This window comes from Moschus berezovskii, chromosome 22 (assembly GCF_049115385.1).
Source record: "Moschus berezovskii isolate FMDL1 chromosome 22, NW_MosBer_1.0, whole genome shotgun sequence".
In the NCBI taxonomy this organism is placed as follows: Eukaryota; Metazoa; Chordata; class Mammalia; order Artiodactyla; family Moschidae; genus Moschus; species Moschus berezovskii.
The window spans coordinates 19,115,977-19,259,129 of record NC_142481.1 but is presented as its reverse complement, the minus strand read 5'-3'; the positions used below and the strand labels follow the sequence as shown (position 1 = coordinate 19,259,129).

At 49.9% G+C, this 143,153-nt stretch overlaps 1 protein-coding gene across 2 annotated transcripts; it reads left to right on the top strand.

Moving 5' to 3' along the window:
* The first annotated feature begins 51,299 nt into the window (after positions 1–51,299).
* Positions 51,300–123,917, top strand: CHST8 (carbohydrate sulfotransferase 8). 2 transcript variants are annotated; one of them, XM_088830540.1, is made up of 4 exons: positions 51,300–51,429; positions 104,518–104,577; positions 122,083–122,120; positions 122,698–123,917. In XM_088830540.1, exons 1-4 carry the CDS (start codon positions 51,300–51,302, stop codon positions 123,802–123,804), a joined length of 1,335 nt encoding a protein of 444 aa, XP_088686666.1. In that variant the 3' UTR covers positions 123,805–123,917. The 2 variants fall into 2 exon arrangements, with proteins under 2 accessions (XP_088686666.1, XP_055267076.1); XM_055411101.2 differs by lacking the exon at positions 104,518–104,577.
* Positions 123,918–143,153: the final 19,236 nt, after the last annotated feature.

Below are 143,153 nucleotides of genomic sequence, written 5' to 3'. Positions count from 1 at the left end.
GGTGTCCGACTCTTTGCCACCCCATGGACTGCAACACGCCAGGCTTCACAGTTCTTCACCATCTCTCCAAGCCTGCTCAAACTCATGTCCATTGAGTCGTTGATGCCATCCAACCATCCCATCCTCTCTTGCCCTCTTCTCCTCCTGCCTTCAATCTTTCCCAGCATCAGGGTCTTTTCTAATGAGTCGGCTCTTCGCATCAGGTGGCCAAAGTATTGGGGCTTTCGCTTCAGCATCAGTCCTTCCAATGAATATTCAGGACTGATTTCCTTTATGATGGACTGGTTTGATTTCCCTGAAGTCCAGGGGACCCTCAAGAGTCTTCTCCAGTTCAAAAGCATAAATTGTTCGGCACTCAGCTTTCTTTATGGTCCAACTCTCACATCCATACATGACTACTTGAAAAACCATAGCTTTGACTAGACGGACCTTTGTTGGCCAAGTAATGTCTCTAGCATATTGAAAAGCAGAGACATTACTTTGCCAACAAAGGTCCGTCTAGTCAAGGCTACGGTTTTTCCCGTGGTCATGTATGGATGTGAGAGTTGGACTGTGAAGAAAGCTGATCACCGAAGAATTGATGCTTTTGAAATGTAGTGTTGGAGAAGACTCTTGAGAGTCCCTTGGGCTGCAAGGAGATCCAACCAGTCCATTCTAGAGGAGATCGGTCCTGGGTGTTCATTGGGAAGACTGATGTTAAAGCTGAAGCTCCAATACTTTGGCCACCTCATGCGAAGAGTTTACTCACTGGAAAAGACTCTGATGCTGGGAGGGATTGGGGGCAGGAGGAGAAGGGGATGACTGGATGGCTGGATGGCATCACCGACTCGATGGACGAGTTTGAGTGAACTCCGGGAGTTGGTGATGGACAGGGAGGCCTGGTGTGCTGTGATTCATGGGATCTCAAAGAGTCGGACACAGCTGAGTGACTGAACTGAACTGAACTGAACTAGGTTGGTCATAACTTTTCTTCCAAGGAGCAAGCGTCTTTTAATTTCATGGTTGTAGTCACCATCTGCAGTGATTTTGAAGCCCAAGAAAATTAAAAAAGTCTATCACTGTTTCCGTTGTTTCCCCATCTATTTGTCATGAAGTTATGGGAATAGATGCCACGATCTTAGTTTTTTGAATGTTGAGTTTTAAGCCAGCTTTTTCACTCTCCTCTTTCACCTTCATTGTGTCCTAGAGGCCAAGTAAAGAAGGTACTTCATGGAGGAGCATGTGGTACCTGTGTCCGATGTTGGTGGCAGGTCAGGTAAGAAGAGGACCAAGGATTGACCAGTGGATCCACTATGTGCCTTGGCAAGAGTGGCTTCAGTGAAGTAGGGGAAACAACATTCTGATTTAAGTGGGTCTGTGAGACAATGGCAAGAGATGAGATTGTGAACATGGCACTCAGGTTTTGCTGTGAAAGAGATCAAAGAAATGGAAAGGGGAAAGAGGAGAGGTTTTTTGTCGTTTGGTATTTCATTGGGAGGAATAACAGTATATTATTATGTCAAGGGGAATGATCCAGTAAGATGCAGGTAGGAGAGGGGAGAGCTGCTGGTTCAAAGTTCCTGAGAATGTAAGAGAGCATTGAAGTTGCTGAAAGTGGGGGCATTGATCCTCGGAGCAGAGACACTTAACTTCTGGCAAAGCGTAGAGCAGGCTGAGAAGAAAGAATAGCGGGTGCCAATACGGTGACTGAAATCTGGAGGTTCTCTGTCTCCTCCCTGCCTCACTCTCTCTCCACCCACCACACACAACTTTATTGAGATATAATTACATACCACACTATCCACCCATTTAAAGTGTACAATAGTTTTCAGAACGTCCACATCATTGTACAGCCATCAGTAACATTTTCATCACCCCCAAAAGAAACTCTGTACATATGAGCAGTCACTCCTTATTTATACTTCCCCAATCCTATGCAGTCACTAGTCTGCTTTCTGTCTCTATAAGTTTGTCTATTCTGGGTATATAAATTGAGTTGTATAATATGTGGTCTTTTTCTTTCTTTCCTTTTTTTTTCATTTAACATAATGACTTCAAGGTTCATTCATATTGTGGCACTTCATTCTTTTTATGGCTGAATAATATTCCATTGTGATGTATGTGCTGCATATATCATTTTATCCTTTTATTAGTTGATGGAATTTGGGTTGTTTCTACCTTTTGGCTATGATTAATAAAGTTGCTGTATACACATTATGGGACAGATTTCTTTGTGTGTGTGTGTGTGTGAGTGTGTGATTGTATGTGTATTTGTGTGTGATTGTGTGTGTTTTCATCTCTTTGGGGCATATACAGAGGAGTGGAAATTCTGGGTCCTTAAGTAACGGTATGCTTAACCTTTTGAGAAACTGCCAGACTGCTTTCCGAAATGGCTGTACCATCTCATGTTCCCACCAGCTATGTGTGGGTATTCTCATTTTTCCACTTTCTTGCCAATTTGTTTTTGTCTGCCCCTTAGATTTTAGTCATCCTAGTGGTGTGAAGTAGTATTTGATTTGCATTTAGTGTTTGATTTCATTGTAGCTTTTATTTGCATTTCTCTAATGATTAATGATTTTGAGCATCTTTTTTACATGATTATTGGTCATTTGTACATCCTTGGAGAATGTCTGGGCTTCCCAGGTGGTGCTAGTAATAAAGAACATGCCTGCCAATGCAGGTAGACATAAGAGACACAGTTTCTATCCCTGGGTGGGGAAGATCCCCTGGAGGAGGGCATGGCAACCCACTCCAGTCTTCTTGCCTGGAGAATCCCATGGACAGAGGAGCCCAGTGGGCTACACTCCATAGGACTGCACAGAGTCGCACAGAGTTGGACCGAAGCAACTCAGCATGCACTCAGAAAATGTCTATTCAGATCCTTTGTCTATAAATTAATTTTTTAACTATCAAATTGTAGGATTTCTTTGTGTTAATATATTCTGGATACAAGTTCCTTATCAGATATATAATTTGCAAATATTTTATCCCATTCTGTTGGGTTATCTTATCAGTTTCTTGATAGTGTCATCTTTAGCACAAAAGTTTTTAACTTTTATGAAGTCCAGTTTTTTAAATTTTTTTCTTTTGTTGCTGTGCTTTGGTATTGTATTTAAAAATGCCTTGCCTAACTCAAGATCATGAAGATTTACTCCTTTTTATTTTTTATTTGTATATATTTTTAATTTTCCTTTCTAATTAAATTGGCAAGCCTTCTCAGGACAATATTAAATAATAGCTGGTTTCCCTGATTCTATTCCTGACTTTAATGTTTCATTATTAATCACGATGCTGTCTATGGGATAAGAATTTCATAACTTATAAAAACAAAGTATCCTATCTTTCTGATGTTTATATGTGACTCAATGGACATGAGTTTAAGCAAACTCTCGGAGATAGTGAAGGGCAGGGGAGCCTGGCACGCTGCAGCCCATGGGGTCACAGAGTCAGACACAACTTAGTGACTGAGAACAACATATGTAATCTTTTTCCTCCTCCCCTGCAAATGTGTTTAATCTATGTAGATAAACATGATTTTTATCCTTTGACCTAGTGATGCAATAAATTATATTAATAGATATTCTAATATTGAGCCACTCTATAGTGCATTTCTGGATTAATCTTAATTTATTGGGGTACATAATTATTTTATTATACTGCTTGTTCAGTAGCCAGAAGTTTTATAATTTCCTTTGTGTTTCTTTGACTCATGAATTATTTAGACTCTTAAGCATTTCAAGGGCATATTTTTCTTTCCTGCTTTCCAATTTTGCTGCATTATAGCCAGAGATAGTGGTTTGCATGTTATTGATTCTTTAATTTTAGTTGAGAATTGCTCTGTTTCTTAGTATATGGTCATTTCTTATTCTATTATGTTTGAAATAATATATACCCTCTGTTAGATGCAGAATTCCTTTATCTATCTATCTATCTATCTATCTATATATATATATATATTCTTTAGTTCAGTTTTATTAATTGTATTGTTTGGATCTCCTGTATTTTTAAGCTTTTGGTTGCTTAATTTATCAATTTCAGGATGAGATGTGTTAAAATCTCCTATTATGGTTATCAATTTGTTGATTTTTCTTTGTAATCTTATCAATTTTTACTCTATATTAAAAAAATATTATTATTAGGTGCATATGGGTTCAAGATTGTTATATCTTCCTAGTGAATTATTCCTTTTTTCTCTATATAAGAACTTTTAAAATCCCCACTGAAGCTTTTTTCCCTTAGATTTTATTTTCATTTTACCTTGTATTAATATTGTAAACAAAAATTTTTGTTATCTTTTAGATGGTATAGCTTTGTAGTTTCTCTTTATTTTTAACATTTCTGAATAATGTTTTGGAGGAGTTTCTCATAGCAAGATTAATGTGTGTGTGTGGTTACTGGTGTATTTGCATTCTTTTGTCTGTTTTATTTTGTGTTTTCTACATTCCTTGCTTTTTCATTGTTTCTCTTTAAAAAATCTCTGCTTTCTAAAAGGTGATCATATTTTATTTTTGCTTCCTTTACTGATTTGAAAGTTATATATTCTATTTTTTATTCTTTCAATGATGACCTTCAATTTTTCAGTGTGAATACTTGGCTTAATAGAATATGAATTAAATAACAAGTTCTACTTTCTTCCAAAGCAGCATAATGATTGTAGAACACTTTAATGATGATTATTTTCTCATCCCATACCTTTTGTCTAGTTAGCACTATATTGTTAATAAACTCCCCAATTTTTAAATCATTGCTACTGTTATTATTTACAGTTAGTGATTATCTGAATTTACAAATGTTTCCCAACTTTTTGCTCACCTTTGCTTATTGCATCTTATTTCTTCTCTCTGGATCCATTTCTTTCTCTCTCTCTCTTTTTTCTTTTTAAAGTGTTTTTGATGTGGACCATTTTTAAAGTCTATTGAATTTGTTACAGTACTGCTTCTGGTCTATGTTTTTGTGTTTTCTTGGCCATGCAGCATGTGAATCTTAGTTCCCTGTCCAGGGATCAAAATGCATTGGAAGGCGAAGTTTTAAGCCCTGGACAGTCAGGAAAGTCCCAACTTCCATTTCTAACCTTATAACTCTTTAGTAGTCCTTTCAGAAAAGACCTGTGTGGAAGACCAAAGACTCTCTGGGACTTTGTTCATTAAATATGATTTTTCCCTTAAGGGTTAATCAGGGAACTCTGGGATGATAGTTCTATTCCTTTAGCTCTTTGAAGACTTTCAGTTCAGTTCAGTTGCAAAGTCGTGTCCGACTCTTTGTGACCCCATGGACCACAGCACGCCAGGCCTTCTAGTCCATCACCAACTCCCGGAGTTTACCCAGACTCATGTCCAGCAAGTCTCATCCTCTGTCGTCCCCTTCTCCTCCTGCCTTCAATCTTTCCCAGTATCATGGTCTTTTCAAATGAATCAGTTCTTTGCATCAGGTGGCCAAAGTATTGGAGTTTCAGCTTCAACATCAGTCCTTACAATGAACACTCAGGACTGATCTCCTTTAGGATGGACTGGTTGGATCTCCTTGCAGTCCAAGGGACTCTCAAGAGTCTTCTCCAACACCACAGTTCAAAAGCATCAATTCTTCGATGCTCAGCTTTCTTTATAGTCCAACTCTCATATCCATACCTGACTACTGGAAAAACCATAGCCTTGACTAGAAGGAAAAACCATAGCCTTGACTAGACAGACCTTTGCTGGCCAAGTAATGTCTCTGCTTTTTAATATGTCTAGGTTGGTCATAACTTTTCTTCCAAGGAGTAAGCATCTTTTTATTTCATGGCTGCAGTCACCATTTGCAGTGATTTTGGAGCCCCCCAAAATAAAGTCTGCCACTGTTTCCCCATCTATTTGCCACGAAGTGATGGGACCAGATGCCATGATCTTTGTTTTCTGAATGTTGAGCTTTAAGCCAACTTTTTCACTCTCCTCTTTCACTTTCATCAAGAGGCTCTTTAGTTCTTCTTCACTTTCTGCCATAAGGGTGGTGTCATCTGCATATCTGAGGTTATTGATATTTCTCCCAGCAACCTTGATTCCAGCTTGTGCTTCTTCCAACCCAGCGTTCCTCATGATGTACTCTGTATGTAAGTTAAATAAGCAGGGTGACAATATACAACTTTGACGTACTCCTTTTCCTGTTTGGAACCAGTCTGTTGTTCCATGTCCACTTCTAACTGTTGCCCCCTGACCTGCATACAGATTTCTCAAGAGGCAGGTCAGGTGGTCTGGTATTGCCATCTCTTTCAGAATTTTCCACAGTTTGTTATGATTCACACAGTCAAAGGCTTTGGCATAGTCAATGAAGCAGAAGTAGATATTTTTCTGGAACTCTCTTGCTTTTTTGATGATCCAACGGGTGTTGGATATTTGATCTCTGGTCCCTCTGCCTTTTCTAAAAGCAGCTTGAACATCTGGTAGTTCACGGTTCACGTATTGTTGAAGCCTGGCTTAGAGAATTTAGAGCATTACTTTGCTAGCGTGTGAGATGAGTACAATTGTGCAGTAATTTGAACATTCTTTGGCATTGCCTTTCTTTGGGATTGGAATGAAAACTGACCTTTTCCAGTCCTGTAGCCCCACTGCTGAGTTTTCCAAATTTGCTGGCATATTGAGTGCAGCACTTTCACAGCATCATCTTTTAGGATTTGAAATGGCTCAACTGGAATTCCAACATGGAATGCCACCTCCACTAGCATTGTTCATAGTGATGCTTCCTAACGTCCACTTGCTTTGCATTCCAGAAGGTCTGGCTTTAGGTGAGTTATCACATCATCCTAATTATCTGGGTTGTGAAGATCTTTGAAGACCTAGTCCATTTTGGTCTCCACTGTTCCTCAGAGAAGCTAGGAGTTATTCTGTCAGTCCTTTGTGGATAATGTGTTTATCTCTAGTTGTTTTTGTGATTTTTCTCTTTGTTTTGATTTTCCTCAGCTTCATTGAGATATATCTAGGTAAATAATTTTATTTCTCCTGCTGGGAGGTTGAAACATTTATTCAATCTGATGACTTTCTTGAGTTCTAAAACATTTTCAGACATCATCTCTTCCAATAGTTCTTTCCCTTTATTTTCGGTCAGCCTTTGGAATGCCAGCCTCATGTATAGGAACAGTATACCATGTTGGTTAAGAACACGAACTCTGCAGATAGCTACGTGGATCTGACTCTACTTCAGGGCATAATAGTGGAGGAGAATTACATAAACTCTTTATCGGTTTTCTCACTGCCAAACTCTTAGGTTGTTGCGATAATAAATGATTTTTTTATATGTAAAGTACTTAAAATAGCTCCTGGAACATGGTCATTTCTGTGTAAGTCTTAGAGTTCCCTGGAATGCGTCAGAGACCCTACACTGACACTAATGTGTTTGTCTCAAGATCATTATTGTAAGTTTTCTAGAAGGATCTGACTTTGTTTTAGTCCCTGGGGATGCATTTTTGCCAGAGTCTCCGATTGTTAGTATTAACAACTACTGTTAACTATTAACAGACTGACTCATCTGTTCGCTTGCTTGTAACCTCAGTCTTGTCTTTTCTATGTATGTATTTTGGGTGATAATGTGAGATTTATATCCTGGGCCACTACATCTTCTGTTATTAAATTCTTATACTGTACTTTTAATTTCAATCATTTTTTTTTATTTCTAGAAATTCTCTGGAGACCTTTTAAGTCTGCATGGTTGTTTTTGTAGTTTTTGTTCTTTCATTAATTTTAGTCTTTCTTTTACTCACTTAATAATTTAAAACACATTATCTTTTTGGGTTTTTCCTTATTGTATTCATGGAGTGCTCGTCCTTCTGTTTGTTCATCTGCTGATTTTCCCTCATGGTGAATCATTTCCTTGAGCAGATTATAATTTCTGTATGATATTCTAGGGAAGCGAAAAATTATACAAGCTAATTTAAGATGGGTGATTTCTTTTTTTTTTTTTTAGTGGTAGTTTTGTGGCTCCTGGGTTGTAAAAGCATTGCTTCAGAACATTTCAAAAATTGTTTCTGCTGAGAGTTCCATGAATGAGTCAGTTGGGACTTGTTTTCCCCATTACTCCTGCATGCTGGGACTCCAGCACCACACATATGGTGTAAATTTGGATTTCATGGCCATAGCACAGGGTTGGGATTGCCTTTCTTTCTGGAAACTGCTTCTCTCTAAGATCTTTTGTATTTCCCCAGACAGAGTTTCACTGAGGTGAGACCCCCTCTAGAGCAGGAGCTCAGCTGTAGTTCCTCTTATTGAGACATGAGAGCCAGGCTGGGTCTCCTGCCCATTGTGGACAGTAAGACCGTAGCTCTGGCCTCTGGGGGCTGCCATCTGCCGTTCCGGGCCTCTGGGCACCAGCTGACAGCTTATCGCTCCAGTTTTCACATCTTTTAATTTTTTGCCTCCAAAGATTTCCCTTTTTCCCTTTAAGCCCAATTAGGTATTTAATTATTTGATATTATATTTTATCCAGCATTTCCATGCATTTGGAACTGGGGGTGGTGATGGTGGGGGCTGTGTGTCTGCCATAATCTTTTATTTAGGATTTTTACATCTAGAGTGACAAGCAAGATTAGTCTACAGTTTTATTTTTGTTTCATCTTTGGCAGGTTTTGGTGCCAGGGTTATGCGTTATTCATAAAATTAATTAGGAAGTTTCTCTCCTTTCTTTATCCTCCAGAACATTTTAAATAGCATAGAAAATTTCTGTTCCTTGAAGGTTTGAAATTTTCCAGTGAAATCTGTCTGAGGACAACGCCTCTGGGGGTGGGAATGATTGTTTTCAACACTTATTTTCTATTCAGCTTTTCTACTTCTTAAATCAGAGTGTGTAACTTCTGCTTCCCTAGACTATCATACATTTAATCAAGATTTTAAAATTTATTAGCATGGAATTCCACTTGGTATTCTTATATTTTAATAGGCTTTTTTTTTGCATCTCTGGTTATATCTCTTTCTCATTAATGTTTTTCTCTCTTTCTTTTTTGATTAGACTTACCAGAGATTTATATATTTTATTGACCTTTTCTAAGAAACAGTTGTTGAATTTTTTCATCCTGCTATTGAACTCTGAAAGATCTGTAGTGTCTTCTTTCATCTTTAATCCTTTTTTAAGGTTTATTATCTTGTTCATTTTCTCATTTTAAGTTGAATGTCCAGTTCACTTATTACCTTTTTTCTTTAAGAATAAAACATTTAAAGTGGTAAAAAATTTCCTCTGAGTACAGTTCTAGCTACATTCCATAAGTTTTGATGTGCATAAATTGTCATTATCATAATTTTTCATAGTCTGAAGTTGTTATTTTTATTTTCTCTTTGATATAAGAGAGGTATTCAGGAGAGTATTTTAAAAATCTTTATTTTTTGTTATTAATTTCTAGTTAAATAATACTATATCTCATACATTTTTAAAAACTACTGTGTTTATGTGATGCTGACTGTAATGTACACCATTATTTTATGTGAGAATAAGAAAGAAAAAAATCACTGCTATTCAAATTCTAACATCCCCTCTATAGTCAGATGTATCATGGTTTCAGAGATGACATGAAAACGTAAATCTTAGAATGCATAAAGTATGTAGTTCGTCATTCATTTTAAAATTTAAGTACAGGGACTTCCCTGGTGGTCCAGTGGTTAAGAATTCGCCTCCCAGTGCAGGGGACACAGGTTTGATCCCTGGTTGGGGAAGATGCCACATGCCGTAGAGCAACTAAGCCGATGCACCACAACTCCTGAGCCAGTGCTCTGGAGCCCGTGAGTCACAACTGCTGAACCCACACTCACAACAAGAAGCCACCACGATGAGAAGCCCGCTCACCGCAATGAAGAGCAGCCCCCGCTGGCTGCAACTAGAGGAAGCCCACATGTAGTAACAAGACCCAGCTCAGCCAAAAATAAATAAATTAATACATTGTGGTCAGAGAATGTGATCTGTAGTATATTAGTTCCTCAAAATACATTGTAATCTGGTATTCAGTATGTGGTCAGTTTTTATAAATGTTTACATGTTCTTGAACATAATGTATCTTCTCTATTTGCTGGCTATAAGAGTACACATATATTTATATTTGCATATTTCATATATGCACATATACACATGCATATATAAAGTCAATTTTGCAACTGTGCTTTTGAAATTTTCTATACACTTGCTAGTTTTTTCTGTTGGTTTGATCTTTCCATTTCTGAGTGAGACTGGTTAAAGTCTCCCACTCTGATGGTGGATTTGTTAATTTTCCTTGTGATTGCCACTTTCTGCTTTATGTATTTTGAGGTTCTGTTGTTAGATGCCTGCAAGTTCCTAATTGTTATACCTTCTTTTTCAGATTGTTCATTTGCTTCTTGTGTTGTGCCTCTCTTTACCCCTATTAATTCTTTTTTTGCCTTGAATTCACTTTTATTTGATAATAAATAAAATGTCATGTCATCTTTCCTTTGATTAGTACTTCCTGGCGTTCCACTTTTCAGCTACTTATTTCCAGCCTTTCTGTGTTGCTTTTAAAAGGATTTAACCATCAAAATTAACAGTTTTCATTGGCTGGCAGTAGGCTCTGTGTGTGTATAAGCATTGTTTCTGAAGGCAGAGAGTATGAGGGAGTGTATGGGCTGGGGATTCTGCATGTGCAAGTCTGTATCCTGGCTCTGCTTTCTATTGGCAGCGGGCACTTGTACACATTCTTTAACCTCCTGAGGCTTCAGTTACCCCATCTATAAAATGTGATTATAACGTTCCTAGCTCATGGGCTTGTTTATAAGATTAAATAAGCCAATATATATAAAATGCTTATACCACAGTTTGGCATATAGTGAACATCGCCAAATAGTAGATGGGCATAATCTCTTAAGGGCTTTCCAGGTGGCACTGGTGACAAAGAATCTGCCTGCCAATGCAGGAGAAGCTAGAGACGTGGGTTCAGTCCCTAGTTCGGGAAGATCCCCTGGAGTAGGAAATGGCAAAACCTGCTTCAGTATTCTTGCCTGAAAAATTCCATGAACAGAGGAGCCTGGTGGGTTACAGTAGTCCATGGGGCAGCAAAGAGTTGGACATGACAGAATAAAATTAACACACAATCTTAATATTTATTGTTATCACTAATATTTTGGATTTATTTCTATCACCTTATTTGTGGCTTCTGTTATGTTCATTTCTTACTTCTTGTCCAGTCAATGCAATTTTCTTTTCCCTTTCATTTTTTCTCTATTGATTTGGAAACTATAGATTTTTTTCTATCATTTAATTGAGTTACCCTCAAAACGTTAACATACGTATTTAACTATAAATTTTTTTTAGCAAGTCTAAAGTTATTATCTCTGTCATCCTCCAAAACAATCAAGCATCTTTGCACATGGGGACTGCGTACCAAACACTTTCTCCTTCCATCTTCCTCCTTGTTATAGTTGAGAATTTTTGCTACCTTAATGAAGAAATAATATTTTTAATATGTAGAGTTGAGAGTTAGTTAAATTCGCTAACATATTTTACCATGTTCCTGTTTTTTAAATGCGATTCATTCTGAGTTCATTTTTCTTAAAGAAATGTATCCTTTAAGAATTATTTTAGCTGGCACACCTGCAGCTTTGGGTGTGTGGAAATGTCTTTATTTTGCCCTCATTCTTGAATAATTGAATAGAATTACCTTTATTTCCCTAAACACCTACAAAAAATTATATTCCTCTACAGTCTCCTAAGCATCTTTTGATGCTAAGATGTCTGTGCTAAGTCACTTCAGTGGTGTTCAACTCTTTGCAGCCCTATGGACCATAGCCCATCAGGCTCCTGTGTCCATAGGATTTTCCAGGCAAGAATACTAGGGTGGGTTGCCATGCCCTCCTCCAGGGGATCTTCCCAACCCAGGGATGAAAGGCGCATCTCTTATGTCTCCTGCATTGGCAGGTTCTATATCACTAGCACCACCTGGGAAGCCCCTAAGGCGTCTGCTGTGGTCTAAATGTTGGCAGATGATCTGTCTTTTCTTTCTGGTAAAGTTTAAGATTTTCCTTTCTGGTTTTCTAGAGCTTTACCAGAATTTTTAAAATTTTTACCCAGATTTTAGCATTGAGTGTACATTTTCAGGATAAAAAACAATCGCATTTCTTCTGATCTGAAACATTCTCAGTCATATTCCCTCAATTTATTGCTTTTTCTACTAGCACCCCATTCTCTTCTTCTGGAGCTCTATTAGATGAACAAGGTGATTCTTTTCAGCAGTTGCATAAGATTCCAGGGCTTTGATGGACCAAAATTTGATTGAACATTCTTCTACTAGTGGAGATTTATATATTTTTAACTTTTTTCTATTAAAAACAACGCTGTAGCCAACATTTTCTCCTCTGTCATTTTTGTTAGATTCTATTTTTACTGCATCATGGTAAAATAATGACTCCTATTGAGATTTTTTTTCTGTAGTCTAATATAAGCCCATATTTCTAAATATTCTGAGAGTGATTGAGAAATTGTATTCTGTTCACTGAGCACAAAGGTGTGAGAGAGAGTACCAGATTTTATTAGTCAAGCCTTTAATATTCTCACTTGATTTTGTTTGCATAATTTATCATTTAAAAAGTGTTAAAAACCTTTACGCCTGGGGAAATGTCAAGTCTCCTTTTCCCTGATCATTTGCTTTATAGACCCTGAAGCTATGTTGTGAGATGTATTAGTACCCATCTGTGGAGGTCACTCCATGGGGCTGACCCTTGGCGTCCCCCTGAAGCTTTCCTGGACCTCCTTTGTGGTCCTTGGACTCTTACAGGCACCTGACCTCCCGGAGGCTGCCCTGTCACCCGTCCTGTGCCCCCTGCACTGGGCTGGCTGGAATTCCTGTGTCTGTTTTCCTGCCCTGTGCCCTGACCAAATTTCCTCCATGGACACAGGCTCAAACTCCCACCCTGCCCGTTTCTAAATTTATTTGATCCTTTCAATGGAAGTTTGGAAGGAAAGAAGTTATACAAATGGTGTTTGTTGTCATCCTTAACACAGAAGTCCCTTTCAGCTGCTTCTCCAGGCATGAATGTTCTTTCCTTACTCAGCTTGACCTTCCTTAGCCCCAGACTCCCCAGGTGTCCAGGTGAATGATGTCCATCTATACATGCATTCATGGCAGGAAGCTTTCTAGCACCGCCAGCCCCCACACGAGTGCACAAAGCTGTGTGGAGCTGGCAGACTTGTCTTGACTCCAATCAATGAATGAAGAGGGACCCAACCCGAGGTTGAGCCCCATGTGTGTCCATGGCTGTGTGTGTCCATGGCTGGGCCTTCGGAGAGAGTCAGTTCCCACCTCCCAGCCACACTCTTCTCTGCAGTCTGCACAGCCCCTGCCCAGTGTGTGGGGGTCCCCTGTGCCTGTGGCCAGTGTTTACCTGGCACCACTCATGCTTCCCCTGGGTAGCTAGAGCAAATGAGCAGAGCAGCTCCCTCCCACAGATCTGTTCACCGTCAGCAGGAGTGGATCTCTTTTTAATATTTATTTACTTCTTTGGCCATGCTGGGTCTTAGTTGTGGCATGTGGGCTCTAGTTCCCTGACCAGGGATTGAACCCAGACCCCCTGCATGTAGTCCTAGCCATTGAACCACCAGGGAAATCTCCAGAGTGGATCTTTTTTAAAGGGACACCCCTCAACCATCCTCACTTGCCCCACTCCTCCTTCAGTTCTCACCTTGATGTCCTAGGCACAGGGCTCTTCCATTTCCCAGACCAGAGCCACACGCCGTGGTCCCTTGCTTTGGGACTGTCTTGGCATCGGGACTGTCTTGGCATCACTGGGAACTCTTCGAGGGCAGTATATACAAGCTGGCATATAGCGGGTGCAGTGCTCAGTGAGGGTTTGTGGAATAAAGGGAAGAGGTGAAGGTAGGGGTCATAATGAAGGCAGGGGGCGATGAAGAGGAGATTCAAAGGTGGGAGGAGGTAGGTGCTCATGAGCCAAATTCCAGGCTCTGCCTGTTCCTGACGCCTGCCTTTGCCGCACTGTTCCCAGTGGGTGCCAGCTCTGAATGCCTGTTTAAGTCACTCCACGAAGCTCAGCTTCTCAATCTGTTTTTTATTTGCAAGGGCCAGATTCATCTTCCTTTTTTAAAAGTCAAGCTTCTGAGAAAGTCATTTAAATTCACAGTGATTCTCCTTTCAAATAGCTCCTTTGAATGGTGTTTTGGGAGTCATGGATCTTAGGGACTCTGCCAGGAGGGGCTGAGGGTCATGCAGAGACTCCTTGATGGGGCACAAGTTGTAGAGGAGGAGCAGGGCTTTTGGGGGTGGGGAGTTGCCTTCAAATAGATGGGGTGTGTGTGTGTGCCAGGGCCCTGCAGTGCATCAGCTGAAAGGTTGCTTTCTGATGTGACCTGTGGACACTGGCTCCTCTTTCTTGGGAAGAAGGAGAGCTGGTTATGCTAAGTTCAGTGGCCACTCCAGATGTTTCTGTGCATTGAGATTAGAATCTGCAATACCCAATCTTCAAATTTTCTAGATGGTTAAAAAAGCATGTATGTACTGTCTGGGAAAAATGTCCAAAACGTATTGTTAAGTTAAAAAGCAGACTGTGAACAGTATGTACTTATATACATTTAACGGCTAAAAAATATATGCATGCAAAAAAGCCCAAACTGTATATTCTGTATTTACATAATTATAAATACATAGCTAGAAAGAAGTGTAGAAGGAATTGCCTGGTGGGCTTCCGTCTATGGGGTCGCACAGAGTCGGACACAACTGAAGTGACTTAGCAGCAGCAGCAGCAGCAGCATCCCAGGATTGGGGAGCTTTCAAAATGATCTTTAATTGTATTATTTGAAGTTTTTTTTCCTATGAGAATATATTCCTGTGTATGTGTATCATTTTAAGAGATGTATGGATTTAGAAGTGGGATTCTATATGGTTTCCCTTGAGCTTCTGGGATTTTCATTTCTTTGAGTGATGGTGTTGAATGGCTTGTGTGTGTGTGTGTGTGTGTGGTGTGTGTGCATGCATGCTCAGTTGTGTCCGATTCTTTGCAACCCTTTGCCAGGCTCCTCTGTCCTTGGAATTTTCCAGGCAAGAATATTGGAGCAGGTTGCCATCTCCTACTCCAGGGCATCTTTCCGACCCATATCTCTTGCATTTCCTACATTGACCAGGGAATTTTTTACTACTACCACCTGGGAAGCCCCATTGAATGGCTTACCCAATTTATTGGACATCTCAAAAGGTTACTTGATTGATGACTTATAAGTGAATTATATGTGTAGTTCAGGTCAGAGGTCAGCAAACCTTTGCTTAAAAGGCCAGGTAGCAAATATCTTAGGCTCTGTGAGCCAAAAGGTCTCTGCTGAAACTACTCAACTCTGTAGTCAGAATATGAAGTAGCCATAGATGATACGAAAATGAATGAGTATTGCTGTTTCCCAATAAAACTTTATTTAAAGAAACAGATTGCTGGTGGGTTTTGACCTGTGGGCCGTAGTTGGCTGACTCCTAGGGGTTTAATTGGTCTTCCCTGTAGCTCAGCAGTAAAGAATCCGCCTGCAATGCAGGAGATGCAGGTTTTATCCCTGGGTCGGGAAGATCCTCTGGAGGAGGGCCTGGCAACCCACTCCAGTATTCTTGCCTGGAGAATCCCATGGACAGAGGAGCCGGGTGGGTATAGTTCAAAGGGTCCCGAAGAGTCGACACGACTGAAGTGGCCTAGTATATAGCTCATAGCAGGGTTTAATTGATCCTTAAGACACAGGTGGGTGTGAAAGTAGAGGAAAAAGGCAAATGAAAATATTTTAGAAGTCCAATCAGAACTATCTTACTGGAAAAAAACTGAGGATCTGCAAAGCCAAAGGGAAAAGGAAAACCATTTTTTTTCTTAAGCACTGTCCTGAAGCTTCTTCCAGCTGGACCAGGGGAGGCATGGCTGCCAGGCCACAGGAAGGAGTGTGAGGACTTCTCCTCTGAGGAAGCAAGCCTTCTGGGAGGCGCTCGCCAACCCCGTGCCAGTCTGGGAGTAGCCTGAGCTTGCACACAGTTGCACTCTGTAAGCTTTGTTTGCCTGAACAGGGCTCTGAGTGGCCTGCCCAGCCCTGGGGAGGTGGTAGACAGGGTCAAACTGAGGCAGGTGAGTGACATCATCGGTTTTAGGACGAGACAAGTGGCCTCCTGCAGCTGGTTGCTGAAAACCAGGTCTCTCCTGGCACCAGCCTCAGCCCTTCTGACTGGGGCATCAGAACCCCTCTGTCTTACCCTGTTTTCTCCTGGGTCACAGGGCTGAAGTTGAGCACCACGGGCTACAGGACAGGAAGGATGCATTAGTGCTCAGTTATGTAGGCCATGTGAATTAGACATGTGGCTTGACATGGAGCACTTGTGTCTGGAACTGAGCACTTCATGCCCCGTGTGACCAGGGGGGACAGGGAACCACTAGGGAGTGTGTGTTTCCTTTCACACTGAATGAGCACTCATGAATGTCTGTGTGTATGTGTGTATATGTGTGTGTGTGTGTGCGTGCATACACATACAGATGCCTGCAGATAAGTGTGTCTGGGAAACAATCTTTAACAGGTGGACATTCCAGCATCCCCTCCTCCCAGCCTCATAAAGACAGTTCTGTCTGCCTGGTGTTTCCCAGGTCTTCGTGCAGCCAAGGTAATCAAGGTAATGAGAGAAAGACAGACAGAGGTCATCAGTCCTGGAAGGAAGAGAAAGTGAAAGTCACTCAGTCATGTCCAACTCTTTGTGACCCCATGGACTGTATAGACCATGGAATTCTCCAGGCCAGAATACTGGAGGGGGTAACCTTTCCCTTTTCCAAGGGATCTTCCCAACCCAGGTTTCCTGGATTGCGGGCAGATTCTTTACCAGCTGAGCCACAAGGGAAGCCCTGAAGGAAGAGAGAACAGGGTTCTCTCCAGGCAAGTGCAGAATTATCACAGCAGAGAAAAGAAGGGAGTGGAAGGTGAGAGAGGCTGGGCAGGCCATGGAACTCAGAGCCTGATGCAAGGAGAGAAGGGGTTTAGAGCATTTCGGCCTTCGGAGGAGAGGGGTGGAGACAGCTGCTGTGCATACATGTGAGATATGGGGACAGGATGGGGACAGGGCTCCAATAGGCAGCTGGGCATTATCGGTGGGGTCCTTTTGTTATCTTAGTGAGCTTTGGGGGTAGATTTAATTCGAGGTTGATTGTTAAGTGGGTATTTTAAAAATTCCATCTCTTTTAGTTTAAATAATTTATTAGTTTATAACTTCCCCCAGTAGAATTCACTATTTCTCCCATCCCCCACCCCCTGCCTCTGACAACCACCAATCTGTTACTTGTATCTATGAACTTGTTTTTGTTACTTTGGCATTTGTTGTCAGATTCAAAAAATCATCACCAAGCCTATGTTGAGGAGCTTACAAACTATGTTTTCTTCTAGTTTTATGATTTTAGCTCTTATAGTCTTTAATCCATTTTGAGTTAATTTTTGTGTTTGGTGTAAGATAGTGGTTCAGTTTCATTTTTTTATGTGTGATGTCTGGTTTTCTCTACAGCATTTATTGGCAAGACTGGTTTTTTTTCTACATTATATATTCTTGGCTCCTTTGTCATAAGTTAATTGACCAGGTATGCATGGGTTTATTTCTGGTATGTCTGTTCTGTTCCATTGATCCACGTGTCTGTTTTTATGCCAACACCATACTGGATTAAATGCCATAGCTTTGTAATATAACTTGAAATCAGAGATCATGATGCCTCCAGCTTTGTTCTTTCTTAAGATTCAGTTCAGTTCGTTTGCTCAGTCGTGTCTGACTCTTTGGAACCCCAGGGACTACAGCACGCCAGGCTTCCCTGTCCATCACCAACTCCTGGAGCTTGCTCAAACTCATGTCCATCGAGTTGGTGATGCCATCCAACCATCTCATCCTCTGTTGTCCCCTTCTCCTCCCACCTTCAAACTTTCCCAGCATCAAGGTCTTTTCCAGTGAGTCAGTTCTTCGCATCAGGTGGCCAAAGTATTGGAGTTTTAGCTTTAGCATCAGTCCTTCCAATGAATATTCAGGACTGATTTACTTTCAGTTCAGTTCAGTCGCTCAGTCGTGTCCGACTCTCCGCGACCCCATGAATCACAGCACGCCAGGCCTCCCTGTCCATCACCAACTCCCAGAGTACACTCAAACTCATGTCCACAGAGTCGGTGATGCCATCCAGCCATCTCATTCTCGGTCGTCCCCTTCTCCTCCCGCCCCCAACCTTTCCCAGCATCAGAGTCTTTTCCAGTGAGTCAACTCGTCGCATGAGGTGGCCAAAGTATTGGAGTTTCAGCTTTAGCATCAGTCCCTCCAATGAACATCCAGGATTGATCTCCTTTAGAATGGACTGGTTGGATCTCCTTGCAGTATAAGGGACTCTCAAGAGTCTTCTCCAACACCACAGTTCAAAAGCATCGATTCTTCGGCGATCAGCTTTCTTCACAGTCCAACTCTCACATCCATACATGACCACGGGAAAAACCATTGCCTTGACTAGACGGACCTTTGTTGGCAAAGTAATGTCTCTGCTTTTTAATATACGATCAAGGTTGGTCATAACTTTTCTTCCAAGGAGCAAGCGTCTCTTAATTTCATGGCTGCAATCAGCATCTGCAGTGATTTTGGAGCCCAAAAAAACAAAGTCTGACACTGTTTCCACTGTTTTTCCATCTATTCCCCATGAAGTGATGGGACCAGATGCCATGATCTTTGTTTGCTGAATGTTGAGCTTCAAGCCAACCTTTTCACTCTCCTCTTTCACTTTCATCAAGAGGCTTTTGAGTTCCTCTTCACTATCTGCCATAAGGGTAGTGTCATCTGCATAGCTGAGGTTATTGATATTTCTCCCAGCAATCTTGATTCCAGCTTGTGCTTCTTCCAGCCCAGCGTTCCTCATGATGTACTCTGCATATAAGTTAAATAAGCAAGGTGACAATATACAACCTTGACGTCCTCCTTTTCCTATTTGGAACCAGTCTGTTGTTCCATGTCCAGTTCTAACTGTTGCTTCCTGACCTGCATACAGGTTTCTCAAGAGGCAGGTCAGGTGGTCTGGGATTCCCATCTCTTTCAGAATGTTCCACAGTTTATTGTGATCCACACAGTCAAAGGCTTTGGCATAGTCAATGAAGCAGAAATAGATGGTTTTCTGAAACTCTCTTGCTTTCTCCATGATCCAGCGGATGTTGGCAATTTGATCTCGGGTGCCTCTGCCTTTTCTAAAACCTGCTTGAACATCTGGGAGTTCACGGTTTACATACTGCTGAAGCCTGGCTTGGAGAATTTTGAGCATGACTTTACTAGCGTGTGAGATGAGTGCACTGATTTACTTTACGACTGACTAATTTGATCTCCCTGCAGTCCAAGGGACTCTCAAGAGTCTTTTCCAATACCACAGTTCAAAAGCATCAGTTCTTTGGTGCTCAGCTTTCTTTATAGTCCAACTCTCACATCCATACATGACCACTGGAAAAACCATAGCTTTGACTAGACGGACCTTTGTTGGCAAAGTAATGTCTTTGCTTTTTAATATACTGTCTGGGTTGGTCATAGCTTTTCTTCCAAAGAACGTCTTCTAATTTCATTGCTGCAGTCGCCATCTACAGTGATTTTTGGAGCCCCCCAAAATAAAGTCTGTCACTGTTTCCATTGTTTGCCTATCTATTGCCATGAAGTGATGGGACTGGATGCCATGATCTTAGTTTTCTGAATGTTGAGTGTTTTTTTAATTAATTTATTTTTTATTGAAGGATGCTTTACAGAATTTTGCTGTTTTCTGTCAAACCTCAACATGAATCAGCCATAGGTGTACATATATCCCCTCCGTTTTGAAATTACCTCCCATCTCCCTCCCCATCCCACCCCTCTAGGTTGATGCAGAGCCCCTGTTTGAGTTTCCGGAGCCATACAGCAAATTCCCGTTGGCTCTCTATTTTACATATGGTGATGTAAGTTTCCATGTTACTCTCTCCATACATCTCACCCTCTCCTCCCCTCTCCCCATATCTGTAAGTCTATTCTCTCTGTCTGTTTCTCCATTGCTGCCCTGCAAATAAATTCTTCAGTACCGTTTTTCTAGATTCTGTATATATGTGTTAGAATACGGTATTTGTCTTTCTTTTTCTGACTCACTTCACTCTGTATAATAGGTTCTAGGTTCATCCACCTCATTAGAACTGACTCAAATGCATTCCTTTTTATGGCTGAGTAATATTCCATTGTGTGTATATATACCACAACTTCCTTATCCATTCATCTGTTGATGGACATCTAGGTTGCTTCCATGTTCTAGCTGTTGTAAATAGTGCTGCAATAAACAATGTGATACATGTGTCTTTCAATTTTGGTTTCCTCAGGGTATATGCCTAGGAGTGAGATTGCTAGGTCATATGGTGGTTTTATTCCTAGCTTTTTAAGGAATTTCCATACCGTCTTCCATAGTGGCTGTATCAATTTACATTCCCACCAACAGTGCAAGAGTGTTCCCTTTTCTCCACACCCTCTCCAGCATTTACTGTTTGTAGACTTTTTGATGAGGGCCATTCTAACTGGTGTGAGGTGATATCTCATTGTAGTTTTGATTTGTATTTCTCCAATAATAAGTGATGTTGAGTATCTTTTCATGTGTTTGTTAGCCGTGAATGTTGAGTTCCAAACCAACTTTTTCAGTCTCCTCTTTCACTTTCACCAAGAGGCTCTTTTAGTTCTTCTTCACTTTTAATGATGGTGTCATCTGAGTATCTGAGGTTATTGATATTTCTCCTGGCAATCTTGATTCCAGTTTGTGCTTCGTGCAGCCTGGCATTTCGCATGATGTACTCTGCATGTATGTTTAATAAGCAGGGTGAGAATATAAGCCTTGATGCACTCCCTTCCCAATTTCGAACTAGTCTGATATTCCATGTCCATTTCTAAGTGTTGCTTCTTGACCTGCATACAGATTTCTCAAGAGGCAGGTGAGGTGGTCTGGTATTCCCATCTCTTGAAGAATTTTCTACAGTTTATTGTGATACACACAGTCAAAGGCTTGGCATAGTCAATAAAGCAGAAGTAGATGTTTTCCTAGAATTCTCATGCTTTTTCTATGATCCAACACATGTTGGCAATTTGATCTCTGGTTCCTCTCCCTTTTCTAAATCCAGCTTGAACATCTGGAAGTTCACATACTGTTGAAGCCTGACTTGGAGAATTTTGAGCATTACTTTCCTAGCTTGTGAGATGAGTCCAAATGTGCGGTAGTTTGAACATTCTTTGGCATTGTCTTTCTTTGAGATTAGGTTGAAAACTGACCTTTTCCAGTCCTGTAGCCCCAGTGCTGAGTTTTCCAAATTTGCTGGCATATTGAGTGCAGTGCTTTAGCAGCATCATCTTTTGGATTTGAAATACCTCAACTGGAATTCCATCACCTCCACTAGCTTTGTTTGTAGTGATGCTTCCTAAGGCCCACTTGATTTCACATTCCATGATGTCTGGCTCTAGGTGAGTGATCACATCATCGTGGTTATATGGGTCGTAAAGATCTTTTTTGTATAGTTCTTCTGTGTATTCTTGCCACCTCATCTTAATATCTTCTGCTTCTGTTAGGTCCATACCATTTCTGTCCTTTATTGTGCCCATCTTTGCGTGAAATGTTCCCTTGGTATCTCTGATTTTCTGGAAGAGATCTCTAGTCTTTCCCATTCTGTTGTTTTCCTCTATTTGCATTGATCACTGAGGAAGGCTTTCTTATCTCTCCTTACTATTCTTTGGAACTCTGGCTGGATGGCATCACCGATTCTATGGACATGAGTTTGAGTGAACTCCATGAGTTGGTGATGGACAGGGAGACCTGGCGTGCTGTGATTCATGGTGTCGCAGAGAGTCGGACACAACTGAGCGACTGAACTGAACTGAACTGCATTCAAATGGGTATATCTTTTCTTTTCTCCTTTGCCTTTAGCTTCTCTTCTTTTCTCAGCTATTTGTAAGGCCTCCTCAGAGAACCATTTTGCCGTTTAGAATTTCTTTTTCTTGGGGATGATCTTGATCCCTGTCTCCTATACAGTGTCACAAACCTCCATCCATAGTTCTTCAGACACTCTATCAGATCTAATCCCTTTAATCTGTCACTTCCACTGTATATTCGTAAGGTATTTGATTTAGTACATACCTGAATGGTCTAGTGATTTTCCCTACTTTCCTCAATTTAAGTCTGAATTTTGCAATAAGGAGTTCATGATCTGCCACAGTCAGCTCCCAGTCTTGTTTTTGCTGACTGTATAGAGCGTTTCTATCTTTGGCTACAAAGAATATAATCAGTCTGATTTCGGTATTGACCGTCCAGTGATGTCCATGTGTAGAGTCATTTCTTGTGTTGTTGGAGAGGGTGTTTGCTTTTACCAGTGAGTTCTCTTGGCAAAACTCTTGTTAGCCTTTGGCCTGCTTCATTTTGTACTCCAGGGCCAAATTTGCCTGTTACTCCAAGTATCTTAGTATTGTTACTCCAGTTCTTAAGATTGCTTTGGGTATTTGTTGTCTTTTATGGTGTTATATAAATTTTAGCATTATTTTGCTATTTCTGTGAAGAATGTCATTGGAATTTTGATAGGGATTGCCTTCAGTCTGTAGATTGCTTCGGGTAGTATTTTAACAATATTAATTCTTTCAGTCCATGAACATGGAATATCTTTCCATTTATTCGTGTCTTTTTCAATTTCTTACTTTAACCTGTATAAGTTTTCAACATACAGGTCTTTCACCTGTTTGGTTAAACTTGCTCTATTTTTGATGTAATTGTATAAAATTGTTTTTCCTAATTTCTCTTTCTAATAGTCCCTTTTTAGTATATAGAAATGCAACAGATTTTTATGTATTGATTTTGTACCCTGGAACTTTACTGGATCTGTTTATTAGTTCTGACAGTTTTTGATGAGTCTTTAGGGTTTTCTATATATAATATGTCATCTGTAGATAGTGACTGTTTTACTTATTCCTTTCCAATTTTGCATGCCTTTTATTTATTTATTAATTTTTCTTGCCTATTTTTTGTGGCTAGGACTTCTAATACTATGTTGAATAAAAATAGTGAGAGTGGGCATCCTTGCCTTTTTCCTGATCTTAGAGGAAAAGTTTTCATATTTTCACCACTAAGTATGATGTTAGCTGTGAGCTTGTCATATATGGCCTTCATTATGTTTAGGTATGTTCTCTCTGTACTCATTTTGTTGAGAGTTTTTAGTAATAAATAGATGTTGAATTTTGTCAAATGCTTTTTACTTGTCTATTGAGATGGGCAAATGATTTTTATCTTCCATTTTTTAATGTGGTATATTACACTGATTTGCAGGCATTGAACCGTCCTTGCATTCTTGGAATAAATCCCATTTGATCATGATGTGTGATTCTTTTAATGTATTGTGGAATTTGGTATGGTAATGTTTTGTTGAGGAATTTTGCTTCTGTGTTCACCAGAGATATGGGTCTGTAGTTTTCTTTTCCTGCAGCATCTTTGTCTGGTTTTTGTATCAGAGTGATGTTAGCCTTGAATTTGGAAGAGTTCTTCTTTCGTCTTTTGGGAGAGTTTCAGAAGGATTGGTATTAATTCTTGTTTGAATGTTTGGTAGAATTCACCAGAGGGGGTGTTGTCTTGTCCCAGACTCTTGTTTGTTAGGAGGTTTTTGATTACTGATTCGATCTTCTTACTAATAATTAGTCTGTTCAGATTTTCTTTTTTAATTAATTAATTTATTTATTTTTGGCTCTGCTGAGTCTTCATTGCTGCACATGGGCTTCCTCCAGTTGTGACACGCGGGGGCTGCTGTCTAGTTGCGGTGTGTGGGTCTCTCATTGTGATGGCTTCTTTTGTTGCAGAGCATGAGCTTTAGAGTGAACGGGCATCACTAGTTGTGGCACGTGGGCTCTAGAGCGCTGGCTCAGTAGTTGTGGCCCACAGGCTCAGCTGCCCCTGTGCCTGTAGAATCTTCCCAGAGCAGGAATCGAACCCATGTACCCTGAATTGGCAGGCGGGTTTTTAACCACCGGGGAAGACCTGTTCAGATTTTCTCTTTCATCATGATTAAGTTTTGACAAGTTGTATATTTCTAGAAATTTCCAGTTTTTTTCTAGGTCCTCAAAGGTGTTGATGTGTAATTGTTCATAGTAGTCTCTTCTGATCTTTTGTATTTCTGTGGTATCAGTTGTATTGTTTTCTCTTTTGTTTCTGATTTTATTTATTTGAGTCATCTCTCTTTTTTCCTTCATAAGTCTAGCTAAAGGTTGTCCATTTTGTTTATCTTTTCAAAGAACCAGTGTTTAGTTTCATTGATCTTTTCTACTGTCTTTTTAGTCTCTGTTTCATTAATTAAAAAAAATTATTTGTTTATTTTGTGTCTTTGTCAGGTCTTAGCTGTGTCACGGAGCATCCTTCATTGCAGTTTGAGGGCTCCAGAGTGTATGAGCTCTGTAGTTGCCATATGCAGGCTTCTCTCTAGTTATGGAGCATGGACTTAATTGTCCTGTGGCATGTGGGATCTTAGTTTCATGATCAGGAATTTAACCCATGTCTCCTGCATTTGAAGGTGGATTCTTAACCACCCGACCACCAGGGACGTCCCATATTTCATTCATTTCTGCTCTAATCTTTTCTATTTCCTTCCTTCTACTAATTTTGGGTTTCATTTGTACTTTCTCTAGTTCTTTGAGGTGTGAAGTTGGGTGGTTTATTTGAGATTTTTCTTTATTTTTGAGTAGGCATTTATTGCCGTGAACCACTTCTGGGAATCCCATAAAGTTTTATATGCTTCATTTCCATTTGTTTCAAGTATTTTTAAAATTCTTTTTTGATTTTTTTTGACCCTTTGGTTGTTCAGTAGCATGTTGTTTAATCTCCACATATTTGTGAGTTTTCCAGTTTCCTTCATGTAATTGATTTCTGTTTTCATAACATGATGGTGAGAAAAGATGCTTGATATGGTTTTAATCCTCTTAAATTTATTAAGACTTATTTTGTGGCTGACATATAATCTATCTTGGAAAATGTTTCATAAGCACTTGAGAAGAGTTTGTAACCTGTTACTTTTGGATGAAATGTTCTGTAAACATACTTAACAAAGTCTGTATTATCTAATATGTCTTTTAAGGCCAATGTTTCCTTATCAATTTTCTGTCTGAATGATCTATTCATTGATAAAAATGGGGTATTAAAGTCCTCTACTATTATTGTATTGCTATCTCTTTCTTCAGGTCTGATAATATTTGCTTTATATATTTAGCTGCTCCTATGTTGGGTGCATTAATGTTTACAAATGTTATATCTTCTTGTTTGATTGACCCCTTCATCTGTAGTACCTTTCTTTGTCTCTTATTACAGTCCTTGTTTTAAAGTCTGTTTTGTCTGATGTGTAACTAACTATTCAAGCTTTCTTTTGGCTTCTATTTGCATGGTTTGTCTTTTCCCACCCTGCACTCTCAGTCTACCTGTATTCCTACATCCAAAGTGAGTCTCTTACAGGCAGCATATAGATGAGTCTTGTTCTTGTATCTGTCTCCTTTCTATGTCTTTTTTTTTTTTTGGCCACATCGCATGTTATGTGGGATCTTATTTCCCAACCAAGGATCAAACCCTCGCACCCTGCATTGGAAGCACAGAGTCTTAACCACTGGGCCACCAGAGAATTCCCTTTATGTCTTTCGATTGGAGAAGTTAGTTCATGTACATTTAAAGTAAGTATTGACACATATGTGCTTATTCTTTGTTTTCTGGCTGTTTTATAGTGCTTCTCTGCTCCTGTCTTCTCTTGCCTTCTTTGTGATTTGATGACTTTCTTTAGAGGTATGCTCATATTCCTTTCTCTTTATCTTTTGCATATTTACTGTAAGTTTTTGCTTTGTGTGTACCATGAGGCTTACACATAAAAACTTATAGATGTAATAGTCTATTTTAAGTTGGTAACAACTTAAGTTTGATCCCACTGCAAAGCTTAACATTATTCCTCCCCCATTCCCTCATTCCCCATGTTTTATGGTTCTGATGTCACATTTTACATCTTTCTATCTGTTGTATCCCATAACTAATTGTTGTAATCACAGTTGTTTGCACTACTTTTGTCTTTTAACCTTCATACTAGCTTCATAAATGATTAAAGTGCATTGAGTGGGTATTTTTCTGAAAGGGACCTCAAACATGCCAAAGCCAGCCTCATGGGCCATGCATGTGTGCATTCCTAGGTTTGTACATACAGAGGCTGGGCCACATAGGTGCAGCCAACATCACTTAGCCTTGAAGAGTGGAATTTGTGGAAGAGTGAATGGTGCATTCATTGTGTCTGTGTCCCGGCAGACAATACCAGCCTCGTGTGGATGTTGCCCAGAGACTCTTTTCCTGGTTCTGGGCTTGGTTGTGAGAAGGGCAGAGGGAGAAACAACGTAGGAGAAAGCCTTAACGCAGAGCCCAAATGGGATTTCCTCCCCTGCTGAAAGTTAGATCCAATTCACACCCTTGCACCGCCTGAAGGCTGGTGCTGGCTCTGTTTGATAACATCACAGCAAACGACCGACCGCCTTGTCTCTATTTTGGTTCTTGCCACTGCTGCTTCTCTCTGCACCTTTCAAGAAGCATTCCTTCCCTTCTGGAAGGCTGGGGTGCCAAGCTCCCTCAGCTCCTTCCCATTTTGGTAAATTAAGGGACAAATGGTGCCAAATTGTTCTCGTCTCTTTCATGAAACTATTCGTAACCAGCTTATTTTCTTTTCCTCCATTGAGTGAGCACATTAAAACTAAAATTAAATCATTACTCAAAGCACAGACAACGATCCCCTTCATAATTACATCCTCTTAATTGGCATCTGAGGACCCAGCTCATTTTTATGCTTGCTGGAAAATGTCTCAGGCATATTTAATTTTTTTTTTTTTTAGGTTTAAAGGTCAACAAGAATATCTTACCTTAATTTGACAAGCGTGCAAGAAATAATGCAAGACTGGTTTATGTTCAGGTAATGCACAAGGAAATCCATAAATCAGGCTGGGGGAGTATGAGATGATGCCATATCGGAACCATCTGCCTTCGTTCTCAGAAGAATCAATACCACGAAGAAAGCATCAAAGATGTAGTGATTTATGCCTTTGTGTCGGCAGAGAAATATTGGCCACTTTTAGAGTCACCTCATATCATCCTAAAACAACAGGGCCTGAGGGGAAGAATGAGAGTGGCCATAACCCTGCACATGTCAGAGAGCAAATCTGACACTTGGTTTTTAATTGTCTCAGCTTGAGAAAGGATGATTCTGAGGTCCCTCCTTACCCCTGACTCTGCCGCCTCTGCTATTGTATGTGGGAAGGCTGCCATGAGTGCTGAGATGTGGAAGGGAATTAACTAAATTGCGTCTGAGTGATTGTTGCCAGGGGATAGAGGCTTAGAGCTTGGGGACCCTGGGTTTCCATACTAGGCATCCTGCTTAAGCCCCTTCCTTCCTTTTTTTAAAAAAAACTTTTTATTTTGGAGTATAGTTGGATTAACAATGTTGTGATAGTTTCAGGTGTACAGCAGAGTGATTCAATTATATATTTCCATGTATCTATTCTTTTTCAAATTCTTTTCCCATTTGTTGTTGATGTGCAGTCAGTAAGTCATATCTGACTCTTTGCAACCCCATGGACTGCAACATGCCAGGATCTTCTGTCCTCCAGTATCTCCCAGAGTTTGCTCAAATTCATGTCCATTGAGTTGGTGATGCCATCCAACCGTCTCATTCTCTGTCACCCCCTTGTCCTTTTGTCTTCAGTCTTTCTCAGCATCAAGGTCTTTTCCAGTGAGTTAGCTCTTCGCATCAGGTGGACAAAGTATCGGAGCTTCAGCTTCAGCATCAGCCCTTCCAATGAATATTCAGGATCAATTTCCTTTAGAATTGACTGGTTTGATCTCCTTGCTGTCCAAGAGACTCTCAAGGGTCTCTCCCATTTAGGTTGTTACTTCATCCTGAGCAGAGTTGCTTGTGCTAGGCAGTAGGTCCTTGATGGTTACCCCTTGCCTTCCTTTTGAGAGCCTTCACTGGCTGAGAGAACACGCAGCATCGGGGAACTCCACCCTCCAGGATGATGGATGTTGGGGCTTGGTCCTGACCAAGATGGGAAGAGATACTGTGGCTTTGTGGGGGAGGGAAAGAAGGTCTCTGAGCAATTAGGGCTTGGAAAAACAAGTATTGTTTCACCATCTTCCCCAGAGGGTCGACAGTAGTAATTCTCCAGGGGGATGTGAGGAAGAGGGACAGGCAGATGAAGCTCCGGCAGGTGTATCAGTATCTGAGGAGGGAGAGGAGGATTTGAAGGGCTTGAAAAAGAATATTTTGTCATTGGAGAGCTGTTTTGTGGAGATGGTTCAACGTATAAAATTAGATTTTCATAATCAAGCCATAGAAAGGAAAGCTTCTCTCACTTTTCCTGGCAGGTGGGACTCTGGAATTTTGAATGAAAGCGATTCTGAGCTTTTGCTCTCCGACACTCGTGTTATGTATATTGTGGACTATTATTGTGTGTTTATCTTGCCGTGTGTACTGTAGTTCCCATTACACATCAGAAATATATGCACTTTCTGTTTTACAGTGAGGATATGCTTTGGGGAAAAGTTTGATTTTTGTTTTTACTAAAGAGTAGCACAAAAAAGGGACTGTGAGGTTGTTACATCTTCAGTTCTATCCCTTCCAAGAGTTGAAGTTGGTCCTAACACTACACAAGCTGGAAATCAAAGTAAAATCATTTCCGTCACCATGGTACACTGTGCTCACCAATTTTTATGCAAAACAAACCCACAGCCACATTCCTGCTTCTTGGAGCCTGTGTGTGGATGGGTGCCTGGCCTGCCCCACCACCCTCTGCCTGCTGGCCCTGAAGATCACACTGCCATCTACAAATCAAATTAAGCATCAAATTTTGCTTTCTTTGGCCCTTTCTGGGACAAAACTAATGATAATGATGCATGAGGTTTATATCAAGGGTAGATTTATCTGTAGTGCAAAGATGAGGTGCACCTTCCTTGAGGCATTGGCAAATTCTGGGCAGTCATGCCAAACCACCCTCATAGCTTAAAATGTTGGGCCAAGATCACATGAAGTTTATTCTGAAGCCTGTGGGTCTAATTTTTCCCTGCAAAACGTCATTTTCTCCTTCAAGCATTATCAGGATCTTGTCACCAACCTGTGCAAAACTCTTGCACACTTCAAGGATACGGATTCTCACCTTTTGGAAACTCCCATGAAATCTACATTGAGGGCAGCCAGACCTTGCCTTAGTGAAGAAGCTGAAAACATAGCCTGGAGGAAATCCATTTCGAGGGTGGCAGGGTAAAAGTTTTGCAAAAGGTCAGATCTATTATTTGGCTATTAGTTGTGATGAATGGGTGATAAAGGAAACCATGCATAGCTACCTAGGTGTGTGTGATCCATGACTCAGGAGCCAATCTGAGAGGAAATGCTGTTTTTCTAAGCCTTGGAGACTACCAATAGAATTGATTATGTCTCTGAACTGGAGTCAAATTTCTTCGAAGTAAATGAGCCGAATTGGAAAATAATATTAGACTCCCATTAGGGGTGTTCTTGCAATGCCAAATTCAAGAAAAGGACTGTGTGTGTGTGTGTGTGTGTGTGTGTGTGTGTGTGTGTGTGTGTGTGGATACAAGGGAAAGCCTCATAAATATTTTCAGAATATACTCCATCATTCTCTGCCAAGTTTCAGCGTTTGCCAATTTTTAAAGAAGACTTCAACCTCGCTAGCAAAATAATTAATTCTGTAAAAAAAAAAAACACAAAAAAAACCCACCTCACAACAACCAGAAACACCCACCCAATGCATTGGATGATGTGCTGTTTCCTTAATTCTGTGAAAATTTGCATGCCAAAGAATTTGGATTGCCCACTGGGTTCTCTGGGTCTGAACTGAAATTGTCAAAAGCGCTTGGTGAATAAATGGGCTGAAGGTAGATGTTACCATATTTGGGGGCTTTCCAAGTGACTCAATGTTAAAGAATCTGCCCATTGATGCGGGAGACCTGGGTTCTATCCCTTTGTTGGGAAGATCCCCTGGAGGAGGAGGTGGCAACCCACTCCAGTACCTATGCCTGGAAAATCCCATGGACAGAGGAGCCTGGCAGCTACAATCCAGAGGATTACAAAGAGTCGAACAAGACTGAACGACTGACCGTATTATATTTTTAATCATCAGGGAAAAGATCAACTGCATTGAACTTACGAAATTGATCATTCTGAAGTTTTCGGCACACTCAGCAGACATGATTGAAATAGTTTTGCAAACACAGAACTTCAGAATAAATATCAACCCCATTGCTCATCGTGACACGTGTTGTAGAGGTAGCCCAAGGCCAGCACAGGCTGCAGAGGCATAGTACTTGGAACGGCTGCTCATTTTCCCTTCTTGATGAAGTGCTCGAGGGCCAGTTTCATGGAAGCCCTTTCCAGAAACGTCACATTTTTCTGTAGGTCTGCCTATAGCCTTAGTCCCTGAGACATTTCTCAGAGACCCCTGAGAAACTTCCACAGCTCCCAGTTCTTGCTGATATTCAGGCTTTCTAGAAGGAGTTGTTTCTTTGGGTCCAGGTTGATGGATTTGTCTGGCAAGAAGCACTTTTGGGGATCTCTGTTTGTCTTCCCCAAAGCAGCCGCTAAAATGAGGGAGCACTCTCTGTGTGCCAGGCACTTCTCTAAGAGCATCACCTTTATTGCCCATTCAGTCCTTGTAACAATTTGGGGAGGCAACCTTTATTACCCCCATTTTGAAGATGAGAAAACTGAGGCATGGGGAACTTAAGTCACTTGCTCAGGGGCTACAGAGTTGATGAGTGATGGAGCTGGGATTTGGACCCAAGCAACCTGGCCACTCCGGGCCTTCTCAGTCATCACTGTACATCTCATTATCTCATTTCCGTTTTGCTCACATATACCAGGCAGCTGAGTTTCCTGCACTGCTGGGTATGAAAACCAGCTGGGAGGGCCAGGCTTGATGTAAAGAGTAACTTACAGTTTTTTTCAGGATCCAGAATACTCACATGAGAAAAGCTCAGCAAGTGGACACACAGTGATGTCCGAGCATCAAAGTAAAAACATGTAATTTTCAACATCATAATAAAGCTGTTTTCCGAAAGTGCCAATTCTCGTGAGAATGGCAGACATGGATTTTCATGTTGTAACTGAAATTTCTCACCTGGATTATTATGATTGCCTGTTGCTTGTTTCTGCCCTTTCCTACCTACTTACATGGCCAGAGGGGTCCTGCTGGAATCAAGTCAGAGAATTTCTTTCTTCTCTCCCCAGCTCATTGAGTCAAGGCCAACATCCCTTCAGTGGTCCATGTGTGCTAAGTCACTTCAGTCATGTCTGATTCTGCGACTCTATGGACCGTAGCCTGCCAGGGTCCTCTGTCCATGGGATTCTCCAGACAAAAATACTGGAATGAGTTGCCATACCCTCCTCCAGGGGATCTTCCTGACCCAGGGTTTGAACCCGTGTCTCTTATGTCTCCTGCATTGGCAAGCAGGTTCTTTACCACTAGTGCCACCTGGGAAGCCCTCAATGGCCCATGATTGGCCCTTTATTACTTCTTTTACCTTATCTCATTTCACCTTTGTTATGTTCACTTTTCCCAACACACTGTGTGTTAGGAATGCTCCCACCCCAGGGCCTTTGCACAGGCTGTTCCCTAGATAGCCACATGGTTCAAATGCCACTTCTCAATGAAGCCTCCACTCACATGCTTAGGTCTTGAGACTACCTCTAGCCTCCAACCCTCCTATCCCCTTCACCCTGCTATTTTCCTTTTCTCCATAGCATTTATCACCCTCTAGTATTATCTGTAATTTACTAATTTATTATTTTGGTAGCACTCTGTCTTTCCTGTGTGTGTGTGCGTGTGTTAGTCGCTTAGTCACGTCCGACTCTTTTGAGACCCCAAGGACTATATCCCACCAGGCTCCCCTATCCATGGGATTTTCCAGGCAAGAATACTGGAGTGGGTTGCCATTTCCTTCTCCAGGCGATCTTCCCGACCCAGAGATCAAACCTGGGTCCCCTGCATTGCAGGCAGATTCCTTACCATGTGAGCCACCAGGGAAGCCCTGATTGGAATGTGATTCTACAGGGACAGAATCTTTGTCTGTTTTGTTCACCAGAAGATCCCTGTTGCCTAGAACAGTGCCAAGCACATAGCAGGTGCTCATTAAACATTTATGACATATGTGGTTACCTCTAGAGGGAAGGGAGGGGTTAAGTAGTAGGAAGGAATACAAAAGAGGCTCCAAGTATGGGTAATTGTTTTATTCTTTAAGTTGAGCGTAAGTACACTGGTGGTTCTTTATACTATTTTAATATATTTTTTGAATGTCTGAAATGTTTCACAATGAATTTTTAAGAACCAAACTGGGTCAAAAAGTAAGATACATAAGTGGTTTGTATGAGTGGGACAGTCCCCTTCCCCGCCCGAATGAGTTACTTCTGTGTGCCATCCTGTGCCAGTGGCTAAACGTCCAGGTTCTTGTTGTTCAGTGACTAAGTTGGGTCCGACTCTTTGTGACCCCATGCACTGCAGCTTGCCACGTTCCCCTGTCCTTCGCCACTTCCCAGAGCGTGCTCCAACTCATGTCCATTGAGCCGGTGATGCCCTCCAACCATCTCGTCCTCTGTCGTCCCCTTCTCCTCCTGCCTTCACTCTTTCCCAGCATCAGGGTCTTTTCTCATGAGCACCAGGCTCTTTGTGTCAGGTGGCCAAAGTATTGGAGCTTCAACTTCAGATTCTTAGGGAGATGCATTTGTAACTGGGGGATGTGGAGGTGAGACAGGCTGGGACCTGAGATCTGGGACCCTTACAGTGCTCGCACCTGGCCAAATATCTCCTGAAGCAACAAAATTCAAGGAAACGATAAGTGACTAAAACTAATTGTATGCTTGTGAAGTTGGTGCAAATTATGGACAACAAGATATAAGAAGACTGAAAAACCCAACTGCCACTCTGAAGATCCAGGAGCAAAAGCAGGGTACTGTGCATGCCCCTGCACACAACATCACCAAAGGAGTGAGCAAACCACCTAAGCCACCCCTCTGGCCTGACCCCTGAAGCCACCCCTACCCTCACCCCACATAGGGAAACAGCTCACTCTCCCTCGCTGCAGCAGGGGCCCCAGAAAAGCCTTGTGTGAATTTCTTATCTGATCTTTTCAATTTCTATTGATTGAGGAAAGCCAAGAACCCTGGTCAGTAACAGAGGGACAGAAGGTGAAGGTTGGGCAGCGGCTCTGACCATCAGGGCAGCTTGACTTGGAGGGTGGGTGAATTGAAGGGACCCTGAGCTGACTTGCAGAACTGCCCATCAAAGCATATTGGGGATAGCTGAGAAAGAAGAGTAAGGCTGCACTGGGCCAGCTTCCAGGAGCAGGATGCTGAGGGGGTAAGGAATGTGTCTGATGGTCCTTGGCAGAAGGACTCGCATCCCCTCTGTTCTCCAGAGGAGAGACAGAAAGAGGAATGATGTTTCCCAAGCCACCAGGAAGGTGGAAAGGGCTGAGTTCAGGCACCTGGTGAAAAGCTCAGACGGGGGCTCCTCTGGGTTGAGATTGACCTGAGTGGACTAGAACGCAGATCTCAGCTCTGTGACTTCCTGTGGCCCCGTAAGATCCCCAAATCCGCAAAAGGAGAGCCAGTCTCTGAGAGCCAACAGTGTAGACACTCTGTGACGGCCACGGCTGGTGGTCTACAGATGAGGAGGGCTGGTCACAGCCAGGAGGACAGATCCTGTCCTCATGCTCGATGGGCAGCTTCCCAGGTGTTAACCAATGCCTCTGGAAAGTACAGTTCCTTCAGAGGAGTGCCATTGATCAGGCAGGACGGAAAACAAGTGGTGGCAGTCGTGACGAGTGAATATTCATTTGGCAGTGTGAGAGAACACGTGGAGATTATGCCTGCGGTGACCGGCTGGGCAGGATCAATTCAGGACACGAGGTGGACCAGATGTCTACAGGGGCTGAGGCTCGGGGGTTGGAGGGGGAGAGAAAGCCAGAGAATGACTGGGACTATGAGGTGGCCATATCACTCCACTCACAGTTCTCCAGATGCTGACTGAAACTGGGGCTGATGGAGTGCTTCTGGGATGTTGGGGGAGGGTATCCTATCTGAGGCCTCTGTCTTCAGATAGATCATTCACTGCACAGTGGCCCCCAGGCCTGGGGACATCTGTGTGTGTGGAGGGGGATTAAGGGCCATTGCACATGCACTTGCTGGGGGAGAGAAGTGGTCTGCTGAGCCTGCCTCCATCCAAGGGTCCCGCCACCCTCTTGGACACACTGAGGGGAGGGACTTCGACGAGGTCCAGCTGGAGCCATCTCGAGTCTCTAGTTGTACATGTGAGGACTCGAACCAGAGAGGCTGTGAGATTTGGGAACCAGGGTTCTGCGTTGTGGTCCTCTTCGCCCCGGGATAGGTGGATGGATGTTTGGATTCACCCACACCACTCTGGGAGCCCTGGTCCTTAGCTGGAAGCTTCCTCGACGGAGGTGAGAGGTCATCACTGCTGGTCTGGGAGGTCAGCAGCCCTGTCAGCTCGTCGCCAGGTGACAGTCACCTAGGTGCAGCCCTCCTGTCCCCCCAGCCCCAATTAACCATCTGCTGGAGCTGCCACCGACATGGGGGAGGGACTCAGTTCCACTCCTCTATGCAGGCTGCTCTGCTAATGAGGGGGTTTGTGAAATTTTTAATTATGGCTTCCATGCCTGGCTTAATTATTTGCATATGGCTTTTACAAGTGGGAAGAGGACGCCTGCGTGCAGCGCGTCTCCTCAGCCCCACGTTTGACTTTAATTAAAGGCAGAACCTGAGGTCTTTCCATCACTAATGATCGTGGAAAATTAGCTTCCAATTCCCAGGGGTCGCCAGAGTGATGCACCCTGAGGCGGAAGCAGGACGGAGGGGGAGAGGGGGGCACCCCACAGATGGCAGATGGTCCTGCTGGGCTGCCACCCCTGAGTGCTCCCCCCCCCCCAGCCCAGCCTCTCACCGCCTTCCCTCTGGGCCCTGCAGAAAAGGGAGCCTTGTTCTCCTCTGCCAGGGAGGAGGCCAGACCCCAGGCAGTGGTTGGGGTGGGGAAGCACCGCTGAGCTGGGTGTGAGGGCTGCTGCGGTCATTGTCCAGGTGCTGGGAATGGCCTGGGCTGCAGCTGGACTGCTCCCAGCTGGTGGCCACAGGGCAGGGAAGTGAGAGGTTCTGGATCCCACATACATCGGCACACACATCCACGCGTGTGTCTACCCAAGCACATATTCATCCAGGCACACGTACATGGGCCTTCACTCCATCCCTAGGCCAGAGTCACAGAGACAGATCTGTCTGTTCACACATGTATGGGCACACATGTAGTCACAGAAGCATTCATGCATGAGCGAGGGCCCGCTTCCTCGCTCTTGTGGTCCCTCAAGCTCTCACTGTGTCTCAAGTGTCTCCTTGTGAGCCAGTGGGCCAGTGTTGCAGGCAGGGTGTGGCTTAGAGAGGGCTCCTGAGAGCAGCAGAGCAGCCCTGATCACCCCGCCTCCTCTGCCCCTGCCCCCGTCCGATACAGGTCTGTGCTGGTGTGTGTCTGGAATATGCCTTCCTTGGTCACAGGCAGGGTTGATTCCACGGTCAACAAGAGGAATGGTGGAGAGCATGTCCTTTGAACTTAGCCCTGGATTCAAATCTGACCACCAGTTCCTAGCAGTGTGGCCTTGGGTAAGTTACTCAGCCTCTCTGAGTCTGTTTCCTCATCATTAAAATGGGGGTATAATTGTTCACACAGCTTTTGTATGGAGCAGAGGAGATAACTGTGCAGTGAACTCAGGGGCCAGTTCCAGGTCACCCCTCCCCCCACCTCTTGTTCCCTAATCTTTGAGTTTGGGAGGGACTCAACCCACCCTGAGCTCCTGGGAGGCCAGTTCCACTTTCACTGGTTCCAGGAAACCCAGGCCTGCATCCACCAGCAGAGGGTATTCCCCCAGCTCCAGAGGTGTCATCAGCTCAGGGTTCAGTTGGGAATGGGACTCTCTCTGTCCTGTTGTAATGAAGATGGCTGCAAGCTGGACCATGGTTCAGCCATCATACAACCATAAAGGAGCCATCTGAGGATAAAACCTGTGTCTCAGGGACCCTTATAGCGCTTGTAGAGGAGTAGAGCCCCAGGAAGGACCTGAGTCCTAGTGACATCATGAAACTGAGATTCCCACCAAGCTGGGGTTTTCTGTTATTCACCTCCAAACACGTGCTGGTTGTCACAGGGATCATGGCAAATGCTGAGCCTGACACTGCACACAATTGATGGCAACCGCTGAACCAGGCTAGAGCCGGTCTCCTGGCAACACCCCAGCTCCTCCCTCTCCCACCGAGGATGCTGAGTCTTCTGCCACAGGGGTATATTCCTTTGCTGAGGTTGCCATAACAGAATACCATGAGTTGGGGTGCTTAAACAACCCAAACATGCTGTCTCAGTTCTGGAGTCCAGACGTCTGAGATCAAAGGGGTTCCCTTTGAGGATGGTGAGGAGGAGTCCTCCAGGCCTCTGGGAGATTGCCCGCAGTCTTTGGCATCCCCTTGGCTTGTGAATCTCTGCCTTTATCCTCTCAGGGAATCTCTTCATGCGCATGTCTGTGTCCAGATTTCCCCTTTTTACAAGAACATCAGTCCTGTTAGATTAGAGGTGCACCCTCCTCCAGTGTGACCTCATTCTAATTCATTACCTCTGCAATGACCTTCTTTTCAAATAAGATCATATTTTGAGGTACTGGGGATTAGGACTTCAATCTATGAACTGGGAGGGAGGGACACCATTCAATCCATAACAGGCACATTCGAATGTGAGCCTGGTACTCGGTGGGATCCTATGTCGTGACTCCCCTGTCTCATCACAGTGACTGTCCTCCAGGCAGAGATAGATGCCCTGGGCTGGAAGCCCCTGTTTCTGCCTGAGTGCCATCCAGTTCCAGAGCTGTAGGAAGCCACTCCTGACCAGCGGGGCTGCTGCAGCTTCGCTTCAATGTGACTGACTCATAAGCTTTTTCTCCCCTTAGCTGATCTTGCACAAAATTCCTTGAACTCTGAGGCATCATTTTTATCCAGTGATCAGGTGCTTTTCTTTAATCCAGGCTTTGCTTTTCATGGCATGGGCAGCAGTAGTGGAGCCTAGGCCAAATCCAACTTGAATATGGGTTTTTTTTTATTGGCTCAAGTCTATTTTTAAAATGTACATTGCTTGCCAATTGGAGAATCAGGAAATTTCAAGTTAATAATCCAAGTTTACAAACAGGAAAATCTGAAGATTTGATCCACTGCCAACATTCGTTTAAAAAATAATTTTCATATTGAAATTTCATATGATTATTTGACCCTATGGACTGTAGCTGACCAGGCTCCTCTGTCCATGGGACTCTCTAGGCAAGAATACTGGAGTGGGTTGCCGTACCTTCCTTTAGGGGATCTTCCCAACCCAGGGATAGAGCCCGGTTCTCCTGCATTACAGGCGGATTCTTTACTATCTGAGCCATCAGGAAAGCCTATTTTAGGAAATGAAGCTTTTAAGAAAAGCTTCACTGAAGACCATCGACTGGCCAGTCTGAGTCTCATATCATAAAAATATGTATTTGCACCTGTGTCTTCCTGTTTTTAGCAGCCTGTAGAGAGTCAGGACTCAAGTGCCCCTTCACATGCATAGTGGTACAGGGCAAAACATGGGGCCCGTGTGGATACCATTCTGCTTTCAGATATTCCCAGTTCACTGGGTGTTGCCCACCATTCCAGTCTGGCAAGCTTGGCATGTCCAGGGTTGTAAAGGTTTAACCCTTTCCTGCTTGTGTCCTTGAGACTGAAAATTGAGGACATCCCATGGAGGGAGGAGCCTGGCAGGCTGCAGTCCATGGGGTCGCGAAGAGTCAGACACGACTGAGCGACTTCACTTTCATTTTTCGCTTTCACACATTGGAGAAGGAAATGGCAACCCACTGCAGTGTTCTTGCCTGGAGAATCCCAGGGACGGGGGAGCCTGGTTGGCTGCCGTCTATGGAGTCGCACAGAGTCGGACACGACTGAAGTGACTCAGCAGCAGCAGCAGCAGCATGACTCAAGACTTCAGAAAACAGTTTACAGGCTCAGGGAGAGAAAAGCCAGACCCATCCCCACCCCACCCTTGCCTTGTAGGTTGTTCAAGGTAAGCAAAAAAGTCAACAGAACCATTTAGAGAGAGGGGCAAGATCAACCATGGGGATCATCTGCCCCACAGGGAAGGGACGGGGACCCAGCAGCCCACTCCACCTGCCCTGAGCCTCTTTCCTTCACCCCAGGACAGCATCCCATCACAACAGGAATCTTCACAGAGAACCTTATGCTGTCAGTCTCCCAGAGACTGACTTCCTGATTGGTAAAACTGAAGCTCAGAAATGTAAAATGATAATGCCCAAAGTCTCCCAGGGAGAAAATTTAGTGTTAAGTAGCAGACACTTGGAGAAGGAAATGGCAACCCACTCCAGTATCCTTGCCTGGAGAATCCCACGGACAGAGGAGCCTGGCTCTTACAGTCCATGAGGTCCCAAAGAGTCAGATGCAAGATAGCGACTAAACAACAACCTATAATTAAGATTAGGTTTTCATCATTGGGGAAATGATGTTTTAACCATCAGTTATCCACTCTCCAAAACAACATGCCTAGACCTTACAACGGAGATGGCAATGGCAGGCCACTCCAGTACTCTTGCCTAGAAAACCCCATGGATGGAGGAGCCTGGCAGGCTGCAGTCCATGGGATCACTACGAGTCAGACATGACCGAGTGACTTCAGTTTCACACATTGGAGAAGGAAATGGCAACCCACTCCAGTGTTCTTGCCTGGAGAATCCCAGGGACGGGGGAGCCTGGTGGGCTGCCATCTATGGGGTCACACAGAGTCGGACACGACTGAAGTGACTTAGCAGCAGTAGCAGCAGACAATTAGGAGTCCAGTGATCTTTTCTCTCCACTAACTTCTCACTGTTAACTTGTGTTGGAGGAAAGCCCGTGGCCTCTTTAAAACATACAAGGCAGATGCTTTGCCTGGACTGGGGGCTGTCAGAAAATGGTAAGACATGAGACTCGATACTCACCGGACTTGTGGGACATGCTGAGACATTTAAACTTGGACCACAGGGGAACTGGGAGCACTCGGATGGTTTTAAACAGGGAAGGATAGCAAATGTAGTACAGGGACTGGGATGGAGGTAGGGAGCTGTCCATGACCCCAGTGCTGAATCAGCCACCCCAAAAGGCTGGAAAACAAGACAGGTTCAGGGGACCAAGTCTACAGTTGGATATAGGGGGGAAAGGAAGGGAGTGGAGGTTGGTCCTAAATTTATGGTTTTCCAACACTCTGTGATGAAAGAGGGGGAAGGCATTGAGGGGGAGGAGACTTGAAATACGGGAAGTTAAGTGAAGGAAGAAATGAGGCAGAAGCTCATGAAGAAGGCAGGCTCCTACCTCATGCATTGCCACTCATTAGAACTTCCAGGTCACTCACAGTCTTGCCCCCTTCCTGAGAACCTGAGAGAGACCCGATTCTCCACACAACTATCAGGACAGAGCCAACAGACTTGATTGTTCTGCCATATTCTTAGTCTTTGAGCCCTCAGGTTGGAAGGAGCCAGCCTGTTCTGAGAAATCCAGGGACAGTCATGCTGGACTAATAAAAGTCAAGAATGTGGTGGTCAGCCCTGGAACCAGCTCAGAAAAGCCAGCCTGGTCCCACAGGACACCCAGGGGACACCTGCCAGACTCCACATGACCTCAACTTCAAAAGCACTCAGCTGGCCCTAGGGTACGAGCATTCCTCCCCTTCCTCCCTCCTCTTCCTAACCTTTCATCACTCACCACACATTGCCCAAATACCTCCTCTGTGCCAGGCACTTTTGGCAGCTGGGAACACAAAGGCAAGTCCTCTGGGGGCAGCACAGGGAGAGGGATTCCCTGAAAGGAAGCCAGCCCTCCTTGCCATTCTCTCCTCCTCTGGAGTCTATGGATTGCCATTTGCAACTTGGCAGCGGCTGCACCCTGCCAGGGGCCAGGGCATTCTGGGTTTACTCATACACTCCTTTCTGTCCATATTATACCCCAACTCTCAATTTTGAGAAGTAAATATGCAATTTTTTCCTCCCTGTAATTTTCCCTGCTGTGGCTGTTGGATGTCAGAGCAGCTGGAAAATGTGAACAGCTCAGTGCTTTCTAAAAGTAAAAGGAGGCCGTGCAGCTTCATACATCGTCTGCTGCTCTTGGCAAGATCCCTCCCAGCTCTGCTGGGAGGGAAGATGCTCTCCAGGCTGTACTGTCAGGGGAACTTTTAACCCAAATAATCCATGTCCCCGCCTACCATTAGCAATGAGATAATTGCCAAAAAGTAAGCGTGTGTGTGTGCACGCACAGGCACACGTGTGTGTGTTGCAGTGATGTTAGTAGAGGTGAAGCGAAGGTATCTGCTTACGCAGGCAAACTTTCTGCATGTTCCTCAGGAGACTTTCAAACCCTCGTGTCTCAGTAACTGAAGGTCAGGACAGTCTGATCTATGCTTTTGTTTGGAAGAAGCGAGTCAAAGAGATCCGAGGTGGCTTATTTACTGTGTAACCTTGACAATGTTTAGTCTCTCTGGGTCTTAATTTTATCATTTGTAAAACAGAGCAGAGGACTTGGAGATATGCTTCCTTGAGCCCTTTCCAGGAAGGACTTACTCCACCCATGGGACAGGGGTTCAGCTGTAAGCTCCCTAAGGATCTGCAGGAAACTGCCTCATCCCACGTCATGCCCTTCCCCGGGCACCCTGCATCCAGCTACCAAATCAGGTGGAAGCATACAGGCACAGCCATTTCTGCCAGCTGCTGGGCGCTCTGACAGCTGACAGCCACTCCTGAGCTCCCATCCAGGCTTTGTCGGACCTGCATCCCTGACCGACTTCTCCTTCTACTCACTTCCCCTTCCTCCCTTTTCTCTTCATAGATATTGATCCTTGATAACACCTTGCACCCCAAACTCTATCTCAACCTCTCCTTACAGAAAAGCAATCCTGTGACAAACAGGGATAAAGATTTCCACTTCGAGAGGTTATTGTGTGAAAGCTAAATGGGATGTTTATATAGTACCCAGCATAATGCCTGGAACATTAACAAAGCATGACAAATGTCTATTCCTTTTCTCTTAAAAGCTGTGACACCCAGAAAGAGAAAAATGAATATCATATACTAAAGCATATATATGGAATCTAGAAAGACAGTACTGATGAACTTATTTGCAGTGCAGCAGTGGAGACACAGACATAGAAAACAGACTTATGGACATGGGAAGGGGGGTAGGAAGGAGAGGGTGAGATGTATGGAGAGGGTACCAGGGAAACATGTTACTATATGTAAAATAGATGTGCTTAATCTCCCAATCTTGTCTGACTCTTTGCAACCCCATGGACTGTAGCCCACCAAGCACCTCTGTCCATGGGGATTCTCCAGGCAGGAATACTAGAGTGGGTTTGTCATGCCTTCCTCCAGGGGATCTTCCTGACCCAGGGATCAAACCCAGGTCTCCTGCATTGCAGGCAGATTCTTTACCATCTGAGTTTCCAGGGAAGCCCAAGAATACTGGAGTGGATAGCCTATCCCTTCTCCAAGGGATCTTCCCGACCCAGGAATTGAACCGGGGCCTCCTGCGTTAGCAGGCAGATTCTTCACCATCTGAGCTACAAGGGAAGCCCAACAGGCTGAGGACAGGCCCCGCTGGGATAAAATAGATAGCCAGTGGAAATGTGCTCTATCGCTCAGGGAACTCAAACCAGGGCTCTGTAACAACCTAGAGGAGTGGATGGAGAAGGAGGTGGGAGGGGGGTTCAAAGAGGAGGGGACATAGGTATATCTGTGGCTGATTCATGTTGATGTTTGGCAGAAACCAGCACAGTACTGTAAAGCAATTATCCTTCAATTAAACATAAATAAATTTTTTAAAACTTAAAAAAATAAACTGATGCTAAGTCCCATTCCAGGCCTTTCAAAGCAGTTGTTCATAGCCTGTGCTCTGTAATATTGGTTTGGATAAAGTCCAGAGGGGAAAGTGGCCCTGAAAGTTCCTTCCAGCTGCTAAGTTTGAGGACCTGGCAGAGGATTCTGGAGCCAGCCTTGTCCCTGTGAAGTTCATTATCCATGGATCACATCAGCCCTCTTCAAGGTTCCTCACTGAAAAGAAATCGAGCATGCAAATACTCTTTTATCATAATCACCACGTATCCACAGGGCAATTCATAAAAGAGCTGGAAATACATTGAAATTCAATATTGTTTTAGTCCAAATCAATATTAATAATTGTTTGCATTTTTAAAGTGCAATTTGCAATTGAAAAATGCACAAAGATCAACCAGTAGTTGCTAACACATCAAATTTTCCTGTTAAAGGCATATTCCCTTACCTTTAAAGTGTTTCTTATACAACAGAGGATGGCGCTGATCCATGAAAATGTTATCTATTATTTACATGCACAACATTAGAATTTGGCTTCCATTACACATGAGCTGAAAGGCCAGTAACTTTCAAGTGCTTGATTTTTTTAATTATACTTCTTATTTTGAAATAATTATAGATTAACATATGGTTGTAAGAAGTAATACAGAGAAATCCTGTGTACCCTTTATCCTTTTTCCCCCAGTAGTAATGTCTTGTAAAACTACAGTGTAATATCCCAGTAAGAATGTTGACATAGGTACAGTCAAAATAGAGGGCATTTCTATCACCACAAGGGTGCCTCGTGTTGCCCTTTTACATTCTTTAAAAATTAAAGATTTTCAAATGACAACAGTGACCATGGATATGGTGGAACTTAAATCATTAGCCTGGTTTAGACTTTCAGACTCCTGCCTTAAAATGATTTTTATCACTTAATGAGGCACTGCCCCCGCTGGACCTGACGGGCTCAAACATGGAGCAGTGGTCACCTAGGTAGAGTGGGCCCGGGAGAGGCTCGCCTCAACCAGGCAGGCCTCAGGGAAGCATGACTGTGCACCTAAAAGAACCTGAGAACATATTTTCCAGTTTGACACTTGCATGAGGGTCCTTTGTCCCTTACAATAAGGATAAGATTATCTTGACGGGAAACAGTTTGTTCAGCTTTGGTCCATAGAGACACAGCCTTGACCCAGATTTGTGGCAAGGGACAGTCAGCAGGTGTGGGCGAGGGACACCTCACCAGAGTGCCAACTGCTCTGCCCGAAAGTGGCCTCCTGTAAATAAAATTCACAAGATGTCTTTCTGTTCTCCAAAACGTGTTAGTCACGCCCTAGAGCTGCAAGGAACTTGGAAACTCATCTACAGTGCTTATTTCGGATGCAGATTGATTCCAAGATTAGGCAAATCAAGTCCTAAGGGTCAGCAGTTAAATTGGAGGGACAGCCAGGCCCTCCCTGCTCTGAGCCTTGCTTGCATCCCATGACATCTGGCCACTGTGGGGGAGGGGACTGCCTGGGTTTGTAAACCCATCTCCACTATATTCTGGTCATGTTTCACACAGGCATGAACTTGACGATTCTGGTCCTTCTTAGTTCCTGGGCCTGCACCTGTGGGATGAGTGAAAGGATAAGATCGTGATTTCTGCTCAGTTTGCTTTCACTGATCTTTGATTGAAGTAAAATTAATATTGTTGTTGTTATTTTATATACATAATGTAAACCATTTTAACCATTTTTAAGTCCAAAGGCATTAAGTACATTCACATTGTTGTACAGCCATCACCTCTACACTTCTCAAGAACTTTTTTCATCTTCCCCAGCTGAAAGTCTGTCCCCATTATATAATTCCCCATTCCCCCCTCCCCTGCAGTCCCTGGTAACCACTCTTCTACTTCCTGTCTCTGAGTTTGTCTATATGGAATCATACAGTATTTGTCCTATTGTGACTGTCTCCTTTCACATAGCATAATGTCCTCAAGGTTCATTCATATTATACCATGAATTACTTTCACTGCTTTTTGATCAACACATGCAAACTACTGTTCATGGGGTTCTCATGTTAAAAAAAAAAAAAAAGGATGCACAGAAGAACTATACAAAGAAGAACTTCATGACCCAGATAACCACGATGCTGTGAGCACTCACCTAAGTCAGACATCCTGAAATGTGAAGTCAAGTGGGCCTTAGGAAACATTACTATGAACACAGCTAGTGGAGATGATGGAATTCCAGCTGAGCTATTTAAAGTCCTAAAAGATGATGCTGTGAAAGTGCTGCACTCAATATGCCAGCAAATTTGGAAACCTCAGTAGTGGCCACAGGAGTGGAAAAGGTCAGTTTTCATTCCAATCCCAAAGGAATGCAATGCCAAAGAATGTTCAAACTACCACACAATTGCACACATCTCACATGCTAGTAAAGTAATGCTCAAAATTCTCCAAGCTACATTTCAGTAGTCCGTGAACAGAGAACTTCCAGATGCTCAAGTTGGATTTAGAAAAGACAGAGGAACCAGAGATCAAATTGCTGACATGTGTTGGATCATAGGAAAAGCAAGAGAATTACAGAAAAACATCTACTTCTGCTTTACTGACTATGCCAAAGCCTTTGACTGTGTGTATCAAAACAAACTGTGGAAAAATCTGAAAGAGATGGGAATACCAGACCACCTTACCTTCCTCCTGAGAAATCTGTATGCAGGTCAAGAAGCAACAGTTAGAACCGGACATGGAACAATGGACTGGTTCCAAATAGGGAAAGGAGTCCATCAAGGCTGTATATTGTCACCATGCTTATTTAACTTATACTCAGCGTACATCACTCAAAATGCACAAGCTGAAATCAAGATTGCTGGAAGAAATATCAATAACCTCAGATATGCAGATGACACTACCCTTATGGCAGAAAGTGAAGAGAAACTAAAGAGCCTCTTGATGAAAGTGAAGGAGGAGAGTGAAAAAGCTGGTTTAAAACTCAACATTCAGAAAAATAAGATTGTGGTTTCTGGTCCCATTGCTTCATGGCAGGTAGATGGGAAAATAATGGAAACAGTGAGAAACTTTATTTTGGGGGGCTCCAAAATCACTGCAGATGGTGAATGCAGCCATGAAATTAAAAGATGCTTGCTCCTTGGAAGAAAAGCTATGACCAACCTAGACAGCATATTAAAAAGCAGAGACATTACTTTGTTGACAAAGGTCCGTCTAGTCAAAGCTATGGTTTTTCCAGTGGTCATGTATGGATGTGAGAATTGGACCATAAAGAAGGCGGAGGACCAAACAACTGATGCTTTTGAACTGTGGTGTTGGAGAAGACTCTTGAGAGTCCTTTGGACTGCAAGGAGATCAAACCAGTCGTCATAAAGGAAATCAGTCCTGAATATTCATTGGAAGGACTGGATGTTGAAGTTGAAACTCCAATACTTTGGCCACCTGATGCAAAGAACTGACTCCTTAGAAAAGACCCTGATGCTGGGAAAGATTGAAGACAGGAGGAGAAGGGGGAAACAGAGGATGAAATGGCTGGATGGCATCACCAACTCCTGGGCGTGAGTCTAAGCAAGCTCCAGGAGCTAGTGATGGACAGGGAAGCCTGGTGTGCTGCAGTCCATGGGGTCGCAAAGAGTTAGACACAACTGAGTGACTGAACTGACTAACCAATGCAAACTACAGTTTTGTTTGGGAGTTCCCTAGCATCATACTATATTTTAAAGGTTTGAGAATCATCCATTTTACAGTATCTAAATGACATATATTTGTTTGTGTTTTGTGTTCTAATATACGCATACATATAGAAATAGAATCATAATTTACCTCTACAAGTATATTAGTCTTCAAGCCCCATGTTTTGAAATCTGCCCTATCAAACGTGAAGATGCTAAAGTGGCATCCTGGTGGTGAGTGCGCCTGGGGTGTTTGGGGGCTGTCAGTTTCCGTCGGGTTCCCTGGTGGAGCTCAGTTCCTTGTCTCTTCTTCAGTCATAGGATTGGACTACTCGTTGAACCTGATTCCAGCTCGGACCTAATCAAAACAGACCCCCAGCTCCCTGAAACAGAAATGACCTTTTTAAAATTCCAAGTTCATGGAGTACCTCTCTCCAGATGGTCCAATCACCTCTATTAACTCACACTCATTCAACATGTGGCAAAGGTTATTGATCACCTGTGCCAGGCAGTGTGCTAAGTGCTGGGAATACAAAGATGAGCAAAGAGTCCAAAACAGGCATGAGAACGCTCCCCACATAGTGGAGGAAGGGCTGTAACTGAGATACCCAGACTCACAGATTGAGGATACTGCCTGCAAGCTGGTGGGGAGGGAGTTAGTTTTTTTACCTGTAGGATTATTTTTCCATACCCTGTTCCACTGTAATAAAGTACCCTAAAAATATAAGTTCTGGGCAGAGATGATACCCATTGTTTGGTTTGTTCCTAATAGCAAAAAGGACACTGCAGCCTGTGACATCTTGGCCAGGCTCTCAGGACCCTCCTGCTGTGGCTGTGTGTTTGCAGGCTTCCCTACATCCTCTTTGTATGAGCAGTGGTGGGAAGCTGGGCTGTGGTGTTCCTAGTGGGGCCGTGGAGACAAGGTTTGGGGCTGTTTGAACCTGATTTGTACCTTGGCCTTTGCCTCAGGGTCGCCTTTCTCTCTCCCTGCAGACAGCGTGGGAGATAAGAGGGAATCCCTGCCTTGTAACAAGGGAGTGGTTATCAAGTAAATTGCTTCCCCCAGGAATGGGGTGCAGTTGTGCCTTCCCGGATGTGCCGAGGCTGGGCCCTGCCCATTTCAGGACCCAGGTCAGTGCTCCGCCGCGTCAGTGGTGAGGCAGGAGTCTGCAGCCCCGCCTCAGAGTCTTGAGCCCTTGCAGCCATCCGTCATCCTCACAGAGCATTGCAACTTTATGCCTGTGCATAAAAACTGGAGGGACTCATCCCAGAGTTTGCGGCTGCCACCACCGCTGCCGTTAGAGCAGTTTTAATTAGCTGCAGGATTTTAATGAGCTGAAATCGAGAAGAACCCCATCTCAGAAGTAAGCAGGAGCCGAACACAGGGAAGAACTCTGACAAAACAGATGGAAGTGGTGTTCTCAGGGGACTGGGCTGTGTGCTTTGTTTCAGCAAAGAGCAAATGAGTTACTGAGGCCAGGAGGCTGAGGAGGGAAGCTGGTGGGTCAGCCCCAGCGCCGGCCTTGGTGGGGGCAGAGCTGGAAGCGTGGCCCCCTCTGCTGCCATAGTGGAATGTTCGGTGCCGGATTCAAGGTGACGGCAATGCCTGGCTCCATTCTCCTCAAGTTGCCATAGCAGCCTCTCTCCCGATGAGCAGCTTCTCTTGGAGCCCTCAGCCAGGCGGGACGTCATTGTTCACTCCTGCCGGTTCGAGGAGGAAACGACTGGACAGAGAACTTTCCCAGGCCTGGGGGCCCGCACACCCAGTGCGTGCACCCACCGGCGCGAGGCTGGACGCCTCCTCCTGCCTCCAGTGGGGCCCAGGGGTGGGTCTCCACAGCCTGAGGGGGTCCTCTGGGTGACTGGGGGCAGTATCCGGGCCTTGGAACATCCGCAGCCAAGTGTGTCCTTGGAGCCGTCTGTCCGTCTGCCTGCCGGCCCTTCGCCACTGGAGGTGCGTGCGTTTTGGCTGAATTCCCAAGTCCTTGCTTGTGCCCTGAAGTGAATTTTCTAGAGACAAAATTTTAAATCAGATAAATAAGGAAATAGGAGAAATCCTTGGCCCTGCCCTGTGTCCCAGGAGGTATTTACAAGATTAATTGGATTTCTCTTTCTTCCTGTAAAAATTGGTGACGCCATTCGGGGCCTCAGGGAGAGAAGCCGCTGGGAGCGCCAGGAACTGTGAGGAGGGCAGGACCTTTTGAAATCTCAATGGGCTATTTATTTTTCTTGCCTCACCCCTCCCCCTTCCACTCCATCATCTGAATTTTCTTCTTGTCTGCTGATCTTAGAAGGGAAGTAGGAGAGGGTTCTTCACTTGTCCTCAGAGTGTGATGCAGTGTGTGCTGAGCCTATACCCATCCCGCTGGGAGTGGGGGCTTGTGAATGTGTGTGTGGGGTCCTGGGCAGCCCACCCCCAGCCTTGTCTGTCCCCTCCCCAGGCAGCAGCTCAACACGCAGGAGAGGGAGACAGCCTTTGGACAGCATCTCCCTGTTGCCTTGAAAATAACATGTGACTTTGAAGACAAGGACTCTCACGGGGACTACAGCGGATCGAATATGCCCACTGTCTGGAGTGTCTGGTGGTCTGTTGGTGATCTCTCACCTACCTCCCTTTAAAGGAAGGAGTTTCCTACAGATTCTGTGATGTTGTTCTTTCCCTCCTGTGGCCTTGAAGACTCAGTCAGGCTGCAGATCATTCCCCCAGGGGAGGAGGCAGGCTAACCTTTGATTCCTGTTTGCACGAAGCAGGGAGTTAGCTAATCAGACGGTCTCCAGTGAGAACCAACCCTGGGAGAAAGGCCCAATGCAGGGGTGGATGCTGGGGTCTGAGGCTTAGAAGCTAAGTTTGGGCAGGGGAAGTCACACATGGCTCTAACACCAGCTCCCCTGGGTGTAGAGAGAGTGCTTATATTCTCTCGGGGGCTAACAAGGGGAGAGTCTCTAAACTGAGATGCTTGAATGGTTGATGCTTCTGCCACCGAGAAAGTGCAGGTTCTGGTGCTGTGTTCTCTTCTCCCCAGATTTGGGGTCAGGGATGTGGTCTTCAGGCTGGCTCCAGGCACATGGGCTGCTGGAAGCCTGGCTCCAGTTGATGGGCTTGGTTTGGGCTGGTTCAGAAACAAGTGAGAATAGGTCGTGGCTGGAGGAGGAGAGAAATCTGTACCGGCTTTAACAGTGACCGTGTCACAGATTAGAAAGAAGAGGAAACTGACCAGCCTTCTGTAGTCACTTCTGCAGCACCAGCCACCATGCAAACAATGTAATAATGATCACACGTGCCTCTGAGTCCCTTTTTCTCATCCAATAGTCTTTGGGTCAAGATTGGGCAACGCATTATTAGCTGCTTTACCAGGCCACTGTGGCTGCTGGCCATCGACTTGCCATCCTTTCTTCCCTTCTTCCTCTCTTCTTTCTTTTCGCCCACCTTGAGAAATGTCCTAATTTGGGGGTTCACCCTAGATCGGATTGGTTTCCTGACCTCGTGTCTCACTCTGAAGGCTGATGTGTCTGCAGGCAGTATGTCAACACCTTGGCCAGCATAAGCTGGATGTCCTTATAGCCATGGCCTTGCTTATAGGTTTAACCTGTGGGTGCCACATGGAGGGCCTGTCATCACTGAGGGAGGGGCCTGGGAGACCACAAGCCATCGGGCGTGCTGTGGGCTTTGTCCTTCCCTGGAGCCTGGGGCCTGCACCTGTGTCTTTTCAGAATGATGAGCCAGGCCCCCAGGATGGTCCCATCTGGGGCTGCCATGGAGAAGGAGGCCACAGATCCTGAGGGACTTCAGGGTCTGAGCCTTTGGGGACATGTTGCTGCCCATTTTCACCCACCGCAAGCTGGAGGCAGGGTGTCCCTGGTTTTGGCAGGAAGCAGCTGCCTTTCTCTGCAGCAAGGGTGGGTGGGTGCTGGAGGAGCTGTTGCAGGGAGGTCAGGGCCAGCTGGAACCCTGGAACCAGTGCCAGAGGCAAACAGCACCCAGTCAGCACTGCCTCCGAAACATGAAAGCTGGGAGGTCGTGGGAAACTCCTGCTCGCACAGCCCAGAGAGCCTGGCATTCAGGCGCGTTCCCGCGCATGGAGGCCTGGGGCAGGTTAATTAAAGTTAACTGAGTGAAAAAATAATTACAGAGACTGTGGTGGGGAGAAACCCAAACCTGCGATTTAACTCGCAGCCTCAGAGCCTTGCTGAGAACTGTCTAGTCCTTGGGAATGTGTGTTTGGGCAGGGGAGGGTGGGGTTTCTCTGATTATCACTTCGTGCCTTGTCGCCCACCTTCAGGTTGGAGACAGAGGAATAAAAGCTGGGGTTTCCTCCCCCAGCACCTGGGTGCCAGGTCAGAGATGGGTTCCCTGTTCAGAATGTCAAGCCAAGGAGACTCCAGGCAGGGATCATCCTTGTGCTGAGTGGCACATCTGATCTGGGGCCTGATCAGCACCCTGCTGCATCTCGGGAGTTACTGGGGACTGCCCACCTGGCCTTAGCCTTCCTTGGGCATTGCCATGTGCGAGGCAGGGGCAAGTTCCCAAAGGGCTCCTTGGGTGGAAAGAGGGTGATGTTCCTGGACCCAGGTGGGTAGGATCAGGTGCAGATAAGGGTAACAAGTGATAGCTTGCTCGAGCCCCCCGCCACACACCCACCCCCCACTGCAGGAACTTACATCTTTCCTTTAGACACATGGCCTTGGGGAGCTGTCATCTTTTTCTTTCGACCATGCCACGTGGCATCCTAGTTCTCCCGACCAGGGATCGAACCCATGCCCCCTGCTGTGGAAACTCGAAATCCTAGCCACTGGACCACCAGGGAAGTCCCAGGGTACCCCCGTCTTGACCCACAGCCTGACCCAACTGATGTCACTAGTTGGTATCGGGATATTTGGCAGGCATTTCTTCTACTTCAAGGGGGATGAGGGTGGGGCAAGCAACGCGGGCATGGCCTGGGTCTGCAGTGGCCAGAGTAGCAGGTGTCCATCTGCAGGGACACAGCCTCTGAACCTGGGATCTGTCAGATCTGGGTCTGGCCACCCCATCTCAGCTCCAGACCGCTTCGAGAGCTGGGATGACCATACTCTGGCTGGAACTTCAGGCCCTGTTGGTGCGACTATCCAGCAGGGCTTCGATTCCACCCAGCTCATCCTTCTGTCTGCTGGGGACAGGGAGAGCTCTGGCTGGTACAGTGGCAAGTCAGTCTCTGACATCTCTGGGCCTGAGAGGCCCCTTCTCAAAGCTTCTGGTTCTATGGAGACTCTTGTCCCATCATCCTGTAGATGGGAGCCAAGGCAGAGACAAACCCAAGAACTTCTCTGTCTACTGGGCCAATTGTGAGCCACAGGGACCCGGATTCCTGCCTGAACAGTGCAGGTGGTGGCTGCTGTCCCCTGGCTGTGGGTGATAGGGGTCCACACCAGGGTCCTCCCCTGGGCGGGAGCTGGGGAGTATCTCTCTCCGTGGCTTTTCTAAAGGTCCAGGTACAGGAGACCCTGGCAGGAAGCTGGTGTCTCAGCCACAGGTGGTGACCAGCCTTCACCTCCTTGGGCTTGAGAAGGTCAAAGGGACATGCGTAAGAGTGGAGGGGTCCAGGGACTCTGCTTGGTCATGAACAGTGACCGGGGCCCTGGGCCTCAGTGATGGGCCGTCTTTCTCCCCCACTGCTCCGTAGACCTGGCCTGATGGACGCCTGGTGTGGACGATGAGGGAAGAACGCGCCTCCCGCAGCCGAGAGGTGACCCCGGAACGAGCCCCGGATGTCCCTGCGAGCAGGAGCGATGCGACCGGCTTGCATGTTCTCGTCCATCCTGCTGTTCGGAGCTGCAGGACTCCTCCTCTTCATCAGCCTGCAGGACCCCACGGAGCTCGCCCCCCACCAGGCGCCAGGTGAGCCCTCGCGCTCGGCCCCGCAGCCTGCTTGACCCGGCTCTCCCGCCCGAGGTGCAGGCCTCCGCGCTGCCCCAGGGCCAAGGCAGAGGTTCCAGTCACCAACCGCAGTGTGCGGGCACTGTATCTGCGGTCAGGCCACCAGCCACATGGTTCTGGCCTATGACCTCTGACCTATGGCCCATGCACTCCTCTTGGGAAGGATGGCCAGGCTGCCCCTCTCTCATCTGGTCGTTGCCTCTGGTGAAACTCAGATTTCAGGGTCCCACCACCTCTTGGGGCCTTTCCCACATGGTCTGGGATATCAGAGGACAAGTGACTTCTCCCTGAGCCTAGGCCTCCCCAATGGGACTCTGATTTTCTGCCCAGCGCTGGGAACCTCTCAAATTCAGCCTCTCCAGCCCGGGCAAGAAAGTCGGAGTGCCTCGGTGGCTCTCAGCTTTGTAAAGCTGAAGAGCTTCCTGCTGGCCTCCCCACCTGCTGCCTTCCAGCCCACTGGACTCGCCGAGTGGGGATGGCAGTGAGGGGAGAGCAGGAAGGATGGTCCCGGAGCCTCAGGGTGGACAGAAGGTGGAGAGGGACGCTCAGGCAAGGCCCCTCTGACTGGGATGTGGCTGTGCCCCAGAGAGCATGGCCGACCTGGAGGGCCGCCAACATGGGGCCAAGGCCAGGAATCGTTGGCATCATGTGAAGGGAAAGCATGGTTGCCAGGCCAAGCACCTGCGTTTACAACAGATGTCATTGAGGCCTTGTTAGGGGAGGGTCCCTGATGGCTGGACACCCCTGGGCTTCCGGACACGGACAGAAGGAAAGGGGCGTGGAGGCTGGAGGGTTAGGCAGAGGGATTCCCTGCACCATCCCTGGCTACAGCCCACAGCTCAGGAGTGCGGGACACAGTGTTAGGGGGTCCCTGACCCTGAGTGGGGAGGATACAGGGCCCGCCATGGCTCACATGCTCAAGGCAGCCTGCACCCACGCTGAGCTCAGCCTGGGGGCCCGTAGGTGCCATGTGGAAAGGCAGAAGGAGCAGGAGGCCAGAGCTGGGCCTGGCAGCTGCTGTTGGAGACCCTGGCAGGAGAGGCTGGTGAGTCGCTTCGCTCATCCCTGAGCGTCGGCGAGAAGCAGCCCAGCGCCGGGCGGACCTCCTGGGGCTGGTGGCGAGTCACTGGTGCTGACTCACGCTTGGGCCGGACCCTCCATGGAGGTGTCTGTTGAAGATGGGTCTGGCTGCTTCCCAGCTGCGGAAGCAGAGACACGTGACTGAGCCGGTCCCTCTGTGGAGACTTTGCAGCTTCACGTGGGCCCCAGAGCGGCCGGAGACTCTGTGAGCAGCGCTTAACTCCCCGGACCAGCCACCCAGAGCACTCAGAGTTGTTCTCCGCAGTTGTGTGTTGTATGAGCGGGAGCGAGCTCCTGAGAAAGGCCTCTCGGACCCGGCTTGGGGATAACGGCGCTGTGTGTCCTCTGCATGTCTTGGTGTGTGTGCGCCGTTGGGGCACACGTGGGCAGAGGGTCCTCGTGTCCTGTGTCTGTTTTCTGTGGGACAAGCCTGGGAGAGAAGGGTGGAGTGTGTCTGTGGTGTCCACGGGGGCCGCGTGCCCATCCATGGTGTCTTCTGGGGACCGGTGTGATAGTCGTGAGTGGGGTCACTGCCTGGTGGCCTCGACACGTGCCCTGCCATGCTGCAGCAGCTGACAGCACAGAGACCTTGCCTCTTGTGTCATGGATTCCTGTCTTCACCGGCTGACATGGCCTTGCACAGCTACCCCGACGCACACACGTGTGGATTACCTCGATTACTTTTGGAGTGGGGACCCAGCGGGCAGTGAGGGTTTCTGGGGTGGGTAGACTGGCAGGCGGGATGGCTAGAAGCTGAGGCAAGCCTCCCCCTGCAGCTGGGGATGGCGAGGACCTGGCAGACCCAGGTGAGGAGCATGCTTGGGTTTTGAGCTCCCTTCTTCTGGCTGTAAATGGAGCCGGACCACCTGGACGTAGAACCTGGACGTTCTATGTAAATCACCTCAAACACAGTCATAAAACTTTAAGTAATGCTTACGTTACTCTCCCTGAGCAAAGTGTTCCTGACACAGGCTGTTTGTGTTGATTTGTTACTATTCATTTATTCTTCCCCTGTACTTCTCACGGCAGCCTAATTGTGATTCGGTACCAAGAAAGCAATATCAAAGTAATTTTCCACAACATTAGTTACAATTTTCTTCTGATCTTTCAAGTGAAACAATCCCATCCTGTTGTCTTCTCTGCACACATAAACCTTGATTACATTTATCTGTTGGAAACCAGTGCTTACAAAGTGTATGTATCCAGCTGCATGGGTGGTTTGGCCCCAAGAGTCCTGGACAAGTCAGGATTTCCACCCTGGGAGATGCAAGCGTGAGAGGCTGCCCTGCCATCCAGATTGGGCAAGGCGGTGGGGGCATCTCCAGAGGACATTCCCCATGGGCTCTTCTGGGGTTTTTACTAGCAGCAGGAACTTTCCTGGGAATGGAGTGTCTGGGACCTGCTATTGGTGGTGTTGGCCAAGGTGGGAGGGGGAGGGTGGTAGGTGAAGATGCAGAAACGAGCTTGAAAAGGCGGACAGAGTCATTAGCTGTTTGTGGTCCCTTGGGGTTGGCGTGTCCTTCAGATTTCTCCCAAGCAGCATCTTAAAAGCACCTGAACTTTTCAGAGAGCAGTCAGCAAATCTCACCTGCTTTGTGCATTAGATGCAATCCTGTGGGATTGCCAATTTCCGTAAACCAAGCGCTATTTTCCAAAATGTTTGCTATATTTTAGATCAGACCTTTTGGAACATAAATCACTGCCGGTTAACCTACCTTCATTCTAAGATTAGGTGTTCTCGAGTATCAGAGAATCTACCTGTCCTACTGTTTTTCATGTTTCCAATATTTCCAGGCCCTGAGGCTTCTGGAAACTCATATCTTGACCCAGGAGACCATTCTTGCCCCCTTCCTAAGTGGAATAGTGCCGATCAGAACTGGGAATAACACATCCCAACATGCTGGCCCTGGAAGTGCAGAAGGCACTCTCCTTGTGTGTGTTATGAGTGGCCTGTCTTTATATACAGGCTTTAATACAAAGCAGAACTTTGTATTATGGAGAGCTTGGGAAGTCACAGAGAAGTCGATTAGAATAGTACAGTGAACCCCCACGTCCCAAGCACCCAACAACCTCAACAGGGCCCCATCCACAGCCCCATCCACTTCTCTTTTCAAAGCATATATACTAGGGCCAATCAGTTCAGTCATAAACGTTTCTTTTTTTAAAAATGTCTTGGTTTGGTTTGGCTGCACTGGGTCTTTGTTGCTGTTTGCAGGCATTATCCAGTTGTGGTGTGAGGACTGCTTACTGCAGTGGCTTCTCTTGTTGCGGAGCACGTGTTCCAGGAGCATGGGCTTCAGTAGCTTTGACTCTCAGGCCCTAGAGCACGGGCTCAGTAGCTGTGGCTCAGAGGCTTGGTTGCTCCACGGCATGTGGAATCATCCAGACCAGGGATCCAACCCGTGTCCCCTCCATTGGCAGGGGGATTCTTATCCATTGTACCACCAGGGACATCCCCTAAATATTTATTTTTAAAAATTTTTTTATTGGATTATAGTTGATTTACAGTGATGTGTCAGTTTCTGCTGTACAGCAAAGTGAATCAGTCATACATATACCTACATCCACTCTTTCTTAGGTTATTTTCCCGTGTAGGTCACTACAGAGTATTGAGTAGAGTTCCCTGTGCTATACAGTAGGTCCTTATTAATTATTTGTTTTACGTATAGGAGTGTGTATATGTCAATCCCAATTTATTCCACCCCCCGCTTCCCTGCATAACCATAAAGCCATAAATATTTCAATGTGTTTCTTAGTTTTAAAGAAGTCTTATTTTTTTAACATTCAACAATTGTTTAATCTCATCAAACGTCCAGTGTTCACATTTCTAGTCATCCCGCAAATGTGATAAATACCTTTATTTCCAATTTGCTTTGTCAGTGTCCAGATAAGGCTCACACGTTACAACTGGTGGGTGAGTCATTTAAGCCTCTCTCAGTCTCTAAGATGTCCTGCATGCCTTTACTTCCCTCCTGCTATTTATTGGAGGAAACTGGGTCCCAGGTTCTGTAAGTTTCCCACAGGAGGGATTTTTGCTGATTGTGCCTGTTTGCTATAGCGCAACATAGCCTTCTGCCCCTGTACTCCCTGTAAATTAAGTAAAGTTAACAGTTGATCAGATATAGGTTTGTTTTCCCTTTTTTGGCAAGAATTCATATGTGGTCCTGTGTTCTTCTGTGGGGAGGAGTACATTTGCCCAGCTTTGAGTTATTGGTTAGTCACTGACCCTGTGGCTTCCTCAGTGGCTCAGTGGTAAAGAATTCGCCTGCAAATGCAAGAGACTCAAGAGACACAGGTTCAATTCCTGGATCTGGAAGATCCCCCGGAGTAGGAAATGGCACCCCACTCCAGTATTCTTTCCTGGAAAATTCCATGGACAGAGGAGCCTGGTGGGTCACAGTCCATGGGATTGCAAAGAATCAGACATGACTAAGTGACTAAGCACACACACACTCTGCCTACTCAGCGGCATCAGTGACCAGTTTCATGGAAGACAATTTTTCCACAGACCAGGGCAGGGGGATGGTTTCGGGATACTTTAAGCCCCGCTAATCTGACAGGAGGCGGAGCTCAGGCAGTAATGTAGGTGATGAGAAGCAGCTATAAATACAGATAAAGCTTTGCTCCATCTCCCGCCACTCACCTCCTGCCGTACAGCCTGGCTCCTGACAGGCCACAGACTGAAATTGGTCAGTGACCCAGAGGTTGGGGCCCCCTGGCCTAGACCATCCAGTCGAGGCTGCACAATTCAATGTTCTTTTTTTAATTTATTTTTTAAATTGAAGTATAGTTGATTTGCCATGTTGTATTAATTATTGCTTTACAGCAAAATGATTCCGTTATATACACATATACTTTATTTTGTTTCTTATTCTTTTCCATTACGGTTATAGGATGCTGAATATAGTTCTCTGTACTATGCAGGAGGCCTCATTGTATATCCATTCTGTATATAAAAGCTTACATCTGCTAACCCCAGCCTCCCGCTTCATCCCTCCCCCAACTCCCTCCCCTGTGATGTTCTAATTGTACCATTTCTTCTTCATTCTTTTAAGTGGGATGCATTTTGTTTTAATGGGGTGCGGTGAGACGTTGTTAGTGACCCGTGAAGCCAAAGTGAACAGTGCATGGATTGGCTTATTTGTTGGTATGTTTTCAAAACTGTGACCTTATGATATAGATTCTGTTGCTAGCACACGGCAGATAGTTGTTTTTTTAATGCTTGGTTTTTGTCGAGTGGATTATTATTTTTTAAAATGCTTGCTTTTTGTAGAGTGGATTTTTATTAAAGCAGGCCACCCCCACGTTTTAGTGAAGTGGCTCTTTGCTTTTCCAAAGCCATGGAACTGTGGGTGGTGGGGATGCTGGGGACTGAGGCCAGTGCAGGGATGCTCAGGGAGGAAGGCAGCCACAGGGATGGCCCGGGGGCCCTGAGTGCAGACAGTCTCTGATGACTCAGTCCATAACCAGTTCCAGGGCGTCCAGGAATAATAAGAGTAATAACAAAAGTTTACCACCTGCCAGGCATTGTGCAAAGCTCTTTGTGTGGTTTTATTTTTCCCCTTTGGCTATTGCCACTCAGCATGCAGGATCTTAGTTCCCTGACCTGGTCAGGGATTGAACCCACGCCCCCTGGGAGTGTGGAGTCTTAACCACTGGACCACCAGGGAAGTCCCCCTTTACCTGTTTGTGTGTGTGTTCAGTCACTAAGTCCTGTACAACTCTTTGCCACCCCATGGACTGCAGCACACCAGGTTCCCCTGTCCTTCACTGTCTTTTGGAGTTTGCTCAAATTCATGTCCACTGAGTCAGTGATCCAACCATCCAACCATCTCATCCTCTGCTGCCCGCTTCTCCTTTTGCCTTCAGTCTTTCTCAGCATCAGAGTCTTTCCCAATGAGTCAGCTGTTCATATCAGATGGCCAAAGTATTGGAGCGTCAGCTTTTAGTGCATGTAATTCTTACAGTAAATGAGGTCCCAAGACTTACAGAGTGGACACAGACAACATTGATGGGGACTAATGATCCCAGTTGCTCACTGTGTGCCCAGCACTAAGACACACATTTGACATGTACTTAGTGCCCATTTAATACCTTTGGAACCCCTTGAGTTAAATACTGTTACACCATTTGACAGACAAGACTCCTGAGGTAAGAGAGTTTATGAGCTGTGCCGGGATTCATCCTCAGGAAGCCTACTGTTGCCCACGACACCTCCTGCCTTCTCAACACCAGTGATGCTCGCTCTGTCCGACCTGTCTGGGCCCAGAGCAGAGCGTGGATCAAGGACACATGAGAAAATATGCGTGGGAAGAGCTCCCAGTGCATCAGGGGCTGGAGTGAGACCTAGGAACCCAGACTCACAGCTGAAGACTCAGGCAGGCCCCGGTTCCCGCAAGCCCTTGGAGTGTTACAGGGGTGCAAGCCTCTGCTGCAGGCTCAGTCAAGGAGCCCTGGGGATTCTGAGGGTGCAGCAGCCGTCAGAGAGCCCACTCCCGTGACTGCATGTCGTGGAACGCTGGACGGTAGCAGAGGAGGAGACCTCAGGCACAAGGAGAACGGCTGGGAGGAGTGGAGTGGGGACAGAGGAGAGGGCAAGGCCTGGGGCAGCAGGCCGGGACAGGAGAGGGTGGTTCAGCGGCATCATAGGGTTGGGGCAGAGTTGGCGACCACGTGGATAGGAGGCTGAGGAGGGCAGCTATCAGGGTTTCAAGGTGACTGTGGCTCAGGGTTTCTGGCATCAGTAGAGGGGAGTTGGGGTGCCACCCATCAAGGGAGACACTCCAGACAGGGAGTACAGACCGCGTGCTCTATTTTGGGCAGGTGACCTCTGAGATGCTGGGCAGGGTGTGTGGAGTTGCCCTGTGTCTCCTCCACCCAGGGTTGCAGACTCACAGGCCACAGGAACAGGTGAGAGAAGCAGAAAGCTCCCGCCCTGCCCCACCCCTCCGCCACTGCGTCTCCTTTCACACAGGTCACACACTCACTCCTTCGCTGTCACACACCTGAGGGCAAAGTCCTGACTGGAGGAGTCAGGAGGGCTTCCTGGAGGAGGGGAGCTGTGGCTTGCTTGATTGCCTTCTCTAGGGCACAAGAGATGACGAGACGCTGACCTCCAGCAGCAGCAGTAGGCTTGGGCGAGACTCAGAGCCCGGGTGTCTCTCCCCAGTGCATATTAAGTGTTTGCTGTTGTTCAGTCACTCAGTCATGTCCAACTCTTTGCAACCCCTTGAACTTCAGCACACCAGGCTTCTCCCTCCTTCACAATCTCCCTGAGTTTGCTCAAATTCATGTCCATTGAGTCAGTGATGCCATCCAACCATCTTATCCTCTGCCACCCCCTTCTCCTCCTACCCTAAGTCTTTCCTAGCATCAGGGTCTTTTTCAGGGAGTCAGTTCTTCGCATCAGGTGGCCAAAGTATTGGAGCTTCAGCTTCAGCATCAGTCCTTCCAATGAATATTCAGGGTTGGTTTCCTTTAGGACTGACAGATGCTAAGTATGGTGCCCTATATCTCATAGAAACTGACAGAACCAGAATTGACTCAGAAACCTACAGAATTTCTCCTCTGGTTCCCTGGAGCAGGGCTGTGTTGGCCAGAGAAAGTGTGGCTCTCACTGCTGGTTCCATGGTTACTGCCTGTGCCAACTCTGGAGGCTACAGAACAATCTCAGAGGATTTGTCTTGTCCCTGCAGTGACTGCCTTTGTTTGGGTGTGACCCTTCCACCAGGTCAAAGGCCATCGGAGTAACTGCTGAGTCGCTCTCAACAGCTCACCCATGTGAGGGTGATGGAATGACCAGAAGCGTGCTGGCCGTCCTGCCCCCTCTCCACTGCCAGAGGATGGGCAGCCTCTGGAGCCCGGGTGCCTAAGCCCACACTCCCTCCCTGGCCAGGGGAACCAGCCCCTCCAGTTTCCGTGGTGCCGTCTGCTTTGCCCAGGCAGGTGGGTTTTATTGGAATCCTCTTGAGTCTGTCTCCTGAACCCTTTCCTAACAGCACTGCAGAGCATCATATATATTTCCTACAACCCTTGCGAAGCTGACACCTCCTTGTTGTGACTGTGAATATCAGAAGTGACATGTAATTGCAGTGATCCATCCTGTTAAGTAGCTGGCAATATATCATTGCAAAATCAGCACGGCTGGGACTATCAGAACTCAGTGTTTCTAAACAACGCACCTGCAAGCGTGTGTGTTCAAACTCTCTTCACCAAACGCTGCCCGGGATTCACGAAGGCTGCCTCACCCGCCATACCTTGCCTCGCCTTTCTGTGGCCACAGTGAAGAAAAATTAACGCTAGGTAAAACCAAAAAGAAGGGCTTCCCAGTTGGCGCTAGTGGTAAAGAACCTGCCTGCCAGTGCAGGAGACGTCAGAGACGTGGGTTCAATCCCTGGGTCGGGAAGATCCCCTGCAGGAGGAAATGAAATCTTACCTAGAGAATCCCATGGACAGAGGAGCTTGGCAGGCTACAGTCCATAGGGTTGCACAGAGTCAGATGCAATTGAAGTGACTTAGCATGCATACATGCAAAACCAAAAGAAAAATTAATGCTGGGTAACTGAGTTTTCAGTTCTCTGGAGGGCCTGCCCTGTGACACAGAACGCAATGGATTCTCAAAGTCAGAACTGTGGCCAGGGTGCTTGTAGCAGTGCTCCTTCCAAGCGTGGCCCTGGGGCTTCCTGTCCCCCTTTCCTCAACTCTAGTGGCTTTAGTGAGGGTTCCTTCTGGTGCCACAGGTCAGGCGATGAGCAAGATCAGCCCAGCTATCACTGTGCTGGCAGAGGGAAGAAAACTGGTCGGGTCAGTGTGGATAGCTGGAGGGCTGGGGACCAGGGGTGACCAGAGCCCATGGCATGATGACTGAGCCCCGCCTTGATGGAGAGGGAGCATTGAGGCAGGGCCTGCACACTTTGGGGGCCACCACTCACACTGTGCTCTGTGCTGATTCCAGCATAGAGTTGATTTAAACTATGGTGTGAAGGGCGCCCCCTGGAGTTGTGCAGAGAATAGTACTGACGAAGGGGCAGACATGGGACCTCCATGGCAATGAGACAGTGAGAGCCAGAAAAGGGAGGGGGACCTGTCCAAAACACATAGCCCTCAAGCGACTTTGCTGGTGGTCCGGTGGTTAAGACTCTGCTTTGCAATGCAGGGGACACGGTTCAGTGACTGGTCAGGGAACTGTGATCTCACATGCCATGGAGCCACTGAGGCCGAGCCACAGCTACTGAGCCCGAGGGCTCTAGAGCATGGATGAGGCAACTATAGAGTCCAGGCGCCATGACAAAAGATCTTGCATGATGCAACCAGGATCCCTCATGCTGAAACTAAGACCCAACATAACCAAGTAAATAATTCTTTTTTTTTTTAAAGAAGATCACATGGCCTTCAAGTGTTGGCACAGGAGCCCAGAGGGGCTGGTGGGCCCTGGGGGTGGCAGTTTTGGAGTCTTCTTTGAAGTCTGCTTTGTGAGAGACCTAGCCCTCCCTCGGTGGTCCCACCGTGAGCCCCTCTGCAGTAGGACTTTCTCTAACCCCCATCGCCTCTCCTGAGATACTGCCCCAGCCCCAAGACCCCTGGCACCTGCCTCTCTGATGTGGCCCCATTTCCTGGGTTCCTCCCTCCCCACTGCGGAAGACACCCTGGAGGTCTACCAGCCAGAGCCTTGCTTTTCCTTTGGTGCATTTAGAAGACGCTAAATGAAAAATAATGAGCGTGTGGGAACTAAATACAGGAATCACCTAATTAAATTAGGAAACAGACATCTTATCACTGTAATCTGAAAATTGATATTAATAGAAGATGGTCCCAGCATTGTTATGCTAAAGGTTCCTCGGGGTGGGGAAATTAAGAAGGAGAGCAGAACGGAAAATTGGAACAATCGTATCCAATAAGAGCAAGACTTATGTTTTAAAGGAACTAAAGTAAAATGCTAAAAATAGAATACAGGCTCACTGTGAGGCTCTAATGAAGTAATGGACGAGGATGGCTTTGAAAACCACAGAGCTCTACACTCGTGTACGGTGATAATTTTTTAAATGAGACAATGTAATTAAGCTTCAGTGTGCATGAAACCTAGTAATAGTTATCATTTATTGGCACCAGGCACTGTCTTGGGTGCCTTTACTTTATCTCCTTTCACCCAGAGAGATGCAGACATCATTGTCCTGAACTTAGATTCAGAGAGGTTAGTTCAGTTGCCCAAAGTCCCACAGCTGGAGTGGCAGAACCCAGATTCAAACGCAGCTTTGCCTGCTTGCAAAGCCCTTCCTAGGCTCACTTTGCACTCCTCGCCCGTTGATGGCACGGTCAGCGGTTCTTACATTTTCTGATGTCTTTCTGCCGTCTTCTCAAAGGGCATTCCTTGCAGCAGATTTCTTTGGCCGCCTGACTCCCTGCCCACACCCCAGGGCCTCTCTGGCTTTTTGGTTAATACAGCCCAAACAAAGACCCCTTCTGAAATTACAGTGCGGCTGGGAAACTGGGTCTCCCTTTGTGTCCCAGTCCAGGCGGAGCTGAACGGGGCTGAGCGACCTGAGCTGGGCTGGAGGTTCCGAGGCGCAAGCCTCCCCCGGAAGCCCCGGTTTCAGGTTGTGTCTCTACAGCAGCTGATTGTTCCGCAGCCCCCAGGCCCCCACCTGGGAGGTGAATCAGGCTCTATTCCCACGCAGTGTGAGTCACTACTTCATGGGCCCAGAGTGGGGCTCAGGTGTGGGTTGACCCCTTTCCCATCTGCCCCGCCTAGAATGAATAGGAGGGACCCAGGGAGGAGGAGGGGGGCTCAAGATCTGTGTGTGAGATGCCCCAGAGGTACACATGGTCTGGGTCGCTGCAGTGAGCTCACCTGGGCAGGCAGCAGTGCGGCATGCACCCCACACGTCCCCCGCTTTGTGCCCATTCACCAACCAGGCATCTTCAGTGGCATTGGGGTCACTTGACTTGACATCAGAGTCAACTCCCCGCCCCCAAGCTCAGCCTAAGAGCTCTGCCAGGAAGAGCAGGAGGGCAGGGCAAGACCTCAATCCCCAAGGCACAGGGCTCCAGGGGTGGCCTCATGCCTGGCTTGTTTCCCTGCTCAGCCCCACTTGGCCTGCAGTCTCAGGGCGGTGGGAGGGGGTGTGGGGAGAGGGGCTCAGGACACAGTGACTTTCGCTGCCAGCATGGGGAAGGTTCCGGTTAGGTCCTAACACAAGCTTATCCAGGCCCCACTAACCTTCCAGAAGTCCTAGGTTGCTAACATGAGCAGCACAGAGATGGTTCTGTGCCGGACCCTGATCCAAGGACAACAGCTGTTGCTATGATTGTCGCCTTTCTTTGTGTCACCGGGTGGTTCTTGTGGGTTTTTTTTTTTCAACCCGGAAAAGGTCACGGTGGTAGTTATGACAACGGAAGTGCTGGAGGACAGTTCTGGAAGCCTCTGTGGGTCCATGGTGCAGCGGGCCCATCAGGGATGCTCTGTGTGTGGGCTGAGACCTGAGTGCCTCTGGCCAGGCTCTGTGGGGGCTCTCACTGGAACCCCAGCTGCCTGCCAGGTGGCTGTATACATAAACTGCCTTTCTGTTTATGGTGACATTATTTGTGTGGCTTTAGGGTCACTATGGGTGTCCTTCCCAAAATCTTTGCAGGAAGCTGGGAATTTAGGCAGATCTCATCTGAGTCAGAAGCTCATTGTTATGTATCTGCTGATGTTTCCATTATAAAGCTTATCCCTCAGGATTTGTGGCTGTACAGTTTTAATTTGAAAGTTTAGTTGCTCAGTAATGTCCGACTCTTTGAGACCCCATGGACCGTAGCCCACCAGATTCCTCTGTCCATGGGATTTCCCAGGCAAGAATACTGGAGTGGGTTGCCATTCCCTTCACCAGGGGATCTTCCTGACCCCGGGATCGAACTTAGGTCTCCCACATTGCAAGTGGATTCTTTACCATCTGACCCACCAGGGAAACCGACAGTTTTAACTTGGATCATGGTAAAACTTGGTGGACAATTCTCTCATTTAAAATTTTCTATTTATATGGAGAAAACAGCCTAACTTAAATGGGTTCCATTGCCCTCAACAGCTGCTACTCTGATGCCCCTGCACAGCTGATTGGCTGCCAACAGAGAGGTGAGGAGCCCTGGAGGGGGGGCGGTCTTCCCATGCTCCTGGTCTGGGGTGCAGGCAGGAAACTGGGGGCTGCCTCTCCCCGAGCCCTACAGCCTGGCCACAGCATTTCCCAGCCCTCCTCAGAAGTCCTGAAGATTTACCACCTACAGAGTAGGCTGACCCCATCCAAGCTGCCCGCTAACCCCAGCCTGGGTGCCCCAAAGCAGGCCCCACGTCATTCAGTTGGTAAAGAATCTGCCTGCAATGCTGGAGACCTGGGTTCGATTCCTGGGTCAGGAAGATCTCCTGGAGAAGGAAATGGCTACCCACTCCAGTATTCTTGCCTGGAGAATCCTGTGGACAGAGGAGCCTGGCAGGCTACAGTCCATAGGGTCACAAGAGTTGGACACAACTTAGCGCTATTTTTCTTTCTTTAAAACAGGTCAAGGGTCCAGTCCCCGGCCAGTGGCTCTCAGTCCAGGCAGTTTCCAACCTGGGCTGGACCCAGGGGCTGATCTGTGAACCCCTCACCGCATTTTGCTTGTATGTCTCAATGTGCATAGGTCCTGGGAAGAAAAGTCAACCTGGGAAGAGTCTGGGATCCCCACCCCAACTCCCCAAAGGCTAAAGCATCTGTGAGTGCTTTCCACCCCTTGCCCTCAGGGTCTGGGCTTGCTCAGGACAGAGGGAGATAAGAAAGAGGAAGGGATGAGGGGGGATGTCAGTAAAAAATAGTGTGGGGTTACCAGGGCCATCAGAAAATGTACCTGCACAGAGCTGCCAGGGAGACCACCAGGAGTGGGGTTGGGGGGAAGGGGGACAGATGGCTCCTGGCTCCTTGGGCAGGGCCACTGCTCAGCTCCAGCCAAGAGTTCTGTGTGGGATGTGTGCCCAGGGTAGCCAGATCTTCCTTTTTATTCTTTCAGGGAAGCAAGACATCTGTAACATACAGTTATGTCATTTCTACTGATTCATAAGTGGCTGCTCAAATTTTAGAAAGTGTTTACAGAGTTAGTTGGTCACACTTGGCGGCACCTCCTGTTGGTCAGATGGGCTGGAAGGAGAGGGGCCGTCCACTGCCCCAACCTCCTCAGAGCTGAGACCTGCCCCTCCCGCCTTCCTTGTGCTGCCCACCGTCATCCCCAGGACAGAGAGGTGGTAGGTCTCCTTGGCGGACAAGGAACTCATTAACTCTTTCCAGCCTTGGCAAGATTTCCTTCAGGCCAGTCCCAGGCAGAGCTTTTCCAGGTGTCTGCTGACCAACAGTGGCCTTCCGGAGCCCGAGGGACCCCTACCCAACTTAGGGGGCAGGTACCCCACCAGATCACCCTTCACCATTCAGGCATGGGACCTGGGGTGGGATGCCCAGAAGGTGACTGATGTGCAGAAGTATCAGGGAGTCAAGGGTCAAGGAGTGGCTCCACGTCAGGGGCAGTGGCCTTGGGGCTGCGAGTGGCACCTGAGAGTCCCAGTGGCATCCAGGGAGGTGGAGCCTGGGAGTGTGCTGTGAGCAGTGTGTTGGCGTGAGTGCTGGGTGCCTGCTGTGCCAGGCACTGCAGTTGACCTTCTTTATAAATATTCTTACTCTGAAGCCTCACAGCAGTGAGGGAAACTGAGGCCCAGAGAGGCAGAGTCAGTTGCACAAGTTTACACAATGAGGAGAATTCCCTGGTGGCTCAGATGGTAAAGCGTCTGCCTGCAAAGTAGGAGAGCCAGGTTCAATCCCTGGGTCGGGAATACCTATATAGAAGGAAATGGCAACCCTCTCCAGTATTCTTACCCGGAAAATCCCTTGGACAGAGGAGCTTGGTGGGCTACAGTCCATGGGCTCGCAAAGTCAGACACAACTGAGCGACTTCACTTTCACTTTTCACATTTCACTTTCACACAATGAGGGACTAATATTGAGGCCTGGTGTGCTGTGATTCATGGGGTCACAAAGAATCGGACACGACTGAGCGACTGAACTGAACTGAACTGAAACTAGAACCTGGGTGTTTGGGTCACAAAGACACAGATCAAACCAGTCAATCTTAAAGGAAATCAACCCTGAGTGTTCATTGGAAGGACCGAGGCTGAAGCTGAAGCTCCAATACTTTGGATGCACAGACCCGACTCATTGGAAAAGACCCTGATGCTGGGAAAGATTGAGGGCAAGAAGAGAAGGGGGCGACAGAGGATATTGGTTGGGTGGCATCACTGACTCAATGGACATGAATTTGAGCAAACTCTGGGAGACAGTGAAGGACAGGGAAGCCTAGTGCGCTGCAGTTACGGGGTCACAAAGAGTTGGACATGACTTAGCGACTGAACGACAACTAACCTCCACGCAGGGCTGAGACGCATGGTGTTGGAGGGCCAGCCTGGGTGCCTCCATATACTACCGTGCTGCTGCGTGGGCCGCACTTCTTTCCTGCGCGTTGCAGACGTGTTCTGGTTTGTTTATAGATCTCCGTGTGAAGGACAGAGGCCTCTGTGAATGGGTGTGCGTGTCTGACTCTCGTTCGCGATCCTGTGTAGGAGTGTATATGTGTACAGCCACAGGGTATGTGTGTGTGCGCCTTGGGCTCGCCGCTCACATAGGGAACATTTCCCACTGAAGTTTGGGGCTGACTCCTCGTGCACACGGACAGTCGCACCTACCACAAGAAGCGTGGGACACACACAATCAGGGCCCGGGCTGGGGCAAGTGACTTGGGCACCAGGGCAGGAGTTGTCTGCAGGTTGTCACCACAGAAGTGGGTGAGAAATTAATTACCACTCCAGCAGGAACTCGGCAAACCAGTTATTGTAACCCCCTGCCTGCGACCGGAGCAGACCAAATAATGAAATTACATTCATAATATTTCAGGTTGAGTGATTGCTGCTCGAATTAGTTCCTTCCCAGAACCCAGCCAGAAGTAGCGGCAGTAATTAAAGGATTTTCTGGGCTAAACCAAGTCTGCTCATCAGGCACATACAATATACAGGGCTTGCAAAATGTGTGCCAGCCTGCATCTGCCTGGGAATGGGATGACAGTCGGTGAGGGCAGGAAGGCCACCGGTCAGAAGAAGGTGGGTTCTTACTGCAGGAGGTGCTTTTCCACTTCCGTTCATTTATGTTAAAAATACTTATTGGGTCCCAGTCTAGCCAGACACTGGAGATCTGCAAGGAGTAGGACCATGAGGTCCCTGTGCTCAGCAGTAAGTACTGTGTGTGCATATGTTCAGTCGTGTCCGACCGTTTGAAACCCCCGTGGACTGTAGCCCGCCAGGCTTCTCTGTCCATGGAATTTTCCAGGAAAGAATATTGGAGTGGGTTGCCATTTCCTACTCCGTGGCATATTCCCAACCCAGGGATCAAACTCAAGTCTCTTGAATCTCCTGGCAGGAGGATTCTTTACCACTGCACCACCTGGTAAGCCCCAGAAAGTAGGGTGATGGGGGATTCCTGGTGTCCACCCACCTCTTTCCAAAGCAGACTGGTCCCAGGAGTCCTGTGATGTCTACAACTGCCTCTTCCTTCCACTTTAGGGCCCCAAATTAGGGTCTGAGGCTGCGACCATGCTGGGGCTCCCTGCTGATCACAGAAAGAGGAAGGGCACGGCGAGATCCCCACCTGCCCTGTCCTGTGTCCTCGAGCAGGGATGAGGGAGTCAGATCCAACAGCAGGAGTCAGGTGGAACTCACACCCAGGCTGGACCATCCCTCCTCCAAGCCAGTTTTTTGTTCCTTCCTTTTGCTTCCCTGAGATTAACACACAGCCCTCCTCAGGGAGCAGAAAATGCCAGAATCCCAAGAAAGCAAAGATTGGTAGTGTGACTGACAGAGCTGATGCACCCACCCACCCTGGGTAAAACAGAACCTACAACTTCCTTAAAACTCCAGAAGGAAAGTGAAATCCTAGTACCGGAAAGTGAGAAGGATGAGCGAGAAGCAGTGAGCACCAGGGGACACCTGCCCCCAGGCCTGCGGCTAGAGCCTTTTATACAAAACAGCTTTATTCGGGTATGATTTACATGCCATAAAATTCACCTGTTTTAAGTGCACACTTCAGTGATTTTTTAATAAATTTACAGAGCTCAGTAATCGCCACAATCCAATTTTAGGGTATTTTCATTGCCACCGCCCCCTCCCCAGATCTCTGCCGTTTGCAGTCACTCCCCATTGCCTCAGGCAACCACTAATCTACTTTCTGTCTTTATAGATTTGCTCATAAATGTAATCATACATTGTGTAGTCTTTTACATCTGGCTTGTTTCACTTAGCATCGTGTTTGTGATCACTTATCATCACATAGCCTGCATCGGTAGCTTTCCCTCTTTATCACTCAGTAGTATTCTGTTCCGTGGGTTCTTGGTTTGTCCGCTCACCAGTCAGTGGACACCTGGAATGTTTATACTTTTTGTCTGTTATGAATAATGTCACTATGAGCATTCACATGCAAGTCTTCCTGTGAACATATGTTTTCCTTTCTCTTGGGTAGATACTTAGGAGTAGAATTGCTAGATTGTTTAGTGGCTTTATGTTGAATTTTCAAATAAACTGTTGCCAGAATGGCTACACTGTTTACATTCCTGCCAATAATGTATGAGGGTTCCAATTTCTCCACATTCTCATCAACACTTGTTATTATCTGTCTTTTTCATTATAGGCATTCTAGTGAGTGTGAGGGTATCTCATTGTAAGTTTAATTTGCCTTCTCTAATGACTAATGCTATTAAGCATATTCTCATGTGCTTATTAGTCATCTGAATGTATTCTTTGGTGAAATATCTATTCAGATCTTTTGCCCATCTTTTAAATTGAGTTATTTGTCTTTTATGGAGTTGTTATTTTGTTTTGTAGATACAAGTACTTATTAGATTTGCAAGTAATTTCTCCCATCTGTGGTTTGTGTTTCCATTTTCTTAATGGTGTCTTTTGAAGTACAAAAAGTTTTTAAATTTGAAGAAGTATATTTCTCTTTTTCTTTTATGGATTATTCTTGTATGTAAGAAATCTTTGCCCAACTTAAAGTTATAAAGATTTTCCACCTATGCTTTCCTTTTAAAGTTTTCTGATTTCAGCTCTTCTGTGTATATCTATGATACATCTTGAGTTAATTTTTGTGTTTTATATGAGGTTATGGTCTTTTTCTTCCCTGATGGCTCAGATGGTAAAGAACCTGCCTGCAATGTGGGAGATGCAAGAGATGGGGGTTCCATCCCTGGGTCGGGAAGATCCCCTAGATAAGGAACTGGCAGCCCACTCCAGTATTCTTGCCTGGAAAATACCATGGTCAGAGGAGTCTGACAGTCTGTGGGGTCGCACAGAGTCAGATGAGACTCAGCGACTAACACACAGTGATCTTTTGCAGGTAGATATCCAGTTTCCTAGCACTGCTTATTGAAGGCTGTCTTGCCCCTCCCCACACCCATTGAATTACCTTGCTGCTTTGGTCAAAATAAATTGGCTTTAAGTATAAGGATTTGTTTCTGGTGTCTTAATTCTTTTCCACTGATCTATTTGTTGATCCTTCCCTGGTGGCTCAGTGGTAAAGAACCTGCCTGCAATGCAGGAGATACACGTTTGATCCCTGGGTCAGGAATATCCCCTGGAGTAGGAAATGGCAACCCACTCCAGTATTCTTGCCTGGAGAATCCAGAAGAGCCTGGCGGACTACAGTCCATGGGATCATAAGAGTCAGACATGACTTAGCAACTGAGCATATGTGTGATGTAGTTGAGTATAAATATTTACTTTAAGAAAATAATAAAAACTTGGACTTCCCTGGTGGTCCAGTGTTTAAGAATCCACTTGCCAGGTTCAGTCCCTGGTCCAGGAAGATCCCACATGCCCATGTACCACAACTCCCGAGTCAACACTCTTTAGCCCACAGGCCACAAGTACTGAAGCCCGAACACCTAGAGCCTGTCCTCCACAAGAGAAGCCACCACAGTGAGAAGCCTGAGCATTGCAACTAGAGAGTAGTCCCCAGCCCTTGCCACAACTACAGGAAGCTTGTGCATAGCAATAAAGACCCAGCGCAGCCAAAAAATAAAATATAATAATAAAAATAAACACTCATCTTGTGGGGGTTTAGAAACTGCAATAACATGGAAGCTTGCATGGGGGCCAGTAATTGGATTCAAAAGCTCTGAGATCTTTATCTTGTTGCAAAGCAAAATAGAGATAGTAATAAACTTTGGACTTTACTTTTCAATGTGGCTCCATCCTGGAAGTATAATGTATATCTTGTGAATCTCTGCACTGGCCACTCTCAGTGCAGCCCCACTCCTAGAGCTGAGCATCTGTTCACCTCTTCAGTAAAAGGGGCTTCCCAGCCTATGGTTATGGGGATGGTAAACCCTCAACACTAGACAGATGAGCTCAACAGCCACGGACTAGTCACAGCCTGGGGGAGGAGGGCCCCATGTGCCACACCGCTCGGGTCACAGGGAGAGAGAATAAGCAGGGGTCACAGGAGGCAGGCTAGTAGTATCAAGAGGGTGAGGTGGCCCCTGGTTTTCACGGGAGGATGTCATTGGCTTGTGTGAACAATTCCACGGCCTGGTAGGGCACTGAAACCTGCTACTCGGGGTAAGCAGAAACTGTCTGGTCCCCTTGATTGGTGGGTTTTCGGCTAGAGGATCTTCTCTGCAGGAGCAGAGTGGGGCGGGGGCTTGCATCGGGCTGCTGGAGGCCCTCCCAGTTTCACCAGGCAGCACGTGGCATTGAGCCTTAATTTTAGGCCTTACTCTTCAGCAGCAGACTGTCCCAGAAGAGCCTAAGAGAAGAAACACCTCATCCTGAGTGGGGGCAGCCCTGAGCCAGGGTCTGGAAAAGGGGCTCTTTGCCCTAGTCTCAGAGCTCCCCCAAACCCGGCTAGGATGCTGGGACCTTCCTTGGTTCCTGCTCGTTACCCTCTGCGCTTCTACCCTGCCTGTCTGTGCATCCATCTCTCTCCACCATCTGTCCATCCTCATGTCCGTTTTATAGGCACATGCTGCAAAAACTCATAGCCTCCAGGCCTAGTTTGTGACTCCTTCAGAAACGAGGTAGGGACTTCCTGAGTGGTTCAGTGGCTAAGGCTCCGTGCTCCCAATGCTGAGAGCCCAGGTTGGATCCCTGGTCAGGGAACTATATCCCATGTGCTGCAACTGAAGGTCCCACACACTGCAAGGACTGGAGATCCCTCACGCCACAACTAGGATCCAGGGCAGCCAGATAGATAAACATACAAATATCTCTAAAAAGAGGAAGGAAGGATTTAAGAGGGAGACTGACCAACCAGTCCCTTACCCCATGGACCGCAGCCAGGATCCAACAATGAGGCCCTGTGCCCAGCACTGGGGTTTCTGGTACTCATACCCCCTACCTGCCACAGGTAACCCAGCATCACCTGACACAGACCCCTTCATCCCTGATGCACACAAGGGGTCTGGAGCCTGGGCCTTGCTCACTGCCATTTCTGGAACCAGTGTAGTTCAGCGGGTGGTTGAAACAAGGTTCCACTTGCCACTGTGGCTTCTCCCAGTCCACAGGGTTTTGTGAAAAGTGCCACATCTTCCAGCATCTCCTCTCAAAGCAGAAGAACGGGGATTGGTCCCCCTGGCAGGTACCATTGCAGCATTAAAGAAGCAGCAGGCTCCCACCTCAGCCCTTCAAGGCTCCGTCTCAAAGGCCACCAGGGTGTCGGCAATTGTGCTGGTGAGGCAATTGCCTCCGGACCCTCTTTCCCTTCCCAGGGTCTCCATTCTTTGAGGCATGTAGCCACCAGGCAAAACCCGAGCATTTCGAGTTGTTATTGCTGGAGAGGCTGGGAATGGGGTTTTGAATCTGCCAGGTGTTTTGAGCCATGGATTCTAGACAGAGCCTGGCTGAGAAGTGCAAGGCTGGGTGAGAGCAACCTGCATGCCAGCTTCCATACCTGGCACCTGAAGGGGCAGCTGCAACTTAGAATAATGGTTCTCAGCCTGGGCTGCGTGTTAGAGTCACCTGCGTGCCTAGTCACTCAATCATGTCCGACTCTTTGCAACTCCATGGACTGCAGCCCACCAGGCTCCTCTGTCCATGGGATTCTCCAGGCAAGAATACTGGAGTGGGTTGCCATGCCCTCCTCTGGCGATTTTCCCGACCCAGGGATTGAATTCGAGTCTCATGTCTCCTGTACTGGCAGGAAGGTTCCTTACCACTAGCACTACCTGGGAAACCCTGAAGAAGTGTTAAAAATCTGACGTCCAAGTTGCCCCCACCAAGAACCAGCCTTCCCATCCAAGACCAATCAAATCCAAATCTCCTGGAGACCCAGGCAGCAACAATTTTCTGAGCTCCCCAGGCAACTTCACTATGCAAATAATTTTGAAAGCCACTGGATTCAGAATAGTGTTTCTCAGACTTTAACATAACTGCAGGTCACTTGGACAACCTGTCAAAATGCAGATTCTGATTCTGTAGGTCTAGCTGGTGCCCAAGATTCTGCATGACTGACAGCAAGTATTCATAATTGAAATCACGCTACTGAAAGTGTGGCTATGGACCAGCAGCATCCACAAAGCTTGGGAGCTTCCTAAAGATGCAGACTCTCGGGCCTGCTGCCAGATCTACTGATTTAGAACCTGCATTTTGATAAGATTTCCAGGTGGTTTGAATGCACTTGGAGGTTGACACATGCTGGTTTAGGAGACTTTAATAGCCTAGCAAGGGCTTTCCAGGTGGCAGTAGTGGTAAAGAAGCTGCCTACCAGTGCAGGAGACTGGCAGATGGGTTCGATCCCTGGGTCGGGAAGATCCCCTGGAGGAGGGCATGGCAACTCACTCCAGTACTCTTGCCTGGAGAATCTCATGGAGAGAGGAGCCTGGCGGGCTACATTCCATAGGGTCACAAAGAGTCAGACACAACTGCAGTGACTTAGCATGCATGCCAGTGGCCCAGCGAGCCTTAGAGAGAGAGACAGACCTCTCTGCTTCCAGGCCTCATCAGGGGTCACAGGCAAACATCTCTTCGTCATCAGATGACAGAGCCCAGGCTTGGGTCCTTCCAGAATCCTGACAGCCCTTTCGTTCTCTCACTGTCCTACTCTGGGGCATGACCCAGCTGGATATGGCCCTCCCTTTGCTCTCCCCATGCCCTGTGCTTCAGCACCTCCATCCCCATCCTGCCTGGTGTGAGATCCCGACACCAGGCCTGCTCACACTGCCTGAAGCCTTGAGACTTTGGCTGCAGCTTTGCCCAGCAGCCTTGCCCATTGGGGGAGGGCACAGCCTGCTGACACACAGCACTTGCTCCAACACAGGTTCCCACTGCACCCTCCCTGCACAGCCAGTCAGCCCCACCCTCCACAGACCCCTGAGCCCAGCACCAAGGCCACTGGCTGCCAGCATCTCCCACATATCCACTTCCCTCTAGGGGGCTCATCCGGGGTGCTTGCTCTGCTGTTTTCATGTTTACCCTGTTGCCATCTGAGCCGCCCCTCTGCTCCCACCAGTGAAGAACTCCAGCTCTGCCTTCAAACAAGTCACTAGCTCACCTTACACCCTTGCCCTCCCTTTCCTGACTCTCCTGGGACTGATGTTTGGTCCAAGTCATGGGTGTGCTATGAGTGGCCTGCTGTTCCCAGTCCACTCTCTGCCTGGCCCATCCCCTGCCTTGTCTCCTGCATGATCTGAACCCCTTCTGGAGCTGGGACTCCCTTTCCCAGGGGTGGGGAACTCCAGAGATTTTGGCCTCAGTCTTTCAGCTTCTCCTGGAACTGGGGGCAGGGACGGAAGGCAGGCCCAGAGGACTGATTTGGGAACCAGGGGCAGGGAGGGAAGCAGACCCAGAGGACTGGTTTGGGAACTGATAGAGACGGACCTTAAGGTAGTGCCAATAGGGCTGTGATTTAGAAAATGGAAGATAAGACTTGCTGGGACTGTCAGCTCTGCATCCCAGCATGCTTCTGGTTGCCTTGGCAACTCAACAGGTTCAACCCCTTTTCCGGGCATCGCTGTCTGCTCAGGCAGGAGGTGACAGGAGCCCTGGTGGTGTGCAGGTCTTCAGCAGGCAGATAGCTCAGTGCTCAAGATGCTCCTCACCTCTTTGCTGGATTTGCTGACCTCGCTTGTCATCTAGCTCCCTGCACAATCTGGTGATCATGTCCAACCAGCCACCCATCCTCCCATCCATCCGTTTATTCAGTAAGCAGTCCCTGACTGTCTGTTATGAGCTTGGCTTCGTGCTGGTCTCTTTAGGCAAGTATATGAGTTCCTAGCCCTCTAGATCAAACAGGAATGCCCTCTGTGGGTCCAAAGATAACTGGGCAAGCCTGGAGGTCAAGAAAGCCATAGAGATTTTTTTTTTTTTACCAGCAAATATGTGAGTCCATTTGGAAGATATTCTCAACACATATACACTGCAAGCCTGCCTACCACCCTCTGCCAGGCCCTGCTTATATACATGTAATTTGCATAAACACAATCACATTCTTCACACTGTAATCTGTTTTCTCTCATCTAATGCTACACAGGGGCATCCCTGGTGTCGCTAGTGGCAATGAACCTGCTTACCAATGCAGAGGCATAAGAGACTCAGGTTCCATCCCTGAGTCGGGAAGATGCCCGGGAGGAAGGCATGGCAACCCACTCCAGTATTCTTGCCTAGAGAATCCCCATGGACAGAGGATCCTGGTGGCCTACAGTCCATAGTGATGCAAAGAGTTGGACATGACTGGATCAACTTAGCCTGCATGCATGCAATGCTATGTGATGGACCTCTTTCCATATAGACATGTAAAGATTCTTTTTACCCTTTTTAACGGCCTAAGGGTATTCATTGTAAAGATGTACCATTGGTTTATTTAACCAGCTCCCTATTGATTTATGTTTAAGGTGTTTGCAGTTTTCTGGCTAGTTTGTGAATTATTTCTGTTTCCTCTGGGGTCATCTTTACCTGTTTGCTTCTTTTGGTCTCTGTCATGTTGGACGCTGTTCTCAAATGCTTGATGACCCTTAGATGTCAATTCATCGTTGAGAGCAAGTCGCCAAACACCTGATTATTTGATGTAAGGTTGGGGGCAGGGCTTTACTTCATGAGGTGCGGAGAGGAATCGGCCATCTAACTGGAGTCCTCCAAGGAAGTGTGTGTTATATGCTGGGTCCACCACAGACTAAGGGGCTTAAGCAACAGAAGTATGTTCAGTCACAGTCCTGGTGGCTGGAAGTCCAAGACCAAGGTGTTGGTAGCGTTGCTTTCTTCTGAGGCCTGTCTCCTCGTCTTACAGATAGCTGTCTTCTCCCTGTGCTTCTTTAAAAAGCATTACTATTTATTTATTTATAAGATCTGGCTGTGCCGGGTCTTCCCTGAGGCACACGGAATCTTTTAGCTGGGGCGTGTGAACCCTTAGTTGCGGCATGTGGTATCTAGTTCCCTGATCAGAGATCGAACCCAGGCCCCCTGCATTCAGAGCACTGAGTCTCAGTCATTGGACCACCAGGGAAGTCCCCTCCCTGTGTCTTCACCTATCTTTATCTATGTCTGAATTCTTCTTATGAAGGACACCAGTCACACTGGATTAGAACCCACCCACATAACCTCATTTTAACTTCACTTCCTCTTTAAAGGGGAGAAGGCGATGGCACCCCACTCCAGTGTTCTTGCCTGGAGAATCCCAAGGGATGGAGGAGCCTGGTGGGCTGCCGTCTATGGGGTCACACAGAGTCGGACACAACTGAAGCAACTTAGCAGCAGCAACAGCCTCTTTAAAGACCCCATCTTCAGTCACATTCTGCAGTCCTGAGGTCAGGGCTTCAACATATGAATTTGGGGAGGACACAACTTAACCCATAATGGAGAGATTTGCCATATCCAGCCTGAGGGGGAGACCCCCTGGTGTGTGCACTCTTATTTCAGAGCTGCCCTGCTCCCCTTTCCAATCCGGAGTCCTCAGGCCCTTTGCAGTTTCCTCAGAAGGGAAATTTTCCATCTCCTGCTTGGTAGGGTCAGGGTGCAGGTGGTGCTTAGGGGACAGTCTGCCTGGCTGCTGGGCTTTCAAGCCCACAAGCCAGCCCTGGCAGCTGAGCTGCTCTGAGTCCTGAGCCTCTCCGGGTTCCGGGAAGCAGATCAACCTTCCACACGCACTTCCATAAGCTCGGCTATGCCTCTCTGTCACCCTGAAGAATCTGTTACAACCCTCCATCCAACTCTCCAAGTTCCAAATACATGTCGATATCTGTCATCTGCTGCTGCCCCCCCGCAGGTCTCGCTCCCGTGGGGCCTCTATCTGTTTAGTTCCTTGGCTGTCACTAGAGGACGACGAGATGAATGTGTACGTTCAACCCCCTGTGTCCACCCTGAAGCCTCCTGGCCTGCAGGGGTCGGGGCTGGGGAGGCCCAGAAGCAGCGTTGACTCAGCTCTCAGGCCCTGTTTGACTTGGCGGGGAGGGGCTACAGCTGTTGCAGGAAGGGGGACCCCTTCCAGGGCCCAAGAGTGGGCTCTTGTCTAACATTCAGAAATGAAGTGTTAGACAAGAGACTCAGGTGTTGACAAAGCAAGAGAGTTTATTGGGAAGGGGTGCCCAGGGCAGAGACCAGGAGGGTAAGGGGACCCGGGAGGACTGCTCTGCCACGTGGCTCAAAGTCCCGCATTTCATGGTGATGGGGTTAGTTTCCGGGCTGTTTCTGGCCAATCAGTTCTGACTCAGGGTCATTCCTGGTGGCACACGCATTGCCCACCCAAGATGGATGCTAGCGAGGACTTTTGGAAGTTGGTAGGACATATGCACTGGTGTCTCCTGTCTCCTCTTGACCTTTCCCAAATTCTTCTGGTTGGTGGTGGCTTGTTAGTTCCATGGTCCTTACCAGGCCCTCCTGTTGCAAAATGACTCATGCAGATGGTTACTGCGGTGCCTGGCCAGGGTGGACGGTTTTGGTCAGTGGCTTCCCGAATGCAGACACTGGGGTTTGGGGGTGGGGTAGGACTGAGGCTGCGAGTGGGGCCTGTGGAGCTGCCCTTGGAAGCCTGAATCCCTGTTGCTACCTGAGAGAGGGAAGGAGGTTTCCAGGTCTTGCTCCACTTGAAGGGGTCTCTGGACCACGAGGCTTGGTTCCGACGGCCTGGAACTGCCTTGCCTGCCAGCCCCTTCTTCCCCTGGTGATGTCACAGATATGACACTCTACATCTAGAGACAGGGCGGGCGTCTGACACCTTCAAAATAATACATGTTTTCCAAACTGTCGCTGAAGCTGCTAAAATGTTTTTTAAAACCGTTTACACGTCCTTAGATATAAGGCAAATACCTTCTGTTGACTGGGCAGGGGTCGGGAGGCAGGGGCCAGAGACTGGAGAAGCTGGATCAGAGCAAGGACTCCCGCAGGGCGTAAGCACAGACCTGGAGGGAGACCCAGGCCTGGGGTGGGAGGGTGGGGGGCTGTGTCTGTGAGGGAGGGGGACCTGCAGGGCAGGCAGGAAGAGGCGGTGCTGAGCTGCAAGATCATCCCTAGTGAGAGTCATCTGTGTTTAGTCCTCGTTTGAATTTTTCCTTCTGAGGTCTCTGTGTGTCCTTTGGGGGTAGTGTGTTTATATTTGAGGAAACACTCCCCGACTTCTGGTGTTTGTTTTGGAAAGCTAGAGCTCATGGAGAAACTGTTCTCGTGAAAAGGGATGGGGGGTCTTTTAGTTTTAGTTAAATTTTTTTTCTTTATTTACACTTTAGTTGCAGCACTCAGGATCTGTCGGGACATCTGGGGAGACTGGACAGAGTCTGAGGGTTGTTCTTCCACCTACCTGCAGTGGTCAAGCAGAACCAAAAGACAGAGGGCCTTCCCAGATACCCCAGACTGTCTAAGCCTGGGGGCTTCTCAGGACCTTCAAAGGAAGAGAGGGGGCAAAAAATGACTGGGCCTGAGCCTCCTCTCAGCAGAATGGGGCCTGGAGCAATTTACTTTATTATTTTTATATTATTTACTTATTATCTATTTGACTGAGTTGGGTCTTAGTTCCAGCATGCGGTATCTTCGTGGCCTCATGCAGGATCTTTCATTGTGGTGCATGGACTCTCTAATTGTGGCACTTGGGCTTAGTTGCCCTGTGGTATATGAGATCTTACGTTTCCCATACAGAGATTGAACACTTGTCCCCTGCATTGCAAGGCAGATTCTTAACCACTGGGCCACCAGGAAAGTCCCTGGAGCAATTTACTTTGTTTACAAGAAGTAAAGAAACTTGTGCGGTGGGGTCAGAACCATTCACAGCAAGCCAGACTTCACATGGCTTATGACCATCTCCTGCAAACCAGCCAGGGAGGCTGCTGGCCTTCGTGACAGTGCCCCTGGACACTCAAGGTGTCAGCCACTGGATGACAGGGTAGGGCCACAGGGAGACACTTGGGCTCCAGCTTCCCCACTGTGGGAGCTTCAGCACTGATTAATCCATGGGTAACGTTTGGGACATGGGGCAGCCTTGCTGTCTGTCTGAGTGGCTGTCTTCTGCAGAGGCTGGGAGTTACCCCTCTGAGCAGTGAAAACTCCCATCCAGACCTTCCTGACCAGGGACCAACCTGGCAGAGTAGGGAAAGGACCCAAGACTCCCCGAACCTTGGGAGAGCCAGGGAGGAGCTGTGTGGGCCCTGTGGTCCACACACATCCACATGTGGACACACATAGAGACCATATCACAGACTACATAACACATACACACACATCACATGGCACACAGACACACAGACCATATCACAGATCACATAACGTGTACACACACACGCACACACTTACCCACCACACGCCATCCCATCACCTGCTATTCACCAGCCAAAGTTGTACACAGGCTGCCACACCTGGCATTTGCCTGTTGCAGGGTGACAGCCCCTTCCCCCCGTTTAGCCTTCTGGGGCTCCCATGGAGACTTCAGCACACGTCGTGATAAGAGCTAGATGACTTCTTCACTCCAAAGCAATGAGGGTACAGCAGGCAGGGAGCTGGGCAGGCAGAGGTATGTGGTGCAGGAGTTTCCAGGGGCCAGAGCCCACCTTCCCATCCTAAAGGCCACCCTCTCCCTCTGCCATTCCTCTCCCCCTGCAGGGTCAGCCTAGCCCGAGAGCTGGGCCACGGATGGGGGAGCCCACAACACGGTTGGCCCTGCCCATTGTTGCTGTGCTCTGGCTCAGCCTGGACACAGGGAGTAATAAATAGCGCTTGGACCCAGCCCAAGCCAGGGTGGCGGAAGCTGGTCTGACCAGACATGGTCTGCCTAACCTCGGTCTGTGCCTATGGCCATCCCCAGGCTCAAAGCCATTTGTCCCAGGTGTGGCGGGTGGGTAGCAACAGGAAACCAAAGTCCACATATACACAAATGAAAACCTTGTGGGAGGTGATGGGGCCCAACAAGAAGACTGGCAGTCCCTTGGGACCCTTTCTGGGAGCCCGGTGACCCACGCTGAAGCCCAATTCCAAGGTCCCTAGAGCCCATGTTGGCTTTCGAGGTGTGCATTTGCCTTGCCACCAGCAGAGGGCGCCCTGAGTCAGCTCACGACAGTCTAGTCACCCCTGAGGCCGCTGTCCTCTGTCTGCAGAGGCTAGGCACCCCCAGGACAGGGCCCAGGTCTGTTCCTGCCTCAGTCCACCTCCAGCCACCTTCTCACCTCTCATCACCACAGTGGGTGCTGATCTTAGCACATGCCAGGTGCTTAATAAGCTCTCTGTTGAATGGACAGAAGGGTGGATAGATGGACAGATGAAAGGAAGGAAGCACTTATGGCTAGTTGGACAGATTGTGGGTGGGTGGACAAATGGGTAGGTATGTGGGCGGACAAGCAACTGGAGAGACAGATGGCCATATCAGCTGTTGGATGGATGGGTGGGTTGGCAGGTTGATGGGTGGATAAATGGATGGATGGACAGACAGACTGATGGAGGGATGGACAAGTAAATGTACTATAAGAAAGAAGGCAGAGGGAGGGCAGTAAAGGCTAATTGATCAACTGAAGCTATAGTCCTTCCTGTGGACTAAATTCAGGAAACAGAGAGGAAGCTTGTTTTCCAGCTTCTTCAGGAGCAAGGTGCAAATGCTGATATTTTCTCAGATTCAGTGGTTCCTGTAGTCTTGTCATGAAGTTTCCCTCTGATCTCTGGGGGTCCACCCCGTCCCCTCTCCAACCTGGGCTGGACATTCACGATTAGGACGCAAACCTGAAGAGGTGTGACTGCCGAGATGAGGTTCCTGGAGAAAAACAACCATTTCCCACCCAGCGTAAACCGCTGGCCCAGCACCCTGCCCCTCACGCCTATTCAGCCCTTGTCTGCCCTGCCCCTCGTGTTCTTTGGCTGGCCCTGGCTCAGGCTGTGGGCTGCTGGTATGAGTACACTAAGCAGATCAATAAGGTGTCAGCCCTTTGCCAAGAGCAAGCGGCATCAGTCAAGTGCCGAGTGACAGCTAATCATTTTTCACCTGGTGTTCACCCTTCTCCAGATCCACGGCTCTGCTCCGAGACCTGCTGGAGACCAGGAGGCAGTGTCATACTCTGCCCACCTCCCCCGCAGGCTGAGGGCGCTCACCCAGGTCACGTTTCCGCTCCCAACCTGCAGTTCCACCCATTGTGTGGCTTAGTGGGAATGGGAGCACGCCCTGGGCTTGTGAGCACACGTGTGTCTGTGTGTGTGAACAGATCTGTGCGTGTGAGCAGCCTGGAGGGTAAGTGCCTGGCCTTTGGGGTGTGCGTGGGACTGTGAACATATTTGAGAATGTGTGTACCTGTGTGTGTGAGTGTGTCTGCGTGCATGTCTGAGTGTCTGTGTGTGTGCTTGCGCTGGTGTACAGAAGCCTGTGTCTGTGAGTGTGTGTGCATGTGTGTGTGTATGTGAAGGTAGGCGTCAGGCCCTGTGTCCATCATCAGGCTGCTGCTGTACACGCCAGAGGCCACAGCCCCCTGAGGTCCCCTGAGTCCTCTTCTGGAAGAAGGCACCTGAAGGGTGTGCTACTCTGGGCCCTCTCACAGCCACTGCCCCCTTAGCTGGTGCCTGGAAGGGAGAAGAGATGGCTGGAACTCTGTGCTTACCCACTGTCCCTTTGCTGCTGGAGGAAGCAGGTACTAGAGAGAGGTGGGGAATCTGTGGGGAGAAGGGTCCTGGGCTGACGGGAACTTCTCAGTTGAAAGGGGAGGCATCAGGTAGGGCTGTATTCAGGTGCTGTCCTAGTCATAAGCGCCCAGCTTCTGCCTTCTTCACCTGGGTTTCTCTTTAAGGGCTTTACTCCCAGACAGTCTCTTCCCAAGGGGCGGCCTCGGCGTCTCCAGGCCTCCGCTGTCACCCTAGCTTTGTCATCACCTGAACCTTCCTGAGCCAGTGCCTGTGGCTAGGGATGGACTAAGCGTGTTGGTGCAGCTGGATCACAGGTCCCTCCTGGCGTGTGTGTGTGTCACTCTGTCCAAACTATAGGGACTGAGAGTGAGGGGCGGGTGCAGCGGGGGCTGATAGGATGGAAGCGGGGAGGTGGGGTGAGAGGAGCGGGGCGTGGGTACTGCTCTCCCTGGTGTAGGTGTCACGTCCCAGGCAGAAATGGGTACAGCCTAAAGGGTACTGGGGCCACCTCCTCAGTGCCCCAGACCTTCGTGGGGGCTCACAACAGCCACTCTGAAGGCCCTGGGTGAGGGCACCTGCTCTGGTTTCAGGCTTTCCACGACCATGGCCTCCAGCCACGTGCCCTTGACTAGGCTCCACTGGTTACCAGCCACCCAAGCCCTGAACTGGCTCCTCCCCATGAAACCCAAACCCTACCCTAGACTCCCTGGGCAGGCCCTGTCCATCTTCTGCTCTGTCGCCTGCCCCCTTCCTGATGAACCCTGACCCACAAGTAGTATCTGTGCCCTGGTGTGGGGCCCTTAACCCTTGCAGCCTCTCAGCAGAAGGGAGATGTGCTGGGCCGGCCCCTCTCCCCTCTGCCCTGTGGAGTCAGGTACAGCCTGTGGGGTCTTTGCCCTCCCAGTGATCCTCCTTTCCTGGATGGAGTCACCCAGGACCCCTCTGGGGTCCAGCCAGAGGGGCCGCAGGCAGCTCTCTGTGTGAAGCTGCCTGGTTGCTGGAAGCAGGCAGGCAGTTCTTCCAAGTGCCCATGAATAATTGAAGACACCTTAACGTGTGCGTCTGCAGCCTGGAGGACACCCCTCCCCACTGCGTGCAGGAGCAGGCCCAGACCTGCGGTGCAGCTGGGTGAGTCCCGTCTGCCAGGGATGGCCCGGCCTGCCCTTCTGGGCCTGCCCTTCCCCCACCCACCTTGGAGCCCTCAGGATGGCAGAGGGTCTGCTGAGGGCCTGCTGCCCAAGGCAGGCATGGCAAAGCAGGAAGAACCAGGTTGTACACAGAGGCTGCTTTGGGGCGGGGGCCGGAGAGGGGCCTGGGTCATCCCCACCAGCTCCTCCTCCTAGAGCTGTTCCAGGGAGCCCAGAGAGAGAGTGGCCACAGCTGGGCTGATCCCAGCTAGGAGCCAGGCTGGAGCTGCTCCAAGGCGGTTCCCTGGTGGAGGGACCCGGCAGGTGATGGAGAGAGGGGGCAGGTAGTGAGTGTCCCAGCTCTGGGGAGCTCTCTGTGCATGTGACATGCTGAGGGTGGGGGGCCATGAGCATGCGTGTGCAAGTGTGTCATACTGTGTGGATGCATCAGGAGCTGAGTGGTTGGGGTCACACCTAGGTCTCCAGGTCTATGGCTCTGCATGTCACAGACCCCTGATCAGGGCTGGGGGGTCCCAAGCTTGGAAGGGCATCTGCCTTTGGCTCCAGGCTGACCCCACCCTCATAGTCTCAGAGGCACCCCAGGGCCATCCCGCCCCAGAGCACATCCACTGGTTGCTGTCAGGCTCCTCCGGACCCTCATTCTGACAGCTGAGCCTGAAGTCCTAACCCTTCCCTTCAAATCTGAAATTTTCGGTAATGAAATTTGTGAAAGGTGAAAATTAAAAACCAGCAGCCACATTCCTTGGTCACTGCGCCAGCCCAGGCTCCCTGCCGGTCCCCGGGGGCGGTCTTGGAGGCAGCGCATGCCCTGCTCTGACCGCTCCCCTCCGCTGGCACATGAAGGGGCCCTAGTAGAAAGGGCTGACTCCTCCCTCCTTCCCTTCCTCCTTTGTTCTGAATGCCACCCAAGTGGGAGGTCAGGTTCCTCCTGTGGCTCTTTCTTCCCTCCCCCTGACCTCCCACCTAGTCCTCACCTGGGACTCTGGAGGTCTTAGAAAGGCGTGAGCAGGGAAGGGGTCAGATGGGAGGGGAGGGCGGGGAGGCCCAGGCTGGAGCATCCAGCCACAAGTGACCCTTCACCCCAGGGCCCAGTGTCCCCTTGTGTCCCCTCATCTAGTCATGGTAGACCCTTTGGGGGGAGGCTCGGGTCAGGGTGGACTGGGTGGGGGCTTGGGCTCAGCTGGACTTGCCACTTGGGATGCTTGGAATGGGGCCCCTCAGGGCTCTCGCCTGCCCCCACTAGCCCAGAGAGGAGCAGCCAGGATGGGGCAGGAGCGTCGTTACTCATAGGGGTGTGGGCACGCTGGACCTGGAAGAGGGTGGTCAGCTGGGGACTGGATTTGACCTGGCTCTGCCGTGAGACCTTCATGCACCTGAGCAAAGGGTTTTAAGGCCACTGCTCTCTTGAGATAGCCATGCTGTCCCCTGGGAGTGCAAGGTGGGGCTCTGGGTAGGGCAGGGGACAGAGCCGGGTCACATGGGCCTGGCCACCCTGGGCACTGGGCCACTTAAATGTGAGGCATCAGCCTAGGGGCGGCCCAAGGTCTTGGGCCCTAGACCTCCCTGCTAGGTGGGAAATAGGATGGAGCTGGGTCCCTTTCCTGGGAGCAGAGAGACCCACCAACTCTTTGCCCCTCACAAAGTGCCCAGCCCTACACTTAGCAAAGGTGGCTGTGGGTTTGCATCATCACGACCACCACACCACGAAGGAGAGGCTCCCATGGCAAGGGGCAAGAGAGCTGTGGGCTGAGGATTGTGAGCCAAGGGAGCCAGAGGAAAAGGTGACATCGGGGCTTCCATCTGCCCAGCCTCAGCGCTGCTCCTTCCCCACAGCCCACACACCAGCATGGGCCTGGCCGCACTCCCCCATTGCTCCCCACCTGATGGGTCCCCCTCCCTAGTACGTGTACCTGATGGGATGACACGCTTTGTCCAGAATCACGCGGGAGCCAACAGTTGTGTGTCCGGCTCCCCAGTTGTGCCCAGGTCACAGTGCCAGACACACGACTGTCTTCAGAATCATGTGTGTTCTGGCTCCAAGACTGAACCTGGGATCCTGCCAGCAGGGAAATCCAGCACTGTGGACATCCCCTCCTGGAGGTCCCCCATCTGCAGAGCTTAGGGATGGAAAGACAGGGCTGGACCACAGTCTCATGCTAACCCAGGAGGCTCTCACAGCAGCTCTTAGCATCACCCCAGGAGTCCTGGCTCTGGGACCCCCAAGGACAGGGCAGGGGGAGGGGGCTGCAAGCCTGTGGGCAGGTGCATCCATGCACTTGAGTGTCTGGGCACGTGTGTGACATGTGGCCCTCAGGGGAGCTGGGAGCCTGCAACTGCCCCAAGGAGTGGCACTGGGAGTGGGGGGCTGGCTGCTGTTTGCTGGGGGTCCCTTGTCTTGGCTGGCTTCTTTATTAATCTGTTGTGTGAGCAGACTCTGAGTTCATGTTGGAAGCTGGCCATTTGCTCCTGTTTCCTGCATGCCCCCCGGGAGGAGGACCACATGTTAAATATTTGCGGTGTTGCTGCGTTAGGTTTTAAAGTTCAGCAGTAATTACTGTGACCAGGTGCCAAGTGAATCTGCTCCCTGGGGACGTCTCCTGCTGCAGCGGGCTGGTGTCTGCATTCCAGGCCAGCTTCTGTGTGCTGTTTGCGAAACCCTCTGTGCCTCTCCTTTGCTTCTCTTCCAGGGTCCTGCTGCCCCAGTCCCACTGCCTGAGCCCAGAACCTAGCCAGGCTCTACCGCCTGTGGTGGGTCATGGATGGGTGGTCCCCAGAGGGTCAAGGGCAGGAATGTGGGCACCAATGTGGGCCTGCTGTGAGCAGAGCCCCGGGGCTCCAGCCAGCCTGAGCCTCATGGCAGGTTCATAGCCCCACCTTTGTGGCAGCCCACAAAAATCCTGGCAGAATTTTATTTCCAGAAAAGATTTCAGTTGTTTAGTTCTAGACCACCCACTCCAGTCCACTTCATGCCCAATTATTTAGCTACTCTCTCAGGTATATTCTGTCCAATCCCTGGTTTCTTGGACAAATTCAGGATAATAAACAGTCCCATCTGGTTCAGAATCCTCTCCCGGCCCCAGCTTGGGCGAGGGGTGGGGTTTGTGTCCTCCATCTGGTCGTTTGCAGCTGCTGCTTTGGGGTGGCTCCTGTGCAGGGGTGGTGATACCCCTCAGCTTCCTGGGTAGCATCTGCTTCTTCCCCTGGCTTTTCCCAGAACTTCACAGAGCACCCCTCAATGATGGATGTACTTCAGGGTAGCTGCTAGATCCAAAGAAGCGGGATGGAGTAGTGCCAACTGGCCAGGTGAAGAAGGGGTGTGTTCAGGCTGGACTTCACATAACCATGCCCCAGGGGCTTCAGCAGTCTCAGGAGAGAGCTTCCAGTATGTCCCGATACTTGGATTTGGCTCGTCCAGGTCTCTCCTCTGGCCTTGTTGGGGCTGGCTGCAGGTATCAAGGTGTGCACCTGTCCTTAAAGGCATCAACTGATGCTTTTGAGCTGTGGTGTTGGAGAAGAGTCTTGAGAGTCCCTTGGACTGCAAGGAGATCCAACCAGTCCATCCTAAAGGAGATCAGTCCTGGGTGTTCATTGGAAAGACTGAAGCTGAAGCTGAAGCTCCAATACTTTGGCCACCTGATGCGAGGAGCTGACTCATTTGAAAAGACCCTGATGCTGGGAAGATTGAAGGCAGGAGAAGGGGATGACAGAGGATTAGATGGTTGGATGGCGTCATCAACTCAATGGACATCAGTTTGAGCAAGCTCCGGGAGTTGGTGATGAACTGGGAAGCCTGGTGTCTGCAGTCTGTGGGGTCTCAAAGAGTCAGATATGACTGAGCGACTGCCATGGACTGAACCGACCTGTCCTCAAGAGACTCACTGCCCACTCGGGAAGAGAGGCGTGAGGAAGCCTGGAGCAGGGGAGAGAGGGAGGTAGACCCCACCCCTTCCAGCTCCCTGGGAGACTGTGAGCTGGGGTCCAGGGGGGCTGGCGCTCCCCAGGCAAAGAATGCATCCTAAGGCAGGCTTGCCCCCTTGAGGGAGCCTTGGGCCTCAGGTTGGAGGCAAGCTCACACCCATGGTGCCGACTGCTCTGGTCCAACTTTCAATCCACCCTCTGTGGACCACATCTTGTCCTATGGGAGGGGCTGGGAACAGGCAGGAAGAGCATCTGACCAGGTGCTGGCAAAATGCAGGGAACTGCTCTGCTGGCGTCTAGCAGCAGTGAGAGGCAGATGAAATGGGTCCACCCTTGTTTTGTACCAGAGTGCCCTGCCTTTTGGGCGTCCCAAGAGCTCCAGGCCTCAGTCACCAGTGGAATTTGGAGGGAAACCCAGTGAGAGCTCAGAGGGAGATGCAGCACAGTCAAGGTTCAGTCAGGGCGGCAGGCTCATCTGAAGGTTTGACTGAGGGCGGATCTAAGACCAACCAAACGGCTTTTGGGAGGAGTCGTTCCTCCCAGGCCCTAGAACTCCCTCGGTTCCTTGCTGCATGGGCATCTCCATAGGACAATCCACAACCTGGGAGCTGGCTTCTTTCAGAGCAAGGAAGCCGGACAGGGCAGACCAAATGGGGCATCTCAGTGTCTCTATAATTTACCCTCAGAAGCGGCATGCATCATGTTAGCTGGCTCCTGCGTGTTGTGTACTGGGGGCTGGTCTCCCACATGCAGGGAGAGGGGATCACAGGGCAAATTACCAGGCAGGACTGTCCTTGGGTACCAGCTCGGGGGTGGCGGGCCACAGGTGGGATGTGATTGAGGCGCTTTCACAAGGAAATAACCTTTTCTGATTCACATTGTAGAGGATCACTCTGGTGCTGTGTGCAGGAACAACTGGGGTGGGGCAAGGATGAAGCAGGGAGACTTCACTTCTCTGAGCCTAGTTTTCCTATTTGTAAATTGGGTGTAAGATTAGTCCTAGAGCCTTCCTCACAAGGTCATTATGAGAATTCAATGAGATAATGTGGGGATGAGCTCAGCCGGGGATATGCAGTCCCGTCCTCTTTTTCTTTGGAAAGTATTGTTGCCGCTGCCCCTCGCTGGGTCTGGCACTTGCTGCTGCTCCCTTTGCTGTTTTGTTGTCAAACCCAGGTTTGTGTATCTGACACACAGTGGAGCCAAACAAACCGAACCATCGGAGTTTGGAGCGCAGAAAGGTTTCTTAATTGAGTGAGCACCAGCCGAGAAGATGGGAGACACGGCTTGTCTCAAATCCATCCTCCTGGCTGGCTGGAGCATGATAAGGTGTTTTTCGTTTTTTAACTTTATTTGTTTACTTGGGCTTCCCAGGTGGTACTCGTGGTAAAGAACCCACCTGCCAATGCAAGAGACTTAAGAGGTGTTGGTTCGATCCCTAGGTTGGGAAGATCCCCTGGAGGAGGAAATGGCAACCCAATCCAGTATTCTTGCCTGGGAAATCCCATGGACAGAGGGGACTGGTGGGCTACAGTCCATGGGCTCACAAAGAGTCAGACAGGACTGGAGTGACTTAGCATGCATTTGTTTATTTATTTTGGGAGTTGTAAGTGGGATCTTAGTTCCCCGATTAAGGATGGAACTCATGCCCCCTGCACTGGGAGCTCCTAGTCTTAACCCCTGGACTTCCAGGGAAACCCCAGGCCATAAGGATTTTAAAGGTAACATTGGGGGTGAGGGCTGCAGGGGGAATGCCTTTCTTCTGATTGGTTGGTAGTGTTTCAGGAATCCCAGTCATCAGCCTCCGGCGCCAGCCAGTCTGGGGTCTACACACCTGTCCTCAGCACGTTGTCACCACCCTCCACCTGGATGGGGGGGTCTTAGTTCCTGCAGAACAGCCACATGTCCTTTGAGGAGGAACTGGGACTCTGTTTTGTTGCTGAACTCTTGTCTCTTGACTGCTCTTCCTTTGTTTCTGCCTTCCCTCATTTCCCTAAATAGTAACTGCTTGAATCTGCTCTTAGAAACTCGGGGAAGCTGGAGGAGACTGAAGCCTTTTTCTGTGAACCATAAATGGGACACAGAAAGGCCTCTGTACCCAGGAAGGCCCTGCAGGGTCTTGTTCAGCTTCAATCCCCCTTTTCTTTGCTGCACCTCAATCCTGAGGGAAACAGGCACAGGACAGGAAAAAGAATAAAGTTTTGGATAGAGAGGTTAATCCTAAACTTGTAGGGGAACTCGGTTTCAGGGGGACTCGGCTCACAACCTTCAGCTCATGGGATGTGTCTTTATGTGTCTGGATGTCTGTACACAATGATTGGAGACAAGTTCAAGTTCTTCCCTTGGAGCCCTGGGCCCTATGTGGCCCAATTCTCTGGTTTGCCCAAGAAGAGCCTGGGCAGTGGAGAGGTGTGAGGTTGTTCTGTTTTCCTTGCTGGCTGCCTCAGACCCCATTTCCACCCGAAGCAGCTCATAGCCTCAGTTGACCATCTGTGGGTTCTCCAAGTTAATGGACAGACATTTCAGCACCTTGATCACGTGGCAGAGATTGGGGTGCAGGTGTGGGGGCCTTTCATCCACATGCTGGAGCCCGGCCAGGTCTGCCACCACACTGAGCGTTGGGCTATAAGCCCAGCCAAGAGCTGGATGTGTTCCCTGTGATGCTGTCTCTTTCTTTGGAAGGTCTGGAAAACAGCTCCCTGAAGCTCATGACTGCCCTTAATCTAAGGATGAGGTCGGCAAGAATCCTGGTTCCGCGTTGGCCCTTTGGAAGCTTGTGCCTGTGTTCTGTTTCTCCTGCGACTAGGAGTGCAGTGGGAACTACAATACAGTTGTAACACTCAAGAGTTGGCATCAGACCTCACACAGGAGGTCACAGTCCTCCATACAGCTAAGCTTCGTGCAGACTCCAGCCACAAGTGGGGTCCCCAGGCTACCCACCCTGCGCAAATTCAGGGATCCCATGATCCCCTCAAGTTTGATAGCTAGTTGGAAAGCCTCGCGGAACCCAGGGAAGCAGGATATTTGCAGTTAGAGTTTCATTATAAAGGGCATACAGAGCAGGTGTAGGAAGGTCCTGAGCCCGGAGCTTCCGTGTCCTTCCCCGTGGAGTCAGGCCATGTCACCCTCCTGGCCGCCATTGTGTTTAACCAGGAGCCCCCATGAGCTGCAGGGTCCAGTGTTTTTACTGAGGTTTCTGAATGGAGGCGTGATCAGTTAGTCATTGACCAAAGGGCGGAACTCAGCCTCCAGGGCCCCACCCCTCTTCTGTCAGGGGCTGAAATTTCCTGTCCTCTAAGCAGATGGTTGACCCTTCTTCTGGTGGCCAGCTCCCATCCTGAAGCTCTCAGGAGGGCCAGCAAGAGGCCCCTCGTTAGCATAACAAAGACCCCTACCACTCAGGAAATTCCAAGGGTTTTTATGAACTCTCTGCCAATAACCTGAGGATAAAGACCAGCTATATTCTTCATTATATCACAGCCTATTCTCCAGCGAATATGTCAGTGTGAAATGCAACTTTCAGCTTTGCTTCAGGATCCATTTATAGCCCCTCTCTTGTTTTTCCTTTGTCAGTCCCTCTTTTAATTTATGCTGTCGTGTCTTGTATGCCATCCTCAGCCCTCTCTGGACAAGATGGAGTATGATTGATAGATCAGCCCTGGTTTTAGCTCCAGCTTCCAGAGAACATGTGACCTCAGAGTGGCAGCTTCCTGAGTGTGGCACACCTGACATCTAGCAGCACAGATCTGGGGGGGACCCCTGTGCATCCACAGCCTGCTGCAGAGACTTCAGTTGACCATCTGTGGGTTCTCCAAGTTAAGGCTCCTTTCTCTATGAGCAGACAGCATTGGGGTGTGTCTGCTGGGGTGTGCCCCCATGGCATGACTTGGCGTGCTGCTTTCGCGTGGGGTGGGGAGGAAGGGGAGGAGGTGGTGGCTGGCCAGGCCAGATCCCAGGCTCCTACCTCCAAGGAGTATGCACTGCCTTTGTCACTCCAGTTATAGGAGCTCAGTGCAGAGAGAAGGTGGGAGGGCAACTGTGCCGGGCAGGAGAGGCAGCTCCAGAGTCCAGTGGGAGTGGGGACCCAGCTTCCTGCCCCCAGAGCTGCCCCTCCCATCAGGCCTAGCACCCCTCCCTGGGAGCTCTGACTTACCCTGAGTACCTTTCCTACCCAGGAGACGGGAGAGTAAAGATTGTGCATGGAGAGTTGGGGGTGAGGTCCCAGTGACAACCATCAATCCCCCCAAGTTGGTCCCCAAAGCCAACATCCCCACTCCCTGCATCAAGTTGAGCAGAGGGTGAGCAGGGTCTTTGTCCCAGGGTCCTTTGCACCTCAGTCAAGAGAAGCTAGAGGCTATAGTCAATTTCAGGTGGAGAAGCCCAAGGCCTCAGGCTGGGAGGAGGCAACCTTCAAAGGTATGTGCTTGCTGGCAGGGAGCAGTGTCAGACCTGGCTTTCTGTTAGAAAAATCCCAGCTGTTGGCAGAGACAAAGACAGTCCCTGGACACAGCCTGGCTGGGGAGAGATGGAAGAGAGGAGAGGCAGGGTCAGCTTCAGGTTCCCTCCCCCACCCCCTCATCCTACCACAGAAGCCACCTTGCTTCCCAGCAGGGGGTGAGGGGTCACCTCCAGACAAGGCTTCAAACACTTCACACGCAGAGTAAGCGGGAGTGGGTTGGAGAAGAGAACTCACAGATTGATGGGCAAAGGCACCAAGTACGGCCCTGGCAGCGTGAGAACGTGCATGGGAGAGGGGGCACTGCCAACCTGCAGCTGAGCACTGACCCATCTCCTGGTTCCCAGCCCACAGGCGGCTGGGGGGTCCGCCCTAGTCCGTCTTTTCTCCCTCCCTCTCTTTCTCTGTGTCACACACACACACACACACACACACACACTTCTGTCTACATCAGCCACAGAAAATCAGACTCTGCCTTCCACCAGTAGGATCACTCACACCTGTGAATGGAATCAAATACCTCCTCCACGTCCTTGTGTGTTAAGCCACTCCGCCATGTCCGACTCTTTTCGACCCCATGGACTGTAGCCCACCAGGCTCCTCTGTCCGTGGGATTCTCCAGGCAAGAATACTGGAGTGGGTAGCCATTCCCTTCTCCAGGGGATCTTCCTGACCCAGGGATCGAACCCGGGTCTCCTGCATTACAGGCGGATTCTTCACCGTCTGAGCCACCAGGGACGTTTGTCAAAGGTGTCATCTCACCTTTGACAAGGCAGACAGCTCCCTGTTGAGGAACCAAGCCAAGAACTTGTGGTGACCAGACAGACACCTGAGCCCCAGCCTTCTCTTGGAAGGGCCTCTAGCCTTGCTCCCCTGCATGGACTCAGCCTGGAGATAGCCCTGGAGGCCTTTTGGGCAGAGGCAGTCTCTGGAATCTCTTCCTAAGCCTATGCGCCTCGGAGTTCCTGTTCTTGTTGCTGTTTAGTCACTCAGTCATGTCCGACTCTTTGTGACCCCATGGATCATAGCGCCCCAGGCTCCACTGTCCATGGGATTCTTCAAGCAAGAATACTGCAGTGGGTTGCCATGTTCTTCTCCAGGGGATCTTTTCGACCCAGGGATCGAACCCATGCCTCCTGCATTGGCAGGCAGATTCTTTACCACTGAGCCACCAGGGAAGCCCCCACCAAGTTCCTAGCAGCAGTCCAAACTCTGCCCTCGGGCTCAATGACTTGCTTCCATTCCTATTCCTATCAGTCATGCTTACTGAACTGAGAATTGGGCCCTGAAGAGCAGGAAAGGAGGCTGGAGGGTGGATTAGAGAGAACTTCAAAGTCCAGGTGCTTTGAGGAGAACCGGCAGTGAAGCACTGGCCAGAAACTGATTAAGCCAGACTTGGTACTGCCCTGGGGTCCTGCCTGCCACCCCCGGGGGCCCTCTAGGACTCCACTCCCAACTGGGGAGACTGACTCTCCTCGTCAACTAGAAGCCTGGATATTGTCAGGGGAGGAGGCGTTAGTCTAACCCAGGGCTCAACCCTGGATTCAGGCAGGATCTCAAGGGGCCCTCCCAGAGAAGGAGTGAGTGGTGCTTCCTGCTGGCACATAAAAAGGCTTCTCACCTCACCCTAGGCTAACCCAGTTCCCCTCCCACCTGGCTGTCTCTTTAGCCAGGCACTGCATCTCCAGAGGGGACTTCCCTGGTGACTCAGTAGGTAAAGAATCTGCCTGCCAATACAGGAGACAGGGGCTCAATCCCTGGGTTGGGAAGATTCCCTGGAGGAGGGCATGGCAACCCACTCTAGTATTCTTGCCTGGAGAGTCCCATGGACAGAGGAGCCTGGTGGGCTACAGTCCATAGGGTTGCAAAGAGTCGGACACAAACAAGGCGACTTGGCACGCATGCACTCATCTCCGGAGAGCAGGGCTTTGCTTTTGCAGATAAGCGATCTCCCTGAGGACCTTTGTGAGGCACTCGGGGAGCCCTGCTTCAGCTCAGACTAGGTGCACAGTCCGTGCCTGCCGGGACAATCAGGGCGACCACCTACTTGGCAGACAGTGTGTGTGGGCAGTTTGGGGGGCTGGGACACTGCAGAGGTCCCAGGTCCTTGGGGCTGGGGAAGTGTCCTGGCCGGACTCCCCTCCTGTTCCTGAAGAGATGGTCTAGCACCAGTGGACACACTACCCTGCTCCCCCACCTCCCTCCATCACAGAAGTTGGAGGTCTGTGGCCTTGTAGGATACAGCCCGCAGCCCTGTCCCCAACATACAGGAAATAAAGAATGTGTGCTGTGTCACTGTCCTTCTCCATCCAAGTGCAGAGCCAGTGGGACATACATTCAGAGCTGCAGTAGAAATCAGCTGCCTGGTGACCAGGGATAAGGGTGGCCTGGATTAGAGCTGAGACAGTTTACTTCCCCTTGCTGTCAGGTCCTTACAGTCAGCTTCACAAAATCAAGGAAAAGGCCACAGAACAGAACTCCTAGAAGGAGTTATCCTCAGGGAGTGCCTGGGCTTGCCACGCCCTCCTCCCAGGCTGGGTTTTGTAGCCATTACTTCCCCTGGGGCTCCCCCAGGGCCTTCTCCAGCTTGTCCTCTGCCCAGCCTGTCCCCGTGCCTGATGCTGGGTTCTCCCTCTCTCCCTGACCACCTGTTGCGTGACACCTGCATTTGATAGTCGCCCACCTGGCCCCTGGGCTGTGACTCACCATTTAGCTCCGAATCCTGGAGAATTTTCTCCTGTCATCCTCAGCAACAAGTGGTTGCAGTTTTCATTATCATAAGACAAAAAAAAAAAAAACAGCGTAGCTGAGAAAATAGATATGTGCCTTCCACCCTACACTGGGAACATCTTGACATTTAAATCCAATTACCCTTTTCCCATTCTTGATGAGGATATGACATGTAGCTAGAGAACATTCTGCTAGATAAATATATCATAATCTCAGCCTGCTCATAACATCCCAGGGCTGATCTGGGGACTCTGTGTCTCCCATCCTCCCTGGCCATCCTCGGCCAGTGTGAGAAGATGGAGGTCACGGACTGGCCACTTCAAATGGCCTTGAAAGTGTGTGTTTGGAAAATTTGGGCAACATTTGGTCTCTGCCTTTCCCAGAGTCATTAAAATTAATTGGGGAGATGGCACAATTGTAGAGACAGGAGGATCTGTGTCAACCTTTGTAAAGACTCTGTGGCCATTCTGAGGTCTCCATCCCTGGCTTTTTGGCAAAACGCCACAACCCAGGCAGGCTGTAGCCGAGTGGAATTTACAAAACACTTTCCCATATTACTGCAAAACTTCAGTTCTGTCAGATGCAGGGAGTCATGGATACCCAATGAGTCAGAAAGCCAATACAGACCCGGGTGCTTTTATTCTGATGTCAATATTAGTTCTTTTGGACATGTGGGAAGATGGGGCTCAAGTTCTTTAACAAGGGCACACATGCTTGCCTGGCCAGAGATGGGGACAGGGGGAGGAGAGGAAATTGCCAGGATTAATTGAGGCTGTAAGAATCTTGCCTGTCCCCCCTTCCAGCTGAACTCCCTGCTGTGGGCTGTGTCCAAATTCAAGACACAGCTCCCTACCCAGCCCTGCCACCCTTCAGAAATCCATTGATCAGTTGAAGTCACAGGGCATGTCTTGACCTTCCTCTCTCCATTTCCACCCACAGAGAGAAAGGGAGAAAGTGAAATGTAAGTTCATGGAGATTTTAGACAGAGTCTCCTTTTAGGTGACTCTTCTTTTATGTGTTCCAAACTCCTAATCTGCTTCTCAGTCCACCCTCAGCCATGGCTGTTACCAGCCCAAACTGATGCTTCTCCCACTCCCAACGAGACAGAATGATAACAAGCAGAGAAAGGTTGCCCTCACCCTATCTGCACTCATTCCCCCGGAAGTCACAGAAGCAGAAAACCTCCCCTCCTTCCTTCCCTCCCCTTCTTCAGAACTGGGTGACCAGTTGTCTTCCTCCCCTGAGGCTCTGATTATCCTCAGACACTTCATACAATGTCTGGACTTATTCATCGCAAATAACACTTGTTTTATCCTGTATGCTCAGGGCTAGTTAATAAATAGGAATTAAGTTATTCATTTACTTTTTGCTGCAAATCACAGCATGAAACTCGAGGAGTACTTACATTTATGAATGCATGGGTGTGAAATTGTGTGTCTGCTTGTGTGTTAAATGGAATTCAAGGCTTAGTCCACCAGTCCCAAAAACACTGTTCCCAAGAGTTCACAGGTATTATGTATTTACAAAAACACATTTGTCTCTTCTACTATTCCCTGAATGCTCAGGTAATAGTTTGAAAATGATAGCTCTCTTCTCTGACATCCAGGCTCTAGGCATCTCTCGGAAAGAGAAGATCAAGGCATCTGATGGGCTTTGGGCTGATAAACATTCCCTGGTGGGTCAGATGGTAAAGAGTTTGCCTGCAGTACAGGAGACGAAGGTTCAATCCCTGGCTTGGGAAGATCCCCTGGAGAAAGGAATGGCTACCCACTCCAGTATTCTTGCCTGGAGAATCCCATGGACAGAGGAACCTGGAGGGCTACTGTCCCTAGAGTCGCAAAGTGTCAGACACGACTGAGTGACTGACACACACGTAGAGAACCTGACAAGCCTAACGCCAGGCAAGTGGTGCCACACACTCAAGGCTTTGGTCAGGTGCAGCCTAGGTAGAGGAGCTTAACTCTCAGAAAGAAGCAGGAGTAAGGATGGGGGCCTTGTCACATTCCATATCAATCCTTCCATACTAATTTTTAAAAGAAATCTGTGCTTTAAGATACTTTCTAAATCAATTTGTAATAAATGCCTACAAGTTGTCCTGGAATTAAATGCAAACGTGAGGCTGTGCTAGACCTGTGCAGCAAGCCTGAGTGGAGAAAGTCAAAGAAGGTCATCAAGCAGACCTCTCGCAGCTTCCTACAAGAGTGCCTCACTATGGGTTGTGGGGTTCCTCAGCAGGAATTCCCAGCCCCTGAAGGTGAGGGGACAGCCCCAGTGGCCCCCAGGGCTGTGGGTACGTTTGCAGACCTGTGTCATGAATACCGAGTGCCACACTAAAGTTCAACATCTGAGCACCTCTCAGGCAAGAAGACTTGGGGCTTCCCTGTGGCCTGTGGGCTGTGTGGCCATTTGAAAGTGAGTCTGGGTCAGAGGTCAGACCCAGACTGGCTGAGGTCACTTCAGAGAATTGGTGGAAGCACCCTTTCCAGGGAAAGGAGAGTCACTGTGAATCAGGCCTAGGCTGGCAGCCTAAGACATACTCTTAGACTCTCGAGATTAAACCACAACATGGAGTTTCAACTGGAAGAGTGGATCCTAACATTTGGGGGCCTTCCTCTTCCTCTTCTTTTCTCTATTCTCCAGTTCTCTTTCTCTCACCTGCCCCCCAACCCCGACACACACACACCCACACACACTGCTTCCCAGCTTACCATCTCCAGAGGTTCAAGGACCCCCTAAAGGCCATTGCATGTTCACCTGCCTGTCTTCCTCACTGGACGTTGAACCCTTCTAGTGAGAAAGGCTTTATTTTTGTATTGGCCCCCAGAACTGGTATCTTGTGTGCATCTTGGCTTCTGAGCCTTCTGAAAAGTTCGTGATGTTGAGACTCAGTTGCAGTCATTTCACTTGATCAAGCTAATGGCCAGGACTTCACCTGGTTATCCACAGTGATGTTTTTTGACAGACTTCACACAGTGCATTTCCAAGGGCTCCTGGAAGAACACAGCCTGGGCCAAAGAATTTTGCTTTGTTCTGTTTTTAAAAGGGGAAAGGGGAAAAAAAAAAAAAAAAAGGCACACACTATTAGGAGCTGTCCGTGGTACTGAAAACAGCTTCCCTTCTTCCAGTTGGCTGAATGGCACAACAGGTTCCCATTTTTCAGGCATGTTTTAGTGCCTGGTCTCAGCCTGGTTTTAATCACCTAATTTCTAGTTGCTATGCTTCTTAGTACAGCTTAGATTCCAGAAAGAATCCGGCCTTTTGCTTCAGTCACACTATTAGTCCTTGCAGTTACGGACATGATCCTATCTGAATCAACTCTGCTCAGGGCTTCTGCCAGGGCCCCAGTCTTGCCAGGCCCTGAACCAGGGCTTGGCCTCTGATTGCAAAGCTGTATTTCTGTTTCAAGCTTTTGCATGCTTGCTTCCTTGGGAAAGCAGACTCTGAGACAGAGATTTATGTGCAGGAAGTTTATTGGGACTATAATATGACAGAGGACAGGAGAGTTAAAGTAGTTTTGGAGCAAACTAAACATCTACTGTTGTCCATTCTAAGTCAACGTAAACTGTTTCTGATGCTCTTTTTTGACAGGGATGGAAAAGAATCTATTTGTCAAACCATGGCCATATACCATGTACCCAAGGCCACGTAAATCTAGCAAAGATACCACACCTGACACAGTGGTTACAATTGGGGCTACAGCTTGAGAGTCTGCAGCAATCTACTGTCATCCTCCAGTATCCATTTGTCATTTGTAGGGACTAGACTAGTGAATTACATGGCAATTTGATGGTTCGACTACTCCTGCATCTTTTAGGTTTTTAAAGGTAGCACTAATCTCTGCCATTTCCCCAGGAATGGCAAAATGGAAAATCAAATATTACCTTTGATTTAATATCTTGGCTCAGGGAGTACAGTAAATTCCAAAGGCTTCCTCGGCATTCCTTATGGTAGCTCTTATCTCATGGGTCAGGACATAGGGGCTCTGCCATCTCTCACATGTGTTCATTTAAGTTGTAAATTCAGAGATGGGAAAAATGACCATTGGAGTTGGGGAGTCTGTGGACCTGACTTGAGGCAGATACGGGCCATTTATTGTTGTTGCTCAGTTGCTCAGTCATGTCTGACTTTCTTTGATCCCGTGAATGGCAGCACTCCAGGCTTCCCTGTCCTTCACTATCTCCTAGAGTTTCTCAAACGCATGTCCATTGAGTTAATGATACCATCCAGCCATCTCATCCGCTTTCATCTCCTTCTCCTCTTGCCCTCAATCTCTCCCAGCATCAGGGTCTTTTCCTGTGAGTCAGCTCTTTGCATCAGGTGGCCAAAGTATGGGAGCTTCAGCTTTAGCATCAGTCTTTACAATGAATATTCAGGGTTGATTTCCTTTAAGATTGAATGGTTTGATCTCCTTGCAGTCCAAGGGACGCTCAAGAGTCTTCTCCAGCAACGCAGTTTGAAATCATCAGTTCTTCGGTGCTCAGCCTTCTTTATGGTATAACTCTCACATCCATACACGACCACTGGAAAAACCACGGCTTTGATTATATGGAGCTTTGTTGACAAATTTATTACCCGGTCCCTATATTCTCTCACTGTACCAGGAAGGCTACATGACAGGTCCGGTTCCCAAAAGCCAAGTCCCTAGATACAAATGTCAACTCAGACAAAAATCTAGACATATTTAGGTGTCATTTCCCCCAACCCCTGCAGCATGCACTTATCCAAATAAATGGTTGCCAGTCACTTTGAGGAAGGCCTGCTATGCACAGTTGCCATGATGATATAAGGTTCGTCCTTTCGGGACCCAACGTCCCTTAAGTCATTGAGTTCTGGATTTGAAAACTGGTCCAGAGATCATGCCATTTTATTGAAACAGCCTCCTGGTTGTCCATCTTTGGCTTCTTCACATTATATATGATGATCAATACCCTTGATGGCTGCCCATCTTTCTTGCCCTTGTGATGCCATGTTCTATTAACCTTCTTCATAGCTTTCTGCAGGTCAGCTCCTCTTGGTTGATGCCCTGACATTGCCGCTCATTAGAATTTGTTTATGATGGCTGAGCACTGCCATGTGGGTTTTGTAATATTATTTCATGAGCCTATCATCTCCCCTTGATAACAGGGACTCCTGATCTCTAATGACGGCTCTTTATTCAGTCCTGTCCTACATAGGAGAGCTACTGCTGAGCTTCTCATTGATACTGGTGCCCCTCTCACCAGTGCATTCTCTATTGCTTTAGACAGGGGAGCACCTTCCAGGTCCTCCTACAAAACACAGTCATGTGGTGAGTTCTCCAGCCTTTCATCCATCACCCCGGCATGATCACCTTTGTGAGCCTTTTGATCTCTTCCTGCACTGTCTGCCACAGCAGTTTTATCTTGTCTACTTCATTTGTGTGGACCATAGCCTTCCCTGTGTTTCTAAGAGCCATCCTAGCACTGTATTAGCAGCAGCATATGGGGTCCTTGCCATACTCCTCAATCCTGTATCCCAGGAGAGTGCTCCCCTATGAATTGTTCCTCCTTATTCAACTTGATGTTCTGCGTTCTCGCCTGACACCCTCAGAATCAAGTTCTATGTATATTTCTGGGTCCTTCTTCTCTCTCAGGAGTATAGTCCCTTTCCTCTTTACATCCATCCATCCAGATATCCCCACCCCATTTCTCCCGTTCCCATTCCTTCTCCATCAGGTGCTTGACATTGCTCAGAATTAACCTTCTCTGAAGCTCTGCTACTCCTACTGTGAAGTCCTCTTTCTGCGGAAGATGAGAGTCTTTCGATACCCTGTCAGAGAGGCAAGAGCCAACCAACTCCATTGTCCCTCGCCTTAGCATCTGCTTTCTGAGATCTCTGGCACCAACGGTCAGATTCCTGCAGAGCAGACCCTGGGGAAGTGCAGGAAGTATGTGGAGAGGGTGTTCTCTTGGATCAACACTTGTGGGGCAAGGGAGGGAAGCAAGAGTGGGCAGAGGGAGAAGTCAGAATGTGATATAGCCAGCCAGCTCCACATGGAGCTTTGGAGCTGGGATGGCGCTGAATTCATGCAAGGGGCTGCAGCCTTTACAGTCTGCATCAGCCAGTCACTGGATGCAGACAGCCCCAGGGAAGATGTGACCTTGGGTGAGGCGACTTTCTGCAGCCCAGCCGAGAGCAATCTCTGGAGGGAAACTCATCTGTGAGCAGTGTCGCTGGGCTTCCATGGTGGCCACTGCACCCAGTCACCCCCCAAATCTTATCTGATCCCAGCCTCCCTGCACTTCCAGCCCCCACTCTCCTGGCTCCTCCCTCCCGTATGTGCCTAAAGGCTTCCTTTATGAGAGCAGATTTTTCCCCCAAATTGCTTTGCTTACTCAAGGATCATTGAAAATTAACAGTGGCTAATGTGATTAAAAAAAGAAAAACACTTTTATATTTATTTTTGTTTATTTGTTTGACTGAACTTGATCTTAGTTGTGGCACGTGGGATCTTTGGTTGCAGTGTGTGGGATCAAACCTGGGCACTGTGCACTGGGAGCACGGAGTCTTAGCCAGTGGACTACCAGGGAAATCCCTGCTAATGTCATTGAATTCACTTCTTTTTTTCAGTTTTATAAAAGCCTTTTCCTTCCAGGAATTGCCATTTGGTTTCTGAGATATGAGCATGATATCTGTAAAGCAGAAATAGCAGTGTTTTTAACACGGCACTTTAGAGTTCTAAAACGTATTCACACAATTTTTTATCAGTTTAATTGAGGTATAATTTATATACAGGAAAACACTGTGTAAGTGAGTTCTGACAAATGTATACCATCTTCCCAATCAAGATATACAGCATTTGCTTCACCTCCAGAACATTGTTTTATATGCCTGCTCGCTCAACTCCCTCCACCCCATCCCTCGGGTAACCACCCATCTTATTCTGACACTAGAGATTAGTTTTGCCTATTGTAGAATTTTATCTGAGATACTGCAGTACGTACAGAAAGGCTTCTTTTGTTCAACGTGAGGTCTGTGAGCGTCATCCGTGGTGTAGTTTGTTTCTTTTTATGGACAGTAAAATTCCATTGTATGGATAGGCCACAATTTGTTTCTCCGTTCATGCAGGTGGCGCTAGTGGTAAAGAACCCACCTGCCCATGCAGGAAACAAGAGACATGGGTTCGATCCCTGGGTCAAGAAGATCCCCTGGAGGAGGGCATGGCAACCCACTCCAGTATTCTTGCCTGGAGAATCCCATGGACAGAGGAGGCCGGAGGACTACAGTCCGTGGGGTTGTACAGAGTCAGACACAATTGACACGACTTAACGTGCATGCACACGGTTCTTAGAGTTTACAGTAAAGGGATGTGACCCATACATGGCCATGAAACCTTGAGTAGCTAGGAGGGGGCTCCATGAGCCAGGAAACCAGACCTCAGTCCAGCATCACTTAACCAAAGAGCCCTGGGAAACGGTGCTCTGGCCAAATAACTGGTGCATTTGGTAATTTCTTCCAAGGTATGTATTTTTCTAGAAGATTCTCTAGGCATTTTGTTTGGATGCTATTTGAGTTAGGATCCTGCCAAACAGTATTAATTTTCCTTGCTAATTCAGGATAATAGTAATTGAGGGGCAGACCCACAGAGCAGTGGGCTTGGGCACATGCATGTCAAACGGACTATATATCACGACATCAGACATTTCGAGAAAATTGCTTTTCCTCCCTGAATGCCAAGTCATAAATAATTTCAGGTTGGGAAGAGCTCTGGTAAGCATGTGCTTGACTCCAGGGAGTGGCCTGTAAATACTGTGAGCCACAGAATAAAACACGAGGGGGACAGATTTGTGGGGTCACATCTTATCTGGATCTTGCTATAACTCTTTGCAGTTGATGCTGTGGGTGTCCCGCCCAGCTCTGCTTTCCCGGTGAGGCACCCATCACCTGCCACCGTGAGTGTGGACTGCTAATGGCTCACAGCTGCACCCTTAATTCAGAGATTTGACCTCAGCTGACAGGAGCCTCTTCCAGAAGGTGATGCCTCCCTCCTGGAGGTGGCCTGCAACCAGGCACACACTGGTAAATGGGCTTTGGGGGCAGGGAACAAACCAATCAAGCCCTGATGTGTAGCATTGTCACATTGTCCGATGTCCATGATCTAACTGCTCCCACCATGGCTAATTCCAAGCTACCTTGCAAAAATAAACAAGTTGCTTAGGAGTATAAGCACATGTAAAAGAAAAATGACCTTTAAAAGGCAAGGGAATGATAAACACAAAATCCAGTGCAGTGGGCATCCTGGCCGGGCAGGATGGGGATGTTGGAGAGGGGTCAAGGGAATCTGGGTGATATTGATACTATTTAATAAAGCTCTGTTTCTTAAGCTGGGTGGTGAATGCCTGGATGTTTGTGTTCTTTTTCTTTATACCATGTACATTATATGCTACACATTTTCTTTTGAGTAAATGAAATGTTTCATGACAAAAGCAATTCTAAAGATGTCTTCTGAGCTTTGAACTTGTCTTCGCCTGCACACGTGGGGCATGGCTTTTTGGTGGAGACCAGTAGAAGCAGCCTGAAGGCTGGTCTTGACTCCCCCTGCAGCCACCCACTGGGTGCAGCTGCAAACTTTACACTCCTGACAAGTTCTGAGTGCAGTCCAGGGGATGGAGGTTCCTGTTTCTCTCAGAATGGGCAGCAGGAGGAGATGAGTAAGGGACTGTGAACAGAACTGCCCTGTGCAGCACCCACCTCTCATCAGGAACCAAGGGGAAGGCTGCCCTCAGGCTGGAGGCTATATGTGCTCTCATCTCACCCAAACCAGTTCTTCTTTTGACCTGGAGGGACTGTGAGAGTCAGGCTATCCCTTGGTGTGATACTGAGCTTGCATGCTAAGTCACTTCAGTCATGTCCAACTCTGCAACACTATGGACTGTAGCCCACCAGGCTCCTCTGTCCACGGGAGTCTCCAGGCAAGAATACTGGAGTGGGTTGCCATGCCCTCCTTGAGGGGGTCTTCCCGACCCAGGGATCGAACCCACGTCTCTTATGTCTCCTGCATTGGCAGATGGGTTCTTTACCACTAACGCCACCTGGGAACCCTGTAATACTGGGCATTTGGATCTAAATTTGCCCCAGGTACTTCATAGACTTGGGCACTCTGCTTTTCGTCTCCCGTGGATGAGCTCCTGCCACCCTCCCCGCAGTAACCGTTATCAAGCCATTTTCCATGAGAGGAGATGAAATACTGGAGCAGGTCTGGAACCTGCCCAGGCAGAAGATGGAGCCACAGCTTCCAGCAGGAGGGCTTGCTCCCAGAGCCACACGGTGACCCCTGCATTCCGGTGCCAGCACCTCTGAGCAGCTTGCGGCACTGTCCCCTCCAGCAGCCCAGGTTCCCTTCAACAGAGGCTTCCTCCCCGGGGGTTCACTTCTGCTTGCAGCCTGGGCAGTGCTCCCCGCTGGGGAGGAGAAGACAGAGGCTGTGATCCAGACCCGGGTACCCAGGGGCTTCTACCATCAGAACACAGCTGGGGGGCGGGTGGGGAGCGGTCTGCACACTTCCTCACCAGATTGTTCACATCACCCTTTCCTCTGGGAGACACATTTTTCTGTGGGCACAAAACCACTGATTTCCCATTATAGAGATGGTGAAACTGAGTCTATAGGCCAGTGAACTGCTGCTGCTTACAGGCTCCCTGGGGACTCTCACAGCTCAGACCTTCGGGGCCAGGCCACCTTCATTCATCTGGAAGCCGGTGCCACAAGAAAAGAGGGACCACAGCCCAGGTGAAGGCAGCCAGGACTGCAGGCAGAGAGCCAAGGGGAGTCTAAAGAAAGATGTCAGTTTGGGAAGCTCATGTCCCATGGGTGCACACAGATGTCTGAAGGCATCAGAGATGTTCCAGGTGCTGTTTTGGATGAGGCCAGGGCTGAAGCTGGAGAGGGGTTAGCAAGGGAAAATCCCCTGTCCTGGAGTCAACCCCGAGACAGGCCCTGTGGGGTGCAGGTGAGGGGCCAGGTGCTGAGGAGAAGGAGAGAGGCAACCTGTGTCCCGCACTCAGCAGGACCCTGACTCCAGGCAGGAACGACTCTGTGAGAAAGCAGTGGTGGGGAGGAGAGCCAAGGACCACTCGGTTCAAATCCTGGCTCAGCCACTGACCAGCTCTGTGTCTTTGGGTGGCTTCATGTGTGTGCATCTCCGTCTCTTCGTGAGTCCAGTTGGGTCAAAATGACACCAACCTAGTGGGCTTCTCTTTAAGGGTCCAGAGCTTCTACAAGGGTATCTGGAATCGACACATATCCTCACTGACCAGGACAGCAGGGTCAGTGTGGGAGCAGAGCGAGGTCTTCCCTGGGTGGCCCCCAGGGTGGTTCTGGGTGCTGTAGGTAAGTTGCTGAGATGGGAGACCCACCCCTCTAGGATCAGAGCTCCAGGGAAGGGAGGCAGAGGCCCCCTGCAGAGGGCGGGCACTTGCGGCGGGCCCCCACCTCAGATGGGGAGGGGCAGTATCAGGCACTCGGATCTCCGGGTAGCTCCTGCCCTTCGATACAGGCTGTATTGTCCGAGTCCTGCAGGCCCGGGGGCCTTGGTGAAGCCGGAGCCTGGGTCAAGGGTGATCCCAGGCAACTGACGTGATTGAGGGGCCGCGGCACCCAGACGCAGGCCAGCGGGGTCAGGCCAGGAAAGACCCAGGCCCTGCATCAGTGCATCAGGCTGCTCTGTGTCAGATCCCTTCCCAAGGAGGGGCAGCCAGGGATATGGAAGCTGAGAGCGACGCGGGGCTGGAGAAGGGTATTCTGAGCAGGAAGGTGTCAGCGTGGGGTCATTAGTGAGTGGGGTCACAGGGCGTGACTAGGAGAGGTTACCCAGTGGGGTCGGGGGGCTGGTAGGAGTATGTGCTTTTGGACAGGGGGCTGTCACATGACCACGGATGGACACAGCTGAACTCAGCTTTCCCAGCTGCACACACAACTTGATGCCCTCACTCAGGGCTCAGGTCCCCCACAAGGGCATGCACTGGGTCAGACCCTTTCTCCTAGAGTCTCTTGTGCATTTACCCCCAGGGCTACTTGGACCTGAGGGCCTGTCCCCTGAGAGGCTACAGATTTAGCACCCCGCTGTGTCCTGGACCCCCACCCCGCCACAGCCTTGGGCCAGGCCATCCCGTCTACAAAGTTTCTGCCAGAACAGTGCTTTCACTCCCCCGATTCACCAGCCGCCAGGCTTCTGGGGGCCACTTTCTCAGCTCCCTGTCAGGGCTCCTGAACTAATGAGTCTTTTAATTGGTTGCTCAGAGAGAATCAAAGTGGGGAAAAAATAGGCAAAGCAAAATAAAACGTTCCTTTCAGTTTTCCACGAGTGTGGGCACGAGAACCTCATGGTTCTCCCATGAGACCCTGGACACCAGGTGCCCACCCCCAGAGGAGGGGAGAGGCAACTGTGGGCACTGGACTGAACAGCCAGTGTCTGTTCGGGCCGGCATCACCGTGTCACTCAGCTGCAGGCCAGGGCATCCTCCGCCAACCCCCCAGCCCTCCCAGCCTCGCCAGGGTGGGCCTGAGGATTTCATTATGAGCTCAGATTATCATCAAGTACAACGGGGAGTGAAGGGAACGTTATAAGCTCTCCTTTTAATAATGAATCCCATTTCCTCTTGCAGTTGGTTTTCTTGCAACAGATGCTGTTGCAGAAAGTGGAGCAAAATGGAAAAGACAAAAAGGCGAGTGATTAACTCGGCCCCAAAGCCTTCCTGGCAGATGTCTGGGAGGGCAGGGTGCCCGAGGCCCGCCCACCGCACCCTCGCCTGTGGCCCGCCCACGGGGACTCATATGTTTGGATGATTCTCGGCTTGACTCAGTATTGGGGAAGTGTGGAGCCGCCCTCCCGCTGTTCAATAACTGATGACCATTTTTCTCCAATTAAACTGAGATTGAAGGATCCTCAGACTTAGACACCCAAGGAAAATAATTAGTGCTTAAAATGTTAATTGTGCTCAGATGTGCCTTTGCCTCTGGAAGCTGTCTGCAGATGAGCATGCAGGAAGGCAGTCCTTGGTGGGAGAGGGCTCTGCCACCACTCAACATGCTGGTCTTCCCAGGAACCCCAGAGTGGGCAGCCTGAGTACTCATCCTATCCACGTGAGGCCAGTGGTGATGGCTCTGTGAGACCTGCTGTGAGCCCCTGCCTGGCCAGCCCACTGTCCCCAGACACTGCCAGGCAGTGTTGCCTCATGGTTAGAACAAAGGCATGGAGTCAGACAGGTCTGGCCTGGCCCTTGGCTCTGCCACCGACAGGGCCAGCCGCCTGGATGCCAGCAACACGGGTAACCTGAGACTCATGCCTTCAAGCAAAACAGCACAACCTCCCCTGCAGAAGTGCATGAGACACCCTTGTGTCCTCAGCACCTGCCAGGTCCCAGGTAAGTAATTCCAGAAGCACACCAGTCCCCTTTCATCAGGACCAGGAGGATTGGGGGTCTAGGGCTGTCACTGTATTTTCTCCTCGTGAGCTATGCAGACTGCTCCTCCCAAGAACGGTTCTTCCTCAGAGAGGAAGAGATGTGGGAGCCACCCACACCTCCCCCACACCATGTCCCCACCAACCAGCTCACCAACTAGGGGAGACGTCTCCCTGCCCCGGAGAGGATTCATCCCACCCCGGGTGCTTCGTGCTCATGTATTTCCACATGCGCGCCCCAGTTCCTTTCTCTGCGGAGACGACATGCCTAAAAGGCTTAGACTCCTTCATGCCGTGCATCCCAAAGAAATCCACTTAGAAATTCTGTGTTCCCTGATCCCCCACATAATAAGATTCCTTTATCTCTTGTTGTCATGGGAAGTATATATTAACTGATTAATATTAATGTGCTGGCAGATTAATATTAATACCGAACCGGTTCATACTTCACAAGGCAGGGCTGTTGATGAGTGCCACGGAGCCCAGACAGCTGTCGGGCTTTGGCAGATCCCAGGAGAGATGCTGACCCTCTCTGCCGTGCCTCGTTACGGACACTGTGTCATTAGCGGTGTCTGTCGGAGCTGGCATGGAAGTGTGTTTGGACTCTGAGCTTGGCAATTAGAATCCTTGCCATCCAGGACAGCATATTTTATCATTTAAATAGCATTTTCATATTCTTTTAACATATTTTCCCAGGAACATTGTTAAATTAGGTGATAAAAGGTTATTTCTTGCTTCTGAAGTTGAAATACGTTACGATTATTCCTTAGCTGCCCAGAATTAGAAAGGTTTCGGTTTTCTGTGTTCTGAGGTTTTCATTATTAAAATTTGCCACACTTTATAAAACAGACCACACTTTTTTTTTTTTTTTTTGCCTTTGTTTTCATCAAAGATGGACAGAAGCTTTGTCTCCCGACATACTGGAGATTGCTCTCAGCGTTTGGTGGAAAGGGTCGTGCCATCTTTTGAAGCAGCCAGGATGTACATTCAGGGCCCAAAGGGGTCAGAGGGGGTCCTAGGTTACCATTGCTGCTGTACCCTGGCCACCTCTTGAGCATCAGGGAAGCCAAAAATGGTCAGGGGCTGGGCTTTCTGTCCATCTTTTCCACGGGGAGGGCACAGCCACAGGCTGCATCGTTGGCCAGGGGGGCTGGGCTGGAGCCTGCCTGTGTCTGTGCAGCTTCCTCATCCCTCCGTCCCCCCTCCAGCTACCCACCTGTCCAGCCCTCACCCAACCTCCATCTCAAGTCCTTTCCCTGAGTGACACATGCAGCCTGCTACACGTCAAATAGGTAACTAATGAGGACCTACTGTGCAGCACAGGGAACTCTACTCAGCACTCTGTAATGACCTATATGGAAAAGAATCTCAAGCAGAGTGGATATGTGTATTTGTTGTTCAGATGCTAAATCGTGTCTGACTCCTTGTGACCCATGGACTGCAACCCACCCTGTCCTTCACTGTCTCCCAGAGCTTCCTCAAACTCATGTCCACTGAGTCAGTGTAGCCTTCCAACCACCTCTTTCTCTGCTGCCCCTTCTCCTTTTGCCTTCAACCTTTCCCAGCATCAGGGTCTTTTCCAATAGACTGTCTCTTCACCTCAAGTGGCCAAAGTATTGGAGGTTCAGCTTCAAGTATATGTGTATGTATAGCTAATTCACTTTGCTCTACACCTGGAACTAACACAACATTGTAAATCAACTGTGTGTGTGTGGATCAGTCGTTCAGTCATGTCCAGCTCTTTGCGACCCCATGGATTGTAGCCCATAGGGCTCCTCTGTCCATGGAATTCTCCAGGCAAGAATACTGGAGTGGGTAGCCATTCCCTTCTCCAGGGGATCAACTATACTCCAATGAAAAATTGTTTTAAATAAATCCCTTCCCTGGACCTCAACCCATTCACCCACTATCCGTGTTCCATCCATGTCTCCCATCCACCAACCGTCTCCCCACTATCCACCACCGCCACCCACATGCTAGCCTCTGCTCATCCCACCTCCATCCTCTGTGCCACTCACATGCCATCTCCCGTCTGTCACCTGTGCTGCATCACGTCTGACATGGAAGACATCCTGTGTGTACCTCAGGAGCCTTTCCCCCCGCCCTGATTGCCCCCCACACACACACCTCCCGGTTAAATGTGCCATGAGCAGCAGCTGGTCTTACCTCACTTTCCCCCAGTGTTCAGCACCCCTGAGTTGCCTCCAGTGCACACAGTCTTTGATGTGGCACTGTAGGCCATTGGGCTCTTCTGAGAACAATCTCTTTGCCTAGAAAGAGAGTGCACGGACCAGAAGAGCTGCTGTGTTCCCATGCAATGAGCAGTTGTTGTTGTTTAGTTGCTAAGTCGTGTCTGATTCTTTTGCAACCCCATGGACTGTAGCCTGCCAAGCTTCTCTGTCCATGGGATTTCCTAAGCAAGAATACTGTTAGTGGGTTGCTGTTGCCTTTTATAGGGAATCTTCCCAACCTAGGGATCAAACATGCACCTCTTGCATTGGCAGGTGGATTCTTTACCACTGAACCACCAGGGAAGCCTGAGGGATGAGCAGACCTCTCCCCAAAACTTGACCCCAGTCCAGCCTCCTCCCATCACCTTTCCCCCAGTTTGATGCCGGGGACAGGATCCATTTTACCAACGTAAAGGCTTGTGCTCTCAGATTTCTGGCCAGAAGGGAGCTTCATTTGGGCTGATGGAAATGGTCCAGGTTGCTCTATGGCTGCCCTTCGAGTGTTCCCCCTCTTGCATGCCATCTCCAGCCCCTGCCCTGCCCCTGTTCCCAGACACTGGGGGCATGGGGGATGGCGTCTCTGACTTCAGCTGAGGACGGGAGCTGGGGAAGTTGGGCTGTGGAATTCTTCCTGAGCCCAGGCTGGGGTGCTATCTAAGCCTTGAGGTTGACTTCAGTCTCTCTGAGCTATGTTCTGCAGGGTAAGGTCTCCAGAGTGTGTGTTGGGCAGGGGTGGGAGGGGGTGTGTGGAGATCCCCTGTCTGCAGATCATGACTGAGAGATGCCAGCCAGGGGCACCTGTCTGCAGTGGAATCAGCCCTCATTCTACCCAGGAGCCCTGCCCTGCAAAGTGATCCTAACCTGGCCCAGCCAGGTCCTCTCTTTTCCCAAGACAGGGCTGCAGACTGGGAAATGGCCCCAGTGTGTCCCCGATGTTTTTTGGTGCGCAGAGGAGCAGTGTAGACTCCAGAACCCGTGCATGGATTCCTGGGCCCCGACCTCAGCTGGCTCTTGGTCTCAGTCCGGGTGCAGCAGGGCAGTGAGGCTGAAAGCTGGAGATGATATTCTCCAGATGTCCACCAACCATGAGCCTCCCCCAGTACCCAGCATGGTGGTGCCTCCCTGTGAGTTTCCAGCTCTTCCGAAATCCCTGCCAACTCCAGTCACAGATTGTCACACAAGCCTTGGGCATTCAAAGCCTGATACCCGCCTATCCAGGCGCCTCTCTGCCTGATGCCCTGTGTGTTCCGGGCACTCCCTGCCCCACATGTGCTGTTACGCAGCAGCCCCTCATTCTATAATCACCTCCCTAACAAACAGAAAACATGCTCATCGCCATTGTAAGCATCCCTGGTGTGATTTATTGCCATCATCACAATATTTTGTTTGGAGCTGTAAACCTCCAGACATAAATCAAGTCATTAGAAGGAATGACGTTTAATCCTGCAGAAAAAGTCTCAGTGGGCTGAGCCATTCTCACCCAGCCAGCGAATCATTCATTCTAGAGAGGATGGCTGCAAACACACTAACGCGGGTGGGTCTTCGTCTCTGCCGCACACAGATGTGGAAGGACAGAGGCCTGAGTTGGGCTGCTTTTGTTTTGTGGAATTGCACATTCTCGACTGCAAAGTGGTGCCCAAAACACGTGCCCGGCGATCCAGACAGGAGTCTTAATTCGGAAAGAAATGCACACAGCCGGGAGGGTCGAGTCTGTGCCTGTGATCTGTGCTCGTCATCCCGAGAGCAGCTGCTGGTTGGACTTCAAAGGAAGCAGAAAAACAGCTCAGAACATCTTCTTCAGCTCTCTGTTCACAGTGACCCTTGCCACCCTTCGAGCAGCTATTACACGGGGACCGTGTTCTCTTTGCAAAGTGGGCAGGTCTAATTTCCAGGGCTTTGCTGCTGATTTGCAGGCCAAGGCTAAGAGGAGAACTGAGCCTTGAACGGAATGTTCAAGGACCTCAGACAGTGCCTGCCAGGAATCCAGCAGCCCCCGCCCCACCCAGGCAAACACAGACATCGAGTTCCCTGCAAAGAGTGCCTCTCAGAGTTAACATGACATCCCCCAAATGCTAGGAGGATCAGATGTCTGTGCTCCCCAGGACGGCCTGGGGCTGCTGTGGTCAGCCCCTTGTCAGCCCAGTGTGGTCCATTGCTGGTTGGACCTCTGGGTGCTGAGCTGGGAGGAGCCAAGGGCTGGCCAGCCAGAAGGGAGAGGAAGTAGGTTTTAGCCAGGTGTCCAGGGAAGGGGCATCTCCACACCCAGCCATTGCCAAGGTCAGGATTAAGGCCTTACCTCCTGTAAAAGTGATGGTCACTCAGTCATGTCCAACTGCAGCCCCATGGACTGTAGCCCACCAGTCTCTTCTGTCCATGGAATTCTCCAGGCAAGAATACTGGAGTGGGTAGCCATTCCCTTCTCCAGGAGATCTTCTCAACCCAGGGATCAAGCCTGGGGTCTCCTGCATTGCAAGTGGATTCTTTAACCATCTTAACCACCAGGGAAGAAGAGCTGACCAAATCCTCAGGTCAGAGACTTCCTGAGCTGCTGGTGGCCCAATCCTTGACTGGACCGATTCCACTTCCAAGGACCTGTCTTGGTGCTCAGGTTAGCTGTGAACTGCATCTCTCCAGACTGATGACAGAGAAGACCTGGGTTGACTGCCAGGATCCCCTGCCTGCCCTTTGCCATCTGTGAGTCACCAGGAACCCCATTCTGCTCCGGGACACAGAGGATGACCTCTGAAATGCTGCTCTCCCTTGAGGGTCTCGACTGGGTTGGAGGAGACCCTGGAGACAGGATGGGCCTGGGTGGTGCTGGAATCAAGGCCAGGGACCCCTCTGGGCATGATCAGTGGCCATGCACGGCCATCTGGGGCACCCTGCTAAGGACCAGCGCTTCCATCTCTGAGCCCCTGGGCAGCCCTTTGTAGGAACCCGACTCCCCCAGGGGGCCTGGGGCGCCTCCCTTACCGAGCAGCCCCTGCAGCAGTTGGGGGCAGGGGGACACTTCAAGGAAGCATCAGCTAGAAGGATTTGCTTTGTGGCTTTTCAGGGTATCACAAGCAACAGCTGTGAAGGGTCTGACAGCCACAGACCAGCTCAGTAATTGACGCGGTGGCCGGATCGTCACATCCAGAAGCCGGCCAGAGCCAGACCGATCATTATCTTATGGTCGAGCCACCGCGATAATGAGGCTGCCCCGTCGGCGGCCTCCGATGACCTGACTCGGCTCCAGTGAAGAAGTGTCTGTCACAGGCCTGGGCCAGTCGGTGTGGCTGGCATTCTTCCTGAAAACAGGCAGCCCCTTGGTGGGGCCTACTGCAGCCTCAGGCTCCAGAATGACTCCCTCATTTTTATTTTCTGGTCACCCCCCCATGGAAACCCACCAATATTTAAGCCAAATTAGGCCCTTTCCTGCAGAGCTGGCTGGAGAGCGGTCACCAGGAGCCCTGACAGCCAAACAGGAGGAACGTTACATCCATCCATTTAACCTGACCACGGCCACGCAGAGCTGAAGCCGTGGCTCCCCGCAGGCTCAGGACAAAGGCAGGACTCGGGCCAGGCTCACTGCCAGGGCTTCAGGTAACTGGCTGCCTCAGCCCTGCTCTCTGTCCTCGGAAAGTGCTGGTCCCACACTGTCACTGACCCCCCGAGAGCCACAAGTGCGCCCCCACTTATACACCTGCCAACCCTGTCCTCCCTTCTTCCCCCTCCAGCTGTAAATCCATCTAGCTGATGCTTCCTTGATGTGCTCCCCCCACCTGCTGCAGGGGCCACTTGGTGAGGGAGACACCTCAGGCCTCCTGGGGGAGTCAGGTTCCTACAAAGGGCTGCCCAGGGGCTCAGGGATGGATGTGCTGGTCCCTAGCAGGAAACCCCAGATGGCCATGCATTGACAATCATGCTGATCGTGGATGTCTGACCTTGGGAGACCCATCGGTATCTCAGACTTGGCGAGGATCTGCCTCCCTTTCTGGGAATGGGCAGCAGCATCCACCCACTGCTCAAGTCAGAAGCCAGCATCCCTGGCTCTACTCCTGGTCAGTCCCCGGGTCCTACTGATGCAAGGAGCCGGCTGGTACCAGCCCATGAGGTCCCAACTCCACATTCACACCTGTAGCTTGGAATCTGCCATGGTAGGAGTATTTACACCAGGAAATCAGCAAACACTATCAATTAGGCTCCTCCCCACCCCTACTCCACCACCCCTGGAGCCAGTTGTTAAACCTTAATCAGCACACCCACTGCTGACTATTCTTCCTGAATAGTCTTCACATCTTTCTCCACTTTCTTTAAGATTTTTTTTAAAGGACCATCTTTATTGAATATTACAGTACTATTTCTATTTTATGTTTTTGGGGGTTTGGGGGAGTTTGGATATGAGGCATATGGGATCTTAGCTTCCCAACCAGGAATCAAATCTGCATTGGAGGGTGAGATCTTACCCACTGGACCACCAATGGGTAAGATCCCTTTTCCTCCACATTCTGCCATCCTCACCTGGGTCCAGGCCTCAGACATCTCGCCCGGACAATGGCAACATTCACTGACCAGAATTTCTGCTCTGTTTTCAACCCTTCACCTCAGAATGACCCTTAAATTCACAGTAACTCTCAGCTTAAACCCCTCTAGGCTTCCCCTCAGGCCTTAGGAGAGAAGCGAAGGACCTTCTGCCCTTGCCAGGACCATAAGACCTCTGCAACCTTGGACCTGCCATTTCTTGACACCCTTCCACGAACCCTGAAGTCACGGTGCAAGGCCACCAAAGTCTGCCAGGGATGCCCTCATTACCCATGTTTGGACTTAGCTGCTCAGTCACATCCAACTCTTGGCGACCCCGCAGACTGTAGCCCGCCATGCTCCTCTGTCCATGGAATTCTCCAGGAAAGAATACTGGAGTGGGTTGCCATTTCCTACTTCAAGGGATCTTCCCGACCCAAGAATCGAACCCGCATCCCCTGTGTCTCCTGCCCTGCAGGCTGATTCTTTACCCACGGGGCCATTGAGGAAGCCCGGGTGCCGATTCATTGTCACTACCTGAGGGAGACCTCGCCTGGTGCCCTGGGATTGCTGGCAGCCCCCACCACATGCTGCCTGCTGCTGCTGCTGCTGCTAAGTCACTTCAGTCGTGTCCGACTCTGTGTGACCCCATAGACGGAAGCCCACTAGGCTCCCCCATCCCTGGGATTCTCCAGGCAAGAACACATGCTGCCTACCACATCCTAAACTGCCCCATCACACATGGAAAGCTGCTGTTCAGTACCTCACTTCCTCACCAGACTGAAAACCCCATGAGGGCAGAGCCATGACTGTCTCGTTCTCAGCCAAGACACTGTCACCAGCGCCTAAGACACTGCCTGGCACATGCAGTGCTTGGTGTGGGGTGAATGGACGGATGGGGCCGCCTGTGTGACTGTGTTCTGTCACCAGGTCTCACAGAGGCAGAGATGGGGGCCGCCGGGGGCCGCTGTGGCTTTGCTGGCGAGTGTCATGTCTTTCTCATCAGCAGCAGCGTTCACTCGCTCCTGCTCGTCCTTCCAGGCCCATGGGTGTTGAATACGTAAAAGGAAGAAAAACAGCAGGACTTGCTCTAAAGCATGTGCCACATGCTCTCAGAAACTGTGCATGGGCGTGAACACACCCTCCCCACCCAGCGCAAGCCACAGCTCACAGCAGGAAGCACACTGGTGCACTCGTGGTGTAACGCAGCCAAGACCTACCGAGTCCTGTTCTACACAACGTGCACACCTGGCATGCGCGTGACATGTACACTGGAGCCACACACACCCCCAAACACGACGGAGTCACCCCAGGCTCTGACAGAGGACCGCCTCAAAGTGGGGGCCTCAGCTCCCCTGAGAACAGGCGGGCACACACAGGACGCTCAGGGACAACCCCCCCGCAACCAAGTGATGGGCAGGTGTGTGGGTGTGCAGCGGCAGCGCAGCTGAGGGCTTTGCAGACCAGCTAACTGGCTGGCTGGCTGGCTGACAGGCAGCTCCGATGCGCCACACTGACAGCTCCAAGGGAATTCACAGCCAAGGCTGAGCTGACGGGGAACTACTCAGTTGAATCGTGGATCCTAATCACAGAGGCGAGGGGATGGAATCACTAAACAAAACAAGGAGCAGTCAGAGCCGTCAGGTGCCCATCTGCCCAGGACAGGAAGATTTCCACTTCCCTCCCCCGCAGGCAGGTCCCAGAGTCCCTGCGCTGGTGCAGGAGCTGGGCTCAGGGAAACCCAGACGCTGCAAAGGTGCCCAGGTGATGGGAACATCACGAGCTGGGGGCCTCCATCCTCTGAGCTCTCTCTGTGCCCAGCACCGTGCACCACTTCATTTACACATTTTCAGACCCACAAGATAGGTATTTTCATCCCCTTTACCAGATGAGGACACTAAAGCTCAGGGAGGTTAAGGTCACAAAGCAGTGTTCTCATTTTCTTTTTTTCCTCTTCTTACATACACTGACTCGTGTGTGCATGGTCAGTCATGTCCGACTCTGCGACCCTATAGAGCGCAGCCCGCCAGGCTCCTCTGTTTGTGGGATTTTCCAGGCAAGAATACTGTGGGCTGCCATTTCCTCCTCCAGGGATCAAATCGATATCTCCTGCATTGGCAGGAGGTTTCTTTACCTGAGCCACCAGGGAAGCCCTTTAAATATACTGAAAGTGAAAGTTGCTCAATCATGTCCAACTCTTGCAACCCCATGGACTGTAGTCCATGGAATTCTCCAGGCCAGAACACTGGAGTGGGTAGCTTTTCCCTTCTCCAGGGGAACTTCTCAACCCAGGGATTGAACCCAGGTCTCCCGCATTGCAGCGGATCAGCTGAGCCACAAGGGAAGCCCAATATACTGACCCCTTGTTAAAAACTGTAACTCGGGGTGCAGTCTCTCAGTTAAGGGAGAGGAAACCCTTGCTCAAGTCTGGGCCAAGGGTCAGGGGTCACTGTGGAACCCCACTGTGAGTTTGATTGTCTCAGAACAACTTGAAGAAGCTCCCCCACCCAGAGGCTGAGGCCAGAGGACAGGGTCCTGCAGGGCCACCCACCATCCAGCCTGGGAGCACGTTTGACCTGACCCCTACCTTTCCCCAAGGTCCAGGTTCTGACCCCAGAGAAACCTGGTTGGGTTCTGAACCCATCTTTGGGTTCCAGCAGCAGCCGGCACCTTTGTCTGGGGCCCCCCCTCTCCTGGAGTCCCATTTTTGTGCCCTGGGCCCTGGGGTCAGCAGAAGTGGCAGGGCTGTGAGCTGAGGCCCTAGCAGAGAATTTAATGAGTTGAATGTTCCAGTGAACACAAGTGAGAATTTAAGGCCCTTTGGTGAGGCTTCTTCCATCTGAATTCTGTGCCCTGAGTCCAAGCTGCCCTCTAATTGCTGAGAGTGTTTAAACTTCCGTTTTGCATCAAATCTGCATATATTAACAACCAGCCCAGAGGAACAGAGCAGCTCACAAGTAGGCAGGCAGAGACCAGTGGGGGGTTGGGAGGGCTTGCCCCTCAAAAGGGCAGAGCCTGAGCTGGCAGGAAGAGTCAGAGGAGGAATGGCCACCATGGGGGTCCAGAGGCAGGCCCAGCCAGGGGCCCCCCAGGTGGCAATGGGAGGCAGCCAGCTGAGTGTGTCCTTGCTCTGACCACCTAGACCCCCAAACCCCACATAGCTTGGGTGGATGGACAGACCCTCTGCCAGGGCAACACATGTCTATATCCAGTCACTTGGCTGGCAGCTGCCACCAGATGCACAGACCCTTCCCAGGCTGCCGGGCTGAGCTGGAGAAGCCCAGCTGGGGGTTGGTGGACTCCAGTCAGAACCCTGGAGAAGCCCAACACACATCCCCCACTCCAGGGCCAGCTCTCAGTTCAGGCAACATCAGCTTTTCCACAAGCATTTATTGAGCTCCTGCTGTGTGCCAGGCCTGGTGCCAGACGTTGACACAGTCCTTGTCCCAGAACACAGATAACTAACACAATACTTTGTCACTGATTGGGCCACCCATTCCTACAGCGGAAGTGTTTCCTCACCGCCTCTAGGCTGCTCTGGCCCAGTGCTCTTAAAGCCCCCTGAAGTTACCCCCCTCCCCCATTATGAGTTTGAATTGTGCCCCACTTCCCGCCAAATAGGTAGAAGTCTCAACCTCTAGTACCTATGAAGGTGACCATAGTATATATAGGGTCTTTGCTGATGTCATCAAGATGAAGTCATTAGGGTGACCCTAATTCAGAATGTCCAGTACTTTGGCCACCTGATGCGAACAGCTGACTTACTGGAAAAGACCCTGATGCTGGGAAAAACTGAAGGCAAACGGAGAAGAGGGCAGCAGAGGATGAGATGGTTGGATGGCATCACTGACTCAACGGACATGAACTTGGGCAAACTGGGAGACGGTGAGGGACAGGGAGGCCTCGCAGAGTCAGACATGATGCCTGAACAACAGAAAAATTCAGAATGGCCAAGGGAGAAGAGACAAGTAGACAGGTACATAAAATAATCATGGGAAGATGGAGACGGGGGACTTCCCTGGTAGTACCGTGGTCGATACTTTGCCTTCCAATGCAGAGGATGTGAGTTCAATCCCTGGTTGGAGAGATAAGATCCACATGCCTCCTAGCCAAAAGACCACAACATAGAAGCAATATTGTAACAAATTCAATAAAGACTTAAAAAGATGGAGGCAGAGATTGGATGTAAATTGCCACAGCCAAGGAACATCTGGGGCAGCCAGATAGCTAGACAAGGCAAGGAAGGATGCTCCCCTTGAGCATTCAGAGGAAGCAGGGCCCTGCTGACACCTTCATTTTAGACATCTGGCCTCCAGAACTGTGAGAGAATAAATTTTTGTTATTTTTAAACCAACTAGCCTTGTGATACTCCGTGAGAGCAGCCCCAGGAAATTAATATACCTCCTGTGAGGGTCACGTTTATATGTCAACTTGACTAGGCTCTGGTGCCCAGACAGTTAGTTGGTCAGACACCAGTCTAGATGTTACTGGGAGGGAATTTTTTGGATGTGATTACCTTTAGATCAATGGACTTCGAGTGGACTTCCCTAGCGATCCAATGGTTAGGAGTCTGCTTGGCAATGCAAGGGATACAGATTTGATCCCTGGTCTGGGAAGACCCCACATGCCATGGAGTGAGTAAGTGCCTGCACTGTAACTGCTGAGCCCACACACCGCAATTACTAAAGGCTGTGTGCTCTAGGGCCCGTGTGCAGCAGCTGCTGAGCCTGGTTGCTGCAAATACTGAAGCCCACGCACCTACAGCCCATACTCTGCAAGAAGAGAAGCCGCTGCAATGAGAAGCCTGTACAGAGTAGCCCCTGCTCACCACAACTAGAGAAAGCCTGAGTGCAGCAACAGAGACCTAACACAGCACCCCCCAACCCTTCTCATTAATTAAAAAAAAAAAAAAAGACTTCAAGTAAAGCAGATTACTCTCCATGCATGGGTGGGCCTCATCTAATCAGTTGAAGGCCATAGGAGGAAAGAAGGCAGGAATTCTGCCTCCAGACAGCCCTCAGACCTGAGCTGCATCATCAGCTCTTCCCTGGATCTCTAGCCTGTTGGCCTGCCCTGCAGACTTCACCCAGCCCCCACAATTACAAGAGCCATTTCCTTAAAATAATTCTCCTGCTATATGATATATAAATTTATATATATATATATATATATATATATATATATATATCTCCCATTGGTTGTTTCTCTGGAGGACCCTGATTGAGAAACCTTTCAGACTTCCTGTGGAGTAGAGCCTGGCAGCTCCCTTGGGGTTTCTTCTCCGACCCCACCGGGAAGGCAGTACATGTGCCCTGGTTGCATTTTTTTCCTGCCAGCACCCCAGTTTCACGCCTTGTAGGTCCTCACCACTTGTGTGAGGTCCCGCACACTGCAGCTGTGAAACTGCCCCAGAGCAGGGAGGCCTTTCTCCTGGCACACATGGTAGGTGTCTGTTTCTTTCTCATTGGGATGTGGAAACAGCAGAGCAGGTGACAGCACTCATCCCCCCAGAGGCAACTGCCAGGGAACCTGGAGTGGGACTGATGCCTGGAGGCTGACTCTAGCTCATGAGGGAAGCAGGGTGCAGTGGGGGATTTGCCTTCAATGTCCCTTCTGGCTCCCTCCAGCCTGAAACCCCTAGAGTTCCTGGCCAGATGGGCAGCATAAGTGGATGTGTGGGCATGGGGATGTCCACCATGCAGGCTCAGCCACTAGAAGAGCCAGGCTGGGGAAAAGGAGTCAAGGAGCCCCAGCTCAATGCAGAAACCTCTGGGGAATCCAAGGACCACGAGTCTGAAACTCCTGGCAGAGCAGGGTCTTTGAGCTTCCACTCATACCCTGTGGCCTCTCCAGCTCTCTCCCATCTCTGCCCCACTTTGTGGGTTTGACCCTTTGGGATGGCCATGCCTTCCCCAAGGTTGCAGTGCTTAGAGTGGCAGGACCCTCTCCCCACTGCCCATCAGGGCCCAGGGCTCGAATAGCAGCCAGAATAGCAATCACTCTCCTCAAATGGCCCACCCAGGGCTAAGGGGTCAGGGGCTCATGAGGCAGCCCTTTTTGTCCTGTTTGGTCCTGTTTGGATCCGCATCAGTGTTGCCTGTCTACACAACCTGACCGAAAGACTGGTTTCCAACCCCTACCCCCAGTGGGTCCTGGGCATCCAGGATTGAGGCTTAGAAATGCAACCCAGCAGGTCTCCCTCTTGTGATTCAGAGAGGAGTGATGGGCAAGGGACCCTCCCCCCGTATCAGCCCACATGCTTGAAACCTCCCCTCCCAAGCTCTCCCTCAGGTTCAGGCTGCCTGGCCTAATGATAGGAAACTGGCCTCACACACTCTCACGTCAGCCTCTGCCTCCCCTTGGCAGGTAACCAGAAAGCTTTTTCAGCCAGATGCTCAGAAGAAAACCTTCAGCCAATGAAGAGCTCACAGTGTGGAGCACAGTTGGCAGCCTCAATAACTCACGCCTTGTTTATTCTCACCGATGCTCACTCTTATCGTACTGCATGTGTTTCAACCACTCTGCGAATGTCCTCTGTCCAGAGAGAGAAAGTGGTTGTTTATTCGTTACTGTATGGGGGGGAGAGGGCTCCCTTGCTGCTAAGTCACTTCAGTCGTGTCCGACTCTGTGCAACCCCATAGACGGAAGCCCACCAGGCTCCCCCGTCCCTGGGATTCTCCAGGCAAGAACACTGGAGTGGGTTGCCATTTCCTTCTCCAATGCATGAAAGTGAAAAGTGAAAGTGAAGTCGCTCAGTCCGACCCTCAGCGACCCCATGGACTTCAGCCTTCCAGGCTCCTCTGTCCATGAGATTTTCCAGGCAAGAGTACTGGAGTGGGGTGCCATTGCCTTCTCCGGAGGGCTCCCTTAAAGGCTGTTAATATTATGCTGAAGGGAGAGGACAGGAGACTCAGACACTGAAAGGAGAGTGCGTACACAACTGGCCCTGGGGGCTCCTGGCGCAGAGTGAGGGGATGAGAGGCAGCGTGGTGACGCTGGATGGAAGAGAGGGCGGGGCTGTGGCTTTTATCTACGCTGTACACCTATTTGGGGGCTTGGCAGGGGTAAGTGGTCTTATAGTGAGGCCAAGCCCCCCTCCAGGCTCCCCGTGGCATGGGTTCCGGGGCCCCTGGTGGCAATACTTTCCTGGGTGTGCCGGAGAGGCACTTCCCTGGCTTGCTCCCCAGAGCTGTCCAGGGTCCTGAAATGCAGTCCTCTGGGGAATGCACAGACCACCCCCCCCCCCAAGTCTCAGATGCCCAAGACATTTCCTAGCTGTCACATCTTAGAGCTGCAGGTGGTCTTCGTTTCAACCTTTATCTGAGCAGCGCATATACAGCTACTTCCTTGATGGAAAAAGTAGGGACACTTACCCTTTGGCCAATGGGGCCATTTCTGTTACATTCCATCGTTAAGTTTCTTTATTCCAAAGTGGCCAAATGGGATGGGCTCACAGTCTTTGCAAACAAGCTGCCATAAGCTTAAGGGTCATGGCCATTCAGCTTGTGCCAAACTCAAGCTCCATATAAAATCAGTTGTTGGGCTTTCCACAAGATAATCCTTTTTTTCAAAGGGGGCAATTGCGACCAGGTTTGCTTTGTTGGGGAAAAGTACCCAAGAGGTCAGGAGACTCACTCAGCCCTGGGCTCTGTCAGCAAGGACGTTATCGCCAGCCTGCACTCAAGAGTTCTGGCGTGACTAGCCTTGGAAAGCCCTTAGGCTCAGGGCCCTCTTGTGAAGTATGCACAGATAAAAATGGGTCAGGCCTCATAGTCCACCACCCTCCAGGCTGAGGGAATGGTGCCAGTGGGAGGTCACGGCTGTGGAGGCTGTGACCTCTGTAAGCACATCCTTGTCTCACTTTGCCTGCTGGCAAGATGCCATCTGTAAGTGACTCCTCAGCCCCACTCTCGGCCAAATCTGGCATGACTCATTTGCTCCAGAAAAGGAATATAAATAAGCACCATCGCACCTTGACAAGCTGACAGGATTGACAAGCAGAGTAAATTCCCGTATCTGAGACTCTGAGGAGGAAGAGGTGATTTAACAGAGCCAGCTGCTGTCACCAGAAGAAAATAATTAAGGAAACCCAGCAGTGTGGAGGAAAACTGAGTGTGCAGAGGAGCCCTTCGGGTGGAGGGATCTGTGATCATTGGCGGCAGGAGGAAACCCACACGTATCAGCTGGAAATGAGCTTGGGAAGCTCATGCTAGGGACAGGCCGCATGAAGAGATGAGAAAGAGTGCAGAGGGGATGGGAGGTGGCTAGCCAAGGGAAGGAGGCTGTGGGCTGACGGGGATCCTGGTGAGGGGCTTAATTCTAGAGGCTTCTGCCTCAAGGTCAAGCACCCACTGTTCACACCCCACCCTCCTGAGGGGTGCAGTCAGTTCTACATGGAGCTTCCCCCTCTCCATGGAAGAGTTGGGAAGGCCTGTTTCAGAGCTGACCCATGCACACGTGCACACATAATGCTTATAAGCTGGGGGATACCCAGAAAGGTGTGGACACTCTGCCCTTTGCCCAGGGAAGGGTGAGTCCCTGGACAAAGAGGTCAAAGAAGAGCACTGCGGCAGAAGAAAGAGGCAGTGTGACAAGCTGTGCCTTCACTTCCACCTCTTTGGGGTCTTGGGAAAGGTCCTGGCAGGCTCAGGGAATTTAGGTTTCCCAGCCTAGAGGTGACCTCCCATGCTCCCACCCTCACTTGCTGATGAATGAGAACTGTGGGCACATCCTCAGACTGAGCCGTATGAGACAGGGTCATAGCAGGGGCTGAACCTGTAAAACCGGACCTAACAAGGAGTCAGCAGAGACCCTGAGTCAGGGATAAAGAGCCTGGGTGTCCCTCGGCCAGCTGGGCTCCAGACACTGGACCTCTGCAGAGTACACAGAAACAGCAGGGGAAGTGTCTCCAGAACAACCCCTCACCCCCCAAGCAGCAGCCAGAACTCAACCAGGTGTGGTGGATGCAGTGCCCCGTTGTGCCAGCTGGGAGCTGGAGCTCTCTGCTTGTTTATAGGATCGTTGGCTCTGATTGTGACTGTGGCTTGTGGCAAAGCCTCAGAGAAGCCATGTCCACTCACATGGCACAGGGGTGGGAAGAGCCCAATGCCTCCATGGCCTGGTAGGGATGGGGAAGGAGACCAAGACTCCTAAATAGCGTCCCCTCCTTGAAGGAAATCCTCTCATCCTCCCAGGACCTCCCTTCAAATGGGCCAAATCCTCTTCTTGTCCAAAGATTTGCCTCTCCAGAGCTTACTTGTCCTGAGTGACCCCAGCCCCAGTGCAGACAAAGCACCTCCTTGGTGAGGGCAGAGGGGATGATCCAGTGTGTGGCCAGTGATGCACAAATCTCTCTCCATCTCCCCCTAGTCCCCAGTAAGGGCTTGCCGGGCAATCAGTCACTATGTGGGGCTCTCCTCAGCCCTTTGGAGGAAACCAGGGTGGGCAGAATGAGATCAGCTCACCCTAGAGCTCCAGGACAAGCTAGTGGCCCAAATTGCAAAGCAGATCCCGAGCCAGTGGGGAGGCCCCAGTCCAAGGGGAATGAGTGTGTTCCACTCCCAGACCTGCGTGCCAAGTACAGACACAAGTGTGCCATATTCACAGAGCCAGGGCATAAAGAGAAGATGGACCCTTCCTGAAGGGCCCTTCCGTGTGTCTTAATGACAGTGTGAGGTGGGGGCCGCCTGTGAGGCTCCCAGCTGCTCCATTGAGCAGGTATGTAGGCGGGGCACCTTCTGGACTCTCCAGGTCACACTAGGATGTAGGCTGCTCAGAAGTTAACATCAGGTGGGAGCCGGTGGAACCAAGTTGTTGCTGCACCCACTCTCCACGTGGGTCAGGGAAGTGGAGGGGCACTTGCACCATGCCTTGCCTCTCCTCCTGGCCCCCTGAACTATTTTTTCACCAGGCTCACACCAAGTGCCCTCTAGCCCAGGCACCCGGAGTCAGGAACCTATAGGCAGGTTCCACTGCTTACAGGAGACCAGGTGGTACTTCCGTTGCCAATACTATCCTTTCTGTTTGCTTTTTAGGAATAAAGTTCAGCATCGGGCCACAGCAGCCGCACAACGTGAGTTCTGAGAGTTTGATGAATCTCAGCATGGGCAGCTTGGGGAAGGTTGGGGAGGCCAGGGAAGAAATTCAGAGCTCACATTAAATCCATTCTTGGAAAGAAAAATGTGTCCTACCTTTCCCAGGAGCCTTGGGAACAAAGCCGGGGACCTTGGACCCATGAATTTCCCTTTCCCGTGGATGGCGGCTCCCGCCTGTGCTAATAGAAGCGTTAAATCTGAGCCTGGTTCCTTCAGGCCACCAGCTCCCCCTTCGCCTCCTCGCCAGGAGGTTGTTCCTGGGAGACCTGCGCCATCTAGTGGCCAAAATAACACTTGCCCCCCCCCCCACCCCGCCCCGGACGCCCCCCACACCACGGCCCTTGAGGGGCGAGGGGACTCTGGGGGCTGTATGCGGGCTCAGGCCAAAGGGGTCGCATCCTGCAGGGCCAGGCTCTCCCCTTCGTCCTCATCTGAGAAAAACCTCAGCCCACAGAGGAGGCAGGGACCCCGGCCTTGGCGAGTGCCTGGTCCCGTGGGACCCTTAGCGCCCAGTTGCTCTGTACACGCTGCTAACCACCTCTCTTCTTGCCCCAGGACCTCCCACCAGGCAGTTCCCAGGATGGTGCCTTTAAGGCAGCCACGGAGAGGGTCACCCGAGACCTGTCCAGTCGCGCCCCGCGGGGCCTGAGCCTGCGGGTGTCCCAGGACCCTCAAGCTCAGCTAAACGCGGGGGCCCGTCTGCGACCCCGGCAGCGCCGCCGGCGGCTGCTCATCAAGAAAATGCCGGCTGCGGCGGCCCTCCCCGCCAACAGCTCGGCCGGCACGTGGGTCGGGCCGGCCCCCGGGGCCCTGGCCGGCCGCTGGGCCAGCCTGCGCGACACGCAGCGGGAGCGCAAGCGGGTGATGCGCGAGGCGTGCGCCAAGTACCGCGCCAGCAGCAGCCGCAGGGCGGTCACGCCGCGCCACGTGTCCCGCATCTTCGTGGAGGATCGCCACCGCGTGCTGTACTGCGAGGTGCCCAAGGCGGGCTGCTCCAACTGGAAGCGCGTGCTCATGGTGCTGGCCGGGCTGGCCGCGTCCACCGCCGACATCCAGCACAACACCGTGCACTACGGCAGCGCCCTGAAGCGGCTGGACACCTTCGACCGCCAGGGCATCCTCCACCGCCTCAGCACCTACACCAAGATGCTCTTCGTGCGCGAGCCCTTCGAGAGGCTGGTCTCCGCCTTCCGCGACAAGTTCGAGCACCCCAATAGCTACTACCACCCCGTCTTCGGCAAGGCCATCCTGGCCCGCTACCGGGCCAACGCCTCTCGGGAGGCCCTGCGGACGGGCTCCGGCGTGCGGTTCCCCGAGTTCGTGCAGTACCTGCTGGACGTGCACCGGCCGGTGGGCATGGACATCCACTGGGACCACGTCAGCCGGCTCTGCAGCCCCTGCCTCATCGATTATGACTTTGTGGGCAAGTTTGAGAGCATGGAGGACGATGCCAACTTCTTCCTGAGCCTCATCCACGCGCCGCGCAACCTGACCTTCCCCCGGTTCAAGGACCGGCACTCGGAGGAGGCGCGGACGACAGCCCGCATCACCCACCAGTACTTCGCCCAGCTCTCTACCCTGCAGCGGCAGCGTACCTACGACTTCTACTACATGGACTACCTGATGTTCAACTACTCCAAGCCCTTTGCAGACCTGTACTGAGGGGCGGGGCCAGCCCCACCCACTCACCGGTCCGCAGGGGCATCCCACTCCCCCTTGGGTCCTCACCTGCGAGCTGAGATGTACCCAGAGCGACAGGGCTCTGAGGAGGCTCTGAGGGTGGCGCGGGCCCTTCGGGGGTGGACAGAGGCCCAGGCCTTGGACCAGACCCTGGCCGTTGTCCCATAACCCCCTTCCATACTCCTCAAATAAGGAAGATGCTGGGGGGTGGTGGGGAGGGTGGTGAGCTGGACAGTCCAGAGTCCCAGCTGCCCACACCCAGCTCCGCCAAGAGTCAGGATGACCAGGGATGACCAGGGAAGTCTGAGGCCCCGCGGACGAGGGCCCCAGCGGTAAGGGATTTCCCTTAGCATTGCCTTGAACCAAACCGCGCGGTTTGCAGCTTTTCTACAACCCAGGGGGGAGTTTCCCTTGGAATGAGGTTTGAAATAAAGCACATGGTTTCCAGAGCAGAGGTATCTATACTTTGTGTGTTGGTGCGGGAGCACAGGGACCCTTCCCCGGGGCTTTCTGGGGCTCTTCCTCCCTTGGGAGGATGGTGGGAGCCAGGCACCTGCAGGCCCCGCCCAGGGCATGCGCAGAAAAAGCAGAGGCCCCAGCAGTGCCGGTTCTGGGCCCGCAGTAGCGTCTCCACTCAGGCTCCCAAGGCCAGAACGCCACCAACAAGGTCCTGAGATCTCAGTACCGGCACACTTTATCCTGAAAGAAGACAGACCTGTCCCCGTGGAGGGCCTTCTCTCAGTGCACTTTATGGGGGCTTTCTGGGGACTGCCAGAGCACTGACAAGCTCTCTAGACCGGCTGACCTTTGGAGTTGCCCCTGCGGTCAGTGCTACACTGTACATGGATCTCAGGGGTGTGGCATTTCCAGGTGAGAACGGTGCCATCCCTGGCGTTCTTTTCTATTTTATTTTATTCTTTTGGCTGTGCTGGGTCTTTGTTACTGTGCACAAGCTTTCTCTAGTTGCAGTAGGAGGGTTTCTCCTTGCAGTGGCTTCTCTTGTTGCAGAGCTCGGGCTCTCGAGGACACAGGTTCAGAAGTTGAGGTTCATGGGCTTAACTACCCTGAGGCACATGGAATCTTCCTAGACCAGCGATCAAGTCCGTGTTCCCTGCATTGGCCGGCTGATTATTAACCACTGGACCACCAGGGAAGTCCTGTCTCCGGCTTTCTGAACCTGAGATAAGCAGGGCTTTGGCCCAATGATGTCATCTGCAGACCCCCTAACACTGGCCTTGATCCCTGACTTCATTCGCCTGACAGAACCACCCGAAAGCCGCCAGGGTCGCCTGCTTCTATTTGAACCAGCACTGGCGGAGGGAGGGGAGAACTGTAGAGGAACCACCTCCTCCTAAAGCTTACATTGTCACATGCAGAAATGGCTCAGAAGCCAGGGCCACTCTTGAAAGGTCTCAGAGAAAGTGTTGGAGCTCTGAGTGTGGGCATGGCCGTGGCAGTTTTGGGGTCTTGTTTTAATGGGAAGTGCAGCCTGGCTGTTTCTAGGGCCTGTCTGTCTGACACTTTGGGTCTCATCTTTCTGTCAGCCTGTCCCCCGGCAGTCTGCCGCATGCCCTCCTGGTCTTTCTGTGACCTGCCTGCAGATCCCTCCTGGGAGATTGCTCTCTGTCTGTTCCCATGTGCTAAGGGTGAAGCTCCCAGACCCTGACAGGATGCTGCTGGTCCTCAGGGTGAAACAAGCTACTGGATCCCAGCCAGGCTCATGCTGCCATGAGCTACTCCATCTTTCTTTTGGGGCTTTAGAAAGTTTAAAAGTAGTAGAACAAGGGGATTGAGGCTTCCCCCTGCTTGCCCCCAGGCACAGGCATCCAAGAATGCCGAGCAGGGCAAGGCCTCTCCTTGGGTTGCAGCTGACAGCGACCTGGGCCATAGGACAGAAGGAATTCAGAGGGGCAGAGAGGAGGCCGGGGTCAGGGCCCAAGAGACTCGAAGGTGTGGAAGGCAGGAGGAGGCTGAGAGGCTGACCCACACCCAGGCCAGGGCCAGGTCAATGTGAGAGGAGGCAGGGAGGGCCTGGCTCACCATGACCCAGAAGTTGCCTCTTCTGGGCTGCGGTACCCACAAAGTGAGGCGGAATTCACCATGTAGAAACCGTGTCTCTGGTCGAGGACACATTTGACAAATGTGTCTCCAGTATTTTTGCCTGGAGATTCCCGTGGACAGAGGAGCCTCACAGGCTGTAGTCCACAGGGTTGCACAGAGTAGACAAGACTAAAGCAACTTAGTACGTACACACATGGCAATGTCACTGGTCTGCTCAACAAAGAGAGACCCAGAGGCCAGGCTGGGGCAGCCTGCAGGGCGCCTTCACCCAGTGCTGCTGCTTGGAGATGGTCAGGATTGTCCCGGGGACCGTCCTTCCGTGGTGTTGGGGTGTGTGTGTGTGTGTGTATTGGAAAGTCGGAAAAGATACCTTGTGTCATCTCACGGAGACAACCAGGCCTGGATTGGGCAGATGTACACACACAGCACAGGCTTCCCAGGTGCGCTAGCAGTGAAGAACCTGCCTGCCAATGCAGGAGACACAGGAGACTGGGGCTCCATCCTTGGGTTAAGAAAATCCCCTGGAGGAGGGCATGGAAACCCACTCCAGTATTCTTGCCTGGAGAACCCCCATGGACAGAGAAGCCTGGAGGGCTACAGTCCATGGGGTCACAAAGAATCGGACACGACTGAAGTGACTGAGCATGCATGCACACACACAAAACATCCATCAAAAAGGGTCTTTCCTTCTGGTGGCAGTGGCAGGGAACACAGTCCGGGCGATGATCATCATCACCACTTGATGGCCCCCAGCACAAGCTCCAGAAGCCCAGCCCTGAGACCTCACCCTGGATCCACTGAGGTGGTCCTGAACCCAGCTCCAGCCCCCAAGCCCAGCCTCATCTAGCCCCAGGGCTTGGAGACAGTGGACTTAACTGTTGACACAGGAAAGTGTGTGTGTGTTTCATGGGGGAGGAGGGTAGCATGCGAGTCTGTGTATGTGTATATTTGTGAGTGGTGTGGCAAGGATCTGTCTTATGGGCATCTGGGTCTGGGCTGAGAGTGTGTGCACATGCGTGTGAGCCTGTATACGCGTTGAGGGCTTGGGGGTACTGTGGACCATCCTCCTTCGTTCACCACTTTCTGGGGTATAGTCTGAAGGGGGCCGTTTGGGTCAGGGACCCAAGAAGGGGCTACAGGCTCCCCCCAGGGCTCATGCAGGTCCATCAAGTTAGAAAAATAACCACTGAACCCCCAGTGCCTTTGCAGGCCTGGTCCTCCCAATGGGCCCTTTCTGGGGCAACCCACAGTGAAGTCCCTGCCAGGCCTTTGTCCTGACAGTGGCTGAGACCTCCCAGATGTGAGCCCGGCTCTCTGAGTGTTCAAGAGAATGCGTGCTTATTAAGTCATTTCAGTCATGTCTGACTCTGCGACCCCATGGACTGTAGCCCACCAGTCTCCTCTGTGGGGTTCTCCAGACGAGAGAGAACACTGGAGCGGGTTGTCGTGCCCTCCCCCAGTGGATCTCCCTGACCCAGGGACTGAACCCATGTCTCTTCTATCTCCTGCACTGGCAAGCTGGTTCTTTACCACTAGCGCCACCTGGGAAGCCGGTTAAAGAGAATGCTGCTGCTGCTGCTGCTAAGTCACGTCAGTCGTGTCCGACTCTGTGTGACCCCATAGACGGAAGACCACCAGGCTCCCCCGTCCCTGGGATTCTCCAGGCAAGAACACTGGAGTGGGTTGCCATTTCCTTCTCCAATGTGTGAAAGTGAAAAGTGAAAGTGAAGTCGCTCAGTCGTGTCCGACCCTTAGCGACCCCACGGACTGCAGCCTACCAGGCTCCTCCATCCATGGGATTTTCTAGGCAAGAGTACTGAAGTGGCTTGCCATTGCCTTCTCCGGTTAAAGAGAATAGATGTCCCCAAAACCTAGGGTCCCCATGAGGCCTGTGAGCCCCACAGTCTCTGGGGAGATGAGATGCCAGGTCAAGCCAGGTGGCACCTCTGGCTCCAAGATGTGACACAACCCTCCCGTCTGCTGTCACCATGGGCCCTGGTCATCCAGATAGTGGTGGGCAGGCAGTGGATGGAGGGACAGTTGTCCAGCATCCTCTCCCCTTCCAGGCAGGGCTTGTTTGTCAATTTCATCCTCAGGTTGACTCCCCTGGGTGGGGGGCCGGGGGGAGCCCCAGGAGAGACCTGAGGGCAGGAGGCGGTCTCCTCTTTCCCACCACCCTCTCTCAGCCCTCTCCTCTCTGGGGAGCACCCATGGCTAACCAAGGGAATTTCCTCCTGGTATGTCCCTCACCTCACCCAATGCTGGGGGACCAGAGCTGGGACAGGATGATTAGTGTTGATCCATGGCCCCAGGACCCCTGGTGGCTCAGACGGTAAAGAATCAGCCTGTAATACAGGAGACCTGGGTTCAATCCCTGGGTTGGGAAGATCCCCTGGAGGAAGGCATAGCAACCCACTCCAATATACTTGCCTGGAGAATCCCCATGGACAGAGGTGCCTAGTCCCTGGGGTTGCAAAGAGTCGGATACGACTGAGCGACTGAGCGACTAAGCACTAAGCACAGGGCCCCAGGAATGGACCAGGGTGGTCTCCAGGACCTGGGAGTGGATGATGGTCTGGGGCTGAGCGGGGCTGAAATCATCCTGCCCCATCTCTGGGCCCCCATGCTGGTGGGTACAATGACCCTGGATGAAGCTGGCGGCGTGTGTCAGCCTTGGCTCCTCTTGCTGGAGAGGGCGGCCTCCAGGGTCTACAGGGCCCAGGCGAGGGAGAGGGCCTGTGAGCCCTGAGCTTTGGTTCCTCTGGATGGTCGGGCCTGACGGGGAGGCCGGCGCTGCTACTTGACTTATCACGCTGCGCAGAAGGCCCTTTGCACAGGAGACTCAGTTGCAAAATGACAGCAGACAGTGCCCAGGGGTCTGCAGGAGCTGGGGCCACCTGGGACCTTCGGTCCCCTCCCCCACCTCTGGGTCGGCCTCCGAAAGAGTGGGGGAGGGGAGAGAGAGGTACTCCTGAGAGCACCTGAAGCCCAGAACAAGGATCCGGGGCCAGAGGTCAAAGTGAGTAATTCAAACTGTGGGGCCCGAGAATGTGCCGGCATGAATCAAGCGCTCTTGATGGGCAGGTGCGATGCTGGCCACTCCCACGCGCTGGCAGCCCTGGCACGCCTCTACCTCATAGATGAAAAGGCTGAGGCACAGGGAGTCCCGCCCAGAGCTGCACAGCAACCGCACCTGGTGCTGCAATTCCACGCAGAGGACTGGGCGCCCTCGCTTTTGTGCACGCCCACCGCCCCGCCCCGCTCGACGTCAATGCAGTTCAAGGAGCGGGCGGGGAAGGGGGCGCGGCCGGGCGCGCGCCTTCTCAGGCAGAGACAGCACTAGGCCACCAGAGGGCGCCAAACCCTCACCGCTGATCCGCGGCCTGAGCATCCCCAGCCGTCCACGAGGTGGCAGCAACGCCCCGGTTGTGTGTGGCTCTTGCGGTCCGGAGCGTGCCCCAGACACAGAGGAGGCTGTGCGGGTTTTCTGCCCGCTGCCCCTCCCAGCCTTCCCCAACCCTCTCTCCAGGCAGACAGTGGAGGTCAGTCTCAAACCCACCAGCTCCAGAGGACCCCAGACATCCCCAGCGCCCCTCATGGGTCTAATGGGGCGGTAAGCTTTAGGAAGCCCTGGAGGGCACAGACCGGTCCACACGGACAGGGGGGTCAGGGGTCAGCCGGGGTGCTGCCTTCGGTCCTGCTGGCTTCACTCCCCTCTTTGGCAAGCTTAGATTGGGGGCACACCCTGACCCACCTTGTTCCTTCTGTCTCCTGCCCCTGGCAAACCCCAAAGCAGCCAACCCCTGCAGCCTGCCCCCTCAGCTGCAAGAGGAGAGGACTCACTGGGCTCTCCCTACAGTCACCATCACAAAGCTCTCAGGGCCACCAACAGCCCGCAGGCATTCGTCCTCCACTGTCCATGCGGTTGACCCGAGCCTTCCGTGACCTCAGCCACACCACACACATGTTCACGTGGACGCGCACACACACACATGCCTGCATGGGCACACACATGCACACGCACACACACAGAGAAATGTGCAGAACTGACAGAGCACCTCTTACTTCAATGAAAGGAAAGGGGAGGGCCAGATAGGTCCTCGTGTCTCCTGTCAAATTGATGCTCCAAGTGCATTGAGCCCATTGTCCCCCTCCCTCTGCCCTGCCAGGGTCCACCCTCCAATCACTCTAGGAGCCCAGCCCCTGGTCTCCTCCTCAGAGGCATTGCCCTCTCTCTGCTGGCTCATTAGGCTTCAGCAGCGCCCCGTCTTCAAAATCAAAGAAGCCTTAGCCCCCAAACCAAAGAGGCCCTCCAGCCCTGGCCCCATTTCTGTCTGCTCCTTCTCTGCAAAACTTGTCCCGCCACCTCACGCCTCCTCCAGCCTTTTGCTCTTAAACATTCTGTGGTCTGCCTGCCAGTCCCCCCACCCACAGAAGTGGCTCGCTTCTGAGTCTCCAACGATCCCATGTTCTGAATTCGACAGTCACCCCTCGATCTGCATGCTCCCTGGACCAGCTCGCCTGCCACACTCCACTGTCCGGTGGACTCCCAAACCGGCACCTCCAGCCCTGACCTCAGACCTCAGACCTCAGACCACACCCCTACCGGCTGTCTCAGGGCACCTCCCATCTCTCCCAGCTTTCCTCCCCAGACCTCTCATCAGCCTTCCATCCCGATTGGCCCTGGAGGTCATCCTGAATCCGTGCACTTCTTTTCTTGTCGAGTGTCTTCATCTTTTTTTCCATGTGGGATCTTAATTCCAGAACCAGGGATTGAATCCATGTCCCCTGCAGTGGAAGCACGGAATCTTAACCACTGGACCACCAGGATTCCACTTCATTCCCTCCTAGGCCCCTGAAGTAATGTTAAGAATTCTGGCTTTACTGCTATACTGGAGACTGCTCTAAGCATTTCATATATATTACCTTATGGAATCATCACAACCCTGAAAGGTAGGTATAGTCATTTATCCTCCCAGTTTTTACAGAAGAGGAAACTGGCACACACAGAGGTTATGTAATTTGCCCAAGCTCACACAGACATGAAGAGGATGTTCCAAGATTCAGACCCTGGCATTCTGGCTCTGGTATCCCCCAGTGTGCTCTCACGCTTCTGCAGAAAAAGGTGAGAACTAGACTCCTGCTGGGCACAGGGGATGGAAAGAAGGGAAGGGAGAGAGAAGCAATGGCCCAAGGGATCTGGGCTCAACAAGAAAGGCTGTGAGGGCAAGAAAGGCTGACAGCAGGGAGAAGGTGGGAGGGTCTGTATAGGAAGTAAGGTGGGCGTTGGGAGTCTGTGACCTTGGAGATGGTGTGATTTCTTGTGATGGCAAGGACTGACTGTAGCTGGCTGGGGAGGGGAGCAGGTGGCGGGGAGCACGGAACTTGTAGCAAGTCATGTCTCACAGACATACACTCTTCAGCCTCCTCTTGGTCCAAGGACGCCATCCCACACCTGTGTTTGCACCCAACCCCATCACGTCATTCCTGACACCTGCCTGTCACCTGGGACAGTCTGTGTCTACCTCTCTGGCACCGCTGTGTGTGGGTCCGCCTGACTGCGGGCTAGGTGGTGTCGCCTGGGCTGCGAGTTGGGCCTCTCTTTGGGGTACAAAGCCTGGGAGTGGAGCTGGGAGCTGCTGGTGGGGAGACCCAGGTGGGCGAAGGGCAGTTTGGGCCAACTCGGGAAAGACGACCCAGCCAGGCAGGACGGACCAGGGCAGTGAAGGCAGGTAGGTCAGGAAGGAAAGCTGCATTCTTACTCTCCAAGCCCATGTGCTGAATTTTACTTTTCCTTTTATTTATTTCTTCTGCTTAAATCCTGTTTCTCTCCCTGAGGCGTCCAATCTATTATTTAACATTGGATTGTGCGATTGAAACTCCCAGGCAAATTGAAAATTATTTGTGTTTGAGGTTTCAGGCATGAAGCCGAGGCAACTGTTTCTGGGAAATCCTGGGCACCTGGGTGAAGGTTAAGAGCCCACAGCCCTGCCCCGTGAAGGGGTGGGGGGAGCGGCTGGGGGTCCAAGCCCCCAGGCCCTGCCTGGCTCAACCCAGGCCTCACGCACCCGGTGCCCACGACTCAGGAGTCATTCATCTCCACTTGGATTTCACTTGGAGACACCGTCCGCACCTCCCACCAAGCAGGCGCCCTCAGCCCTCAACCCTGCACCCACCCTGGGGGAGGCCTGGGTCACAGGAGAATTAATGGCACAAGGACCAGGGTCACCCTCATTTTTAAGGCTCAGGCTCTCCGTGGGTTTGCAGCCAGGGTTGCTGGCCTAATGGGGTCTGTGAGGTCACAGGACCCAGGGTGGGGCTGAGGGCCCTGACCTGGGGCGGGGAGCAACCGGCCTCTGAAACCCGAGGGCTGAGAGGAGTGTCATCCCATAGGGCTGCCTCCAAGGACACCCCTCCAAGGAATCCCCACCCCCACCCCACCCCCAGGCAGAGTGGGCTTGAGTTCCCGCGGGGCACTTGCCTCCTGTGTGCGACGTGGAGAGAGCAGTACCTCTTCACGGTGATAAAGAGATTGGATTTTGTGCTAGAAACAACGGGAAGTCACAGAAGGGCTTTGAGACCTGGAGATGCGACAGCTTTTCTTTGTCAAAAAAGATGTGTTTAAAAAAAAAAAAGCATAAAGGCCTTCCCTGGCTGCCCAGGGATTAAGATTCTGACCTTCCAGTGCCGGGGTTGCAGTTTTGATCCCTGATTGGGGAACTAAGATCCCACTTTCTGCAGGGCACAGCCAAAAAATAAAATAATAATTAAATGTTTTATTTGAGATAAGGACGTCCCTGGCGCCCAGTGGTTAAAACTCTGTGCTTCCACTGCAGGGGGCCCAGGTTCAGTCTGTGGTCGGGGAACTAGGATCCCACATGCCTCACAGTGAGGCTAAAAAAAAAAAAACATAAGAAAGATCCATAAGAGGAGAGGCCATGGGCACTCATCCACACCAGGTTTCCTGAGCTGTCACATGTGCCAGGCACTGTGCCAGCTGCTGGGGGCTCATGGCGGTGGCTCCCGTGTGCTCCTGCTAAGAACCAGGCCCAGCACGTGGGATGACAGTGGGACTGTGGATCCCCGACATGGATCGATCCTCAGCCACTCAGTCGGGTCAGAGAGCTTCTGCTGCCCCTATAGGAACACGATGGGGAGGGTGGGTGCGTGCACTTGTGCACGTGGTCACGTGTCCAACTCTTTGCCACCCCATGGACTGTAGCCCGCCAGGCTCCTCTGTCCCTGGGGATTCTCCAGGCAAGAATACTGGAGTGGGTTGCCATTTCCTCCTCAAGGGGATCTTCCTACCACAGGGATCGAACCCAGGGCTCCCGCACTGCAGGTGGATTCTTTACTGTCTGAGCCAGGGGGCAGGTGCACAAAAGACTCTCTCAGACCAGCCTTCCTCCAGCTCCTGTCACAAACCTCAGGAAACACTGATACGCTTATAGCATAAATGTCACTTTGCACCACTTCCCCCAGAGAATGCATCATCTTTTCAGAGGCCTCTGGAATATATACAGAAGTTTATCACAGGGCTTCCCTGGTGGCTCAGTGGTAAAGAATCTGCCTACCAGTGCAGGAGACACTGGTTCGATCCCTAATCCAGGAAGAGCCCACATGACAGAGCAGCTGAGCCCGTGCGCCACAACTATTGAGCCTGTGCCCTAAGGCCGCAGAGCAGCAACCACTGAGCCCTCACGCTGCAACTACTGAAGCCCGTGTGCCTAGAAGCCGTGCTCTGCAACAAGGAAAGTCTCCGCAATGAGAAGCCAGCACACCACAGCTAGAGTAGCCCCCTGCTTATCACAACTAGAGAAAAGCCCGTGCAACAACGAAGACCCAGCACAGCCAAAAATAAACATAAATAAATAACATTTTTTAAAAAGGTTTTCACAGATCCCTCCGAGTCTGTCTCTCTCTCTCACACACATGCACACCCCTCAGTTCCAAAAGAAGGTATGTAAAATATAAAAGTCACATATTCAGACAACAATGACGTGAATGGAGCTTACAGCAGCTGGGACCTTTTGGGAGCAAGTATAAGAAATGTGTTGGCAGCAGTTTCAGTTGAAGGAGGACCTGATGAGAGGTCCAGGATGATGGGGACTCACACACACACAGTGGGGCTGCAGGGCCCAAGCCTGGGACCCGGAGTGCCACCAAGGCTCTTCATCAGGCTTGCCTCTGCTCCCCTGGAGGGCTCTTTCCTGCTTCTCTGTCCCACTGTGCATCATCTGCTTCCCCTGCTCCTTCTGTGCCCACGGGAGAAACTCAGGCAGGGGACTCACCAGGGACTTCACTGCCCAGGGAGGGACTGGACTCAGTCCCCATCCAAGGGACACTCTCATGGGCCCTGCAGTTCCATCTCTGGAAATCTGTCCTGCAGAAACTCCATGCAGAAGACAAAAATGTACACAGGAAATGGTCACTCCAGCATGATGTGAACTAGCTATTAAAACACTGGAAACACCTTAAATAGGCATCAGTAGAAAATTAGGCAAATGCTGTCCACTCGTGCTGCCAAATTTGATGCATCCACCTAATTAAGAAAGCAGTGGTTCCCCTCATTCACTTATTCAACAGGTACATCTCAGCGCTTGTGGGAGGCGCACTGTGCTCAGTGAAGGGGACTCAGTAGTGAATAAAACCAAACCCCATCCTTGCCTCACAGAGCTCACTCTACCTGGGGAGTCTGATGCTAGTGAAGTATTAACACCCTAGGTGCAGCTTCCTGAACTCAGGAGGGCTGTGGTGCAGATAAACTGAATAGAGAAGTCAGGGAAGACTTCCTGGAGGAAGTGATGATTGAACCCAGATCAGGACAAGAGGGAGATGAAGGAAAAGAGCATGTGCAAATGTCCAGGGGTAAAAGATTGTGTCGCCAATGAGGGAAGGAGGAAAAGGGATGGTGGTGGATGCCATGGTGAGCCACCCAGATGCCCTTCGGGAGGGCAGAGCCTCCGGTGCCAGCAGCGCTGCTGGCAGACAATGCTCTTGTGGGGTTGTCTAGATTAAAGACAGGGGCTTCCCAGGTGGCATTAGTGATGAAGACCCCACCTGCCACTGCAGGAGGCACAAGAGAAATGGGTTTGATTCCTGAGTCAGGGAGATCCCCTGGAGGAGGAAATGGCAACCCACTCCAGTATTCTTGCCTGGAGAACCCCATACAGTCCCAGGGGTCAAAAAGAGTCGGACACGACTCAAGGGACTTAGCAGGCATACACGTAGGCTAAAGACAGGTGCTTGCTTAAGGTCTCGGCACACCCAGTGTCTAATCGACATGGAAATAGGCCCAGCACACTCATTCAACAATTCTGAAGGGCCATCCAGCCTCAAAGCTCCACCTACCTGGTCTGAACAATGGCCCCCCAGAGATGTCCACATCCTAACCCCCAGAACTTGTGAATATGCTAGTTTACAGGGCCAAAGGACTTTCTCCACTATTATTAAGGACTGAGAGGTGGGGTGGTGATCCTGGCTCATCTGGGTGGGCACAGTATAATCACAAGTGTCCTTATAAAGGGAGGCAACGGCTTCCCTGGTGGTCCAGTGGCTACGATTCCAAGTTTCCAATGCAGAAAGTCCGGGTTCGATCCTCCATCTGGGAACTAGATTCCACATGCTGCCACTAAGAGTTCAAAGGCCACAACTAAAGATCCCGCATGCCACAGTTAAGACCTGCTGCAGCCAAATAAATAAGGAAAGAAATATTTTAATTAAAAAAGAATTTAAAGGAAGCAGAAAGGTCAGAGTTAGGGAGGAAGAGGAAACAATGGAAGCAGAGGTCACAAAGATGGAAGGAAGAAACCGTGAACCAAGGAAGGCAGAATGCCTCCAGACACTGGAAAAGGCAAGGAAACACCTTCTTCCTGGAGCCTGCAGAAGGAACACAGCCCTGCGGACCCATTCTCAACTGCTGAACTCCGAAACTGTAAGATAACAAACTTGAGCTGCTCTAAGCCGCTCTGTTTGTGGCAATTTGTTATAACAGCAACAGGAAGCTGACACAGCATTGGAGACCGACTTCTGGATCCTGGGAACCCTCCCTTATCAACCTCTGGCGTGCTAATAAGTTCCGCTTGCTGGGGAACCCCTCCTTCAGCAGCGAGGGTTGAGGAGTCTGAGAAAGCAGGTGCTGGCGTGGGATTTGGGAGCAGATTCACCTGCCTCCTGCCTGGCGACAATAGTAGGTGGATGACAACCAGGTGACAGTGCAACTGTTAGAACGTTCACCTTTGATGGATTAAGACAGTTTACCTGTGAAAGGAAATGCAATGCTGAGGGCAGCTATTTGGATACCTGCTGCTGCTGCTAAGTCACTTCAGTCGTGTCCGACTCTGTGCGACCCCATAGACGGAAGCCCACCAGGCTCCCCCGCCCCTGGGATTCTCCAGGCAAGAACACTGGAGTGGGTTGCCATTTCCTTCTCCAATGTGTGAAAGTGAAAAGTGAAAGTGAAGTCGCTCAGTCGTGTCCGACCCTTAGCAACCCCACGGACTGCAGCCTACGAGGCTCCTCCATCCATGGGATTTTCTAGGCAAGAGTACTGGAGTGGCAAAGAGCACTGAGAAATAGCAAAATCAGTGGAATGAGGTTGACTATGGCTAAACTTGAGTAGCACTTTGAAAAAAAAGATAACTGAAAGCTGAGAGTAATTAAGAGATCAGTGTGAAAGGAGGTCCTCAAGTCCTGTGGTGGGAGAGTGGACAAAGAGGAGGATCTCAGAGCAGCCAAGTTCCAAGAAGATTAGACTCAACCTTACTTAGCTCTGTGTCAAGACTGTGCTCTGATGGGGAGAGGATGGCCCCTTGCCATTTCAGATGGGACATCTGAGTTGATGCACCCCAAATCTGAAATCCCTCGATTGTCTTAAACCCTCTGAGCCTTGCAGAAGTAACCCATTCTTCCCTATTAAGGGCTGCTGCTGCTGCTGCTAAATCACTTCAGTCATGTCCGACTTGTTGCAACCCCATGGACTGTAGCCCACCAGGCTTCTCTGTCCATGGGATTCTCCAGGCAAGAATACAGGAGTGGGTTGCCAAGTCCTCCTCCTGCCTGCGTTGGCAGGCAGGCTCTTTACCAATAGCACCACCTGGGAAGCCCCTATTAAGGGTTAATACTTTCTTATTCCTTTAGGAAAAATGCAGAGGTCTCTGCTCTGCGACTTTATGAAGCACCTCCAGGATCTGCCTCCATCTCCCCTTCTGGTCACGAGACCTGTCATTGGGGGTCAAGTCACGCGATGACCGGGCCAAGGCGGTGCTGGACTTGATAAGGAAGGAAAGGAACTATAGCCCACGGGCACTGGCAGGAGAGCACAGGTGAGGCTGGGTTTTGAAGGTGTATCATCCAAAGTCAGATGGTGGGAGAGACACAGAAGGCTAGACTGATGGGAAATCTTATCGATGTGACAGCACTTTCCTGGGATGCAAGATTCCCTAGCAAGGACAACGGAGGTGGTGCAAAGATGCTGCTAGAAGCACAGAAAGGGACTTCCCTGGTGGGCCAGTGGCTAAGAATCGAGCTTCCAATGCAGGGGACCTGGGTTCAATCCCTGGTCAGGGAACTTAGATCACACATGACACAATTAAGAGTTCACGTGCCGCAACTAAGAACCAGTGCAGCCAAATAAATACTTTTTAAAAGGTTAAAAAAAGAAGCACAGAAAACCGCATGGCCTGTATGTTTAGGAAGCCAGGATTTTTATGTTAGATGGTAGAAAGGGAATTAAAGGGCCCTGTGAAGTGGGTGGGCTGGAGTGGATGTGCTAAAGCCCTAAGGCGGGGAAACCAGTGGAGGAGTATGCGTGTCTGGAGGGCCTGGTGGACGCACGGCTTCCCCTCGCAGCGGGCGCACGGAAGAGGGGCCCAGCGTCTCTGAGACGGGGGAGGACGGCTCGCCTCTGGGCCCGGCCGCCTGTGGGATCAGCTCTCGTGGCTCAAGGGTCGCTAACAGCAACGAGGGCAAGGGAGCCCCAAACAGTCACGGTCTGGTGGTGATACCGACCCATCCAAAGAGAGGCGGATGCGACCATTATAACGAGCGGGCAGGTCCGAGTGGCCCCAGGTGACCAGGCCTCGAGAACAAGGTGTTCCCTGGAGGCAAAATAGATGGGCAGCCAACAAATGTCCTACTCGAGCTGTACCATCAAAGAAATCAAGAACGGACAGGCAGGGGGCCAAGGGCAATCCTCCCAGTGAAACAAAAGTGTCAGGATTCCTCACTGAGTTTGTGGAGGTCAGTTTTCAGATCCAGAACCCACTGACTGAAGGAGACACCGAGCCCGCAGGATCAGCCGGTAACACAAAGCAAGTGTATCTAGTGATCATACCTCAGTCCTCCTCCAAAATGTGCCCCGCAGAAAGAGGCCACCTGAATAAATCTAGGACATAAGACAGAGTCCGACTTGATAAAGATACGCTGAGCTCTGGTGTACCGTGGTGGCCCTCCATTAGCGTGGAGCCATACAGCCCAGGTGATCGATGGAATACTGGACCAGGCCTGGTTCACAGTGGATTCAGTGGGTCCATAGACTCACCCAGCGGTCATTTCCCCACTCCCCAAAGTGTCATTAGAGACAGTAATTGTCACAACCCCCACTTTGACTCCTTGGCCTGAAAGATGAGAGATTTTGTGGTGGGGTAGGCAAAGAGGAAGTCTCTGAAACTGTCTTCTTTTCCCTTCCGAGACAGTAAATTAAAAAAAAAAAAATTATATCTCTGGGACTTCCCTGCTAGTCCAGGGGTTAAGAATCCACCTTACAATGCAGGGTACGTGGGTTCGATTCCTGGTCCGGGAACTAAGATCCCAGATGCCATGGGGCCCAAGCCCCTGCACTGCAGCTGCTGAAGGCTGTGTGCCCTAGAGCCCATGCTCCGCAACAAGAGAAGCCCCCGCAAGGAGCAGCCCACCCACCTCAACTAGAGAGTAGCCTGCGTGCAGGAACAAAGACCCAGCACAGCCAAGAACAAATAAGTACAAACTTTAAAAAATATTTTAAACAGAACACAGCATCTCACCCCGAATGGGGGAGGGGGAGGGTGGCACCGGATACTGGAGCTCCCTTTTAAAAGCTCAGGGATCAAAGGGTGATGGTGCTCATTACAGCTCCATGGAACTGACCAGTTTGGCCCCTGCAGAAACAAGACAGATCTCAGAGGATGACAGTGCAAATCCAGTCAAGGACTAGTCAGAATCACAGCTGCTGTGACAAATGAGACAGTCTCGCTAAGGCGAATTCCCACGGCCTCAGTCCGTAGTACTTGGCCATTGATCTGGCAAATGCATTGCGTTCTATCCTTAACAGGAAAGAGGGTCAAAAACAGCTTGCAGGGACTTCCCTGGTGGTCCAGGGGCTAAGACCACATGCTCCCAATGCAGGAGGCCCGGGTTCTATCCCTGGTCAGGGAATTAGATCCCACATGCCACTAGAACTAGAACCTGGTGCAGCCAAGATAACTCTTTTAAAAAATAGTCTGTGTTCAGTTGGAACGGCTAACAGTATACCTTCACAGTCTTACCCCAGAAATACATTCAGTCTTCAGGCCCCTGTCCAATTATAGGCCCCAAAGATCTGAATTGGCCTCCTATCTTGCAAAATATTGCATTCATTTGCTGTATCAATAACCTCGTGCTCATCAGAATGAATGACCAAAAAGTAGCTAGTATGTTGTGGATCCACACACTCCAAAAGGTGAGGGGGTAAGCCCAGTGAAGTTTCAGGGACCTGTCATACCAGTACAACTTTCAGGAGCTGCAGTGATCTGGAACATGCCGGGGCAACAAAAGCAAAGGACAAATAGGGACTTGCCTGGTGGTCCAGTGGCTAAGACTCCGTGCTCTCAATGCAGAAGGTCTGGTCAAGGAAGTAGATCCCACATACCGCAAATAAGAGTTTGCCTGCACTTCCCCAATAGCTCAGCTGGTAAAGAATTCACCTGCATTACAGGAGACCCCCGTTTAATTCCTGGATCCAGGAAGATCTGCTGGAGAAGAGATAGGCTACCCACTCCAGTATTCTTGGGCTTCCCTGGTGACTCAGCTGGTAAAGAATCCGCCTGCAATGCGGGAGACATGGGTTCGATCCCTGGGTTGGGAAGATCTCCTGGAGAAGGGAATGGCTACTACTCCAGTATTCTGGCCTGGAGAATTCCATGGACTGTATAGTCCATGGGGTCACAAAGAGTGGGACGTGACTGAGCGGCTTGGTTGCACCTTCACTTCACGCTTGGCTAAGAGCTCACAGGCTGCGATGAGGAGCACAGATCCCTAGCGCCAAAACTGAGACCTGGCGCAGCCACACAAATAACTCTGTCTTTTTAAAGCAACGGGCAGATAATGGCACCTTGCACCTCCTACCTCCAGAGAGGGAAGCGGAATGCTTGGTGGGACTCCTTGCATTCTCAAGGCACCATCCCCATGTAGGACCTCTCCAAACCACATACCGGGAGATCTGAAAAGCTGCCAGCTTTGATTCAGCCCAGAGAAGGAAAGGACTTGGCGGCAGGTCCAGGCTCTGACACAAGAAGTGCCGACTCGGGCTATACCACCGAGACGGTCCCTCTCAGTGTCAGCAAATGGAAGTGTGAGGGTCAGCACACGATCTTCAGATGCCATGGTCAGATCACTTCCTGTATCTCCCTGAATCTGCCAATCTGATAAAGCAATGGAAGCGCCTGTATAAGCACAGTTAAAGTGGTATTGGAGGTATCAGCACTGGGAAAGAGACCACGTACAGTTTTTGGCAAGCCCCATGGAGAGAATTATGATGCAGACTCTTCAGGCTCTGCCACAAAGCCATGTCCTATGGAAAATTACAAATCTTTTCAAAAGCAGTTCCTGACATACTGTGGGCCCTAGCATACCTCACCATAAATAGTCTTTTAAAAAGTGGTTGGGAGACGAGAAGGAGAATGATTAGACAGAAGCTGGGCTGTCTGGGGCTGTCATGTGGATGGAACCTGGCACAAAGAGTGACGCTTTCTGTATCACTGGAGAGCATCCTTCGAGGAGGAGGCACTAGACAACCAAAACCAAGTCAACAGAATGACTTGGCCAAGTGACATCAACTGGCTCCCGACCTCTCCCCTGCTGGCCCCAGGGGCAGAGAGGGCGCTCTGAAGAGGCCTAAGAGGATGGGCTGTCACTCAGCGAGGCTGCTGCAGCTGCTGCTGTTGCTGAATGCTCACTCTTCCAGCAACAGAGCCCAAAGCTAAGTCGTAGACACAGGGTCATTTCTTGAAGACACCAGAAATCCAGGTTGACCACATTGGATCTCTTTCATCCTGAAAGGAGCAGTGATTCATTTTATTAGGAGTAAACACAATAGATCAAGTGCCCATCAGCAGAGGAATGGATAAAGAAGATGTGGTACACATTTACAGTGGAATATTGTGCGTGTGTGTTCAGTCGCTTCAATCATGTCTGACTCTTTGCGACCCCATGGACTGTAGCCTGCCAGGTTCCTCTGTCCGTGGGATTCTCCAGGAAAGTATACTGGAGTGGGTTGCCATGCCCTCCTCCAGGGGATTTCCTGACCCAAGGATCAAATCAGTGTCTCCTGTGTCTCCTGCCCTGCAGACAGATTCTTTACCGCTGAGCCACTAGGGACACCCCATAATGGATTATTTTTCAGCCATAAAAAGGTACAAAATTATGCCATTTGCAGAGACCTGAATGAACCTAGAGACTTTCATACAGAGTGAATTAAGCCAGAAAGAGAAAAATAAATATGGTTTATTAATGCATGTAAGTGCAATCAGAAAAATTGTATTGATGATCTTATCTGCAAAGCAGGAAAAGACACAGATGTAAAAAACAAATGTATGGATTCCATGGTGGAAGGGGGTAGGATGAATTGGGAGATTGGTATTGACATATATACACCATTGATCAGTTCAGTTCAGTCGCTCAGTCGTGTCCGACTCTCCGTGACCCCATGAATCACAGCACGCCAGGCCTCCCTGTCCATCACCAACTCTCGGAGTTCACTCAAACTCATGTCCACAGAGTCGGTGATGCCATCCAGCCATCTCATTCTCGGTCGTCCCCTTCTCCTCCCACCCCCAACCTTTCCCAGCATCAGAGTCTTTTCCAGTGAGTCAACTCGTCGCATGAGGTGGCCAAAGTATTGCAGTTTCAGCTTTAGCATCAATCCTTCCAATGAACACCCAGGATCGATCTCCTTTAGAATGGACTGGTTGGATCTCCTTGCAGTACAAGGGACTCTCAAGAGTCTTCTCCAACACCACAGTTCAAAAGCATCAATTCTTCGGCAATCAGCTTTCTTCACAGTCCAGCTCTCGCATCCATACATGACCACGGGAAAAACCATAGCCTTGACTAGATGGACCTTTGTTGGCAAAGTAATGTCTCTGCTTTTTAATATACTATCAAGGTTGATCATAACTTTCCTTCCAAAGAGAAGGTGTCTTTTAATAAAATAGATAACTAATGTATAGTTCGTTGTATAGCACAGGGAACTCTACCCAATGCTCAGTGGTGACTTAAGCAGGAAGGAAATCCAATAAAGAAGGGTATATATAAATGGATACCTGACCCACTTTGCTGTACAGCAGAAACTAACAACATTGTAAAGCAACTATACTCCGATACAAATTAATTTTAAAAAAATCAACAGGTCGACATGAGTCTACCCATGTGTGATTGGCAGAATAACAACCTTTCCCCACAAAGACATCCTTGCCATAATTCCCAGAACCTATGAATATGTTCCCTTTACTAAGCCAAAGGGACTTTGAAGGTGTGATTAATGATCTTGAGATGGGGAGATTTTCCTGAATTATCTGGGTGGACAGTGTCCTTCTAAGTCAAAGAGGGGTGCAAGAAAGCATCAGAGTGATGTGGTATGAAGGGAACTTGGCAAGGTTTAAGCGAGAAGTTAGTTACAGTATCTTTTTGAAAAGATCCTTCAGGCTACCATGAGGAAAATAAATTGTGAGGGTGAGATTGACACAATGAGACCAGAAGGATGGTCCTGCAAGCATCCAGATAAGAGTTCCAGATGAGATGAGATGAGAATGTGGCTGGACCAGAGTGGTGAGGGTGCAGACGGAGAAACGTGGGTGTGTGTGAAGAGTAATTCACAGACCCTGGAGATGGCTGGAGATGAGAAGTGGAGAAGAGGGCTTCCCTGGTGGTCCAGTGGTTAAGAATCTGCCTTGCAAAGCAGGGGGTACTGGTTTGGTCCCTGGTCTGGGAAGGTTCCACATGCCATGGAGCAGCTAAACCCATGTGCTGTGACTGCA

What these genes read in the sequence shown, in the direction of transcription:
- CHST8 (XM_088830540.1), top strand. Translation starts at nt 51,300, where the DNA reads ATGTCCCTGCGAGCAGGAGCGATGCGACCGGCTTGCATGTTCTCGTCC. An exon ending in CGCCCCCCACCAGGCGCCAG is followed by an intron (nt 51,430 to 104,517) that starts GTGAGCCCTCGC and finishes TTCCTCTTGCAG; the next exon opens with TTGGTTTTCTTGCAACAGAT. An exon ending in AAAATGGAAAAGACAAAAAG is followed by an intron (nt 104,578 to 122,082) that starts GCGAGTGATTAA and finishes TTTGCTTTTTAG; the next exon opens with GAATAAAGTTCAGCATCGGG.